At 35.0% G+C, this 144,179-nt stretch overlaps 1 long non-coding RNA gene across 1 annotated transcript; it reads right to left on the bottom strand.

Annotated features, from left to right (window-relative positions):
* Positions 1–31,230: 31,230 nt before the first annotated feature.
* On the bottom strand, positions 31,231–96,427 carry LOC140594803 (uncharacterized). The gene is made up of 3 exons (XR_011996131.1): positions 96,296–96,427; positions 82,544–82,627; positions 31,231–33,791 (listed from the first exon to the last, which is right to left on the bottom strand). It is a non-coding gene; the product is annotated as an uncharacterized lncRNA (long non-coding RNA).
* Between the last annotated feature and the right edge of the window lie 47,752 nt (positions 96,428–144,179).

Genomic DNA, 144,179 nt, shown 5'->3' with positions numbered 1-144,179 from the left:
CAGCCTGTGAGAATCAAGTGGGAAACCAGACCTTTTCCTTTAAATATTTGGGGATCTGGGCTCTGACTGCTGATTGCTCCTCCTGACAGTGGAAGGAGAGATACAGAGCCAGGCAGCTGTTACTTTAAGTTCATCCACCTCCATCCAAAGTGACTTCCAGGAGATTTAAAGGCTTCACACACGTTTTATCCTCCTGCCTCATTAATGTTTATGTTTTTCTTCTTTTGGAAGCCAGATATTTAAGAAGTAGGATATTGGAAAGCAACTGCATATACAGGGGATTTAGAAAGTCATGGCAAAGGCCCAAAGAAAGGAGAAAGCATAGAATAGATCTAGAAAGACCTTAAGTTTACATCTCAGGCAGATCCTCAGCACAGAATCAGGCTACAAGAACAATAAAAAACAACAATGACAACAACAACAAAAACAGCAAATGGTGGCAAAGAGGGAAAATATGCTTTTGAGCTGCTACATTATATGATTCAGTTTTTGTCTAGTTTTTACATAAAAAATCAATAGGCATACAAAGAATCAGAACAGTATTTCCCATTCAAAGAAAAACATTAACAGAATACATCACATTAACAGAATGAAGGAAAAAAATTACATGACTATCTCAACTGATGTAGAAAGAGCATTTGACACAATTCAATACCTTTTCATGATAAAAACACTCAATAAACTAGGAATGGAAGGAAAACACCTCAACATAAAAAAGCCACATATGAAAAACACACAGCTAACATTATCCACAAAGGTCAAAGGCTTGTTTGGAATGAGACCAGGATGTCATTTTTTGCAACTTCCATTCAGCATAGTACTCTAAGTTCTAGGCAGAGCAATTAAGCAAGAAAAACATATAAAAGGCATCCAACTTGGAAAGAAGTAAATTTATCTCTATTTGCAGATGATATGATCTTATATGTAGAAAGCCCTAAAAATTTGACAAAAACTTTTTAGAATAAGCAAACTGAGCAAAATAGCATGATTCAAAATCAACACTCGAACAACTGCATTTGTATACATTAACAACAAGCAACCTGAAAAGGAAATTAAGATAATTCCATTGACAATCCCATCCAAAAGAATAAGATACTTAGAAATTTCAACCAAAGATGTAAAAGATTTGTACAGTGAAAACTACAAAACATTGGTGAAGGAAATTAAAAATGACTTAAGTAGAAGAATAGGCTATTGTGGATACTATTTAATACTGTTATGATGTCAGTGCTAACCACGGTGATCTAGAAATCTGATTAAATCCCCACTGAAATTCCCATGATGCTTTCTGCAGAAATAGAAAAATCCATCCTAAAATCTGTATGAAATCTCATGGGACCCCTAATAGCCCAAAACAATCCTGAAAAAGAATGAAGTTAGAGGACTCACACTTATGATTTCAAAACTTACCAAAGCTATAGTAATCAAAACAGTATGGTGCAGGCATAAAAACAGATAAACAAATGGAATAAAGAGCCCAGATATAAACCCTTGTATACATGGTTGCTGTGGACTGAATTGTGTTCCCCCCGCACCCCACAATTCATATTTTAAAGCCCTAATTACCCATGTGACTGTGCTGGAGATAAGGCCTTTAAAGAGTGATTAGGGTTAAATGAAGTGACAAAAATGGGTCCCTGATCTGTAGACCTAGGGCCCTTACAAGAAAGGAAGAGACACTAAAGTTCTCTCTCTCTCTCTCTGCCATGTGATAACACAGCAAAAAGCAGCCCTTTGCAAGTCAAAAAGAGCTCCTACCAGAATCCAACTATGTGAACACCCTGATATTGGACTTCTAGCCTCTAAAACTGTGCTAAATTAATTTCTGTTGTTTAAGCCACATTTAAAACTTAACCCAAAATGGATCAAAGAAACATAAGAACTAAAATTATAAAACTCTTAGAAGAAACATAGGACAAAAATGTTACAAAACTGGGTTTGGTAAAGATTTCTTGGAATGATGCTTAAGGCACAGGCAATAAAAGCAAAACTGGACTTAATGAAAATTAAAAACATGCATCAAAGGACACTATCAATAGAATAAAACTATAACCCACAGGAGAAAATATCTGAAAATCACATATCCAATAGGAATTAAAATCAGAATATATAGTGAAATCTGCGTCTAAAACCCCCATCATCTAAATCACCTGTATAAGCCTCTTTGTATTGGGTGTTGTTTCTCTTGGTTTTTTATCATGCAGTTTTATCTCTTGTGCCTATTTTCTATTTTGACTGAACACCAGTAAGTGTTCCTCTATAGAAATTTCTGGGAGCGGATAACTCCAGTAGTAATTCTGTATTACCTAAACCAGATCAAGATTTGAAATCATTTAAAATTGGTTTTCAGGGGCATCTCAGTGACTCAGTCAGTTAAGCATCTGCTTTGGGCTCAGGTCATGATCCCAGGATCCTGGGATGTCAGGCTCCCTGCTCAGCAGAGTCTGCTTCTCTCTCTCCCTTTGCTGCTTCCCCTGCTTGTGCTCTCTGTGTCAAATAAATAAATAAAATCTCTTTAAAAATAAATAAAATTGGTTTTCAGTCTCTGGCTAGGCTGGTCTATTTCAGGTTCATCCTTCCTCTTAGATTTTATCAGGTATTATCCCCCTCTTTGGGGGCCTTGAACTCTAGTTTTTCCCACAGACTTCATGATTGTGAGTATCTCAGGCTTTTAGCCATCTTTATTGGAAATGGCAGATACTCAGATCTACAAGAAATGGCAGAAACCTCTAAGGGAAAAACACCTCTAAATGCCAGACTCATCTTTCTTGAATGTCCTCCTACTTGGTCTCATAGGTTCTCACTATACTGTTAGTTACAAGGCCTCAAACAGATTTTTGTTTCTATTTCAAAAACACCACTTTCCTAATTGCTGTCAGGAGGAGAGATGGTTCAAATTGCTTAGTTTAACATTATTACTAGAAGCTAAACTCCAAACCCACTTACTTTTAAAAAGGATATTTATTTGTCAAAGTAAACTTCCATACTGGCCTGCAGATCATTTATATAAGAATTATCTAGGGTGCCGGGGTGGCTCAGTTAAGTGTCTACCATCTGCCTTCAGCTCAGGTCCTAGGATTCAGCCTGAGTGGGGCTCCCTGCTCAGCTGGGCATCTGCTTCTCCTTCTCTCTCTGCCCTCCACCTCATGCTTTCTCTCTTGCTCAAATAAAATCTTTTTAAAAAAATGTTTAAATGCAATTCCTAAATTCTCTCTCCAATCTCGCTGAGTCAGAACTGCATTTTTAACCAGCATCCTGGTTCACTGAGTACCCATCTGTATATAAAAATAAGTAACTGGGGCAGCCCAGGTGGCTCAGCAGTTTAGCCCCACCTTTGGCCCAGGGCCTGATCCTGGAGACCCGGGATCGAGTCCCATGTCAGGCTCCCTGCATGGAGCCTGCTTCTCCCTCTGCCTGTGTCTCTGCCTCTCTATCTGTGTCTCTCATGAACAAATAAATAAAATCTTTTTTAAAAAATTAAGTAACAACAACAAAAAAAATTAAGTAATTGGAGGGGCTCAGTGAAAAAAAAAAGTGTTAGACTTTTGATTTTGGCTCAGGTCCTGATTTCAGGATCATCAGATCAAGCCCTGCACTGGGCTCTGCACTCAGCAGAGTATCTGCTTCTCTCCTTCCTCTGCACCTCTTCTTGCTCATGCTTTCTCTAAAATAAATTAAAAATAAATAAATGAGTGGAGAGATACTTTTTATTTAATGATAATTGACCACTCAGTCATAAAGTTACTACTTTACAGAAAAGTTAATGGGAATACTTGTCTTCTAAACAAAAAATCCTAGTATACTTACATTTTAAAATGTAATTAGGTAGGGGTACCTGGGTGGCTCAGTCAGTTAGGTGGCTGCCTTCTACTCAGGTCATGATCTCATAGGTTCTGAGACTGAGCCCCCAGTCAGACTCCTTGCTCAGCAGGGAATCTGCTTCTCCCTCTGCCTTTCCCCTGCTCCCCAGCTCATACTTACTCTCAAATAAATGATAAAATTTCAAAACATACATTAACTTCATGATCTTGTATTTAAATATAACTGTTGGGCAGCCTGGGTGGTTCAGGGGTTTAGCGCCGCCTTCAGCCCTGGACCTGATCCTGGAGTCCCTTGCAGGGAGCCTGCTTCTCCCTCTGCCTGTGTCTCTGCCGCTGTCTCTCTGTGTCTCTCATGAATAAATAAATAAAAATCTTAAATATATTATATACACATAAATAACTGTTATTTTCCTTTTTTTAGTTTAGTTATTTTTAAGTAATCTCTATACCCAACATGGGGCTCACACTCACAACTTTGAGGTCAAAAGTCACATACTCTTCTAAGCCAACCAGGCACCCCATGTAAACTGTTACTTTAAAACATTATAAGGGGATCCCTGGGTGGCTCAGCGGTTTAGCGCCTGCCTTTGGCCCAGGGCGCGATCCTGGAGACCCAGGATCTAGTCCCACGTTGGGCTCCCGGCGTGGAGCTTGCTTCTCCCTCTACCTGTGTCTCTGCCTCTCTCTCTCTCTATGTCTATGATGAATAAATAAAATCTTTTAAAAAATAATAAATAAGTAATAAATAAATAAATACAACATCATTAGGAGATCTATATAAGATATGAAATGTAAAGAACCAAATAAAAAAAAAACTCATCTTATTAATAAGATCAAGATGTGTTAGGGACGACTGGGTGGCTCAGTGGTTGAATGCCTGTCTTCGGATCAGGGCCTGATCCCAGAGTCCTGGGATCAAGTCCTGCATCGGATTCCCTGCATGGAGCCTGTTTCTCTCTCTGCCTGTGTCTCTGCCTCTCTCCGTGTCTCTCATGAATAAATAAATAAAATCTTAAAAAAAAAGAAAAGAAATGGAAAATAATTTTATTTTCTTACATACATAACCCCTAGTGGCATGTTAGATAGCTTATATTCATCCATGAAATTTCAAATGTTTATAGCCCCTTCTCATTTTACAAAACTCAAATCTAGTTTTTTTTAGCCACACATATTAACTTCTATTAAACTTGACTTTAATGTCTAAAAATATAGTCTTATTAATTTCCTTTTATTAATATCTTCAAAATGCAACACAATCTTCTTGGGTAGTCCTACCAGAAGGAACAGAAATACATAATTGTATTCCTTTCAACTATATACTAGCTTTTATATGATTATTGCTTTGCCAAGTAGGAACATTTTAATCAATTTTTTATTTCCCTATTATTTGTTTCTACCTATTCCTTAGTCAACTTCATAAATATTCTGCACAGTCTTTGATCTTTTAACCTAGTCTAACCACAATGTCTCCCAGCATGTTATTCACCTTCTTCGATTCTTCATCTCTGATAAAAAGGTGACCTTCAGGGGATCCCTGGGTGGCTCAGCAGTTTGGCACCTGCCTTTGACCCAGGGCGCGATCCTGGAGTCCCGGGATCGAGTCCCACGTCGGTCTCCTGGCATGGAGCCTGCTTCTCCCTCCTCCTGTGTCTCTGCCTCTCTCTCTCTCTCTCTATGTCTATCATAAGTAAATAAATAAATATTTTTAAAAAGGTGACCTTCAATTGTGCTATCCAATCATCATTGGATTTTGAGTCATGACTTAGTCTGCCTCTTAAAATCAATGTATTTTTTTTTCTTTTTCCTGTCTTGTAACAGAGTTTTAGTAAAACTTTAGTAAAACTTTCGATAAAATATTTTACAAAACCCAAATCCAGACTGTATGTTACTAGGGAAAAACAAAGCCAAAAAAACAAATAAACAAGGTTAAAAGAGAACCTACTCACTCAGGGATTTGGGAACCATATTGAAGGTCAATTCAAATTATTTAAGCCAAGTATATTTTGTCTGGCATTAACTGTAAGAATTGGCTTTTTATTTGATTCTGAATTCTAAATATAATTATATCATGCTCTACTATTCTCTACCTCCAAAATATTACTCAAGTCCATAAATAAGCCATTTCTGAGAATTTATAGCACTGAGTTTAATAATGACAATGTATGTTTAAAAATATATGTCTGTGTTGCTTAATTTAACACACATTTTAAATCATGTACATAATTTTCTTCTACTTTCTGGTACTCCCATTCTTATTCCAGTCCAATTTATCTTTCTCGATATTAAAGTCTGGGAATCTGTCCATCAGTTCCTCTCATGCAAAGATTTTATTACTCAACCATATCTGAAGGACTGTTTTCATCAAGATTTCTAGTAATAGGCTCTCCCTGTCCTTATGAAAATAACCTACAATGTGGAGAGCTACAGTGTGAAGAACATTAATGAGTTCATGACTAGTAGTCTTTCCTAGTTATGGTGTGAGTTAGGTGTGAAGACATACTGCCAGGGTGAAGATGGGGGTTCAAAAATGAAATCATTATTACTAAGTGAAAAATAATTGATATTTAATTTGGCAGAACTTCATGCCTGAGGGGCAGTTAATTTTAATGTATTTGGTTCCAACTTTAATGGAAATATTAAGAGAAAAATCTTATGGGAATAAGGTTAAAATCAGTAAGTGTTAGGAAAACCTTAGAACACAACATTAGAAACAAACCCATTGCTATAATCATAAAATCTCAGATGTTTCTCCTCTTTTCTCTTTTAGGCTCAAAAAGAGGCTAAAATTTGAATTAAGGGCTTAGAAGATTTTTTTCTCGTCTTTGTAAAATTGAGTAGATAAAAGGACATGGAGAGAAACAGGACTGTTTGACAATCCTTCTCCTATGATACCACCCCAAACATAAAAAGATCTAAATGGTAGCTCACCAAATAATGTCTGCATAAAAAGAATAAAAACAAGTCTGCATAAACACTTTAGGAATTTTAATTATACTTTTTGTTTGCTGCATATTTTTCCTTTGTTCAGGGACTTGCAATGGGAAAGGAAGCTGTGCCCCAAGAAAATTCCCAGAATGCACCATGATTTGTGCTGCATTTGAAGCCTCTGCTTATTAAGGACACCTATGAGTTTCTTCTTTGTTTTTTAAGAGGACAGAATCCAGTAATAACTCAAATGCTCAGACCTCTCCCCAGACATCATTTTTCTAACAGTCCAAGAAGAGCTGATTCAAGGTCAGAGGTCATAGGCTGTGCTCCCATTTGCCAGCTGGCAGTAAGCTCCAAGGACAGAGGGTGCAAGAAGCGTGACGATTCCTGAAGATGCTCATTCACAAAGCACTGAGAATATCCCCACGGATACCTCAGAAATACTCATTTTATGTCAGTTTGGTGGGTTGGAGAAAAGGGGGTCAATTTTCTGGGATAGCTTTGCAGAGCTTCACATCTCTGATCTCATCTCACTGAAGCTGACTTTATTTTACACTAACACAATAAAGTCTAAGAGAGGATAAAAAGTTTCTATTATAAACATTATCTGCCCTGTGACTCAGAACAGAGCTATACTGACTAAAAGGCAAATATCTGGAAACCTCAGTTGAGAGAAACAGTGGCTAGCATGAACATTCTATGTAGGATGACAAGAAAATTTCCAGACAGAGGGAAATCAGGATATTGAAATGTTGATCTACAGTAATTTGGGGTGAGTTCTTTCCTCAAACTTATTCTTGAGTTTTTGTGCACTGATCCCATACCACATTCAGAATTTTACTGTTTTTTTTCTTTTCCTAAATGGCTAAACTGAGATGCTGTGTGTAAGAAATGGAAAGTGACAAGATATGACCGAAGCATTGGAAATCAATCCAAACTAAATGTGCTTCTTAACTATAAGTGAACAGTTGAAAACAATCCTCTTTTATAGCCATGGAGATAAATACTCTGTTTTTATTAGGAAAAAATTGCTTTGGACTGAATAAAGTCATTTGATTAACAAGTCAAAGCAGATGGTTTATTGATGTTTCAGAAAGGAGTTTACAAGGTCTAGTGAAAAAAGAGACCTAGCTCTGAATTAACAAATTACCCTGGTATATAGGACATTGACAGTTCACTGTTAATAGATTTATGGGCTACTGCTGGGTGTTTCATCCCTATTTGGTTTATTATGATAAAATATTGGGGCATGGGTAACCTATAGCCTTATTGCAATATACCATATTGACCTTTGAACTTTAGGACCTGACAGCAAAACTATGTATTAGATTTTTAATTTGTCTTAATCTAACAGGATCAACATCAGTGTTGTGTGGTTTATTTTGAAGAGGCCATTCAGTGTAACTAACACATGGCATACTGGCTTGGGATTTGCTAGAACTCAATAAATTAGCTCTCAGAGGTTATAAGAGTCACATGTTAAGATCCAGAAGTCACTGGTGAAATGGCATGTGGTTTGAGTAAAGAAAGTATCTGTAAGGAATCTCACTGTTCAACTTGGAAATATTTTTTGTCTCTGGAAATTTCAGAATCTTTGTATTTGAGAGTGAATCTTCTGATTTCAATAAATTTTTTATTTCTGGAAGTTCTTTTTTTTTTTTTAATCTGCCTGGATATCTGATACTGTCTGTTCTCTTTTCCATTTCTTTTGTATCTTTAAATGTTTAGAACAGTTATTTTATAGTCTTTGAGAATGCCAGTATTGAAAATTCTTGGGCGTCAACACTGCTAGTTTGTGTCCTAAATTTGGGTTACTGAGTTCATTTTTAAGTGAGGTTATATTTGTGGGAATCCTTGAATGAAGTTATGTATCCCCAAAATTGTTGCTTTCATTTCTTATAGATGCTGTCTGGATCTTTCCAGCCCACATTGATTATTATTATTATCATTATTATTATTTTTTAGCCCAGGTTGGTTTTTATGTCTGTTTCTGAGTTTAGGAATTCCTGAACCACGTAGACAAGGTAAATCTGACCCCAAACAGGAATGGGGGCAGGCCTCGGGCTGTGGATACATAAAGGAAACTAGATATTTCATTTCTCTGTCTCTCTCTTAACCCCCACCCCCTTAATCCAGAGCCTAGGGCTAGAGAGACAAGTTTTCTTGAGTTTTTACTGTCCCATTGGGAAGATTTTTTTTTTTTTTTAAGTTCTGCCCTTTTACTTGGGACGTAGTCTTTGGAGGACTTTGAATTTCAGCTACAATTGTGTGTCTTTCACAGCTCCAAGTCCAACATGGTAGTTAAAACCACAGACCCTTGGATACTGAGACCAGCAAATTCCTACAGGTAGCTGCAGCTATTAACTCACACTCAATTTCTTTATCATCTTAATTTTAGGCTACTGGGAAATAATTTTCCTTTCTTGTTTTTTTCTCTGTTACCTCAGTTATACATTCAGAAATATTTTTAAAATAGCTTATGCTGAAATATTTGATAGCAATTTTCAGGTTGACAAATTCACCAAACTGTTAGGACCGAGTAGTCAGAACTCATTTTAGAAATGCTCCTTTTCACACAAATGAATTAAGTAGATGCAGGAAGGAATCTAAGGCTTAAAATTTATCCTATCAACATAACACATTTCATGAATGACCTGATTTATTGCATTGGCCTATATATTTCATCATTGCTTGTTTCTTCTATTCGGTCTGTTTTCTATATTCTGGATGTAGGGTTCAATATTTTGGGACAGCACATGGAATGACACATGAATAGCTCTTTAGAAAACTACCATGTTTGAAATACAGGGACTGCTTTAACTGGCTAGTTTTATTTAAATTATCATTAAACTTTCATGATATAATAAACATTTAGCCTGACATGGTTATTTTCAAAGGGATTTTACATGGATCATTCCAAAAACTGGAAACCACTGTATTGAATAAGCTCACAAATACCTTCCAGAAATCTGCAGGCCTTAAAACACTTCTGCTTTTCCAGAGAAGCAATCACCAACCAATGAATACAACTAATGCTTCACTCTTCTGTGGTTCCTACATTCCCTGCTGCCATCATATTGGATGCAACACGCTTCAGCCTAATGCGTATTGACACTACAGATTAACTAAAATACAATGAAAAAGAACTGGTAAAAGTCTGAAAGTTATAATTTTGATAGGTATCTATACTCCTTCCAGATAAAAGAAAGGTTAAAATGGGGATGAGGAAGAAGTCAACAAAAAAAGAAAAATATTGATGAAATAATACTGTAGGTTTTCTCCAAAGAAGTCATGGACATCTTCCAGAAATTAGGTTAATCTTATAGCATGTTATTTAATATAAAATATTTAAATTACTTTTCTTACTCTGTGTTTTTGGAATAATACTTATTACAAGGAAGAGAGTGGAATCACTTAGTGATTAAGTAATTCAAGGGCTCTATAAAAACTATTTTTGAGGTAAAGGCAATAAAATCATTGTTGCTTGGTTCACATGGAGAATGGTGATTGTATCAATGACATTTTTCTCATCTCTTCATTCAATCTTAAAACTTTCCTTTGAGCATTCCATGGATAGAGGAAAGGATCCATTTAACAAATATATTATTTTAAATTTTAGTTTTGTAAAGATAGGAGCAAGATTATTGAACTGAATGGAAACAGTGGTACATAGACATTTCTATTCTTGCCCATTTAATTATACAAAAGGACTTTTACTTAGTAACTCAACTTGTTATTTGGATTTGGGGTTCTTATTTAATTTTGACACTCAGACTCATTATCTGATGATTTCTGTTTATGGTTCAGATTCTCTCCTTCAAAAACACACGCACACGCGCACACACACGCGCCCTGCATACTTTATACTGAAGCTAACATTCAATTCTACCATTCTGTAAACTTATTATTTTCTGCTCTGCTCCAAAAAAAAAAAAAAGATTAAGACTAAAAGAAGAGCCATTTAAAGAAGATGTCTAAGATATTTTAACACATTATTCTGAAGCTAGAGGAAGCAATGGAACAGAAGAGTAGTTCTGCCTCTTAAAAGTTATACACTATTAACTCTGATACAAGAAGAAAAAGTTCTAGATTTTGATAAATTATGTAAAAGAATATGAATTAGATGGCATTTTCCATAGGAGTTTAAGAGAAAAAGGCAGAGTTATTCTGAATTGATGAAAGGGAAATATCTGAAATCAGAGAATATGCCTTTATTTGTACCAAATTTTAGCTTTGCAGTGGTGCCAAATGATATCTGCATCTGAGGACAGCATGGTGATGAACAGAACATGAAAGCATCTTTTACTGTGTCTGCCACTTTTCTTTATTGACTACTGGACAGATAGATACAAAAATTCTTATGATTTGTTCTGCTGCCCCTTTTCTGCCTACTTTACTGTAATAGGATCTGCAGAAATAATTTGAAAGGCTGTAAGATAATTTAGTATTTAAGCCTTCTTTCCTCTACCCCCTTTACACTTTCCACAAGCACTAGTACCCTTGAAGTGAACTAATCCTGCTGTAAAATATTATTTCTGGTCTTATTCTTATCTATCAACTGCCCTCAGTTTTAATTACATGGCTTCAGATTAACTGTGGTTGAAATTACTATTCTTTTTTTTTTCTTCTCTTTGGACTTCACTTTCAATAATTTATTTTTCTAAAAGCTATTTTCTTTCTATCTCTTCACCATGCCCTGCCTCCCTTTTCTCTCTTTGTCTATAAGACAAAACTGTGTAAAAAATTGTGTAAAAAACAATTTTAGAAACTCAATTTTCATTCTCTCAAAATTTTATTCAAGAATTTTTACTCTTTAGAAAAATAAACTCCAATTATCAATATATCTTTAAATGTCTGAGAAAATATGCTTTTTGTGTAGATGGAAACTCTTATTCTATACTTGAAAATTAAAGACCTGAAAGTGAACCTATATACTGAGAATAATATATTTTTATTACCTTGGGTGAAATAGCCCACCCAAGGTAAACCATAAGCTAAGAGGATACTTGAACATCTAGGAAGCTGGACATATTTCTGGGGTGACTCTGGAGCACAATTTGCTGTGGTTCAAGGACAGACTCTTACTGACAATGTGATAACAAGTCTATACAGTTAGCTTTAAACAATGGAGAGATCAAAACCTAAGTATTTTTGCTTTAGGGAAACCACCTCTAATGAGATCATAGATATATTTCAGTAAAGTAGTAAAGCATTTTGAATTTTATCTTTTAGATCTTAACTGATTTTCATGGCTAGGTTTTTATCCATCCCTTTCTCCCTTTAAGAAATCTTTAAGAGTTGAGATGTGCTTATTGAGGGATATACAAGGGGCCTCCAAGCAAAAGCAACCCAGTTTTAAAGCAAGAGTTCTGATAAAAAGTCATAGGCATAAATTGTTAGCCTAAGCAATGCACTGAATAATTTTATTTAATTAACCAAGACCACCAAGTAGCTCTGGGATGAACCCATAATGCTATTCCAATTTCTGTCACTCCCAAATTAGCATAAATTCCCTTTTATAAGGTGCCTATGATGTGTCTTTCATTTTGAGTTTTTTAACCTATAAAGATAAATGAAACCATTTTTATTTTATTTATTTATTTATTTATTTATTTATTTATTTATTTATGATAGTCACAGAGAGAGAGAGAGGCAGAGACACAGGCAGAGGGAGAAGCAGGCTCCATGCACCGGGAGCCCGACGTGGGACTCGATCCCAGGTCTCCAGGATCGCGCCCCGGGCCAAAGGCGGGCGCCAAACCGCTGCGCCACCCAGGGATCCCGAAACCATTTTTAAAGGTAGGAAAATACTTGGGAGTTTGTAGTCACAAACAACTCAAGTTTATGATGTAAAGGAGGATTACAGTTAAGCTAGACACCGTGGAATGTTATTTATTTTTTTAAAGATTTTATTTATTTATTCTTAAAAGACACAGAGAGAGAGGCAGAGACATAGGCAGAGAGAGAGCAGGCTCCATGCAGGGAGCCTGATGTGGGACTTGATCCCAGGACTCCAAGATCACACCCTGGGCTGAAGGCAGGCACTTAACTGCTAAGCCACCCAGGCATCTCTATGAATGTTATATTTTTGGGAAAAAAACAATTAAAATGAAAAATATTATGAATGAAATAAAATGAATGGGGTGCCTAGGTGGCACAGTCCATTAGGTAAGGGTCCATTTCTTGGTTTTGGCTCAGGTCGTGGTCTCAGAATTGTAGGATCATGGGATTGAGCCCTGCATGGGGCTCTATGCTCAGCACAGAGTCTGCTTCAGATTCTCTCTCCCTCTCCCTCTGCCCCATCTACTGATGTTCTTGCCCTCTCACTAAAATAAATTTAAAATTTTTAAAAAGAAATGAATAATCGAGAAATGAATAAAAGAACTATATAGCAAATATTTTTAAAATGGAAGAATGATATGATATAGTATGCTAATCATCAAGGAAGTCAGACAAAGGAGACAAAAAAAGCAAAATGAAATAATGTCCGATTGAGGAATTAATGGAAATCAGAAAGAATTAAAAACAGACTCAGATGGAACTGGGACAGGACCATGACAAAGCACAACAAATGAGAATTTGCAGGAATGTTAAATAGCTCTTTTGCTTAACTTTCTGTGAGAAAGGCCAATAATAAGAAAAATAAGAACATTATACAAGATGCCAGTAAGGGAATCCAATAGTAGAAAAATCTATGAGTCTAAAGGGCTAATATGGAGATTGGAAAAAACAATCTTGTAAATTAAATTAAATTGACCGACTGACTGAGAGAGAGAGAGTGTGTGTGTGTGTGTGTGTGTGTGCAGGAGCCTGGATGGGGGAGGGGCAGAGGGAGAGTGAGACAGAGAATCCTAAGCAGACTCCAAGCCCAGCATGGAGCCCCACATGGGGCTTGATCTCATGACCCTGAGATCATGATCTGAGCCAAAATCAAGAGTTGGATGCTTAATGGACTGAGCCAGCCAGGCACCTCTGTAAAGTATATTTAAATCTAAAGATTTAGGGGTATCTGGCTGGCCCCATTGGAAAAGCATAGGACTCTTGATCTCAGGGTTGTGAGTTTGAGCCACGTCAGGCGCGGAGTTTACTTAGTAAAAAAAAATAAGTAAATCTACAGAGTTGTATGAACTAGTCTTAAAAATGAATAACTATGGAGCATCTATAACTGAACTTGGAGTTGAGTTAATTCCATTATCAAAGGACAAACTAACAAAGAGATGCTACTTCCACATTCTCAAGAAATGAGAATCTGAAACCTTGTATTAATATAGCCTGGGCACTGGTTCTATGAAACTATAAACCCACTGCCAATTCATATATAAGGAGCTAAAAGAAAGAGGACAGATTACCACAACCCTAATTTTTCCTAAATAATTCATATCAAATAAACCAAATCAGCTTTTCATAAAACTTAAGATTTACTTCATAATGATAATTTAGAATGGAGAGACCAAGAATATTTGGTATCTCCCCAGGCAAGAGAAACAAAAGCGAAAATAAACAACTGGGACTATATCAAAACAAAAAGCTTCTGCACAGCAAAAGAAACTATCAACAAAACAAAAGGCAAAGTACTGAACTACTGAATGGGAGAAAATATTTGCAAATCATATATCCAATGCGGAGCTATTATCTAAAATATATAAAGAAAAAAAATATAGAAAGAACTCATATAACCCAACAACAAAACAATCCAATTAAAAAATGGGGAGAACGGTGGCACAGTGGTTTAGCACCACCTGCAGCCCAGGGTGTGATCCTGGAGACCTGGGATCGAGTCCCAACGTCAGGCTTCCTCCATGGAGCCTGCTTCTCCCTCAGTCTCTCTCTCTCTTTCTCTCTCTCTCTCTGAATAAATAAATGAAAAAAAAAATGGGAAGAAGACCTGAACAGATACTTTTCCAAAGAAGACATACAAATGGCAAACAGAGACATGAAGAATATGCTCAATGTCATTACTCATCAGAGAAATGCAAATCAAAACCACAAAAATCACTTTACACCTGTCATAATGGGTAGAATCAAAAAGATAAGAAATAGCAAGTGTTGATGAGGATGTAGAAAAAGGAAACCTCTTGTACTGCTGGTGGTAATGTAAATTGGGCAACCACTGTGGAAAACAGCATAATGTTTCTCAAAAAATTAAAAAATATTAATACCATATGATCCAGTAACTCCACTACTGGGTATTTACCCAAAGAAAACAAAAACACTAAAGATATATGAACCCGTATGTTTATTGCAGCATCATTTGCAATAGTCATGACATGGAAACAATCCAAATATCCATTGACAGATGAATGGGTAAAGAATATATGGTGGCCACCCGGGTGGCTCAGTGGTTGAATGTCTGCCTTTGGCTCAGGTTGCGATCCTGGGATCCTGGGATCGAGCCCCTCATTGGGCTTCCCGCAGGGAGCCTGCTTCTCCCTCTGCCCATGTCTCTGCCTCTCTTTGTGTCTTTCATGAATAAATAAAATCTTAAAAAAAAAAAGAATATGTGGTATATATACACAATGGAATATTACTCAGCATAGAAAAGAATGAGATCTTGTCATTTGCAACAATAAGGATGGATTTAGAGGGTATTGTGCTAAATGAAATAAGTTAGGCAGAGAAAGGCAGATACCATATAATTTTGCTTTTATGTGGAATCTAAGAAATAAAACAAATGAACAACAAACCCATAAATACAGAGAACAAACTGGTGGTTGCTAGAGGGCAAAGGGTTGGCAGATAGGCAAGACAGGTGAGGGGACCAAGAGACACAAACTTCAATTATAAAATAAGTCGTGGGGATGAACAATATAGCATAGAGACTACAGTCAATAATATCTTAAGAACTTTTTTTAAAAAAGATTTTATCCATTCATTCATGAAAGTCACAGAGAGAGGCAGAGACATAGGCAGAAGGAGACACAGGATCCCTGGGGGGGAACCCAATGCAGGACTCGATCCCAGGACCTCGGGATCACGACCCAAGCCAAAAACCGATAGATGCTCAACCACTGAGCCACCTAGGTGCCCCTTATTTTAAGAAGTTTTTATGATGACAGGTGGTAACTACACTTATTTTAGTGAGCATTTTTTAATATACAGAAGTTTTGCATTATTATGTTGTACACTTGAGACTGATATAATATTGTATATCAACTGTTTCAATTTTTAAAAAGAATATTTGGATATTATCAGGCATTTTTCAATACCAAATTATCATTTCTAAAAATTTATGACACTGAATAAACTCCAGGAAAATAAATTATGGTATGGTTTCTATATGAGTCTATAAAGGTGACACTGAAATCTATTTCATTTTGATTACATATTGCCTGATTACCTGCAGTTGTGATGAATTCAGTGCAAAAGAAAGTGAATGTAAAGTTCATCATACCACATGTTAGAATTTGATTAATAGGTCGGGAATAAAGAATAGTGATCTATGGTAAAAGCAATGATAATAGAAAAACGGTAATAAATAGAATTAAACCCTACATTACTTTCCCTCTTTATCAGTGTCTAAAATAAACATTAACTCATTTGTTTTAAGTTAATGGAACACAAATCCGACCATTAGGTTTTATGAACAAGAAAAAGATGTGACTCTTGATTATTCTTATCCAAATTTTGTGAAAAGATAGAGTAGCTAAGGGGGAAAAGGAGTCAAGAAGAAAAAGGAAAACATTTTAAGCTGGTATTTAGAGATATTTGGAGTACTCAAGCATGTGTCCGAAATCTATATGGGGACACCAATTTAAAAGATACTGCAAATTCTATTATAAATACCTCTCTAAATGTCAACACCACTGCAAAGGAAAGTAACAGTAACAATGAATTCAAATTATGATGAAAGGATTAGAGGATAAACACCAGATGAAGTTTTCCAAATTATCTAAATGGTTGTGCATTTTGTATTCATGGTTTAGCAGACTGCTTCCTTTTTTCCTGCATAGCATGGGAAGGAGATTACAATGATAAAAAATAAGAATTATAGAGCTCTCATTCCATGATTAGGATAGGTGAATGACAAAAATAAAACAAGAAAACATGGAAATCTAATGCTATAATTAGGACAATTCTACACTTATTTTAATATTTTGTTACATTAAATAAAAGTATGAAATATAAGGGACAATAATCTGAGATTAGGAAAAAATTCTTAGGAATATTCTCTTAAGAGATAGCACAATTGAGTAATTTAAAAGATAAAGACAAAAGTGGAGGAGCCAGACTCAGAATAAATTACCCATTTGTTAAAGTGAAATTGTAATCCTATCTTCAAAATGATGAATTCCTGAAATAACTATACAAAAGGCAGCAATCAATAATCCTAACTTTCATAAGAATAACAAGAAAATACTCCCCATCATCTTCCAAGTGGTCCTTAATAATACCTTTAAGAATCTATGACCCGTCTATATGGTAAGTTAACGTAAATTTAGGTAACAATGATGGCTCCTGATAAACACAAGTAATTCATTACCTTAAAAAGCAGTAGAGCCTGGTAACTCAGAAAATTTACATATATTATGAATGACAGATGCATAGGAAGTTAAACTTTTTAAGACTTGAAGTATGGCAGACAAACACTCTCTCCCATAAAAACCGGCTTGGCTTGGCATCACTTTTGGAAGCTGAATACCATGCTGGTAGAGCTGCAGGTATAACAATGTACAGTAAATCTTATGCTTCTTGTACTTTATGATTATGTCATAAAGAATATTTCTTACAACCATAGTAACCTGACTATATTTAGAGTGGAAAAATAACATATTCTACCAAAATCAACATTAAAAATCAACACTGGAATCCAAAAAATCCAGGTCTAGCAGCAAATGTCCTGAGATAAGTCATACTAGCTCTTTTTTCCCTAAACCTAAGTTATATTTGTACATGTGTGTGTGTACATATTCTTTTCACCACTATTTTGAAGATTCAAGTTTTACAACTTTGTTGAACATCCTCAGAATTACTATAGTAGCAAAAGAAGAATATTTCTCCTTTTCGTGCAATTATAAAGAATCCAGAACTCTTATTATATGTTGGCAGTAGTAAGCATGTTAGAAATAAACGTATGCTACCTTTAACCAAAACCTATATATAGATTGTAGTTTACAAATACAAAATATTTAGCAATACAGAATTTATTTAAAGGTGTCAGAGTTCTGTGAGGTTACTTCAATTCATGTCTATATAAATATCAATTTATCACAGGTGATGACAGCCGGGGCAAAGCAAGAAGAATGATGAAAACAGACCATGATAACTAGCTACACAATGAATGAAACCAAGAAATCTAAAGATTTCTTAGAGGGTGGATTTTGATTGGTTTATTATGGGAGAGTTAGAAGTCAACAGTCTTAGGATGAAATCTGAATAATCAGGAAGTCTACTTGGAACTTACATTCAGAGATGTTTCCAGGTGGTAGAGCCAATATGAGAAATCTAGCACTTACCATGATAAAATCATTAAAGAGAAGTCCAGAAAAATCTGCAATTTTGCAAAATGAAATAAAATCTTCCTGGTGCAAACAAACAAAAACCCAAATAAGTTAATCTCATTACCGTTTAATCAACTTTGCATTTGACTATAACAAATACTTTGTTCTGTTGCTCACGTTATTTTTCTGTTTTGTGATTATAAAAATCATTTGATGAAAATACAGGAAGTTGGTAAGGGTCAGAATTCAAGTCTATTGTTTTCATGAAGAATATCTGGGGGGCAGCCCCAGTGGCTCAGCGGTTTAGCACTGGCTTCAGTCTAGGGTGTGATCCTGGAGACCCAGGATCAAGTCCCAAGTCAGGCTCCCTGCATGGAACTTGCTTCTCCCTCTGCCTGTGTCTCTGCCTCTCTCTCTCTCTCTCTGTGTCTCTCATGAAGAAATAAATAAAATTAAAAAAAAAAAAAAAGAATATCTGGGAAATTATTAGAAGCCCTTCTCAGCCACAAATATTCAAAATGATTCCCAATACGCTGGCTATACCACTGCAAAAGATTTAAAAATAAAAAGGTATCCTAGGTACCAAAGAACTCATGGTCAAGGATCTAGTCTCAGCTTCTAAGAGAGATGAAGATGTTAAGACCTAAATAAAAATCAAGAAATGGTAACAAATAGCATCCAGGATGACAAGAATATTTTGAGGCATATGTGGCTTTCTAAAGATACTAAGTTGTAGATGAGCAAAAATTAGATGTTTAAAATCAATAGTAAACTAGATTCTTGTATGCTATAAGTCAGTGGACATGATCAGTTTTACTCTATTGTTGAAGTGACTGTAGAAATGACAGCTATACCTCTGACACATGAGTCATGAAAAAATAATGACCAGGTTACCTCGAAGAATATAAAGAAGGCAACTTTTTGGAGTTTGCCACAAAAGTGTCTAAGAAAATACTGAACAATATGAATTATTTCAGGTACAGAATTATCAAGTCCTTTTTTACTTCCTGTCACAACGTTTTTCAAAGAATTAATGATAAATGTACTTATATCTAGCCTTTTAACCTCCCTACACTTCTGGTGTTTAGGGTTCTGTATTTTATGAGAGTTAAGGCCGGGTTGTCCAATAACAAATAATTTAATAACCAAGTATAACACCTAGGCATCTAGAGCCTGAACTGAGGGAACAGTTCTTGTTCTTTATACATTCTTGTTATATATACATAATTTGCTCTATTTTATACTGAAGAGCTATATCTCTACAGTAAGAAGCTTTGCTGAAAAAGGAGAATAGATGATATTTAGTTTTATAAAGATCTTGAGACCACCATATCATGTGTGTACTCTGTAGGCATCCAAGCAGCCATATAATTAACACAAATATCCTCAATGCATGGAGAAGGACCTTAGAATTCATTTGATCCAGCCTCCCATCCAATGTAGGATTCTCCTCAGTTTCTTAAAAATACAACATCAATTTATTGTGTAGTATCCTTTCCCCAACTATGCAGGGTATTCCTTCCTTCATCTCTGTGCCCACTATGATGACTATATATAAAAGAAGAGGGGGGTGAGACAAGATCTCAAATATTTCTTCTAACTCACTCATTCTCATAAGTATTTTGTTTGTTGTAATCTACTGAGCCTAAATATTATGTATGCCCTTAGGATTATACATTTTTTTCATACAGAAGTTAAAGAAATACATTCTCTTAAACCATAAAAATAAAAATTCATAGACTTTTTTTGTACTGGGAAAGTTTTTTCAAAAGCATCTATTATGTAATACTTAATAAGTATATGTAGTCATCTAGAAGAGAGATTTCTTCATATATTATTTTGAATGACTCCTTGCCAACAGGTGATAATGCCTTGGGGTTTCCTGATATATGCTGTGATCACTGGAATATTGCACTGCTACTAGAATTCTATGTGGTTTTTTTTCCTTAAAGTTGTTATTCAGTAAGGTCTCAAGTACAACACACTTCTCAGACGTTACTCTAGTTTATGCTCTGTTTTATAGCTGCTGGTAGGAGCATATGCATGCATTTGCAAACAAGGCTTGCATCATTGGGATGTAGATGTGACTTAAGCTTCAGTCAGTTTTAGTAAGTAATCATGAAAGGCTATATTAATTTAATTTAATCTTAATGAAAATGAGAAATTACAAAGAATTTGTAAATTTAATTTGAGAAACAAGGGAGAAGGTTAAAAAGAGGTAAGGTTCTCTGAGGCTTAGTATAAGTTGTGTGTTTGACAAAGGGTCACCTATGTGGGATATGAATTAGAATCAGTAGTTATGAATGGAAAGACTGGTGAAAAAGCTCAGTATAATTTGCTGAAGATAAACATACTTGTCAGCCATGTTCTAAGGCTTAATCATTTTTATTACTACTTCTATTTTGTCAATGGTAGTTAGGTACCAACTTGACACAAAACGAATTCTGTCTTCCAGATGTCGTTTTACTAGGAGGTCTGAAGAACAGACCATGCTATCCTTTCTTTGTGGTATGTAGTATATGCAGCCATAATCTTCAAAATTACTGTATCATAAATTCCTATCTACTTTAATATTCATTTTCACTTTCAGGTCCTTTTGACCATTTGATGACTTTCAGATCGCACCTCCCTTTTAATACCTATTCTGCTTTATTGTTTTTCTCCTAATGCAGTAGTAGTTTCTATTTTAGAGGGGTAGAATCTCATCTTGTTGTCTCCACTTCACATGTCTAAGCTTTCTGGATACCTTTATATTGCTTTGCTGCCCTTACTGCTATTTGCAATTTAATATAATCTGTGAATTTCATTAACTCTCTTTTCTACATCATTAATGCAGCACCTAGGTAAGACAGGACATAACACTGATCCTTGCAGCACCTAGATATATTCGCCAATTTGATACATTTCCTTTTATGGTTTATCAATATTTTTTATGGTTCTCCAGCCAGGTTTGAATACATCTGACTCTGTTTATATCCAGGACAACTTGAATTAATTGTGCACAGATGTCATGAGACACTGCATCACAGCTTCACTAATTTGAGAAATACTACATCCCCTATATTTTTTCACTTACTAATATATCTACAAAACTCACATTTTCAGATTAGCTTAATATTTATGATTCTAACAATCTATATTTAGTTCTCTTTTAATACTTGTGCCATTATTTTCATGAAGATAGATGATCTTCTTGTTGATGATCTTCATGTTCTTTGAACACTCCTTTTTTAAACTTTTAATTTTGTAACAATTTGAGATTTACAGAGAAGTTACAAAGATAGTAGAGTCAGTTCCCTCTTACCTTTTCCCCAGCTTTCCCTAATACTATCTTTAAAAACCACGGTAGAGTGACGCCTGGGTGGCTCAGCGGTTGAGCGTCTACCTTCGGCTCAGGGCACGATTCTGGGGTCTGGGATGGAGTACCATATCAGGCTTCCTGTGGGAGGCCTGCTTCTCCCCCTGCCTGTGTGTCTGCCTCTCTCTCTCTCCGTCTCTCTCATGAATAAATAAATTAATCTTAAAAAAAAAAAAACAACCATGGTACATTTGTCAAAACTAAGACGTTAACATTGATATAACACTATTAACTACAGATTTCATTCACATTCCACCCATGTCTGTCCAGTGATCTTTTTCCGTGCAAGGATCTAGGATACCACATTGCATTTAGTAGTTATGTTTCCTTAGTCTCGAATGATCTGTGACAATTTCTCAGTCTTTCCTTGTTTTTTATTCCATTGACACTTATGAAGCATGCTGGTCAGATATTTAGTAAAATGCCCCTCAATCTGGGTTTGTTGGACATTTTATTGTAATAAGACAGGGGTTATGTTTTCTGGAGAAGACTCCTACAAAGGCAAGATATCCTTCTCATTGTATCATACTAGGAGCATATGGTATTAGCAGTATTTACCACTGGTGATGTTAACTTTGATAACTTGGTTAAGGTGGTGTCTGCTAGATTTCTTCACAGCAAGTTAGAAATTTTCCCTTTCCATACTCTTCTATGCATTCTCAGTGGGGATTATTATAACATCCTCAAGGAAGTAAAAATTCATTCCTGCAGGCAAAAAAAATTTAACTCTTTTCATGCATAAAATAGTGGATATATAAATAGTACATAAAGAGATGTACAGTATATTTATGGTAATAAAATTTCACCTGGTGAGGGGGGCATTATGAAAAAATGTCTAAAAAGGTTCCTGTGTCTGTGTGGAGTCGGGGATGGTTTTCTAAAGGAGGAGGCTGGGGATCCCTGGGTGGCTCAGCGGTTTGGCGCCTGCCTTTGGCCCAGGGCGTGATCCTGGAGACCTGAGATCGAGTCCCGCGTCGGGCTCCTGGCATGGAGCCTGCTTCTCCCTCTGCCTGTGTCTCTGCCTCTCTCTCTCTCTATGTCTATCATTCATGAATGAATGAATGAATGAATGAATAAATAAATAAATAAATCTTTAAAAAAATAATAAAATAAAGGGGGAGGCTGCTGGTAGATACTGCCCTATTCATCGGAAGCAATGAACCCCACATTGGAAGGGAGTAGAATTAAGCCCTAGCTCCTAAAAAGGAGAGAGTATATACACACATTATTTGGAATTTTTCTGTAAGGACATTTCTTTTCCTGTAAGTCATCATTTTGGTCCATTTTCTGTCAGTAGTATGTTAGGTCTGTGTTTCTGTAATGGTTTAGGTCTTCTAACAAGCACATCCAAATAGGATTAGGTAAACAAAAGATTTGGGGATTCGCTTATAATAGGTGATGAGAAGGGAGCAAAGGAAGGTAAGAGAGCCTCCAGGCTGTGAAGGAAAAAGGGAAGAAGGAGGCCAGGTGGGAAGAGCATCAGACTGCAGCACAGTTCTAAGTAAGTTTTGGCTCAGTCAGTGGGAAGTCCTTGAGTCAAAGTATGCCAGTAAAGGAGTCCTGCATCTAATTGGAAAGGACCCACTTTACAACACCCATATGCAGTCATTGCCTGGAAGGATCACTTGGGAATCCTGGCCTTGGCATGAACTTGAGATTGGGTCTAAAAGGCAGCAGATGGGGTCATCAGTCATTTATGTTTCCCACAGCAGGAAATCTAAGCACTACATTTTCATGCCCATCACATTCCATACTTTTATACAGTTGTATTAAAAGTCCAGAAATTATTTTTGAAATAATATTACCTAATTCTTTCCACATTCTAAGAAGTATGTTTTTATTTTTTGTTTTTCAAAACATAGCTGCATACAACACAATAAGCAGCAATTTCTGAGAAAATATACCCTTATCAAAATATCAATAGCATTTTTCACAGAACTAAAAAATAATCCTAAATTTGTATGGAACCGGGCAGCCCCGGTGGCGCAGCGGTTTAGCGCTGCCTGTAGCCCAGGGTGTGATCCTGAAGACCCTGGATCGAGTCCCACGTCAGGTTCCCTGCATGGAGCCTGCTTCTCTCTCTGCCTGTGTCTCTGTCCCTCTCTCTCTCTCTGTGTGTCTCTCATGAATAAATAAATAAAATCTTAAAAAAATATATTAAAAAAACTAAATTTGTATGGAACCACCCAAGACCCCGAATAGCCAAAGCAATATTGAAAAAGAAGAACAAAATTGGAGATATCACAATCCCAGATTTTAAGAGATACTACAAAGCTGTAATAACCAAAACGGCATGGTATTGGCACAAAAAATAGATACACAGTTCGATAGAACAGAGAGCCCAGAAATAATCCCACAATTATATGGCCAGTTAATCTTTGACAAAGGAGATAAGAATATGTAATGGGAAAAAGACAGTCTCTTCAACAAATGGTGTTGGTAAAACTGGACAGCTATCTGCAAAACAATGAATGTGGACTGCTTCCTGATACTATACACAAACTTAATTCAAAATATATTAAAGACCTAAATGTAAGACAGGAAATCAGTAAAATCCTAGAAGAGAACAAAGCCAGAAACTTCTCTGACATCAGCCAGAACAACTTTTTCTTAGATATGTCTCCTAAGGGAAGGGAAGTAAAACAAAAATAAACTATTGGGACTACATCAAAATAAAAAGCTTCTAACACAGCAAAGGAACGTCAACAAACTAAAAGACATCTACTGAATGGGAGAATATATTTGCAAATGATATATCCAATAAAGGATTTGTATCCAAAATATATACAGAACTTCTACAACTCAGCACCAAAAATAAACCAATTAATAACGGGCAAAAGACTTGAATAAATATTTCTTCAGAGAAGACATAGAGATGACCAACATACACATGAAAAGATGCTCAACATCATTCATCAACAGGAAAATGCAAATCAAAGCCACGATGAGGTATCATCACACACCTGTCAGAATGGCTACCAAAAAAAATACTAGAAACGAGTGTTGGTCAAGTTGCAGAGAAAAAGGAACCCTTGTGCACTGTTGGTAGGAATGCAAACTGGAGCAGCTCAAATGGAAAACCGTATGGAGGGTCCTCAAAAAATTCAAAATAGATTTACCTTGTGATCCAGTAATTCCATTACCAGGTATTTACCCCCAAAATAAGAAAACATCAATTGGAAAAGATACATGTACCCCTAGGTTTACTGCAACATTATTTACAAGAGTCAAATTATGGAGCCCAAGTTTCTAATAATATATGAATGAGTTAAAAAGATGTGGTATACACACACACACACACACACACACACAAAATGGAATATTACTAAGCCATAAAATAGAATGAAATCCTTCTATTTACAACAACATGGATGGATCTAAAAGGTATAATGCCAAGTGTAATAAGCTAGTCAGAGAAAGACCAATACTATATGATTTCCCTCACATGTGGAATATAAGAAACAAACAAGCAAAGAAAAAAAGGAACAAAAAACCAGACTCTTAAATATAGGGAACTGATGGCACCAGAGGGGAGGTGGGTACAAGGATGTGTGAAATAAGAGTACACTTATGATGAGCACTGGGTAATGTATAGAAATACAGTGGAATTAAAAGTAATAATTTTTTTAATTAAAAAAAGAAAATAAAGGAAATCCTCACACGTACTCCAACAAAGATGAACCTTGAGGACATAATGCTAAATGAAATAGGCCAGTCACAAAAAGACAAATACTGTATGGGTTCTATACACAAGGTACCTACAGTAGTCAAATTCATGGAGACAGAAAGCAGAAATGTCAGGAACTTGTGGGAAAGGGAATGGGGAACTGTGGCTTAATTGGTATAGAGTTTCAATATTGCAAGATGAAAAGAGTTCTAGGGATTAGTTGCAGAACAATGTCAATGTACTTAACACTACTGAAATACAAACTTAAAAAGATGATTAAGATGGTAAGTTTTATGTTATTTTACCACAATTTTTTAAAAGTCAGTTAATTGTTTAGAGCAAAAATAGCAATATGTATTTTTGAGCTTATAGAAAGTATAGATGTAAAAATAATGACAAAATTAGTACAAAGAATGAGAGGGAAGTATATAGAATTACATTGCTGTAAGGGAAGTTATAGGTGAAGTAGTATAACACTAATCCAAGGTAGACTGTGATAATTTAAGTACGTATATTTCATTTCTAAAGGATCGTATTAAATTACAACACAAGTATATATGACCAAGCAGACAAATGAGGAGATAGAATAGAAACCGAAAAAATACTCGATTAACCTAAAAGAACATAGAAGAGGAATGAAAGAACAGAGAATACAGGGGACATATAGAAAACAAGTATCAAGATGACAGAATTAAATTCAACCACATCAGTAATTAAATTTAACTTAAACACACCAATTTAAAAATATTCTTACAAAATACATTGACAAATATTAACAGCCCTATTTATGAAACCTTTTTATTTTTTTTAAGAAACCTTTCTAAAAATAGGATTTTAACATGAAAATTTGTATATCGATATAATGGCTTATTCTTCATATAGTTATGATTTTACCGTATGTCATGGTTATTTATAAATATATATGTTCTATTAGTTGCCTGTATTACAGATATTTAAAAAATGCTTTTAATGAGACATACTATAACATTTCTCTATGACAAAAAGGAGATGGTACAAAATCAAGAAAATTTCTACTAAGTGAGTTATTTTTAGGGGGATTTTTCTTCTTCAACGAATTTCATTCTAAACCATGTCTTGCTGTTTTCTTCAATTGTTTCTACGGTCTCTATTTTTTTTTTTAAGATTTATTCATTTATTCAACAGAGAGAGAGGGAGTGGACATGTTTGTAAGCAGGTGAAGCAGCAGGCAAAGGGACAGGGACAAATAGGTCCCCCTCTGAGCCGAAAGCCCAACGTGGGGGTCGATCTCAAGATCCAGAGGTTATGACCTGAGCTGACGGCATAGGTGTAACCAACTGAGCCATGTATGCAGGCGTCCTGTATTTTTTCAGTTTTATAGATTTTACAGAAATAGAAACTAAAAAAATATTTCAATATCTTAAGTTTCTTTTTTTTCTTGCCATGCCAGAATGCTATTTATTTATTATTTTTTATTGGAGTTCAATTTCTTAAGTTTCTTAATAAAATTCTTTACATATCAAGCAAAGTTCATAGTAGCAAACAGATTTTTTTTAAGATTTATTTATTCATGAGAGACACAGGGAGAGCATAGAGAGAGGCAGAGACCTAAGCAGAGGATTTGATCCCAGGGCTTGATCCCAGTCCCAGGGTTTGATCCCAGGACTCTGAGATCACAACCTGAGCCAAAGGCAGATGCTCAACCCCTGAGCAACCCAGGTGCCCTCAAACAGATTTTTTTATATGGAAATATCTAAATGTGAGACAGGAATCCATCAAAATCCTAGAGAACACAGGCAGCAACCTCTTCTACTTCAGCTGCAGATGAACTTCTTGCTAAACACATCTCCAAAGGCAAGAGAAACAAAAGCAAAAATGAAATACTGGGACTTCATCAAGATAAAAAGCTTTTGCACAGCAAAGGAAATAGCAAAACTAAAAGGCAACCCACAGAATAGGAGAAGATATTTGCAAATGACATTTCTGATAAAGGGCTAGTATCCAAAATCTATGAAGAACTTACCAAACTCAACACTCAAAAAAACAAAAAAATCCAGTAAAGAAATGGGCAGAAAACATGAACATTTATCCAAAGAAGACATTACATACAAATGTCTAACAGACACATGAAAAAATGCTCAACATCACTAGGCATCAGGGAAATACAAATCAAAACCACATGAAATACCATCTCACACTGGTCAGAAAGGCTAAATGACCAACTCCGGAAACAATAGATGTTGGTGAGGATGTGGAGAAAGGAGAACCCTCTTAAGCTATTGGTGGGAATGCAAACGGGTACATTCTGGAAAACAGTATAGAGGTTCCTCAAAAAAGTTAAAAATAGAGTTACCTTCCAACTCAGTAATTGCACTAGTAGGTATTTATCCAAAGAATACAAACATAGTGATTTGAAAGGGCACATGCACCTCAGTGTTGATAGCAGCAATATCCATAATAACCAAACTATGGAAAGAGCCCAGATGTCTACTGGCAGATAAATGGATAAAGAAGATGTGATACATACATACATACATACATTCACATAATGGAATATTACTCAGCCATCAAAAAGAATGAAATCTTGCCATTTGCAATGTGGATGGAACTAGAGAGTATTACACTAAGTGAAATAACTCAGAAAAAGACAAATATCATATGATTTCATTCATATGTGGAATTTAAGAAACAAAACAGATGACCATAGGGGAAAGGAAGGAAAAATAAGACTAAAACAGAGAGGAAGGCAAACCATAAGAGATTCTTAACTATAGGAAACACACTGAGGGTTACTGGAGGGGAAGTGGTTGGGGGGCTGGGATAATTGGGTGATAGGCATTAAGGAAGGCACTTGATATAATGAGGACTAGGTGTTACAATCAACTAATGAATCACTAAATTTTACCCCTAAAGCTCATAATATACTGTATGCTAACTAGAATTAATTTAAATAAAAAGTTTGAAAAAAAAATCTATGTTATCCTAATGATGCATGTTTACTTTTAGTATTATCATGGTCCTTTTATTTCTTTATTTCATTTGATCCTGCTCTTAAGAATTATTTTTTATTGTTACAAAAAATGGAAATCTCTAACAGATTTTAAGTATCTTCCTCAGTTACCTCTTTCACATAATGACAATCTAATTTCTTTCCTCCAGTTTCATTGAGATATAATTGGTATACACCACTGTACAAGTTTAGCGTGTACAACATAATTGTCTGACCTACATATATTGTGAAAAGATTACCATAATGTTTAGTTCTCATCTATCATCTTATATAGATACAATAAGCAAAAAACAAAAAAGTTCCTTGTGATGAGAAGTCTTAGGATTTACCCTCTTAACTTCACATGTATCATATAGCAATGCAAACTATAATCAACATAAACCGTACATTACATCCCTATTACTATTTATCTAGCCATTAGAAGTTTGTACTTCCCCTACCGGGGTACCTCCCTTCCCCCACCTCTCATAACAACAAATCTGACCTCTTTTTTGAGCTTTGTTTTTAGACTCCACATGTGAGATCATACAGTATCTGTCACCCTCCAACTTATTTCACATAGCCTAATACCTTCAAGGTCCATCCCTGTTGTTACAAATGTCAGGATTTCCTTGTTTTGTTTTTTTATGGCTAATATTTTACTGTGTGTGTATATCACAGCATTTTTATCCATTCATCTTTTGATGGACACTTAGGTTGTTTCCCTGTCTTGGTTATTGTAAATAATCCTATGAACATGGGGGTGTAGATATGTTTTTCTTCACATTGTAAATTATGCCTAATCATCCCTAGCTTAAATTTTCTTGCCATCATTTATTTTTCAACTCATACCAACCACACAGTTGTGTAAAACCCCCTCTATTAAAGGGTACCAAATAGATCTTCACGTTCACCCCACAACCCTTGTAGTTCTCATCCACACTAGACGATATATTCTTTATTTAAGACTCTTGGTTTTGGTTTTTCTAAGTTTTCTCTCTACCTTCTCTTTCATATGTTGCCTCCTTCATCTCAAGATCTCTAAGAAAACTAATGCCCCAATTTTCTCCATGACTCTCTTCTTTTTCCTTTCTCTCTCTCTCAGGAATCTTTGTTTTTATCACAAAGGTTTTCCAAATCTTTTCTTCACCCTGTACCTTTCCCAGGCTCTTACACTGAATTTCTTCCTGTTAAATAGCTCCATAGATGAACTTCATTTCCCTCTAAACCAAATACCGAGTGTCTATTAATGGCTTATCATCTTCCCTTTCACTCAATATTTAATCTTTAGATTTTTTTAAACTTCATTCTTACAATGGTCCACAGATCAATGTGTTCTTAAATTGAGGTCTTAAATTAAAAGATTAAATAACCTAAATAAAAATCATGAGTCAGGGTTTTTAAAAATGCAGATTCACTGCCTCACCCTGGACTAACTAGGATTTCACAGGAGAGTCTGGCAACCTGCTTTTTAAACAAACATCCCATCTAGTCTTAGGCACACTATGTTTAGGAACTAGTGCATTATATCAAGTATCATCTAATTCTGCAGATTCTACCTTGTCAATGTTTCTCATTTGGTTCTCTCCTTTCCTGTGGCCTTTACCCTAGTTTCAGGCTGCTTAATCTTTTAGCTGGACATCAGTAATAGGACTTCCTTGCCTCTAGGATATTTTCCACTCTAATTCATCCTACACACTGGAGTCTTATTAATCTTACTAAGTCACAGCTCTGTTCATATAATGTGACAAGAATTTATTGAGAGCATACTATATACTAGGTGCTCTAGGGCAGGAGGTTCCAAATGGGGCTGATAATCAGAGTCATTAAATGAAAGAAGCCTTTTCAAAATAGATTCTCTATCACCCCTCCAGGCCTATTAAATTAGAATCTCCAGAAATAGAGTTGAGAAGTTTATTTTTAAAAAGTTCCCCAGGTGACTCTGATACTTTTGGGCAACACGAGATTGGTTAATATAAAGACTAAGACATTCTTGTGTATTTCAGAGTATACTGGGAAAGATGGGAACATATACAAATAGCTACCATATAATACGTTGATTAATGCTGTATAACAAGTACCATGGGCCGTAGGAAAGATTAATTCTAACTGCATTAAATAGCTTTAATAACACACCTAGCTGGAAGAAATCTTTTCCTCCTCTAATTTCCCACAGTACTTTATCTATAATTCTCTTAAAGTCTCACTTTTATCTTGCACTATAATTATTTTTGTCTATGTTTCATGTCTTCTACAGTGTACTTCAGGGCAAAGCTTTGGCTTTAGGAGGGCAAATAATCTGACAAGGAATTTTTTGAGTTCTAGTTTATTTACAGGATAGACCTGTATCAAAATAAATAAACATAAATCATGCATAATTATACACTTAATAAATAAATAAAATCTCAAAAATAGGATGTCCCCGTAACTCTCAGATATATGAGGCCAAATTTGAGGATTTTAATCACACTACAGCATTCAGTAAAGTTCTTTCAACACAGCAGGTACTCAATATAAAGTTATGTATGAACCAATGGGATTTGGGGAAAAATGCCTTTGGATATAGAAAAACATACTTAATATGTCCAGCATCTATCATAAAAGGTTATAGATTCCAAATGAAATAATATGCTGGTGGTTTTTGCAAACCAATGCCTTGTAAGCCAAAACCAGTTATTCTGTTTGTTTTGTTGGAATAGCCCAGTATTATTAGGGTGTTTGTTTATAAATTTTAATTTAAATGTCTTTCGCTCAGGCAGATATTCTGATTTACCACAGGCTCTACTACTTCCTATTATCTCACATTAATCTGATTACATATTTATGTCTATATAAATGGTCTAAATAGGAGAGTGCTAATCGTGTCAGACAACTGCTCCCAACCATTTGTGCTTTTTAATTGTTGCCTATTATGGGCTGGACTGTGTGCAGCCCCCATCAAACCCCCATATTCCTATGTTGAAGTCTTAACCTCCAGCTCCTCAGAATGCAGTCATATTTGAAGACCAGATCTTTAAAGAGGTAAATAAGCTTTAGGATAGTATGAATCGTGTTTTTTTTTAAATATTTTATTTATTTATTCTTGAGAGACACAGAGACATAGGCAGAGGGAGAAGCAGGCTCCTTGCAGGGATCCCGATGTGGGACTTGATCCCAGGACCTGGGATCACGCCCCAAGCCAAAGGCAGATGCTCAACCGCTGAGCCACTCAGGCATCCCTGAATCGTGTTCTTTTAAGAAATTCGGACACAGAAGTTTACATACATATAGGAAAGGCCATGCAAAGACCAAGACAGAACATGGCCATCTATATAATCCAAGGAGAGAGGCCTCGGGATGAAATCAACCCTAACAACTTGATCTTGGACTTCCTACACTCTAGAATTGTAAGATAATAAAATTCTACTGTTTAAGCCCCCCCAGTCTGTAGTATTTTGTTAAGGGTGTCTGAGCAAACTAATACAGCTACCCAACTATATTTAATATTAATCTTAGGCATTTTTACATCAAAATCATGTTTACCATGTGCAAGTCATTCTGCCAGTACACTGATAAATATCATTCTAAGCATCTTAGAACCTAGTAGATGATGCAAACTATACGTACAATACATTTAATCAACATTAAGAAACATTACAAGATCCAAAGCAAAAATGCCAAATAAAGAGCACATTATAATTCTATATGTGGGCTACATCTCAAAAACTTCAAAATTTGACCTAGGTCTTGAAGGATAAGTAAGATTCAGCAAAGCTGTGTGGAAAGGACATCTGGGTGAGAGGAACAGCATACAAAGTCAAATGTCTACTATTTGTAGAAACATTTTTTCCAAGTATAAGTACATCTAACAAGTCCAAGTTTCCTTTCTCAACCCTAAAGTCACTATACATTTTTAAATTAATGACCAAATCCTTATAAAATTTAGGTTTTTCCCTGCCAGATAAATAACAGTCCAAATGACTTTGTTCAGTACAATACTGACATCCAAAGGACATTCTAGTTCATCTCTAAGATCTCTTGGGCATCTGCTAAGATCTAGTTTTATCTTCAAATGATCTGCGAAGGCAGTTAAGGTGCCCCTGGAACATTCTCTTTTGACGTTCTGGCCAGTTTTTTCATCTCTTGCCTATATATCAAACCTTATCACATTAGAATGGCTCTACAATGCAGGTGGTCTGTGTTTTCTTAAGTGCCTCCTCTTCTGCAGAATGTATTACACAGTTCATTAATGTTTCATACCTAAGCATTCTAATGTATTTAATTTTTTATTTAATGAAATTTCTAACCTACAGGCTGAGGAAGTTATTCAAAAGGTCTCATCCAAGCTACAGGAAAAGTGCTCATTGGCAGGGAGTTTTGAAGATGAAATATTAAGAAAGAGGTTGGAGGGACCTAAACATAGATAGATCTAAGCCTTCATAAATACTTCCCTGCCCTAATTCTAGAGGAATAAATTCTTCCTGATAGGCAGGGAAGTTTTGGTGAAGTTTTCTACAAGACTTTGGTGACAAGAATTTAACAGTGACTTTTGCTGCTTCTTAAAACATGTGTTTCTAAGCAGCAAGATCTTTTTAGAAGAATTATGTGTCTTTGAAGAGCCTTATTTCCCCCCTATCATTTCAACGTTTACTTTCATAAGTAAGACTGGAGTGAGACCAACACCGTCCAATGAGATTCACGTTGAACCGAAGGCGCCATACTTAGCACCTAGCTCCAATTATTTTAGATTACAACGATTCTCTGAAAGAAAGGAGACAGCTGAATCGGTTGGATTCCTGGAACGGTTTAGGCTCAAAGCACCTGGCTATTTTACCATCTGCCTTCAGATTTGGGGGAGATCAGGAATTTAAGTCAGAGAAGCTTTGAGACTGTACAGAAAATTTGAAAATTCAGGTCTTTGTCCGTTACCAGATTAAGACGGAATTTGGCAGTCAGGAAGAACCAAAATTTTAAATTTAACAGTACGTCGAATGGCGCCCGTGTTTTAAAACTACAAAACGTGTACAGTGAAGTAAAAAAAAAATCCGCACTCTAAGAAGTTACTGAACTTTTTTTTTTTTTTTTTATCACCCGCTCCTCTCCTTGAGTGACGAAGTGGACTAGGGTTTCTACAAACCCTTATTTAAGGAGAGGGTAGGGTTACCACACGCTTACCTTAGGGCAACAACTTGCACTTTGTAACTGGACAGGAATATCGTTTGATGACAGGGAAGGGTAAAGGAAACGGAGGCCTGTGGCGGGACCCCACCGCACGCCCACCTTTACTCTCGAGGAACCTGCCTCAGCCCGCCCGCTCCTCCTTCAGCTTGGCAAGGCTGCTTTTCCCGCGGAGTCTCGTCTTCCGGCCACAAGTCACCTTGGCCCGCCCACCCGGAAGCCGTCGTCTTGGCAACAGAGTATCGTCCCGCCCCCATTTCCCTCGCCACGCCCACCGACTTGGGCGCCTGGCGCTAGTCTGGCTTTGATTGGTCCATCTCTCCCTCACTCTACGAGACGTTTGGGGCGGCGCGACTCCAGACCTCGTATTTGAATTTGTGGCGCGTAGAGTTCGTGAGGTGCTGAAGGGTGGCTGGGCGTCTTCCTGGAGCCTGGGATCTTGTGGTGAGCGACCCTGAGGGGAAAAAAATGACAAAAAGGATGGCCGGAGGTGGAGGCGCCCTGAGTCAACGTGGCCGTCTCGAGGTGGGAGACTTCAGCCGAGCTGCGTCAGTCGCCTGAGGCAGGACCTCTCTTCGCGTCCTCACAGCCTTTAGGTTCGTCCTCGCGTATTCCCTGCGATGTGGACTGCACGTCGGCCCTCGGTCAGTCGCCCCTGAAGGAAGGCCCCTCCAAACGCCACCCTCCCTCTTTCTTCAGTGCCTCTCTCTTCCCCCGCTCCCCCCCCTCCGCCCCCCGAAACAACCCTCGAGCCCGGAAGCGCGGACCCCCCTCGCGTCAGCTACACTCGATTCCCCACAGCCGTCCTTCATGGGTTATATCCTCGTCCTTCTCCCCTGCAGAATCAGAAACTAGGATCTGCCCTTGACTGTGGAAAAATGTGCTTAGTTTTAGAAATAGGGCAAGGCTGGCTGGTTCTTTAAGCAATGTAGGACGTAGTCTCTCCTCTATTTCCTGAAAGAGGGTATATAGAATTGGTATTATTTCTTTGTTAAATAGAATGCAGCATTGCATTGGCATTTTCTTTTAATGAAAATAAGAAAATGAGAACATAGTTTACTTGCTTACGTCTTAACATTTCTGTCACTTCATTTCTTCTTGTAGGTCTAAGTTTATATCATTTTTCTTAGGTCTGAAGAACATCCTTGAACATTTTATAGTGTGGCGTGTTGGTGGTGGATTCTGTTACTAGTTATTAGCTTGAAAATGTTTTTATTTTGAATTTTGAACTGTATATATGATTTTGGTTTTTAGCACCTTTGTATTCTTGTTTCTGTTGTTTTTAGTTAGATATTTGAGGTTGTACTCTGTTCTCTTGTATGTAGTAATGTGCCTCTTTTTATGGCTGAGTTGTAAAAAACTTTTTAAAGGTCTTATTTATTTATCTGACAGAGAGCAGAGCAAGGATTTACATTTTAAAACATATTGTTAATGAAATCTTATGCAGCCTTTTGTGTCTAGTTCATTTCACTTAGCATAATGCATTTAAGGTTCATCCTGGTTGTTGCATGTATTACTAGTTTACCCCTTTTTGTCTGTTGAGTAGTATTCCATTGCATATATGTACCAAAATTTGTCCATTTACCATTTGGTAGACATTTGGGTTGTTTCCAGGTTCTGGCTCTTAGCAATAAAGCTGCTATGAATATTGGCTGATAGGTCATTGTGTGATTATAGATTTTTATTTTTATTTTTATTTTTATTGGGGGACCATACAGGAGTGAAACTATTGGGTCATATGGTAAAAATATTTTTAACTTTATAAAATACTGCTAATTTTTTTTTCCAAGTGGCTATTCCTTCTGTTTTCTTATCAGCAATTTAAGATTATTCTCATTATTGTACATTCATATCAGCTCTTGGGTGTTATTAGTAGTTTAAAACTTAACTATTCCACTACATGTATATTAGATATCTCATTGTAATTTTAATTGCATTTCTCTGATGACTAATGATGTAGAGTGTCTTGTGTATTTATTTGCTTTATGTATAATTTTTTTGGTGAAGCATCTTTTAAAATCTTGCTTATTTTTTATACAGATTTATCAAAGTAAAATTGACATGCAATAAATCATATATATTTAAGTTGTATATGTTTTGATAAGTTTTGATATGTATTTACACCTGTCACTACAATCAAATTAATAGACATGCTACAAAATGGATGATCCTTGAAAACATACTCAGTAAAAGAAGATAATCACAAAAGGTTATGCATGGTGCGAATGTATACAAAATGTCTTAATAGGCAAATCTGTAGAGACAGAATATACATTAGTGTTACTAAGGGACTGGGAGAGGGAGAAGGGGAGTGGAAGTGTGGTTTCTTTTGGGGGATGATAAAATGTTCTGGAATTAGAGCTTGTGATGTTGTGTAAATATTCTAAAGAACTACTGCGTTGTTTTTTAAAAGGAAAATTTATGGTAAGTAAATCTGTTTTTTAAAAAGAGGGAAGGACACCTGGGTATCTCCGTCAGTTAAGTGTCCAACTCTTGATTTTGGCTCAGGTCATGATCTCAGGGTGCTGGGATTCAGCTCTGCGTCCAACTCTGCACTCAGTGGGGAATCTGCTTGGGATTCTCTCGCTTCCTCTCCCTCTGCCCCAACCCCCACTCATATTCTCTCTTTCTCTCTCTCTCCAAATAAATAAATTCTTTTAAATGAAAAAACCCACTAGTTATGATCCATTAACGGACTATTCAAACAGCATTACTTATAATTGCAAAAGCATGGAAACTAACTCAATGTCCATCAGTAGAAGAATGTTTAAAAAATGAAAAACTTGGGATCCCTGGGTGGCGCAGCGGTTTAACGCCTGCCTTTGGCCCCGGGCGTGATCCTGGAGACCCAGGATCAAATCCCACGTTGGGCTCCCGGTGCATGGAGCCTGCTTCTCCCTCTGCCTGTGTCTCTGCCTCTCTCTCTCTCTCTCTCTCTGTGACTATCATAAATAATAAATTAAAAAATTTTAAAAAAATAAAAATAAAAAAATAAAAAATGAAAAACTTGAATGAAAAATTGAATGAGAAAGTGAAGAAGCTATTAAAATAGTCAAGCAGAGAAATTTGTATCAATAGGATGAATCTCAATCCTAATTGGAGGAAAAAAAAAAAAGATTGCAGAGGAATCCATAATAGGTATAATACAGAATTAAAAATTAAAGTATATAGAGGGCAGCCCAGGTGGCTCAGCAGTTTAGTGCCGCCTTCAGCCCAGGGCATGATCCTGGAAACCCGGGATCGAGTTCCCCGTCAGGCTCCCTGCATGGAGCCTGCTTCTTCCTCTGCCTGTGTCTCTGCCTCTTTCTCTCTTTCTCTCTCTGTCTCTGTCTCTCATGAATAAATAAATCTTTAAAAATATATATAGAGATAATATTATGATTTAGTAAAAATATGAAAAAATAATGGGATTATAAACATTAGCTTCCAGAGAATAATTGGTTGTGGAGATAACTTGTGATACGTACTTGTAGCAGGGAAGAACAAAAGAGCATTACTAAGGAAGAATGCATAAAGTGCTTTAACTGTATTTGTTAATGTGTTATTTCTTAAGCCATGTGATAGGTATACAGAAATTTTATTTTTTATTTTTATTTTTTTGAAATTTTATTTTTAAAATATTTTAAATAATTTTTATAAGGAAATATAAAAGATAAAGCAAATGAAGATGGAACCATAGAACCTGGAAAGGATAAGTAAGCTAAAATTTTTTTTTTAATTATAAAAGAATAACAATGTCAAATGTAGAATTGAGAAAAGGATGCTGAGGGAGAACTGATTTGCGTAAATGAAGTTATAATTAACTTCTTTTAAAGTTATGTTTTCCTTTGGGAAACCAAGCAAAAATATAGAGCAAGATGACCTGGAAGCAATTTCACTAACATATATTTTGCAAAGTGGTACTACTCTTAGAAGTCAAATCAATGCCTTCTAGGAGATTTTAGTCAAATAGTCTCAGAGGAGAAAAATATAAGGATGTTGGATAATAGGAACATGAGATCTTTCTTACATGGCATAGGAGCTCAGTTATAAGATAATCAGAAGGTACCCAGACAAACAGATTACACATGTGAAACAAGAGGATACTTGGGTGGTTTCTGGGTGTTTGCTATCAGAGCCCATTCTAGTATCAGGGAATACTAAAAATTTGATCCCTGTTCACAAAGAGGAAAGGAATTTATTCAAACTATACCATCAAGCCTTTTGCCTCTTTATAAAGAAAGGACTTTGTAGAAGCTGTGAGTTCAGAGGGCTAGGGTTATTTAAAAAGCACTACCCACAGAGATAAATGAAGAAAACAGGAATTCCAAGAGACTTCCAAAAACCCAGACCTGCAGAACATGGACAGGGATTATACAAATTCTGTACAGTTTCTTTAATTTAGTGATATTCTCTATGTCGGATCAAATGATACCTCCCTCAAAAATATGTTCAAGTCCTAATCTTGGGTATTTGTGAATGTGACCCTATTGGAAATAAAGACTGTGCAGATATAACCGAAGTTAAGATCATACTGATCGGGACTCCTGAGTGGCTCAGCGGTTGAGCGTCTATCTGCCTTTGGCTCAGGCGAGATCCCGGAGTCCCAGGATCGAATCCCACATCGGGCTCTCTGCATGGAGCCTGCTTCTCCCTCTGCCTATGTCTCTGCTGTTCTCTGTTTGTCTCTCATTAATAAGTAAATCTTAAAAAAAAAAAAATCATACTGATTTAGGGTGGACCCTAATCCAGTGACAGAGTGTCCTTATATAGAGAAAGGAGAAGGAAATTTAGGGAAGAAAGGAATAAAACAAAATCCTAAGACGTGTTTCTATAGTAGTGAATAGCCAATTTATGACGAATACCCTAAAGGAGTCTCATTTGTTTTTATGAGGAATCCTCAAGATTCCTTAGAGTGACTTTTCTAAGTATTTGACCTTACTCTCAAAAGCAGTTATCATTGCTTTAAAAAAAATAATAAGCAGGAATAGTAATAGCAAAGCAACAGCTAAACTAACATTTATCGTCTTCTAGTTATCTCATTTGTTTCTTTTGATAACAATTATTCCTCTTTCATAGATGAGGAACTGAGGTCACTGTTAAGTTGACTTACTAAAAATAAAATCAGCATCTCAAAAAAGACATCACCATCTCCCAAAAGAGTAAGAATGAAGAAACAGAAATTCAGGCATTAAATAGTACTGGTTAACAACTGTCTGAGATTCTAAGCTTAAGAGATGTTTGAGAATGGAAGGGTGAATGCAGACATTTTAATTATATGGTCTGGAGTTAAACTCATGCATCAAGTATCTTGTAGCTGCTATAGGAATAAAGATGTAAAAAAAAAAAAAAGAAATAAAGATGTGATTTTTCAATCATCGTCATTCTATAAAGATGACACTTTATTACAGTTTGCTAGTTTTATTCTCACATTTAAAAACTACAGGTAGTTTTTTTTTTTTTATTTTAACTTATATAGCATGCATTTTTGTTCTCTACTAATGAAGATCTATCTGGAACAATATATACAACTCACTGAATCTTCTTCAGGTTAAAGAAGCTTTAAAACTATCTGCCATCATGAGACTTCTAAGAGTATACATGGAACCAATTTATATTAAAAAATAGATATTTGGAGTGCTTGGGTGGCTCAGTCAGTAAAGCATCTGCCTTTGACTCAGGTCATGATCCCAGAGTCCTGGGATTGAGTCCCACATCTTTTTTGCCTTCTGTATATCTTTTTTGATGAAGTATCTGTTCACATCTTTTGCACTTTTTGCACTTTTGCACAGATGGCCATAGGGCAACTTAAAATGCTACAAAACTCATTTGTTGTTAAAGGAGATTTGGCTGTTTTTCTTGAATAATCATTCCCTGAACTGCTGCAAGCCTTTGGTTAATTTCTAGCATTCTGAAAAAGTTTATTTTAATAGTTTCTGTTAATGCTGTCATTTTTTTTTTTTTTATGAAAGAGGATTTTCAGAGGTCTTGAGGTTATCAGTGATGTCCACCTTCCTTTTTGTGAACAATGACACAAAATTTATAAGTTAGTGCTGTAAGATCTGGAAATATTCCATGCCTGTGGAATAGGACAAGATCTCAATTAATTTACCAAGGAAGGTAATAGGCTTGCTACACTTGTATAAATGAAATCTTTCCACAATGTTACACTCATTGATAAAGTATCAAAATTTATCAAGATGTCTCAGAGTGAAGTTCAACCATGGAGGTATGGTATCTTTTGAATTTCTTTCAATTCAACGGAATCTTACAGAGAAGTCTCTGCTTCTGATCCTTGATAGGCCTAAGCTACAAATAGGAAGAAAGATGGAATCTATGGGGTCAGAAAAAAAAAGGCATAAAAAAAACCCCTAAGCATGTCTAGAAAAGAACTGTGGCTACTGGACTAACGACCTGACTGAAATAAATTACATAAGCCAAGCAACTTTTTGAGAGAATTGTATATTTTAGTTTACTAAGCACATCACAGTTTTCCAAACTGATTGTACCAATTTGCACTCTCACAAATAGTGTATCAGTTGAGATGATTAATCAATCAATCAAATAGTGTATTAATCTGGGGCACTTGGGTGGCTCAGAGGTTGAGTGTCTGCCTTCAGCCCAAGTTGTGATCCTGGGGTCCTAGGATTGAGTACTGCATCAGGCTCCCCACAGGGAGCCTTCTTCTCCCTCTGTCTATGTCTCTGTCTCTCTGTGTGTCTCTCATGAATAAATAAATAAAATCTTTAAAATAGTGTATTAATCTTGAAGCAGTTATAGTAGTAGTTTAATTGGCATTTCCTTGGTATCTAATGAAGCTGAACATTTATGCTTTCTGACCATTTACGTTTCTTTTTTGATGAAGTGTCCATGATTTTTTATTGTTTTGGTTGTTTGACATGTGGTAGAGTGTCAGGTGCACAAATCTTAAGTGTACAGTTCAGAACATTTTTTATTGTTTTTGGCATTTATATATACATTTAGATCAAGATATAGAACATTCTCAGCATCCCGTAAGTTCCTGTTTCATTCCCAATTATTACCACTTATCTTCCCAGAGATAACTACAATGTTCTCATTATTATCGGCATCAGTGAGGTTTATTCCAAATTTTTTTATTGTGGTAAACTATACATAATATAAAATTTATCATCTTACCCATTTTAAGCATGCACTTTAGTGGCATTAAATACATTTATAATGTTCTCCAACTATCACCACCACCATCACTCTTCAAAACTCTTTTCCTCTTGTAAAACTGAAATGCTATACCCATTAAACAATAACTTATTTCCCCCTTCCTCAAGCTCCTGGCAACTGTCATTCTATATCCTGTCTCTGATTCTACTATATATGTATATACTGCTGTATATAGTGTGTATACTGTCTACCTCACATAAGTGGAATCATATGGTATTTGTATTTATGTGACTGGCTTATTTCACTTAATGTCCTCCAGGTTCATCCATGTTGTGGCATATTGCAGAATTTCCTTTTTAAGGCTGAATAATATTCTATTGTATGTATAAACCACATTTTGCCTGTTCATTCATTGGTTGATGGACACTTCATTTGCTTCCATGTTTTAACTATTGTACATATTGCTGCTGTGAACATGGGTATACAAATAACTCTTCAAGACCCTGCTCTCGATTCTTTTCAGTATAAATGCAGAAGTAGAATTTCTGAATTAGATGGAAATTCTATTTTTAATTTTTTGAGGAACTGCTGTACTGTTTTCCACAGTGGCTGTACCATTTTACATTTCTACCAACAGTGTACAAGAGTTCTGATTTCTCCACTACTTTCACCAACACTTGTTATTTTCTTTTTTTTTTCTTTGTTTTTTGATAGTTGTCCTTTTAATAGATGTGAGGTGGAAGTCATTATAGTTTTGACTTGCATTTCCCTAGTTCCTAGTGGTTTGTGATACTGAGCATCCTTTCGTGTACTTATTGGGCATTTATATACCTTCTCTGGAGAAATATCTATTCAAGTCCTTTGCCCATTTTTGAATCAGGTTGTTTGTCCTTTTGTTGTTGGAATTCAGAAGTTCTCTTTACATTCTGAATTTTAATTCCTTATTAGATTAGTGATTTGCAAATATTCCATTTTATGGTTTGCTTTTTTATTCTGTGGGTAGTGTCTTTTGTTGCACAAATTTTATATTTTTCATGAAGTCTGATTTATATATCTTTTGTTATATGTGCCTTTGGTTGTCATATACAAGAAATCATTGCCGAATCAAATGTCATGAAGTTTTTGCCCTGTTTCTTCTAAGTTTTATATTTTAGGTCTTAGATTTAGATCTTTAATCCCTTTTCAGTTAATTTTTATATGTGGTTAGGTGAGGTCCAGTTTCATTCTTTCACATGTGATATCCAGTTTTCCCAGCACCATTTGTTGAAATGGCTGTGCTTTCCCCATTGAGTGGTCTTGCTACCCTTGTAAAAGTCGTTTGATCAAAGTTACCTAATTTGTTAGTATATAATTCTTTATTATAATTTGTTATCACACTATGTATTTCTGTGGTTATCTTTTGTATTATTTTCCATTTCTCGTTTTGATTTTTGAGTCTTCTTTTTAAAATCAGGAAGTGTGAGTCCCCAGCTTTGTTCTCCTTTTTCAAGATTGTTTTGACTATTTGAAGTCCCTTGAGATTCCATGTAAATTTTAGGATGAGTTTTTCTATTTCTTCCAAAACATCATTGGGATTTTGATAGGGATTGCACTGAATCTGTAGATCACTTTGGGTGGTATTGACATCTCAACACAGTATTAAGTCTTCTAATCCATGAGCATGAGATGTGTTTTCATTCATTTGTATTTTCTTTAATTTCTTTCAGCATTGTTGTGTAATGTTCATTGTATAAATCTTTAATCTTCTCAGTTAATTTCTAAATGTTTTAAAATTTTTGATGCTATTATAAATGAAATTGTTTTCATACTTTTTAGATTATTCATTTTTAGTGTATAGATGTAACTAACTTGTGTGTTGATTTGTATCCTATTTCTTGGCTGAATTCTTTTATTCTAAATTTTTTTGTGGCATCTGTAAGGTTTTCTACATAAAAGATCACATCATCTGTGAACAGAGATAATTTTATGTATTTTCCAGTTGGGATATCTTTTTTTTTCTTAAATGCTCTGATTAACATCAATTCATTTTACCTCATTTTGAACTTCATTTACAAGTATGTGCTATTTTGTGTCTAGTGTCTTTTACATAAAATAACACATGATGTCATTGAAGACTTTGCTGGATAGTTCTAAAGTTATCATGTGGAAGACCCTTTTTATTTTGTTTTAATTTTCTACTTCTATTATATGGGATCAGAGAACACTATTTATATTGTTTCTACTTTATGGAACATATTGAAGTATTCTTTGAGACATAATATTTGGTCAATGTTTGTGAATGTTTCATGTACACTTGGAAAGGAAAGTATTTGTTGTGGGAGCTTAAAAATCTAGATACTGGCATAGCTTTGTTTAGTTTATGACTTCCATGACTTCTTAAGGAAATTTTTTGTACATTTGTCTTATACTGAGTTTTGGTATATTGAGGTCTTCTGTTTAGTTTCTTTCTTGCATTTTTATTTCTCCTGGACTCATGTTATCAAAGTAGTTGCCATGTTATTTGGTGTGTAGATATTAATAACTAGTATATTTATTTTGCATGTGGTCTTTAGGTCATAAAATGGTTTTTAGTATGTAATGTTTTGGGGGCTCGGCTCTACCATGTCTAATATCAGAACTAAAACACCTACTTATTTTTTTCATTTGCCTTGAAAACCTTTGTACCCTATATTTTTACTTTTTGAATCGCTTTATTTTATTTATTTTTTATTTTTATTTTTATTTTTTTCAAATATTTTATTTATTCATGAGAGACACAGAGAGAGAGAGAGAGAGAGGCAGAGACACAGGCTGAGGGAGGAGCAGGCTCCATGCAGGGAGCCTGACGCAGGACTCGATCCTGGGTCTCCAGGATCATGCCTGGGCCAAAGGCTGCGCTAAACCGCTGAGCCACCGGAGCTGCCCTGAATCGCTTTATTTTAGATGAGTTTCAGCAATATATTGAAGAGTTGAATTTTACTGAGTTAATTTGAAAGTATCTTAAAGATAGTTAAATCTTTATGTGTAATCTCTATACTAACACATTATATATTGTGCATATTATGTTTTCTTTATATATAGTATATTTTTATTGTACCCCATTTTATATTTTCTTTGGTATTTGAAAGGTTTATATTTTTGTTCTAGTGGTTATTTTATGCTATTATTCATAATGTCCTTAATTCAGTTATCTTCTTGGCGCTTACTTAGAATTTCATTGTTTTGTTTGTCAGTTTAAATAAAATAACTTGAGCACCTGGGTGGCTCAGTGGTTGAGCATCTGCCTTTGGCTCAGGTCATGAGCTGATCCCAGGGTCATGGGATCGAATCCTACATAGGTCTCCCCACAGGGAGCCTGCACCTCCCTCTGCCTATGTCTCTATCTCTCATGAATAAATAAATACAATCATAAAAAAAAAAACTTGATTCCTACTCTCCTAATAACTTTCTTTATGTTACTGCTGAGCAGTCTGATACCAGTTTGATTTTGCTTCCTTTGTAAATGACCTCAGAAGATTTTTTTCTTACCTTTGTAACTGAAGCAAATGAGAGTTCATCCACCCAATGAGCAGCAAGCCAATAAAATTCGATACTGAGTTTCTACAGTGAAGAAAGATAGGCTGTTTATTGGTGTGGTGCCACCCAGGAGAACAGGGAGCTAATGTTCAAAGGTTTTGAATCCCTGATGACTAATAAGCAGGGGTTTTTAAAGGCTGAAAATTCAGGATAATGTTCTCAGGATTTTGAACCATGGTGATTGATTAGGTATTAGGTCCTATAGTATTTATTTTCTTGATCATCTTTTTCCTCCTGGCATCTCCCTATGTGGTTTTGATGTGATGGCTATACTAAGGTTGTCATTCTGCTTTAGGGAACTGTTCATTCTACTTTAGGGGACTAGAACTTCAAAATACTCTCTGCGTATTGCCTTAGTAATATATTTTTGGAGTACAAAGGCAGAAGTTCTATATCCTATAACTATTACTAAGCTACAAACTGTTATTTTTTTTCTGGTAAACCTTGCATATTTTTGTTTGTTATCTTTGGAAGAACAGCATCCCACAGATTTTTCAGGAGACAATTTTATGTTCTTTCCTAAGGCAATTTTATAGGTTTCTTTAACAATGACAAGGGCTATGTGCCTCTCATCAAAAGTATCTAGGAGCCATATGTTGAAATTGTGGGGTATGTGGGGGTTTTGCAGTTTTACCTTTAAAGTCCAATTATGTATTGTATACATCCTAAAATAGAGTATTTGTGTCAATTTCTGAGATCTTTCATAGGCCTTTTTAATATATACATTCATGTTTTTTTTATTTCTGGTTATCTTTTTTTTATATTCAAGTTTTAAATATTAGCTCTACAATTTTATGTGTGTTGGATCCTCTTTCTCTTTCATGTATATTAACAGTTTTTCCCTGATTCTTATTACAGTCTTCATTTTGTTCTTTTGCTATTTTCATCCTTTCATTCAGTGCCTCTTACTGTATTTTCATACAATTCAATTTTCTCTTGAGTCGTTTATAATTTATTCTTCATTTCTAAAATGGCTTTTGTCTCCTCAGTTTCTTTATTAGACCAGATATCTCTCATTTCACATCTTCTAATGTGAAGATTTAGAGCCCATTTTTGTTCTGAATTACTGAATGTTTGATTTGAGGGTCTTTCCCTCAATACTTGTAAATACCGTTTAACAATATATAATTCAGGCTGAGATAGTATTATAGTTATCTCTACCTTACAGTCTGTCTGTCTGCCTTCTTCCCTCCTTCCTTCGAGAGTAGTGTTCATTGGCTGAAGAGTTTTGGTCTCATTTTCTGTATCCTTTTATAAACGTATTTACAGTTGCTGCCATATCAGTTATGAAATTTAATTTTTCTTGAGTAGCAATAATAGTTCATAGTGAAAATGGTTAAAGGGTTTACAAGATTTCTTACTTCAAAAGCTGTCTCTTCTGTTACTATAATGAAATATCTTGAATCTGTGGTGCATTTGTTTTGGAGAGTGACAGGGTTTGAGTCCTCTAATTTTCTGCTTCTTTTTTATACTTGTAGGACCATTATTGTTTTCTTATTTCTCTCTACCACCAAACATCCAAGAAGTACCACTTCTTTGTCTCCTCTAGAAGGGTACTTCTCAAGACTGTCACTTCTGTTTCTTGTGATTACAAACCTCTTCTTTTTGACTCCACAGTAACCAGTGCTCTGATCTAACAGGTCTTAAACCTATTTTAAGGATTTCCCACTTCCTGGTTCTTATTTTATCTGTACTTTGTCACTTTGTCTTCTCTTCTATATGATCTTTATTTATCTCTCTTTTTAAAACATAGATTCTATGGATTATGCTAGTCTTAGTATAAGACTATAAGACTCTTAGTTATGCTGTATATTTTGAGGGTTTTTTTCACTTTATTTTTACAGATTAAGGTTATGTGGAGATATCAGATTTAAGTAGTGGTTCTTATTTTATTGGGAAACTGGGGTCTTCTATTTTTTTCAAAGATTTTATTTATTTATTCATGAGAGACACAGAAGGTAGAGACACAGGCAGAGGGAGAAACAGCCTCCATGCAGGGAGCCTGATGAGGGACTTGATCCTGGGACTCCAGGATCATGCCCTAGGCCGAAGGCAGGCACTAAACTGCTGACCCACCCAGGCATCCCAATCAAAGGTCTTTTGAAGTGCACATCTAATAACTCTAGTACCTGTATATCCTGTAGATCTGTTTCTTTTCTTTTAAATTTTATTGTGGTTTTGTCTCTGGATATGCCTAGTAATTGTGAATGGAATGTGAGACATTGGATGTAATGTTTGGAAGATCTGAATGATATTAACCTTCCCCAAGGTTTTTTGTTTTGCTTCTCATAGTAGGTAGCATATGGACAGCTAAACTCCATAAAACCCGAGATTGAGCTGATATATAGCTGGGTTTCATTCTTCTGTTACATTTCTGTTTTACCACTATCAGTATCCAACCTCAAAAATTTCCCCCCCAGTCTGTGATACTGTTAACAATTTTATTCAGCCTCCTAAGTGAGTATTGGCAATGACTTAAGAGAACTGATGCTGAAAGTTGAGCTTCTTTTTCTAGTTCTTTTTATTGAAAAAGTTAGCCTCATTTAAGATAATCTGCCATGTCCTCTCCACCAAGTTTTAAATTTTAATTATTGTGTATTTAATTTGTATAGATGTCTTTTGAATATTCTAGGTCATTTATTTTTAATTTTCTGTTCTGTGAAATATGTTTACACTTTAAAAATTATTTTGAATATATGTATATGATCTGTTTTTGACAATTCCAAGAAATGAAATCCTTATAAGTTCATTTTTGCTGGTTCTCTTTCACGGTGCCTTGTTTACTTATGTATTTTTAATAGTTTGTTCTACCAGATAACATTTGCGATTGCTGCAATCTCGCTTCTGGGCACACTACCAGTTATGTACCAGTTTATGTTTGTTTACTTATTTATTTATTTTTGGATCCATTCTGGTGATAAGAATTTAGCATGTATATTTACTTGAGTTCCAAGGTTGTGGTTACAGCGCCTTGTGGTTTTATGTTTTCCCTGCTTTGCTCATTGCCAAGACAACTGTCCTTACAGTCCCTCAGGCCCAGGTTCCTGATGGCCTTCACATTGAGGGGGTAACCCTTTGAGTTCCCAGCTTCATAGGACGAGAGTCTCATGTGAGGCTCTTAGGTGGTATTCGTGTTTGTCTTCTAACCTTCATACCAAATAAGGTCTATAAGTTTTGGGTCAAAATGGTTGACCAGATATTCTTAAAAACAAAATCTTGTGATTTTTCTGAGTTCTACTTTCACTTAGACTTTGAGTTGATAACTTCTTACTATTCTCATGAGCTAGGATGCTTTTAAGAAGGTATTTTTGTATATTACCGTGCATTTTTAGTTGTTTTCAGTGATGTAGTTGGTGTACATACTGTGGTTCTCAATATTGCCTGAAACAAACTTTCTGCTTGATCATAAAATTTGTAAAGCCATTAATAAGAACTTCCTTTTTGGGGGTGCCATTTTGTTCCCACTACACTACCACACATATCCATACACTCACACTTTTCAAAGGAAACAGTTTTGGGGCAGCACCGATGGCTCAGCAGTTTAGCACCGCCTTCAGCCCAGGGCCTGATCCTGGAGACCCGGGATTGAGTCCCACCTCAGGCTCCCTCAATGGAGCCTGCTTCTCCCTCTGCCTGTGTCTCTGCCTCTCTCTCTGTGTGGTCTCTCGTGAATAAATAAATAAAATCTTTTAAAAAAAGAAAAAAAGGAAACAGTTTTTTCTACTTTTTAAACTTTGCTTTTAGGCAAAAGGTTTGGAAATACATCTGGTATTGTCTGTTAAGTTGGAGTTTTACTTTTTATTTTTTTTTTTTTAAGATTTTATTTATTTATTCATGAGAGACACAGAGAGAGAGGCAGAGACACAGGCAGAGGAAGAAGCAGGCTCCATGCAAGGAGACCGATGTGAAACTTGATCCTGAATCCTGGGATCATGCCCTGAGCCAAAGGCAGATGCTCAGCAGCTGAGCCACCCAGGTATCCTGGAGTTTTACTTTTTTGATGCAGGATTGTAATTGTTATTGCTAATATTTTTTAGGCTCTATGAAGCTCTTAAATAGTTTTCCAAAGGTCGAGGTGTATGTTACAATTTATCTGAGATATTTCTGTAATTTCAAAAATTAACTTGTACTTAAGTTTTACTTTAATAGTGAAAAGTAAGTAAAGGCTTAACATGAAAAGCAGGAATAGTCCCCCTTTCTAATTTTGCACCCCTTACCTCTCCATTTCCTGGATGGTTAAAAATTTGGTAAATTGATGGAAAGTTTTTTATGAGTTTGTATACTTATATACGTAAATTTTCTTTTTAAAAAAATATTTGAGAGAGCAAGCACAAGCAGGAGGAGGGGCAGAGGGAGGGAAGGGGAGAGAGAGAGAAAGAGAGAGAGAGAGAGAGGAAATCTTAAGCAGACTCTCTGCGGAGCATGGAGCCCAACATAGGGTCCTGATATCATGACCTGAGTGGAAATCAAGAGTCAGATGCTCAATTGACTGAGCCACCTAGACGCCCCATGTTATTTTCTAGATAGTTTCAGAATTTATTTTATCTTTCTTTAAAGATTCTATTTTGTTCATTCATGAGAGAGGCAGAGAGAGAAGCAGGCTCATTGTAGGGAGCCTGAAGTGGGACTCGATCCTGGATCCTGAGATCACACCCTAAGCCAAAGTCAGACACTCAACCGTTGAGCCACCCAGGCACCCCCATTAGTTGATTTAAAGAGATATTCTGTGGTAGAGTAATACATAACTTGAATATTCCTTTAGTATTTGGCTTTGTAAATAAATTCGAAAAGTGATAATCTCATAACATTCTTTTTTTTTACTTGCTTCTTTCTCACAAAGTAACAAAATAAACAAAACCATCATTCTTTTCTAATCTTCAGAAATAATTTCTTGCTGGCCCTGGATGAGAGACTGTTTTCAAAGCCATCTTATGGTATCTACAAAGCTAAAGTTTAGACCTTGCAGTTTAGACCTCTGTTGCGAGTGCTTCTAAATTACAGAAGAGAGCTTACACTTAATCTTTGGATAGTTGAGGACTTGAGAATGAAGCAGTTAGGGGGAAAAAGATCCCTTATTAGAAGCATAAAACCTACTGACTGTATCTTGGCCAGTGTTCCCTTTTTTCCAGTAAGCTGTCTGCTATACAGAGGTGTATAACCCTAATGGCTTGTTGTATGCCATTAAAAGGTATTGTACACTCATAAAGGAATGACATTTTGATCAATGCTGTTAAAAGAATTACTGTCTTGACACAGAAAAGCTTTCCTGCTGCAAGTTTAAAAATATGCCTTTAAAAGCTTTTTATTGAATACCTTTGCATCCCTCAGAAATGTGCCATTTTGGCATGAGGTTACTCTGAAGTAGTCCACATTGTAACTTCAATGCAAAACCTCCTATTTACCTTTGGAAATAGCAAAGCCAACACAGGTATTTCCCTACCAAATGGAGCTTAAAGACATGGTAGCATCTTAAACCACTGTATCTTACCTAAAAATAGAATTTTTGTAAAGAGAAAGCTGAAACTAAATTATTCCTTTTCATTTTGTGAGGCATTTTTTTTCATGCTGTTTGTTTAAACTTTGTGGTTTTAATTTTCCTTTGAATTTAGAAATCATGTTTTCATCCAGTTCAGATAGCTCTTTTCTAATCACCTGGGAATTGGTTCTCTTAAATGGTAATGTGTTGGATGTGAATTTCCACTGTTTCTTTTTCTTTTATTATATTTTTGATTAGGGGTTTATGAAAAACATGTTGTAATAGACACAGTCTTCCAAAGCTGACAGTTTCTTCTTACACAGTCTCCTCTAGGCTTTCTAATGTGTCATTGCTATAATTTTAGCCTTACTTCATATTTTGTAAATCTTCTGCTATTACCTAATTTCTGACTTTATCCTATATTATTCTGACTTGTGAATGGAGCATTTTAAAGTCCAAAACCCTGAAAGCCACACTTTTCTTAAATATGTCACTACAGAATGATTATTTGCTTGATAGATTTTAATTTTTGTACTCTTTGAATTTGAGACTCAATCTTATAAACTTTTTACACATTTCAGGGTATGGGCATACTTTAGCACAGATAGCATCAATTTTTATATAACATGTTGACTTTGTCAAAATCTGTTTTACTCGTAAAAGCAGATGTTTTATTATTATCAATAGTTGTATTGGTTGTTTTTATGATTCACTACCCACTTACTGGCAGAAGATTCATATGTAATATTGATAACACTAAAACTCTTTGTATTTCTTATGTGCCATCATATTCTTTGTTAAAGTACTTCCCAGGCTCAAAGAAGTTTGATAACTGGTCAAACAACAAGGAAGTTGTAAAATTGGGACTCTAGTATAGGTAGTGTAACTCCCAGCTATTATCGGAATTATATTATTGTGCAATTCTTTTTTTTAATTAATTTATTTATTCATGAGAGACAGAGACAGACAGACACAGACAGAGGGAGAAGCAGGCTCCATGCAGGGAGCCTGACATGGGACTGGATCCAGGGTCCCCAGGATCATGCCCTGGGTTGAAGGTGACGCTAAACTGCTGAGCCACTGGGGATGCCCTTATTGTGCAATTCTAATCCTTCTTATAATCTATTTATTTGTTTTAGGTGGTATTATCCCCATTTTACAAGTGAAGAATCTGAAGCTCAGATAGGGTAAGTACTTTGCCCATTGACACAGAGTAAAGGAGTGACAGAGATGTCATTTGAAACAAGATCTGTTTGACTTCAAAGTGTATTTTCCACTACATTTTTCTAGTTATTTTTCCTCAGCCTTCTCATCACACCTCTTAATTATCATTGTGTATTTAAAGATGGTTTTTATTAGAAATTTTGGAATAGGAATTCATCTCATGATTTTCACTTTATGATTTGGAGAGAAGCATATTGAAAATAGAGTACATAGCAGGAAACCTGACTTACTGTACTGTCTCTGATTCTGGCCATATGACATTGGACAAATCACCTTTTTTAGGTCTCATTTATAAAGTGAGGGCATTGGACTAGATGATTTTAAAAGGTTTCCTTGAACTCTAAAATCTAATTTGACTCTATTTTGATTTAATGTTTACACTTGTTCTTTTTAGCACACATACAACTTTATCATCTATATTTCAGCCCATTAAGTATGATATTTTATTAAAGTTAGGGGGCAAGGAGCTCTGATTTTTATTCTTTACTTGCACTATTACATCTGAGGTTGAAATTCAATAATAGAAAGAAATTCCATATAAAGTAGTAATTAATCTTATTATAAAAGCACTCTTTCTTTTAAACTACTCAAGATTCTCATAGTTTTTACAGTTAGAAACAATAATTCTGGAAATCTAAATATTACAAAAGGAAATAAATTATTTTTAGTACAAAATGTTTCCACCAAAGGAGATAAGAATAGGTGACTGCTACCTTCAAAGCACTTATAAATTCTTAACTGTACAATAACACTATTAGCAACTATAATAGTAACATTTATCGAGAATTTTATGCTACTGTGTTGTACTAAGATTTTATATACATTACATCATTTAGTACTCATGAAAACCCTATGAGATAAGTGCTATTATCCCTATTTTACATACTAGGGAATAAAGAATTAAAGAGGTTAGGCAGTTTCTCTTAAGGTTACATCATTGGTAAGAGGTATGTAGATCTAATGAATGCTACAGAGATTTTCCTCATATTTATAACATAGAATAATTTTAATAGGTTACCAATGGTAATGTTTACCTCTATGAATATGATTTAAGCATGAAACCTTTTCAGAATGAATAAGTCTGATGATTTGTGATAAATGGCAGTTTTCACTTTCTCAGATTTGATCATTGCCAGTTATCTATTTTATTGATATAGTTATAAAGCAAGTTAAAGCATACATGCACATGCAAGTTGTGGCTGTAGATTAGGGTTTTCAATAATCCCAGTTTGCCCAGGCTTGGGTTTCTGGATCATGGAACTTTTGGTGCTATAACTAGGAACTTTACTAAAATATAAACAGGGGCAATATATATATATATATATATATATATATATATATATATATATATATATACATGTATATACACACACATATATATGTATATATATGTGTGTGTGTGTATAAATAAATATATATAGTATGAGTATGTGTGTATAGGGAGATGTATATGTGTCTAAAGTAATGGTAGTAGTTAGGCTACAGGGACTTCAGATCTTGCAGAGCTTAAAACAGCTCTGAATTCAGTGCCTAGACTGATATTTGTCTGTTTTATTAGCAGAAAGCTTAGTCTCCTGTGTTTTCCCTGTTTCAGATAACCTTTTCTTGTCATCTAAGAAATTAATTTCTTTGTTGGAATCATTGCAAGTAAACTTGATAGCAGGAGTGCTGTTATTGAGGCAGCTTACACAGTGATTTGCTAAGTACAGCCTCTTCATAAAAGGTGAAGCAGAAGTCGATTTATCGATCACCACCAGGATTTCAGTAACCTGTTGAACTACCTGATTTTTTCCCCCATTTTCATAAAACCCACTATTATTTCTCTTTGTACAATTAAATTTAGTTGTTTCTTCGGAAACACTTTTTCACATGTATTTGCGCATGATATAAACATTTTTTGTGTATATTTGCTCTTCTATAGAACTGGAACTGTCTAAAAAACTGTTATTAGGTTAAGCCACACAAAATTGCCAAGATTTAACTTTTTGACCTATAGCAATGGCAATTTCATATAGCTCAACTAATAGTTAATTTAACTTTTGGTTATTTGGAAATATTAGGCTACTAATTTAGCTCTAAAGATTCCTTTGAAATCCTGTTTAATATTAGAAACTGACTTGAACTTTGGGCTGATTACTCTATGCTATTCATTTGCTAAAAATACATGTTAAAAGACATAACTTTTTTGGATAGATTTATTTATTTATTCATTTGTTCATTCATTCATTCATGAGAGACACACACACACACACAGAGAGAGAGAGAGAGAGAGAGAGAGAGAGAGAGGCAGAGACACAGAGACACAGGGGAAGAAGCAGGCTCCATGCAGGGAGTCTGATGGACTTGTTCCGGGTCTCCAGGATCATGCCCTACGCTGAAGGTGGCGCTAAACCGCTGAGCCACCCAGGCTACCCCAAGACATAACTTTTGAAATGTGGTAAAAATGAGCGCTGCATAGCCACTAATATTTGATAGGCATAAAAATGTATCTTAACCGAAGGTTAAGATCAAATTTAACCATTTTTCTTTCTCAGAATTTTGGCCCATTATATTAATTGTAAGCTACAGTAGCTTATGTAAATGTTCATCTTGGAAGAAGAATGCTTCTTTACTAGAGTCAGATTTAAAATTGTTGCTGTGTGGGATCCCTGGGTGGCTCAGTGGTTTAGCGCCTGCCTTTGGCCCAGGGCGCAATCCTGGGGTCCTGGGATCGAGTCCCGCGTTGGACTCCCGGCATGGAGCCTGCTTCTCCCTCCTCCTGTGTCTCTGCCTCTCTCTCTCTATGTCTATCATAAATAAATAAATAAATCTTTAAAAAAATAAAAAATAACAAATTGTTGCTGTGTTATTAAAAGAAACAAATAGTAAACAGTAAGATTATTTTCTATACCTTTTAGACAGTCAATCTGATGTGAGATTTGCCTTCTTTTTTTTCTTTACTTTTTTTTTAAGATTTTATTTATTGATTTTAGAAAGAGAGCGAGCAAGCAGGGGTAGGGGCAGAGGGAGAAGGAGAAAGAGTGTCAAGTGGACTCTGAACTGAGCTCAGAGCCCGAGCAGGGCTTGCTCTTATGACCGGAGATCACCATCTGAGACAAAACCAAGAGTCAGCCGCTTGCTTAATCAGCAGTGCTACCACCCAGGCACCCTGAGGTCTGCCTTGTTAATAATTTAGGCAATCTTAGGTAGTAACTGAATGTTTTCAGAAGAAATGAAAGCAGTTACTACTTGTCCCAGCCTCATATTGCTAGCTATCAAAATTTTGAGATTTTAATGGTATATATAACACTGTACATGTGAATTTTTGGTATTGAAAGTATACTTCTTGGTTTTTTTGTCTCTTGCTCTTTTAATCCCACATTTGTGTAACACTTGGCTCATAAAAAAAGAAGAGAATCCTTTAAGGTTTCTAGTTGTAGATACAGTAGACTAAGCTGATGCTGAGCAATGATTCCACCTTATAAAAATAGCAAACTAATATAGAATTTTGAATAACTATAGCTTTAAGACTTTTGCAACTCTTAGACTTTTATATAAATCTTTACCAGTGTCTTGCAAAATTGGAATTCATCTTTGAGTCTCAGTCTTTTTCCCATCATGATCTTTCATAAGTACTTTCAGCAGTCTTAGTATATCTCTTGATTTGCATTTGCCATCAACAGCACATATTTTGAGAATCCTGTACCACTGAAACATTGTACTCAATCTTAAATATTTTTCACAAACTACTTTGTGACTACTAAAGAGCAATGTGCCTGAATTGTGGTTTGGTAGATCTTTTTAATAGTGAAATATCCTGATTATCTGGACTGTTTTAAAAAATACATTTGTAGGTCTTTAGAAAAGAAATAATTGTCATTGTTAAAAGCTCTGTTATGAGATAATAGACCCAAATATAATAAAACATGTTCCATTGGTCTAACATGTCTAACTTGAGTCTCTCTCTAAATGGTTTAGCTTGAAAAGCTGAAAAATAAGTACGTGTGAAGCTGAGATGATCTTGATCAAATGGGAATTTGATAGTATTGCTTTTTTTGGAGACTGAATTCATGGGGCAGTTGACTAGAGGACATGATGTGTCTTTGATCACGAAGTTTCTTTGATCACAAAGATTCACATATTATAAGTGTACAGCTCAATGAATTTTTATAACTTAATGATACCTATGTAGCTAGCACCTTGATCAAGCAATAGAATTTAACCTGTACCCTGGAATCCTTATTAGTGCTAACGCCTAACTGAACACCAGGCTCTATCTACCTAGCTAAATTTTTGCTGAGTTTCAAGTAGCTATCTAAATTTCAAAACTTATGAAGAGCAAGATTACTTAATATTTGCACAGATTGTCCAGATGGTTATATTATTTTTGTCTTTGACATACTGGCTGGGCATACTTATATTCAATTTAATTCTATAGAATTAAATGTCTGGAGTCTCCTTGGTTGTCTTTGTCATTGCTGAATAAGGACAATCTCTGAGTGTGATCTTGATTTTTCTGATTAACCACGTTGCTTGGACAGTCACTGACATTCAAAACTGATTTGATTGGCCCCTTAAGTTTCTCTGTTTTGAGCTGCTGAGCTTACAAAACTCAATCATATGCAGAGAATTTGCCATTCAGATTGACAGTTCTGTCAGGTCAGGTGGTACGATTATCATGCATGCTGCAAATGCATTGTTATTCCTTGTTTTTTTTTTTTTTCCCTTGGAATCTAGGTGGAATCTTGGTATGTGAAGGTGAAAGGCTAGAACATCATCTGCTATCTCTGCTTAGCTTTAGTTTCTCTACTGAGTTGCCATTCATGTGTGCTGAGCTTTTCCAGTCACAGCCCCAAGCTCAGTTTTTCACTAATGTTTTGTCAAAGAAAGATCTGTCCTCTTTGGAAAGATTGAAATGAGTAATAGTCTTTCGACACTATTGGCAAGTGGCTTTCACGGTTCATGGCAGATCTAATGAACTACAGCTGTCTGCTTGGAAAATTCTGCTTTTGATTGTCTGAAAGGATCCCTGTAATATGGGCTTGAGTTTGTGGGTGCATTAAAACAACAACAACACAATCTTAACAAACTTACTGCAGTTGAAACTGCAACACTTTTTGCAGAAACCTGGCAAAAGGGACACCTGGGTGGCTCAGCGGTTGAGCGCCTGCCTTTGGCCCAGGGCGCCAGGAGTCCTGGGATCGAATCCCACATCGGGCTTCCTGCATGGAGCCTGCTTCTCCCTCTGCCTATGTCTCTGACTCTCTCTCTCTCTCTCTCTCTCTCTCATGAATAAATGAAACCTAGAAAAAAAAAAAAGAGAAACCTGGCAAAATGAGTAATATAAACTATTTGACAAAGGTAGTTTTTTTTATCAGGACCTGATTTTGTGGTATGTTTGTTCTACAAAGTCAGTTGTTGATTCTTATTTAAGAGCAAGGAAACTACACTCTACAGTGTGGATTGTATATATCCATCTTCTTGGACCATCACATTTATCTACATATACAATTAGGTATACCATAATATGAGAAAAAAATTGTGTTGCATGGAAACATATGACAGAGTGTGATGAATTTGTGATTCAGTGGATAACACAGTTTATAAACATAGTTACACCCAGATGTAGGGATGCAACCTTGGTTATTCCTATTATTTTTAAAGTGGAGATTGATCTCTTACAACTCTCATAGAGAAAAGTAACCAAACCATTTTGTCTAAACTCTTAATGAAGGAAGTGTTCTATCTCAAGGTGGATAATGGATCTACCATTATGGGCTAGGTTAATGGTATTTTATTAATTTAACTGAACAGCTTTAATGTATCAGTTTCAGGAAAGTATTTTCTTTGAAATGGCTTGATCACTTATCCAAAGGAGACATTGGAAATAATTTAGTTGATTATTTTCATATTACCTGCAAGTAAGCTCCAAGCAAAAACTGTACAACATTCTAATTTGTAAGCATAACTATGTAGTGACTTCTGACAGCCAGTTTTTATTCTCTCTGGATGTTTGAATGGAGTACCATTGCTCTTGAGAAACAGGATTCAGGCAAAAGGAAATGCAGAGAGAGCATTCAGTAGCATTGTACAGATCAGTGGAGTCACTGTTGGCCATTGTAATAGTTCTAACTATAAAACAGAGCAGACGGAGGATGTCGACTAAATTTTCACATTCACACCACACCAAAAATTCTTTGAATTTACTATGAGAATCTTTATAGAAGAAGGCATGAATCTTGTGACATGATATTTAGGGCATACAGAGAATCCTTGGCACACAATACAGACAGAACCAGGGTGATAAAACATAAGCATTTGAAACAGGATCAGGATGGGAATGTCTCCTCTATCCATATTTACTCCTTAGTAGAGAGAATTGGAAGTTAACATCACATTCATGTTCCATGTTACTTATAGTTTATGAAATAAGCTTATTAGATATGTTATATGTGTATATTATTGGTAAGTAAACTAAAACACAAAAGAGGAAAGGAAAAGGGTGGGAAGTTGTGAGCTTTCCAATAACAGAATCTATAAAAAGCTAAATAAAGTAAAGAACAAGGAGGAAAGCAGTGGAAATTAAGGAAGGCTCTTCATTAAAATCACAAATTAGATAAGATCCTCCCTTCCCATTTAATTAGATCCTTCTCTCATTGTCTTCTCTTTGTGACCCAATTATTTTTTAGCAACTTTATTAAAATATAATCCACATACTCTATTTAAAATGTCCAATGCAATGATTTTTTGTTAAACCCAAAGTTGTGCAACCATCACCACAATCAATTTTAGAAAATTTTTGTTTCCCAAAAGGAAACCCAATAATCATTAGCAATCTCTCCCTATTCTCCCCCAATACTCCAGCCCTACAACCATCACTCTGCGTAATCCAAATTTTAAAAGTTGTTGATTTGAAATCCCCAGTATAATCAGAAACACATGACTATTGTCTTGTTGATAGAAGTCTTGTGAATTAAAAGGAATGACATAAAACTGTATTTTTAGGTATATATAATTATGTATAGTTTCTTAAACATCATTTTCAAAATTTTGTGGGTTTTTTATGTGTTTTTTCTTTGTTTTTTTTTGTTTTGTTTTGTTTTGTTTTTATCATGGATATAGACCTGTTAAATATCCCCCTTAACTTGGTCCTTAACTTGAAGATTCAGAATATTGATTTTGTCTGAGTCCTAGAGTTTTTGGACTAAGAGATTCTGACTCATTCTGATAGCACTCACAAGACACTAATATATAACTCCGAAAACAAGTATAATGTAAAACAGTATAATGTAAAATATATTCACCTAGGGGATTGGACACTGTCCCCTGAATAGTACATTCTCATAAATTACAGGGCAAGCCAAAATATTATCATAAATTGTCTTGTACATGTGGAATCCAAACAAGGAAGCTAGTTACATGGTTCAAACATTGAGTAGTACCACTCTCTCATAGTCAGACTGGTAGGTAGAATGATGGCCCCCGAATGATGTCAAAGCTCTAAAACTTACCCATAAACTTTAACTTAAACTGTAATATACAACACCTCTTAATATTTCTTTTCTTCTCAAATAGAATGCTTTAAGAAAAACCTGGAATTCTTTTTCTGCAATTAAAAAAATTCCTGGGGATCCCTGGGTGGCTCAGCGGTTTGGCCCCTGCCTTTGGTCCAGGACACGATCCTGGAGTCCCAGGATCAAGTCCTGCATCAGGCTCCCTGAATGGAGCCTGCTTCTCCCTCTGCCTGTGTCTTTGCCTCTCTCTCGCTCTCTCTATGTCTATCATGAATAAATAAATAAAATCTTTTTAAAAAATAAAAAAAATTCCTGATTGGAATTATGTCTTCAATTATTTAAATCTCTAATGCCAGGCAGCCCGGGTGGCTCAGCAGTTTAGTGCTGCCTTTAGCCCAGGGCCTGATCCTGGAGTTCCCCAGATCCAGTCCCACATCGTGGTCCCTGCAGGGAGCCTGCTTCTCCCTCTGCCTGTGTCTCTGCCTCTCTCTCTCTGTGTCTCTCAGGAATAAATTTTAAAAATCTTAAAAAAACAAAAAAATCTCTAATGCCTATTGAGTGGCTGACATATAACAGACAGCAATAAATATTGGTGGAACTGAACTAAACTGAGTTCTACGCAGTTGTTCTTTCACAACCTGTTTTGAATGAAGGCCTTTTGTTACTACCCTAATTTAGGCCTATGATAGCAGTTTTTGAATTGTCCTTTTTGTTACTTGTCTTTTCTTTATTTAATTGATCTTCCACAGATTAAGCAACAAGTTTTGTACATTATATCCTCCTTATTTAGTCATTTTTATCTTCATCCCATTGTACATTGCCTAATAACATACTCTTAGCCTGTGGTTTGCTGACTTCTTATGGCATGGTACCCTTAGAAAATGATATTTCTCTGGTACAGTTGGGTAGAAGGCAAATCATCTCACAGCTGGATGGTGTGGACTCCAATGTCACCATCTCAGTGTACCTGTCACCCAATCTAGGCACAGCAGTTTGCCTGGACATACCAGTTAGGAAGTGCTGTTTAATCTAGCTTTTGAGACTTAATACAATTGGAATTCATCCTTTTAGAGAGCTGTCTAATGAGCACCATAGCATGTGTGCATGCTAAGCTCTGTGGGTAAGAAATTGAGAACACCTGATGAACTATATCTTTTGAAACTATCAATTCCAGGAGAGAGATCCACTTATCATCATTCTCAAAGTGGATTTTCTGTTTTGAAGGATCTATTTTTTCTTCCTCATCTGTCTGAATCTTTGTACTATCTTCTCCAGGATGCTGTCCCTAATACAGTTAAAATATGCAGTCTTACATATTGTATTCTTTTCGTTACATTACTAATTCATCCAGCTTAGTGCCCTCTGTAAAGCTTAGATTATTTTTTTTTTTTTTATGATAGTCACAGAGAGAGAGAGAGAGAGAGGCAGAGACATAGGCAGAAGGAGAAGCAGGCCCCATGCACTGGGAGCCCAATGTGGGATTCGATCCTGGGTCTCCAGGATCACGCCCTGGGCCAAAGGCTGGCGCCAAACCGCTGCACCACCGAGGGATCCCTTAGATTAATTCTTAATTAATTCCTATATTCTTATTCACTTACTATCTCATGTTTGTCATTTTTTTCCCTTTGTATTGTTATTAACTTGTTTATGACTATTCATCAAAATATTTACTCCACTTCCTCTCTACAACTATATATTGTATAAATTCTGAGTAATAATTAACACTATTACAATAAATATAAAATAACATTCATTTGTAGATATATTTGTTAGGTAATAGCATATGTTTTTTGAGCCCATACTTGGAACAGGTATCCTAATAGCTTTATGTGTATTTAATGTATTTAATCTTTACAGCAGCCCTAAAAATATAAAATGTTTATTTTCCTGTTTTAGAAATGATGAAATTGAGGCACAGATAAGTAACCTGCCAAAAGTTGTACAGCTCTTAATATCAATGCTAGGATTGAAATGTGATCAGTTAATGCAGGTACTTTTGATGTAAGAGCCCGTACTGAGAATTATATGTAATTTTGTGCTGCAAAAAAGACTAGTTGTGTGTGTCTGAGTAGACCAGCAGGTACTGATACTTAATACTAAGGTTTCCGGGGATCCCTGGGTGGCGCAGCGGTTTAGCGCCTGCCTTTGGCCCAGGGCGCGATCCTGGAGACCCGGGATTGAATCCCACGTCGGGCTCCCGGTGCATGGAGCCTGCTTCTCCCTCTGCCTGTGTCTCTGCCTCTCTCTCTCTCTCTCTGTGACTATCATAAATAAATAAAAATTAAAAAATTTAAAAAAAATACTAAGGTTTCCCACTAAGGTGAGTTAGAGAAGTCGTAGTTACAAGGAATATGATGACCCACAATAAAGGGAGTCAGTGTTATAAAAATCAGAAGTTTTAAAGAATATTTTTTATGGAGCATCTATATGTGCCAAGAAATGAACTGAGTACTTTACATATATTGTCTCAGTAAAGTCTTGTAGTAATATTATTGAGTAATTAATATCATTCCTGTTTTGTACATAAGAAAAAAAGAATCTAAAAAAAAAAAAAAAGAATCTCACATAAGTAATTTGCCCAAAAGTTACTGAGGTAGGAAATGACAAAGCAGAGGTTGGAACCTGGCATGTCTGCCCTATTTTCTTTTATTGTGCTGTGCTGCTTCTCTGATGATACAGTGCCCTAGCAGAAAAGCAGGGCATAGGCGGCAAACAAGCTATTGCTAGAATGTAGCTAGAGCTGGGCTTAATTTTGGAAAATAGCACTGTGATGAGGCTACAAATTAAAGCTTAAGGATTATACCAATATTCTGGAGTAAATCCAGCAAGGGCAGTATGTGTTTTTATTAAACTCTTACCTTACAATCTTGGCTAAGCTTCTTTCCCTTATTGTGCTTCAGCTTAATCTTCTACGACATATATGAGGTTAATAGGCATCTATTTATATTCAGAGATGTTTTATGATGTTAGGAGTAGTGTTTAGACTCTGGAAGTAAGTACTACATAAATACTATTTTTTAGTTCTTAGTCTCAATGCTGACATTTGACACCACCATGTTTTTCCTTTATAGCATCACACTTTCCTATGTCTTTTTTTTCCTCCTGACGCTAACAAAGAGATTTGTTCATAGAGAACTGACTCTGAAGATGACAACTCTTTCATTGTATCTCAGTGGCTTAGGCTTCACATGAGTTTCTTCTCTGTCTTTAATTAAGCTTGTTTTTTTTTTTTTTTTCCAGTGTTGTAGCTGGGAGCACTGTGTTGACACAACTCACTCTTGTACAGAAGAGATTAAAATGTCAGTGTTCTAATGTTCTCATCTGTGGGAAAAAGAAAATATTTGGGGTATTTTATTTATAACTTTTAAAAGACTCCTCTGTGGAGAAAGATTACTTGTAAGATGGAAAACGATTTGACAGTTAAAGGGACAGAACTCTAATAGTGGTCTAACAAAAAAAGGAGAAGAAAAAGTATGAAAGCTTAATGAAACTCCATTCTAGGTATTTAAAACACATCTTTCTATTTCCTTCTTAATTTTCACTTAATTGTATTTTTTAATTCCCTAGTGTCCTGCTTAATCCTTCCAGATGCTGTGCAAGCAGAATATTGACAGTTTCCGCAAAAGGCAGTTAGTCAGTCATTACAGTAAACACATATATTATGTGGAAGAGGACTACTAGTCAAGGGAAATGGAGTTGGTGTATTGAGCCTGTAACTTTCAAATCATAAGTCTGAATGTATCTATTTTTACAATGGAGTCATTAATATTTGCTAGCTATTTAATGGTGAATAGGCCAGCAAATTCATCATGCTGCAGCTTGAGACCCTTTTCTGCCTGTCAGGCATTCACAGGGTATAAGCTACATCAGTTAATGGTGGGTGCCATGCAAATTTTGAAAGTCGTAGTAAAGAGATAGATTTGATGTAAATTGATAAGGTAGGGACTTAATAGTAGGCGCTAAGACTTACGGAACACTTCCAATGTATCTGAAATATTTCCATCTATATGCATCAATGTATTGACTGTCTAATCCTCAACAGCTGTCTGAGGAGGTAATTTTATCTTCATTTTACAGATGGGAAACTGAGGTCTATAAATGTAAAATAACTTACCAAAACAACCCAGGAAATGGAGCAACTGAGTTTGAATCCAGGGGATTTGGTTCTGAAGCCTATTCTATTAGAGAGTTTCTGAAAGTATATTAACTTTTGATATTGCACAGTTTAGGAGCTTTTACTCTGGTAACATTATTAACCACCATGTAATATTGAGTAGATGAAGAAGATAAGTATTTAAAATGACAAGGAGAATCTCTTCTTAGGTACATATGATAGGGGTGGCAAGGCAAAGTTGCTAGTCTTCTTTGGGTATATCTTAATTGGCAAAGAAATTATGAATTATTCTGTTTTGCCCATATAAAGGCAAAAGGTAGCTTTCCAGAAAGACAGACATTAGCATTCCAAGTGCCCGCTCTGTACTCCTAGTTTTGGAAGTTAGCTGCCCTCTAGCAGAGCATCTGTCTTTCAGACCTTATTTAGAGATTTTCCTGATTTGAGTTGTCCCCTGGGTTAACAGCTGTGGAATCTGCATTTCTTTGGCATTGCTCCCTTCTATGTAAATTACAGATGTTCTCTAATGCCCTTTTGGGCTACATTTGGAAAAAGAGGAAAGAGTAAAAGTTTTTTTTTTTCTTTTTAAAGTGAACTACCCTAGGTTCTAAGTAGGAGGAAATACATTTACTGAGTTTTTTCCCCTTTATGTTTCCTTTCAATCGTTGAAACTACTCCCTACAGCCCTGCTGCTATGGGATCAATTTGTTGGCAAGGGTTATTCAAACATGAGCAGAATTTGTGTCCTCTTTGGATTAAAGTGCTAAAGCCAACAATAACAATTTTCATGTGGGAACTGGTGCTGGATACCCAAGTCAAACTGTGCTTGGTGGTCTGTAATTTACTCCAGATAAAAAACATGCATTGGAGGGGAAAGAGGGTTTTTTCCCAGGTTTCTATTTGTTTTCATTTTCAGTCTTTTATTTATTTTTTTAATCTATTGTTTTTAAACAGACACTAGAAATCCTTTTTATTTAGTCTCTTGATTTGGGGGTGGTAGTGTAGGGTACTTAAAATGAGACATGTAATAGAGTTCTTCTTTTAATTAACATATTAAGATATAACTTACAGTTAAGTAAATAAATCTGAAGTATACAGCTTAATGTATTTTGGTATTTATTTCTTCTCTGCTTCCATTTTACTTAACTTTTACTCTTTTAGACTGTATAGCTGAAAGGATAAATCATATAATCTTTAAGACTGTTATAGTTAATTTAGATTTTTTGCATTTCAAGCTCATTTGGACCTATTTTCACATGGCAGTTTTTTCTCTGTATTCCCAGTTCAGCTTTCCTCTTCTATTCTTTCAACAGTTATTCTAAATCCTCAGGGCTTCTTTTTTTAGTATTTCCATATTACTTTTTATTGTGACATTACCTCTTCAATAAAGTGAAGGCATTCAGGAGAGAACTCCCTTATTTATCTCTTGCTAGCCCTCTCATTACTCCCCCTGCTTTTAGAAATCATATCCTTATTTGTCCTTCCTACCTGAAGCTGTGCTCTCATCCACTTGTATCTTCTCAGTGATTGCTTTTATCAGTTTATCCCCATTTTCCCCTTAGCTTCTCTATTGACTTCTTTTTCTAAGCAATAGGCACAATTGAAAATTCTTGATTTAAAAAACAAAAACAAAAACAAAAAAACAGATAATACAAAGTTTAGCTTTGAGCCTGTACCATCCTCTAGTTACTACCCAACTATTATCCTTCCTCCTTGTGGTCATGCTTCTTGATTACTGTTTCCACATCCTCCATTTGCTCTTATTCAATCTTTATATGGCTTTTTACCTTTCTTTCTCCACTGAAAGCACTTCTCCCAAAATTGCTAGAGATTTTTGCCAAGTCTAGTAAATACCTTTTTTTGGTAAAAGATTTTATTTGTTTGAGAGAGAGTGAGCAAAAGCTGGGGTGGTAGGGGATGGGGGAAGGAGAAGGAAAGGGACAAGCAGACTCTGCCCTAAGCCAGGGGCCCAGAGCCTAGAGCCTGATGGTGGGGCTTGATATCAGGATCCTGAGATCATGACCAGAGCCAAAATCAAGTCTGTTGCTCAAGCTCCTGAGCTACTCAGGCAGCCCCTAGTGAAGATCTTTTGCCCTTTTTGAAATTCTTTCTGTTGGTTTGCAAATTCTGGAGCTTTCAGGATATAATCTGAAATTGGCCACCTTAAGAGGAGGGCAGAAAAAGACAAAGAGATAGACTGCACCATACATATGAGGTCATAAACTGGCTTCAGACACATGTTCAGCCCATGTGGTCTCAACAACACTTTATTCTTTGAAGGCCTTGTCCTTGAAATGGCCCCCACTGCAAGAATGGTAGACAATGTGTATATTGCAAGGACAGGGGATGAAGTCATGACCATCCAACTGCCCTGGTCCAACTAGAGAGTCAGTGCCTAGTCCAATCCTCTTGTTTATCTCCTCCAGCACTTCCTTGATGTCATTTTCTCTTGTTTCTTCTTCTTCCTTTATGACCCTTACTCAGACTCCTTTTGTCAATTCCAATTTTTTTTTGCCTCTCCTTAAAAGTAGGAAATCTGCAAGATTATTCTTTTTTTAAATCTGATTTTCCTTCTGTTTTATGTGTTTTATGGGCAATCTGGTCCATGTACACAAGATTTTTAGTTATTGCCTCTACCTCTTATGTCCTGATACTTACTAACTCTATTTCCAAGCCTCTCTCTTGATCTACAACTTTCTGTCTGACAGTTATATTTGGATGTGTTCTAGGTACATATGAAAACCTGGCATTATTATCATACTTTGGCATGTCCCTTTCCCAAACTAAGCGTGCTTCCCTTGTATTCTCTAACCTAGTTGGTGGTACCTTCTGCATTCATTCTTTAATTCAAAAGCTCCTCACTCCCTCCGTGTCTCCCTCCCTCCCTTCCTTCCTCCCTCCCTCCCTTCTTTCCTTCCTTCCTTTTTCCTTAATGTTCTTGCCAGACACTAAGTTCTGTCATACAGAGCTGCAAGGATATTATAAGGTCCTTGCCCTCAATTACAGAGACTAATAGGAGAGACAGAGGAACAGAGAATTACATTGCATTACAATGTAGAGAATACAGTGATAGAGGTGTATTTATATGTAACACGCATCCTTTTCAAATTGTAGATTCAGGAAAAGGTTCTTGGAGAAAGTGATGCCAGAGTGGAATCCTCAGAAGTAGGAGCTTGGCATGACTCCTCCCTTTGCCTTTTCCATTCTCCTTCATTATTAGTGAATCTCATTAACTCTAGACTCTTAATATTTCCCAAATCTGTCCCAGATCTTTCTATTACCTCTGCTACTGCCCTAGTTTTAAGTTTTAAGATATTGGTGGATTACAGCAACAATTTCCTAACAACCTTATTCTCTCCATTCTTCGTGTTTTCCCAACTCCCATCAATTATCCACATTGAACTTTAGTAAATCTTTATTTTAAAAAATCTGCTTATGCCCTTCACAGAAATAAATATCAAATAATACCTCATATGCATATATCACGTTTTATTTATCCATTCATCTATTCATGGACATTTGTTGGTTTCTACTTTATGGCTATTAATTATGCTGCTATGAGCTTTCATGTAAAATGTAAAATTGTGTGGACATATTTTTTCATTTCCTTTGGATATATACTTAGGAGTACAATTGCTGAGTCATACATCCTTTGAGGAACTGCCAGAATGTTTTCGAAAGCAGCTGCCCCATTTTACATTCCACCAGCAACATATAAGGGTTCCAAATACCCCACATTCTTGCCAACATTTGTTATTTCCTCCCCTTTTTTAATCTGGATACCAACTAGTGATGCTAAGACTAATGGATGTGAAGTGCTGTCTTATGATGAATTTGATTTGCATTTCTCTGATGGCTAAGAATGTTGAGCATCTTTTTATATGCTTGTTAGCCATTTGTATATCTTCTTTGGAAAGATGTCTATTCAGATCTAGTTTTTTAAATTGTTATCTTTTTATTTTTGAGTTATGAGAGTTTTTTTTAAGTTTCTTTTTTAAGATTTTATTTATTTATTTATTCATGAGACACACACACACACACACACGCACAGAGAGAGAGAGAGAGAGAGAGGCAGAGACACAGGCAGAGGGAGAAGCAGGCTCCATACAGGAAGCCTGACATGGGAGGGAGAGAGAGAGAGAGAGGCAGAGACACAGGCAGAGGGAGAAGCAGGCTCCACAGGAAGCCTGACATGGGACTCGATCCCAGGTCCCCAGGATCAGGCCCTGGGCTGAAGGCAGCGCTGAGCTACCCGGGCTGCCCTGAGAGTTTTTTTATATTCCTCATATAAGTCCTTTATCAGATATATGGTCTGCAAGTTATTTTCTCCCGTTCTCTGGAATTGTCTTTTCACTTTCTTGATACAAGTGTCTTTTGAAGCATACAATTTTTAAATTTTTTTTAAAAGATTCTATTTATTTATTCGTGAGAGACACACGAAGAGAGAGGCAGAGACACAGGCAGAGGGTGAAGCAGGCTCCATACAGGGAGCCCAATGTGGGATTTGATCCTGGGACTCCAGGATCACTCCCTGAGCTGAAGGCAGACACTTAACCACTGACCCACCCAGGCATCCCAAAATTTTAAAATTCTGATAAAGCCCAGAATGTCTATTTTTTTTCTTTTGTTTCGTGTACTTTTGGTGCATATCAAAAAACTTCTGCGTATGGATAGCCTATTGTTTTGGCACTGTTTGTTGAAAAGACTCTTTTACCCCCATTGAATTGCCTTGGAGCCTTTGCAAAACAAATCTGTTAACCATTTGTAAAGATTTATTTATGGACTCTCAATTCTATTCCATAAATCTATCTATATGTCTATCCTTATGCTGATAGCACATTATCTTTATTATTGTAGCTTTGTATTGTGAAATTTGGAGGTATGAAGTCTAATTTTGGTCTTCTTTTTAAAGATATTTTTGGCTGAGGTGCCTGGGTGGTTCAGTTGGTGAAGTGTCAGACTCTTGCTTTTGGCTCAGGTCATGATCTCATGGTCGTGAGATCTAGCCCTGTGTTGGACTCTGCACTGGGCACGGAGCCTGCTTAAGTTTCTCTCTCCTGCTCTCTGTTTCTAAAAAGAGAAAACCATAATTCCTATCAAAATCTCAGGAAGAAAAAAGAATAAAGATATTTTTGGCCATTCTGTGTCCTTTGCATTTCCATGTGAAGTTTTGGGAAAAAGCAGCTATTATTTTGATACAGATTGAGTTGAATCTCTAAATCACCTTGGGAATAATTGTCATCTTCACATTCAAATTCTTCAAGAATTGTCATCACATTAAATTCGTCACTCTACTAACGTGGGATGTTTCCATTAATTTAGACCTTCTCTAAGGTTTTCAATGGTGTTTTATGCTTCCACTGTATGTTTTAAATTCTTCTCTTTATTTCAAAGGATCTTATTCTTTTTGCTGGTATAAATGGACTCTTGTTATTAATTTCATTTCTGAAATTATATTAGTACATTTATATTAGTACATTTGAGTTTTGTATATTGATCTTACTGAACTGGTTTGTTAAATCTAATGGATTTTTAATGGATCCTTAGAATTTTTTATGTACAAGATCACATCATCTGCAAATTGGGATAGATTTATTTTCTTATTTTCAATCTGGGTGCTTATTTTATTTTCTTGACTAATTACCCTGACTAGAGCTTCTAGTAGTGTTAAATGCAAGTTGTTAGAGTGGACGTCCTTGTCCTTTTCTTGTTTTTAGGAAGAATGCATTCGCTCACTCTTATCATTACCTATGATGTTAATTAACTTTGCATTTTTCTTAGATTCCCTTTATCAGGATGAGTAAGTTCCCTTCTTTTCCTAGTTTGTTGAATGATTTTTTTTTAAAATCATGAAAGGATGTTGGGTTTTAACAAATGCTTTCTCTCTATTTAGACAATCATGTGAATTTTTCCCCTTCTGTTTTATTGATATGGTATATTGCATAAATTTATTTTTGGATGTTGAGCCATTTCTACATTGCTAGGATATATATCACTGGATCATCATGTGTAATCCTTTTTTTATGTGGTGCTGGATTTAGTTTTCTAGTAACTGTCAAGGATTTTTGCATCTATATTACTAAAAGATATCAGTCTGTACTTTCCAAAGATGCATTTATCTGGTTTTGTTACCAAGGTAATACTGGGAATAAGATGGGAAATATTCCCTGCTCCTGAATTTTGATAGAGTTTGTGTAGATGTAGAATCAATTCCTTTACATTAGTGAACCATTTTACCCTGGCGTTGTGGGAAGTTTTTTGTTTTTTTGTTTTCTTTAAATTCAATTAGCCAACATATAGTACATCATTAGTCTCAGATAAAGTGTTCAATAGTTTTTCAGTTGCATATAACACACAGTGGTCATCACATCACGTGCCCTCCTTAATGGCCATCATCTCTTATTACACAGGACTATTCATATTTTCTGTTTCTTCTTGAACCAGTTTCAAGAAGTAGTTTATGTCTTTTTCTAGGAATTTGTCAATTTCATCCAAATTTTATAAATTGTTGGCATACAATGGTTCATAATAATTCCTTCTAGTTTTTTTAAAAATTTATGTCCAGTAGTGGATATCTCCTCTTTCACTCCCAAGTATAGTAATTCACATCTTCTTTTTTTTGTGTCTTCACCATTCTAGCTAAAGTTTGACAATTTTGTTAATCTTCTCAAAGAACCCACTTTTGATTTTGTTAATTTTTCTTTTTTTTCCTATTTTCTATTTTATTTTTCTACTCTAGTTTTTTTTTTTTTTGCCTGCTCTAGATTTAGTTTTCTTTTTTCTAGTATTTTAATGCAGAAAATTAATCTTTTGATTTGAGATCTTATTTAATGAAGGCATTATAGCTATAAATTTATTTTTTTATTGAAGCATAGTTGTCATTCAATGTTATATTAGTTTCTGGTGTACCACATAGTGATTCAACAAGTCTATGCATTACACAGTGCTTACCATAGTAAGTATAATTACCATCTGTCACCATATAAAAGTTATTACAATGTTATTGACTATATTCCCTATACTGTACTTCTCATCTCCCTGACTCAAATCACTTTACAACTGTAAGTTTGCACATTTTAATCCTCTTCACCATCATCTCCCACCTCACTACCCCCTTCCCTCTGGCAACCGTCAGTTCTCTGTTAATAAATCTGTTCTGTTTTCATTTGTTTGTTCATTGTTTTTTAGATTCTACATATAAGTGAAATCATACGGTATTTGTCTTTCTCCACTTCTTTTACTTAGCATAATAACCTCCAAGTCCATCTAAGTTGTCGGAAATGACAAGATTTTATTCTTTTATATGGCTGAGTAATATTCCATTGTATAAATATATATATATGTGTGTGTATATGTATTTATATATATTTATATACACACACATATATACATACACACACACACACATATATATACACATTACATCTTCTTTATCCATTCATCTATTGATGGACACTTGATTGCTTCCTAAACTAAACTAAATAATGTCTCAGCACAGGGCACTTAGGTACTTATTTTCCTTCAGAGCTGTAAATTTCTATTTTACCACTGGTTTAGCTGCAGCCCATAATTTTTGCTATGTTTTGTTTTCATTTTTTTTCATCTAAATGTATTGTCTAATTTCCTTTGTTATTTCATCTTTGATTAATTGGCTATTAACTGTATTGTTGTTTTTCACATATTTGTGGATTTCTCAAAATTTTCTTCTATTACTCATTTCTAACTTCAATCCACTCTGTATGATTTCAGTCATTTTACATCTTTTGGGAATTATTTTATGCTCTAATATATGGCCTGTTCTGGAGCACATGCCATGTACACTTGAGAAGAATGTGTATGTCACTGTTGTTGCGTGGAGTGTTCTATAAGTGTCTATTAGGCCATGTGAATTGATACTGTTGTTGAGGTCTTCTTTTTCCTTGTCAATGTTTGTGTGGTTTTTCTTTCTATTACTGAAAGTGAGATATTAAGGTCTCCAAATACTATTTTTTAATTGTCTATTTCTCCCTTCAGTTCTGTCATTTTTTTTCCTCATGTATTTTGTGCCTCTGTTGTTAGGAGCATATATATTTATAATTGTTAAGTATTCCCAATGGATTGACTTTTCTACCATTATTAAATGTTTCTATTCATCTCTAGTAACATTTTAACTTTAAAAACTATTTTGTCTAATATTAATATAGCAACTCTAGATTTCTTATGATTGCTGTGTAAATGATATGTCTTTTTCTGTCCTTTTACTTTCAACCTATTTAAAGTGTATACCCTGTAGAGAAAGATAACTGGTTCTTTTTTTTATCTAGCTTGTCATCTTTGCATTGTTATCATAATAGTACAGTTGTGCTGTTAAATTGTTGGTTGTGTTTCATTGCCTAACTAAACTCCCCAAATATAATGATGCTTACGGAGACTTCACATGGAGCACTTTATGAATTTATTCTTCTTCCTGTCCCTACTCTAGCATTTTGAATGCTGCCATTGTTACTGACTAAAACCATTGTGCCTCATATCATGTAGGTTGTCTCATTAGCAAAAAAGTGTTAGGTATTAGTGGTTGTTAGGTCACATTCCTTTGAGTCAGTAAAGTGTAACATATGTATTATGCAGGACTTATTTTTTCCTATAGCAGAAATCTCCCTTTTCTAATCCTAACAATGTTAAAGTTAGAATTTTGGTTTTGGATTTGCCAGGAATTACTTTACATGTATAATTAACAAGATTGAGTAACAGAGCAAAAGAACATAGTTTATTTCTACACTGTGGTAATAATAAAACTAATTTTGGAGCTCCACATTATTTCCATAGTTGGATATGTTTTAATAAGGGAGTGGCTTCCTCTCACTAACTTCAGGTCACACCAAAAAACCTGCTTTTGCATAAAGGGGACTTATTTTCTAAATGAAATAATCTCAGCACAGGGGGCTTAGGTACTTATTTTTCTTCAGGGTACAATCTAGAATCTATTAATAGGAAAGTAAAGTTCAGAGTTCCTGCTTTTGTTGATTCAGTGCTTTACAACCTGAACTGTTCCTTGGGGCAAGCTATTTCTCAATTCCATTTTCCTACCTTTACTCTGAAATTGATAATTAGACACTATAGCTATAAGGTAACTTCAGTGTTATATCTTGCTTATTTAAAATCAAGGACATTGGAGGTAGGGGAATGACACTGGAAAAAAATAAATATGTTTTTAAAATTTTATAATCCAGACTTCTATGTAGTAACATTTAAAAATAAAATTATAAAGGGAGTTCTGGGTGATGTTTCTTGGTTTCTATTTAATTTTTGGTTGAAAATATTCAATGTTTTGTCAATTTCTTTGCATTTCTTAAGTAAGAGGCACAAAGAGTTCAAATTTTGACCCTTAAGAGTACTTGTGGCTTAGTTATGTATTACCTTCAAATTTAATTTTTTGGTCTGTGTTCTCTGGAATTTTAAAGCAGAATTAAAAGAGCACCAAACTCTAAATACTTTCTCTAGCAGTACCTGCTATTTTTATTTATGTTGAAAAGCAATTCGGGACCCCTGGGTGGCTCAGCGGTTTAGGGCCTGCTTTTGGCCCAGGGCGTGATCCTGGAGACCTGGGATCGAGTCCCGCATCAGGCTCTCTGCGAGGAGCCTGCTTATCCCTCTGCCTGTGTTTGCCTCTCTCTCTTTCTCTGTCTCTCATGAATAAATAAATGAGGTCTTAAAAAAAAAAAAAAGAAAGAAAAGGAAAAGCTATTCAACTTAAGGGAAAAAAAGTAAATGTTCTGGTAATCACTCTGTTCTGTCTGTTCTGTCTTGATCATGACTTATCTTATTTCAGTAGAATATGGCAACTAACACATCATCTCATTTTAACAATTATTGGTTGAACCTAATCATCTTTAACTTTCATAGTTTTGTCTCAATTATATATTCATAATGAGAATGCCTCACAAAAGGTCTTCTTTCCAAACTACTGACATATTCTATTGGATACCAGAAAGCACCATTGACTAGCTAATAGCTGATATTTGTCCCTTATATGTTATCTTTTATATCATATGCTAGTGTCCACTGTGAAAGGAACTAGAAGCCACCTAATCAGTAAGATACTATTAATTTTCTGCTTGTCACTCTCTATATATTATTGAGGTAAATTTGGAAACAATAAAATACATTTCATTTTATTAAACAAATTCCACAAACTTTTTTATTTAAAATTATTTTTATTATTTACTTTATTAAACACAAATTTTAAATATACACAAATATGAAAACTAACCCAGTTTAAGTATAGGATATTTATATCACCTCAGAAAGTTCTCTTGTGCCACTTTCCTGTCAGCCAGGAGTTGAGCGTTTCAGTGGGTTTCCAAACCCCTTCTGAATGCCTGCTTTCTTGGATCACTGCTGGTACTAACTGTCCCCGGCCATGTCCCCCAGGATATAGACTCTAAAAGAATGCTTAGCTTGCAAAGTGTTTATTAAGGAATGCCCTTGGGGGGTCAACATTTGCAGAAGGCAGGGGAAAAAAACAAAACTGGGGTAGTAGGAGAAGTCGAGCTGCATGAAGGCCAAATGCCAGCCTCGACTGACCCCATGGGGAGCTCTGGATCTTGATTGACTTTATAGTTATTTGGAGTTAGGGCCAGGGGTGCAAGCCTTTATATTCTCATTTTCATAAGCCATTGGATGTGGACTACCCTGAGAAAGGGGTCTAACCGTGGGGAATGTGATTCTCTGCAGCTGAGACCACAGAAAGGCCTATCAGTTGAAGGCTGACCACTTTCACAGCAGTCAGGCAGCAATTCCTTCATCTGAGGGGAATCTGCAATGTACCTGACATTGTCTCTCACACCGTAGTTAAAGAAATTCAAGAGCTGCTTGCACGATTTTTTTATTCAAGTCTGGAGGGAGGGATCCAGAATTAGGAGAAAGAGTAATTGATAGCAGTTAAATACTAGAAAATTTATCATTACATATACTTACTTAAAAATTACTCTAATAATATCTTTCAATATATTTTATGATTTATTCATTCAAGAAGTAGTTGAGAGTATATATAAATGGAGACATTTATCTTTCATTTTGGCCACCTAGAAGCTGAACCTTTATCTTATATTTGGTGACTTCTCTGTATAAGATCAAGCTCAGCTGCCACTGTGGAAGCTGAAAATGCAAGGTGCATGTATTTCCAACCTGCTTGCAAGAGGTGTAAGCCTATAACATGAGCTCTGCCAAAAAGACAAAATTCTGGATCAGACTTGCCTGGTGAAATGAAGGAGTAGATTATTATTATTATTATTTTAAATGATGGGATATGTCAGCAGAAGCAGTAAGTAAAGCAACATCCACTTTCCAGACACAGCAGCCTTTGTATCACTAAACTCCATTTTGGTGGTGTTAGCAATGTAAATATCCAGACCCAAAGATAGTTTTCTCACCAGACATCTGCTTAATTCAATGGGGTTGATATCTATTGCTTGCCCTCAAAATCCCTATTATAGCCCACCCTCTACCAAATGTTAAGACATTAGGATTATCATGGTGAAAAGAAAGACAAAGTCCAGTGGGGAAAAACTAACAGTGAGTAAAAATATAATATAATTCAGTGACATGAGGGAAATAAACAGGGATAGATAGGCAAGGATAAGGTTGGAGATGGGAAGCAAGGGATCCTTAAAGAAAGTTAAGAAAGTAAAATGATTGACCTGAGACCAGTAGGCTGTCTGTCTGTCTCAGCCAGAGACAACAGCAGTTGCAATGTAGGTAAGAATGAACATGACTTAATTATTAAATCAAAAGGAACATAGTGGTTGTCAGTTAAGTGTGCTTAGCTATTTTAGTAGAATTTCTTTTAAAGCAAAACTCATTTTGATATGGAAATCAATGCTATAGTTGATGTCTATTAATTTTCATGCAACACTGTTTAGACCAAAAGCTGTATTAGTATCATCAGGGGAGTTTTCTATAAATACTTATTTCTGGGTTTCACCCATAGAGAATCTAATTAGTCAAATTTGTTAATCATTAGTACTAGACTATAATGTTATATGTGGTAACACTGTCTGCAAAGTAGTAGCTTACTTTAGTTTTGGGTAAATGACAAGAGACTAACAGCTCTGGTTACTGCAAAATGGTGTGCATAAGTCATGCGTGTAAGTTTAGTATATACCAGTGTACTTGATAGACCTAAAGCTTTTACCTGACTAGAAATAAAGCAAGGAGAAATCAGCCTTTCTTTAAAGTTTGCCTTTTTACGTAGAGGTATATGCTAGTTGCATTCTACAAAGTAAAAAAACAAAAAAACAAAAAAAAACTTAATTGGAAGTCCAGTTGCTAGGTGTATCCCATAAAATGAAAATCCTGGTAATTCACAGTAACATCCAATATCAAATACTCAGATCCCAATAAACTGAATCTTTGTGTGAGGTTATTGGTGATAACATAAAAGGGTGTTGGGTTTTTTTTGTTTGTTTGTTTTTTGTTTTTTGTCAGTAGGACCCATTTTTTTTCTCCAGAGTCTCCAAAGATATTGTTGATCAGCTTCAGGTTTAGTTCATTTGAAGGAAACCCCAGTCCATCTTTTCATTGACACATTTGATATCAAGTATATCCTACCAAAGGGTAAACCTAACTAAAGAACTCTGAGTGGAAGGCAAGCTATGTTTTATGAGGCCATAGACGACTTGGAGTTTTTCTAAGTCAGGACAAATGCATGCGAGTAAGAGCTATGCTATACTTACTCTCAACACAATCAGGAATTAGACAGTTTTGTCTCCTGAAATATAAAATTTCACCAGAAAACCCATTGCCAAAAATATAACATCATGTTCAAATGTGAGAAAATTATTATCTCAGATCCTGTGTTTGTCATGCTGGTGTCTGGTACATTTTACCACACTTCACTCCCCCAAGCTGGGAATAAACATGCCACTTCTTCCTGAAGCAATACTTTCTCTTGATGCTCATGATATAAAACCTAATTTTCATATGGAAACAAATATAGATATATTCTGGACGAAGGAAAATGCTATTTTTATTAAAATGTGTTGTTAATATGTAATGATTTATTATTTTAAAATGATTTAGCAAATGTTCCAAAATTTTTCCCATTTTAATTTCCTTCCTTTATTTATTTATTTATTTATTTATTTATTTATTTATTTATTTATTTCCTATTTATTTATTTATTTGTGGATGGGAAGGGCAGAGGAAGAGGATGAGAGAGAGAATCTTAAGCAGACTCCACACCCAGCATGGAGCCTGATGCAGGGCTCACTCTTACAAGTAAAGAAGTATGTTTTGAGTATATCAACATTTTATTTTTCTTTAAAAACATTTAGTTACTTTTTAAGGAAACAATGTTTTTTAAAAATAATTTTTTAAAGATTTTATTTATTCATGAGAGACACAGAGAGAAAGGCAGAGACATAGAGGGAGAAGCAGGCTTCTCGCAGGGAGCCTAATGCAGGTCTCAAACTCCAGACCCAGGATCATGCCCTGAGCCAAAGGCAGATGCTCAACCTCTGAGCCACCCAGGTGTCCCTAAAAATAATTTTTTTTCATGGTAACACATTTCCAGTTTTTAGTAGAAGTAAGGGGAAGAATGATTGTATTTACATTTGTTTTGTTACCAACCCTTCAGAAATGATTTTGTGTATTCTTCCAAAGTGAGATAAATTGATCATTCGAGTTAAATCTTTTTTTCAAACTTTCTGATATTAAAAAACAAAGAATAAAAGTTAAAAAAAAAAAATTAAAAAGGGATCCCTGGGTGGCGCAGCGGTTTGGCGCCTGCCTTTGGCCCAGGGCGCGATCCTGGAGACCCGGGATCGAATCCCACATCGGGCTCCCGGTGCATGGAGCCTGCTTCTCCCTCTGCCTGTGTCTCTGCCTCTCTCTTTCTCTCTCTGTGACTATCATAAATAAATAAAAGTTAAAAAAAAAAATTAAAAAAAAAGAGATTCAATTAATCTCTTTAAAAAAAAAAAAAACAAAGGATTACTTCCTAGAAAGAATTCCCAATTCTTTTTTTTCTGAAAAGACTTTTAAAATAGAATTGTTACCTGCAAGAATAAATGTCTTATTCTACTCATAGGTAGATGTAGACATTTGACAATTATTTCCTCATTAAATGAAAAATGTCTATGGAAACATTTTTTTTGCACTTCAAGGGGATGAATATTTTTATAGTTTAAGCTGGCATCTTATTCATGAATGCTAGGTCTAAGGCATGAAAACATCTGGGAACCAGTTTAATTTTGAATAAAGTCGAAGTCTTCTCTTCCGTAAGCAATAGCTTTAGTGACTATATGTTAAGATGGGAGTCATTACCAAGAAAGGACAGTATATGTCAATAGGTATCACTTGGGAGGACAATAAATATCAAAGTGAAAAAGAAAAAGTGAGGGGTGTTTGTGGTGGAGTCCTTTGGTGGTATCCAGTGGGAATATTCTAAATAATTTACAGCAATTACAGAATTTAGGAACTAACCATCAAATAGGTATGGCCAGCAAATCTCTACCATGGTTAGCTGGTTGGCTGGTTAGTGTCCTAGATCAGTATCACTAGCCTACTATTTATTTCCAAGTGTGTGGGTGGTTTTGAGAGAGGAAGGTCAGGAAATACTTGTTGATCATACCAACCACATATCAGATGCTCATGCAAATGCTTTGACAACTTTTTTTAAATGAACTTTTAATTGTGGAATAAGTTTAGATTTACAGAAAAGCTGTATATCCCTTACCAGATTTCACTTTACCCTCATGTTACCATCTTACATTACTGGTTGCTTTCTTTTAATTCGCACAAACAATCCTTGAAAGAAGCCACTATTATTTTGTTTTTCCTTAAGCGGAAACTTAGGCCACATTGTGAGGAATAACTTTTCTTCTAATTCAATAAATATTTGAGTGCACACTATGTGATAAGCATTATTTTAGGGTGGCTATGAGCATATAATGGTAAGATGATATGTTTGCCTTTATGGGATTATAATATATTATTCTGTGTAATATTGTATCAAACTAATTTTCTTTTTGCGCCTCTAGGAAGTCATTATAGGAAAAGCACTGGGATATTTATCTCATGGGTGAAGTAATATGAATATTATTTCCCCCTACTACCCAACATTTCCTCAAAACTATGAGATCTAGTTAGCTCCACATCTCTATACTTAGCCACCTTCACAAGCTGCTCTGTAATGTTAATATATACCACTTTGGATTTCTGATCTTCTGATACCCTGTAATATTTATTGCTATATGTTGTCACCCTTCAAACCTTCTTTGTTATAACCTAAACTATATTGGCTCTAAAGACAGTATAGATTATGTGTATAGTTCTCAGCATCCTAAGAACCATGGGTTAGATTTTCAGTGAGAGAATATAACCTCAGCTCCTGCTAACCCTAATGGGAATCCCGTGACCACCTCACCACACCCCTTGCTGAAAATGCTACTATTCCTGAGGGGGTCACTGACCTTTACATCCATTATAGAGGTATGGGAGGAGCAGAGAGGGAGAAGTACCTTAAGTGATAGGTTAGCCACAGAGAGACAAAAGAATAATCAGAGCACTTAGAAGCTGGAGGAAGCTTAGGAAAGAATGGGGAAGTAAGCTTCTTGTAACCGGGATCCCCGCTGTCCTCTATTTTCAGTGTAGCAAAGCAAACTGGGCCCCTATGGACTGTAGTACTAAAGAATGAATTGTGGACCTGAATAGTAATGTGATGGTGCTAATGATTTCATCAGTGACCATGGCCCTTGTTATTCCTTTTTAGGGAGGGGTGTGTGTGTGTGTGTGTGTGTGTGTGTGTGTGTGTGTGTGTGTTTTGGGGATGATTTCATTTGTTAAAGAATTTACTTGGCTTAAAAAACAAATTGTTTTTCCAGAGTTATTTGGTCATCATGAATTTGGCAATGTGAGAAACACTTTATATATTTCTCTGCAGTCATACTGACTGAGTAAACCAGTAAGTTACATCATTAAATTCTGTGTTTTGTCCCAAGCATATATAGCTTTTAGCCAGGTCCTTTTTCTTTTAGTGTTTTGGAACTTTCTTCAAATTATTATATCAAAAATAGAATTTTTCATTTTTTCTTAACTTTTTTTCCCCATTTAATCCCATCATCTTTTAATTCATTCTCATACATAGTTTTATTATCTTCTGGAGGCAATCACATTTCCTTTTGTTCATATTTACTTTTTTTTTCAGAAATCAAAATTTTAATCTTGATATTTTTGAGTTTTGTTAAATACCTTTTGTATTGACTTATAATGGACTCCTAGTTATCAATGGGAGATGTTCTGCCACTAGCAAAGCAATAATGAAATGAATAATTTTTTCTAGAAATTGTTGTTCCTCTAATATCTAAGATTTAATGCAATCCAAAACTAAACTTGAGTTTAGTTTTAGAAGTATTTTACATCTTCTCATACTTCTCATCTAAGATGTTCCTGAAGACTTTATATGTTCTTCATGCTCTTTCTCAACTGTACTCTTATGACATTATTGTCTTTCTGGAATCTTATAGTCTCCTCAAACTTTATTTTGATTTTATAGTTTAAAGTTTTCAAAGATTCTCTCATGGGATCCTTGAAGAATTAGAAATGGAAGCGACCAAGAATCATTCTTGAGGCAACCAAGAATTATTATTCGACCTATTCTTGAGTATGTGACATTGGCCAGCATTTTATGGAAGACAAATGATCTTTTAGTTTCAAGGTAAACATCACCTAATTCTCTTGATATTCCACTAAATTCCAACCTACAAATAAGGAGGATGGAGATGCAATGCTATGCTTTGCTTTACTATACTATGCTAAAATATTGCATTAAATGAAAAATGCGAGAATGGACATGAAGATTTGCATGAGAAAAATGTACTTGGAAGAGGTAGATATCCTCCAAAGAATATCTCTTCTACCCAAGAGTACCCTTTGCCACTAAAAATAAAGAATGACTTTGAGCTAGTTGTATGCAATGGAAAATGAAGTAGAGAATGAATAATTATCTGTAAATCTAGATGGTCATCAGGATCATCTGGAACATCTATTTTTTATTCTTCTACCACAAGAGCATGACCTTTATGCAAGTGATAAAATTTGCATTTCTGTTAAATTTAAGACTTCTAAGAAATCCCCTTTCTTTTCTACAAAAGGACAATTTAAGATGTGTCACTGAGACTCCTCACATTGTCTTCTATGCTGAATACTGCTTGCTGAGTTTAGATTGCCAATTTCTATCTAGTAGTTTTATCTTCTAGAAATTGCATAAGCAAATAATTCTGTTGTCATTTTCCTTGAGGTGTGTATGTGCCTTTCAAATATTTGGTTGGAAACAGAAGACTGTTCCTGTCTTGCTCATCTGGGTAAAACTCATTTACTGTTTTTCCTTTTAAACTGTTAGTTCAAGTGACCTTACACACGAGTCCCAGCTGTGCATTAGCATTGCTTGGGGATGTGTTTGTATCTTTTGTCTAAAAATACCCAGCCGGTAGGATTCATGATCCATGAAAGCTAATTGAAACAATTTCTCTTCAAGTTTTGGCAAGTGAAGCATGCATTATAAGCATTAATATCTATAAATTGAATTGTTAATGAATCTAGACACTAATAATGAATGCAATTTTGCAAGCTTAACTAGAAACACTAAAATTATCAGGATCTGGAGCAGAATTTTCAATCATTTTTGCTTATTAAATAGCAAAGCTATGCTTTTAATAAGCTAATCATTTTTATTTGACCCCATAGGAGTAGCTTAGTTGATTAGAAACAGGTTCTAAGACCAAAACAATGTTGTTTTTCTCTTACTGTTTTAACCACCAAAGCACTGAAATTTTAAGATGGATATTTGATCTCACAGTCTGTATCTTCTAATCACATTTGTACATGCATTCAATACTTTATGAAATATGTACTTATTCCATTTCTCTTATATTATACTGTATGTCAGATATAGATATTGATATAGATATAGTTAGATATATCTCCTCTTCAGTTTTTAAAACAGTTAGTGTCACAATCGATTTAAACAAATGGTCTCATTTCACATGCAAACATCTAAGATTTCATTATCAAGGTAATACAATTTTGAGCTTCATGGTTGCCTGATAGTTTTATTATTTTCTGAGACTTAGTAACTTCTTTGATCTATATTTCCGTTTAAGTATCAACTCTGATAACTTTCATAGACCCAGTTTAAAAAGCAGCAAAATCTAGTATATGTAAACAGCAGTGGAGTTTTTTCTTCCCAGTGCTTGAGTGACTTGACTTGAGAGAGTAAGTCATGCACTCAGAGACGCACTTTGGTGCCTCTCACTAGCAGTACAGCAGAGTTCCCAAGTGGCTTGAAAGAGTTAATGCACCTTTCTGCATCCTTTCACTTATTACTCAGGAATTACTTAAGCCCTGGAGATAGTGAAATAGTACTAACTCAGAATTCGTGGCACCTCTGTATATATTCTCACAGAAGTGAGTGAAATTGGGACTTAAGGTTCCTTTTCTGATTGCTTCTTTCCCTGCAGATCTTAAGGATATTGACCATTCTTTGGGTTTATTATTTTTTTTATTTCTATTTATTTATGATAGTCACACAGAGAGAGAGAGAGAGAGAAAGAGGCAGAGACATAGGCAGAGAGAGAAGCAGGCTCCATGCACTCGGAGCCCGACGATGTGGAATTCGATCCCGGGACTCCAGGATCGCGCCCTGGGCCAAAGGCAGGCGCCAAACCGCCGCACCACCCAGGGATCCCCCCATTCTTTGGGTTTAAACTATGAACAACCAAGAAGCTGAACTGTAATAAAAGTTGAGTCTGATAGTAAATATGGGCTTTTGCCCCAGAGGTTATGGGGTGACAGTTTTGTGGAAAGGTAGAGGAGCAAGGTTGTTAGGTTTCGTTGGTACTGGTTTTTTTTTCTTTCTTAGCATTATTGTATATTTCTTTTGACAACCAAATATGAGAATCTATGCACTTGGGAGAATGAAATATATGACAAACATACTTAGGAATATAGTGTGTATTGCATTACCATTTATGACATTTTCTTCAGGAGTTATCAACCAGCGTAGATATGATAATTATAGATACGCATTTTTGTTTTCCAGCAGCTATTTACTTCACTTAATGAAAGCTTATACCTCAACTCTTTTAAAAATGGTCCCATCAAAATGGCAGTTGAATGGTCTTAGAGCATTTTGTACTGCTCTTCTCAAATGCTGATCAGTCTCTATATCTGTGACTGGATCAGCCCAGAAAAAGCTTCCTAATCACAAAGGTCAGGAAAAAAACCCCAGCAAAACAAAAATCTTCCCCAAAGAATTATTCAGAGAATGTTCATTTCTTAGTTAATAAACTTTTACTATTTTCTGGGATTTTTTTTTCTGGGATTTTTAATCAAGACTTTAAAGTATTTTGTTTTGAATTTAGGCTTTAGGCTTTCTTACCTGTAAGAGATAAGATTTGGGTTGATTATAATTTTTGTATCATTAAATTATTCCCTGGGTTGCAGTCCATCCTGGATTTTACTACATATTTTTACTAACTTCCAAGAACAACTAATTTTTTTAAAGAGTTTATTTATTCATAAAAGACACAGAGACAGAGAGAGGCAGAGACACAGGCAGAGGGAGAAGCAGGCTCCATGCAGGGAGCCTGATGTGGGACTCGATCCCGGGACTCCAGAATCATGCCCTGGGCCGAAGGCAGGCACTAAACCACTGAGCCACCCAGGGATTCCCCAAGAACAACTAATTTTAAAACTGTGTAGAAATTCTCTCCAGAATATTCGGTCACTTGGTAACCATTTGACATGGCTCCTAACTAGCAGCACAGAAGTAATAAATGCTCCTGGGTAAGCGAGAGTTTTTGCTTACTTCAAACTTGTAGCCATTATCTGGTCAGCTTCATGGATATTAATTTCACAGACAAGTCTTAATAGTTAAGATCAACATATAAGTAAGAATACTTTCAGAGCAGGAATCCTACTTTTCTTTCTTATCCAAATATTTGAAAAAAATGTCCATCAATTCAGTTTTTTGAAGTATTTACAATATTCTGGCCAGGTGAGAGTCTAATTTAGAAAGATGACTCAGAATCTTTGAAATAAAATTTATTTCTATTTTTAGTTGGAATGAAATGTGCTATGTTATCACTGCAATATTTGATTTCACACACTGTTTCTCAAAAATGTTTCTTTTTCTACCTGTGGTGTTATAAATACGAGGGCCAAAATATATGTTACACTGAATGACATACCTCATCCAGGGCAAAGTATGGTTGAAAAGATGTCTTTAACATAAATGTTTTCTCTTCTTATAAGTGCATTAAGACGACAGCATCCTATAAAATAAATTAAAAGCAGTAAATGAAACATGAACATAGGAATAATTCATATTGTGAGCTTAATTCTTAAAACATCACCATCTTAAAATATATTATTATCATCATAAACTCTTTTTTAGTTAAAATAATAGGGCTTGAAGGTTTGTAATTTTTTAAAGTCTATTTTGTAGCTCATATTTTAAAATTACAGTGTTAACAAAGTGTTTTTATACCAAATCTTGAACTATACCTAAAGTTTGTGGTTAGACATGACCAAGAACTAGAATTATCTTTAAATCTTCAGCCCTATGCTTTTCACAGTATCTTCCTATAACTTATATATAAGACAAGAAATCAATGGGAAACACCTTAACATTACTTATATGAGGAACCCAGCAATCCAAACATCTATCAGAATGGATAATTATGATACTTGGAAATTAGGATTACTCGTTAATATTATTCTGTTCTTAGAAGTTAACTTAGAAGTCCCTAGTGAAATTATGTTTCTTATGACACCATTTACTGTCATTGTGAGACCCCCATTTGTCTCCTTTCACTATAGTACAGACTTTAATGTGGATTCTAAGACTCTATCAGTTATAACTTTATCGAAACTATAGTAGATTAAGCCAGTATTTTTTCATAAAATAAGTAGTCCTGAAGTCGGCAGTTCAGAGCCGGTTCGGCTACTTGAGGAAGTCATCAAGGACCCATGTTCCCTCTGGCAAGTTCCTATTCTTCCAGCTTTGCTTTTTTAGTCAAAATGGTTACTCCACCTGCAGACATTATATCTCCATCCCAGGTAAGAAGAAGGGAGAAATAGCACAGGACAAAATTCATCTTGCTACACTTGATCAGGAAAGAAAAGACTTGTTCAGGGACTTTTACTTATATTTTATTGGCTAGGATTGTCACCTCATCACTCCTAGTTGTGAGGGAACCTAGGAAGGTGAGAATTTTTTTTAACAATTATTTTTAATAATTGTTTTTAATAACCATTACATTCTCAAGTTTAAAACTTCAAAGTGCAAAACTGTAAATAGTGAAAATCTTCCTCATCTATCACATCTTCTTCATTATTCCACTGTCATGACTTCCTGCCCCACTACCACGAAATAGGTAACCAACCATTGGTATGTCTCTTTTTTATCCTTCCAGAAATTTTTTGAAAATATACTCAGGCTGATTCACATATACATTCTTACCCCTCCTCTTTTTAAAACATAACTGGTATATGAGATAAGTATCTTTAACTGTTCACATAGCTCTCCCCACCAGACTAAGCCAAACACATAAGCCAGAATTCTCTTAATTAGAAGGAAAGGATACTAATGACATCTGCCATGTGCTGTTTTATTTATTTATTTATTTGTCCAAATGGAGTCTAGTAGTATCCCAGATAGCACTGAAATTATTGATTCTACTTAGCAACTGACAAAGGTATAAGTTATCTTCAGAACAGATACCTGAGTCATCTGTGTAGCAGTGCCTTGTGTGGAGAGTATGATGAATAAAGGTACAAAATGGAGCTCATGATGTCTTTTCCCCCAAAACTGCTCATCTTCAACTCAATTAACAAAACTACTATTTGGTAAATTGTTCAAACCCCACAAGTGGTCACCCTTGATTTCTCTCTCCCCAGCCTCCAGATGCTTCTCTTTCTCTTCTCTTACACCAAAGCTATTCACTCAGTAAATCCTGCTGGTTCTACCTTCAAAAGATATCCCAGATACCTCACCCACTCTGCCAGTACTTCTATTCCAGGCCTGACCACCATGCTCATCTACCTACTTCCCTTCTTGCCCCTTACAATTGATACAATAAACTAAGTGACATTAGGGATCCCTGGGTGGCTCAGCGGTTTGGCGCCTGCCTTTGGCCCAGGGCGCGATCCTGGAGACCCGGGATCGAATCCCACGTCGGGCTCCTGGTGCATGGAGCCTGCTTCTCCCTCTGCCTGTGTCTCTGCTTCTCTCTCTCTGTCTATCATAAATAAATAAATCTTTAAAAAAAAAACAAAAAACAAAAAACTAAGTGACATTAAAAAACAAGGATTTCCCTGAATAAACCTCTCCAAAGGCTTCTGGCTGTAATTAGGATGAAATCCAAAGACTATCCTGAGACACTGAAGCCCTAGCTGTTTGTCTACTTCTTCTTTAGCTCCTCCCACTCTAGGGTTTCTTTCTCTTGAAGATTGTTGGAACAGAAATATTGCTCCTGCCTCAGTGTACTTGCATATTCAGCTTCCTTTGCCTAAATGGCTTTCTCTAAGATGCATGCAGGACTCTTTATTTAGGACTCAGCCTATACAGTACCTCCTCATGGCAACCTTTTTATCATCTATTCTAGCCCTTGGTACTTGTACTCCAACATTTTCTATTCCATTTCTCTGTTTTATTTTTCTCATGACACTCTTGCCATCTAAATATTATGATTTATAAAATTATTAATTCTCTGGTTTTCTCACTAAAATGTAAGTTCCTGCTGAGTTCAGGGACTTTGTCTTATTAACTTAGTCATTCAGTAAACATTTATTGAGCACCTGCTTTGTGCCAGACCCTATTTTGCTATATAGGAATAATAACAAGAAACGGAATGGACAAAAACTACTACCTTCATGGAGCTTTTATTGGGGTGTGTGTGTGTGTGTGTGTGTGTGTGTGTGTATAGGAGGACAGACATTACACAAAGAAGTAATAAAATACATAGTACTTCAAGTCCTATTAAAATATGGAAAAATGTGGAATCTGGATGTTGGCAATTTTTTTATTTCTATTTGCTATTTTCAGAGGAATGTGCATAAGAAACCACCTAAAATTAGTGACTCACAACACATGACATTTTCTCTGAGTTTTCTGGTGTTTATATAATCCAAGCTAGACTTGTTGTAGTTTGTGACTCAGTTACAGGTATATTCCATGTGTCTCTGTTTTTCTGGCACTCGTGGAATACCAAATCATGTTATAATCCATGGCAAAAGACAGGAGGGCAAGAGACCAGGCCGAGTAGTGCAAGCCATTTTAAGTCTGCTGAACCATGTCTCTTGACTTTCTAATGGCCCAAATTAGTGGTCAAGCCTAAAGTTTAGGGGCAAGGATCTACATTCTGGCCACCATTACGCCAGAGTGTGGATATGTAGTACTAGTGCGGAAGAGTAAAAAATTGAGACTGATAATGTAATCTAATGTAAGGTCAAAGGATTCCTTGCTGTCAATTGAGTAAAGTGAGAATCAAAGGAGAGAATCATGTGGATGTTCAGGGAAAGAGTGATACAGGCAGATAGAACAATAAATACAAATTTCTAAGGTGGCAAAATAGCTGACCTGTAAGAGGAACAGCGAGAATGATGGCAGTATACAGAGTGAAGTGAGTGAGAGTAACAGAAAGCTGGAGAGATTGTGGAGCATGAGGGAAGGTGAGTTTTTTTTTTTTTTAATTTTTTAAATTTATTTATGATAGTCACACAGAGAGAGAGAGAGAGGCAGAGACACAGGCAGAGGGAGAAGCAGGCTCCATGCACCGGGAGCCCGACGTGGGATTCGATCCCGGGTCTCCAGGATCGCGCCCTGGGCCAAAGGCAGGTGCCAAACTGCTGCGCCACCCAGGGATCCCGGAAGGTGAGTTTATAGATCAACTAAAGACATGGGCTTTTTTCAGAATGTGATGGGAAGCCATGAGAGGGTTTTGAGTAGAAACTTAAAATGGTTTGATCAAGACAGAGCCTGGCACAGGGTAATTGCCCAGTATACATGTGTTAAAAGAATGTGTGATGAAAATACTGTGACTTCAGTAAATCTTCTGAAAATGACAGGAGAAAAATACTTAAGAGTGGGAATGGAGTAAAATAACCAAAGCCTTAGGATATTTAATAATAATAGTTGTTATTAACTATAAAATACAAATAGTGCATAAAAAGGAGATAACCTAGTGAGAAAGAATAAGATCACTTGCCAAGTAAAAACCTTTGATGAAATCTTTTGAGTGGAACCCAAAGAAAGACCCATCGTGTTTGAAATTGAGCTAATTACCTAGAAAGTGCAGGATTGCGCTTGGTGGCCATCTTTTAGGAATCTAAAGGGGTTGGAGGGCTTGTCAAATGTGGGAAGGAGGTGATTTTAGATAAAAAGTCACTGCAGATTGTTAAAGGCCTGCACATATAGGAGGTACTTAAATATTTACAGAACTAAGAATGTAATGGAATTGCATAGTTTTCAGCCCTGACCCAAAGAAATCAGGCAAGATTTAATTCTGTTCTATGGCTCCTGTTATCTTAAGCAATTAAAAGAAATTTGTAAACTTTACCAACCCCTGGTTTTAGTTCTCTTCCTAGCATAATGGGCCAGCTGTCTCCAAAACAATTTTATTCTTTTATCTACCTATCTTATGTCTGATAGCATTTCTATCAGAAGATGATTTTAAGAGAGCAAAATAGTTTTGCAAAGACATTACATATTTACTTTCTGGTTGAATATCCAAACTAACCATCCATGAAGAATTTTCTTGAGCTGTACGAAGATTATCTTTCTGAGTATCTTTTGCTTGAGATTTTTTTTTTTTAAGATTTTTGTTTATTATTTCATGAGAGACACAGAGAGGCAAAGGGAGAAGCAGGCTCCACTCAGGGAGCCCGACGTGGGACTCGATCCCGGGTCTCCAGCATCATACCCTGGGCTGCAGGTAGCGCTAAACCACTGTGCCACCGGGGCTGCCCTTGCTTAAGATTTTTAATGAAAGTTAAATTGGTCTGAAAAATCTCAGTTCTCTTTTCTTTTCAGCCCTCTATTGCTCTTCTCTTGTTTTTCTTATAAAGATGACAGTTGGTCAACAAAAACAATACCAATCACATTTCTTTGATGTCATAAGTATTCTTTAGTCAAGTTAGACTTAAGTTTTAGGGAGAACTTTAGTTCATATTCAAATTCAGTCCGGTTTCAGAGTCTATACTCTGTGTCTCATCACACAAATTTTTAAACACAATAATTCTTATTTATTTTACAATTAGTAATTATCCATATTCACTACCATGCCACATTGGTATCCTTGCTCATTTTTGGCTTTGTTCACCACTTCCTCTTGGGTTTGATTTTCTCATACATCATAAGTATAGCTTCCAACAAAGGTTATGGGTGATAAAATTTTAGTTTTAAAGGTCTGAAAATATCTTTTATTCACACTCTTTCTTATGTGATAAGATTTTGAGTTTACATTTATCCTTGGCTCCACAGTTTGATATTTTGTTGCTACTGAGAAATCTGTCATATATATATATATATGACATATGCATATATATATGTATTTTTTTGTAGATAATGTATTTCTTGGAAAGTAGCCTTTGCATTTTTCTAATTTTTTTAATGCTCTGTGGCTTTATTATAATGTGGGTCAGAGTGCGATTTTTTTTTTTAACTCCTACATGATGTTTGGTGGGCCTTTGTAATCTGGCAATTAGTATTTTTCTGTATGTTTGGAAAATTCTCATTCATTATCTGTTCAATTGTTGCCTCTATTCTCTTTTCCTGGTGCTTCCGATTGTGTTAGAGCTCTGTATTTTATCTTCCATTTCTACTGACTTCTCATTCATATCCTCCATCTTTTTATTTCTCTTACTGTGCTTTGGGAGATTTCTTTCCCCTTATTTTGCAATTCACTAATTCTCTCATTAGCTTTGTCTAGTGACCTATTTACTTATATAAATGGAATTTGAAATTACAACATCCATTTTTCATACCCAAATGTTCATTTTAATATTTTCCTATTTTATGATCTCACATTCTTATTTTATTAGTGCTCTTTCTTCCCAATGGCTCTTTAGACATTTATGACCTACTTAAAGTCCCTTTAAATGTTTTGCTACCACAAGCTTCTAGGGTGAATGTCTTTGAGTTGTCTTTATTAGCATCAGACTTTTTTAAAACTTGTTTTCAAAATGGTAAAATATATTTTCATATAAAAGAATAAATGAGTATGTGGCTCTAAGAGTAATTGAACAAATATCTATGTATATACTTCCCAATTTAAGAAATAGGACACATCAGTATCATTTTTTTCAGCAACTTATTTTTTTTATTTAAACTTAATTAGCCAACATATCATTATTTTCAGATATAAAGTTTGTTACTTCATCAGTTGCATATAACACCTAGTGCTCATCATATCATGTGCCCTCCTCAATACCCGTTACCCATTTACCCCATCTCCCTGCCACTTCCCCTCCAGCAACCCTCAATTTGTTTCCTATAGTTAAGAGTCTCTCATGGTTTGTGTCCCTTTATGATTTCTTCCTATTCTGTTTTCCCTCTCATCCCCTATGATCCTCTACATTATATTTCACATATGAGTGAAACTATATAATTGTCTTTCTCTGATTGACTTATTTCACTCAGCATAATACCCTCCAGTTCCATCCATGTCAATGTGAATGTTAAGATTTCATCCTTTCTGATGGCTGAGTAATATTCCATTGTATCTCTATATATGACATCTTTATCCATTCATCTGTCAGTGGACATCTGAGCTCTTTCCATAGTTTGGCTGTTGTAGACATTGCTGCTATAAAAATAGGGGTGGATATGCCCCCTTTGAATCACTATTTTGGTATCCTTTGGGCAAATACCTAGTAGTGCAATTGTTGGACTGTAGGGTAGCTCTATTTTTAGCTTCTTCAGGAACCTCCATATTGTTTTCCAGAGTGGCTGTACCAGCTTGCATTTCCACCAACAGTATAAGAGGAGAGGTTTCCACTTTCTCCACATCCTGGCCAACATCTGTTGTTTCCTGACCTGTTAATTTTAGCCATTCTGACGAGTGTGAGATGGTATCTCCTTTTGGGTTGATTTGTATTTCCCTGATGCTAGGTGATGTTGAGCATTTTTTTTCATGTGTCTATTGGCCATTTGTATGTCTTATTTGAAGAAATGTCTGTTAATGTCTTCTGCCCATTTCTTGACTGGATTATTTATTTTGGGTGTTGAGTTTGATAAGTTCTTTATAGATCTTGGATCTCTTCATCTGATTTGCTAATATCTTCTCCCATTCCTAAGGTTGCCTTTTAGTTTTGTTAACTATGATGAAGTCCCAGGAGTTCACTTTTGCTTTTGTTTCTCCTGCCTTTGGAGACATGTCTAGCAAGAAGTTGCTGCAGCTGAGGTAGAAGAGGTTGCTGCCTGTGTTCTCCTCTAGGATTTTGATGGATTCCTGTCTCACATTTAGATCTTTCATCCATTTTGAGTTTATCTTTGTGTATAGTGTAAGAAAATCATCCATTTTCATTCTTCTACACGTGGCTGTCCAATTTTCCCAACACCATTTGTTGAAGAGAGTGTCTTTTTTCCATTGTATATTTTTTCCTGCTTTGTCAAAGATTAGTTGACCACAGAGTTGAAGGTCCATTTCTGGATTCGCTGTTCTGTTCCATTGATCTATGTGTCTGTTTTTGTAGCAGTATCTTCCTGTCTTGATGATTACAGCTTTGTAATATAGCTTCAGAATTGTGATGCCACCAGCTTTGGTTTTCTTTTTCAATATTCCTCTGGCTATTTGGGGTCTTCTCTGGTTCCATACAAATTTTAGGATTGTTTGTTCCAGCTCTATGAAAAATGTTGATGGTATTTTGATAGGGATTGCATTGAATGTGTACAAGGCTCTGGGTAGCATAGACATTTTAACAATATTTGTTCTTCCAATCCATGAGCATGGAATGTTTTTCTTTGTGTCTTCCTAAATTTCTTTCTTTAGTGTCCTGAAGTTTTTTAGAGTATAGATCTTTGTTTAGGCTTATTTCTAGGTATCTTATGATTTTGGTGCAATTGTAAATGGGATTGATTCCTTAATATCTCTTTCTTCTGTCTCATTGTTAGTGTATAGAATTGCAGCTGATTTCTGGACACACCAGTATTTTAAAAGTACCTATGTGTCATCACCTTTGCTTTCCTCAGACTTAACTGCCACCCTGAATTTTGTTGTAAAGCAGCTATTGCTTTTCTTTGTGTTTTCCAACTATGTGTGGATTCCGAAATGATAGAGTCTTGAGTTTTGCTTGATTATGAAACTGATATGCATGGAACCATCCTGTGTGTATTCTGTGCTTCCTTCTTTAGTATACAATTACATTTGTAAATTTCAGTCATGATGAATGTAAACTCCAGTTTCCTTTTCATTTCCATTGCTCTGTAATATTTATCCATTTCACTACTGGTGGAAAATGAGGTTCTTTTATGGTTTATGCCATTAGAAACAATGCTACTAAGAAAATTTGTGTGTGTATCTGATGTACACACACACACACACACACACACACACACACACATCTAAGCTGTATTTTCTAGGCTGTGTTCACCTCGGAGTGGAATTACTGGGTCAGAGGATATGTGTATGTTAGCTATATTAGAAACACCAAACTTATTTTCCAAAGTGCCTCTACTGGTTTTTGCTTTAACACTACTCATGAATTCCTCTTATTTCCCATTCTGGCAAAATTTAGATTTGTTAGGATTTTTTAAATATTGTCAATATTTTATGGGTCTTATTGGTCTGAAATGTATCTTTTGGTTTTATTTTGGAGTTACCTCATAATAATAAGACCATCATATGTTTATGAGCCATTTGTGCTTTCTGTTCTCTGAAGAGCTCTTCTCTTTTGCCATCTTTCCTATATGTTTATCATTTTGTATTGATTTGAGGAGTTATTTAAATATACAGGATATGAATCCTTTATTGGATGTATGTATATATTGCAAACATCTTTTCTTAGGTTGTGGCTTATCTTTGAAAGTTTTTTTTTACCGTGCTTTGTTTTACAAATGTTTGTAATTTTAATGTGATTCAATCATCAATCTTTTTTTTTTTAATATGCTTTTTGTTTTTTGTTGAAGAAATCCTTCCCTGCTATACTGTTAAAAAAGTTTTGTTTCATATTTCTTTTAAAGCTTTAATAGTTTGTCTCTCACATTTAGGACTATAATCTACCTGGAAGTGATTCACTATATAGTGAGAAATAAGGAAGCAATTTCATCTTTTTCCATATTGAAACCCAACTGCCCCACCATGGGACTGATTAGTCTAACCTTTCCTCATTGATCATTACTGCCAGCTGTGTTGTAAATGAAGTTTTCATAATAGATAGGTCTGTTACTGTTTTCTTTCTTTTTTCGTTGATCCCTGTGCTACTGCCACCGTCTTTATCTTGGCTTAAATAAGTATTGGTATTAGAAGAACATTTTCAGTAGAACAGATCCCTCAACTTGTCCTTCTTCATGAGTATAATAGCCATCTTTGCTTTTCCATATGTATTTTTATGATCACTTGTCAAATTCAAGGAAAAGTCTATTAAAAATTTTAAATTTATAGATTAATTTGGGGGAGAACTGCTTTCTTTAAAATATAGCATCTTTCCATAAATATGTATTATTTCTCCATTTATTTATCTTTCTTATTGTCTTTTAATAAAGTCTTAGAAATTTTTTCATGAATCTTTTATATATTTTTGCTCTATTTGTAGCATATGTGTTTTTGTTGCTATTGTAAATGGTATTTTATTTATTTTATTGTGAAATATTTTAAATATATAGATGAGAATAGAGAAAAATATAATGAACACCTATGGACTTAATCCGAGCTTTGTGAAGTATTAGCACTATGCCTGATTTCCTGCTGCTGCTCCTTCTCCTCCAATTAAGCATTATAAATACAATTACAGTTCCTACTGTTCCTCTCCTATCTCATTCTCTTCCCTCCCTCCTTCTTTAGTGTTTTCCAAATCCAATGTTTTCATTCTTACATGTTTTTATATTCCCACTACATGTTTACATATTTGTGAGCAACATAAAGTATCGTACATGTTTTATAATTTGAATGGATCAATGTCCTTTATTAAAGCTGTAGAGGGTTTTTTTGGTGGTTTTTTTTTTTTTTTTTTTTGTAGTTGTTTTTTGTTGTTTTTAGTAGTTGAAGAAAGTAGTGTCTAAAGAAAGTCTTTCTACTCAGAGTATTGGTAATTCTTACTTTTCTCCTGGGTTCTTACTAAACATTCCACCTTTGGGACTCATACTATTTTTCTATGTGAGAAAGCTCTAGAGAGAAGAAGATACACAATTTTCAGATGAAGGAGTATGTTTGAGCTTAGTCATGTATGTTTCCCCACTGACATTTTCATATCCTATGAGGAATATTTGACTTAATTATTTTAACTATAACTCAATGAGGTAGAATTTTGTTTCCATTGACATTAGGCATTTTTAGGTCTTGCCTCATTCACTCATTTCCCCATTTCTTATACACTTAGGCAAAATAAATAAATGATAAACAAGCAAAAGATGACCTAAATTATATATAGTGTTTTACAAATCCACTAAACTAAATTTTCTCTTTAGCTTTGACACTAAAGATAGAAAAGTTATCACTTTTTTGGCTAGATAGTTACTATTGTCTGGAAGTAAACTGAAGAATTTTCTTGATTGACTTAAAAGTATGGGTTAGTTTTCCCTAGCTGCAGATTTATCTTCTCCCAAAGTTCAAACTAATTCAAGTGAGGTTTTGTGTACTTTGAGCTAAATATCAACCCATCTCCATGTTTCAAGAAATGATACATGGATGCACATCTGCTTTTACTCCCTACTACTGTAATGCTTATTTACATGCCTAAAGGAACTAATTACTGCTTTGCCTGAGCAATAGCAAAGCAATAGCAAAAAACTATTATACTCTTATAATAGTTTACCCATGGGTAAAGGAAATCAATGGACATTTAAATGGAGTACTTCATGAAATACTTAAGAATTCATAAGATAAATTCTAAATACTAACTTCTGTCACATCACTTTTTCTATATTAATGGTACTGTTAGAACTAATGAATCAAACAAGGATTATTTTGTAAGTGATTTTAGTAAGACAAGGCAGATGCTTTATACAAATATCTGTTTAAATAGGAAGTCAGTTTTTACAGCCTTTTATAAACTATGCTTTTTATAAAATTTCACCTAATAGTGATAGAATTTAAAATTCTATTTATTAAAATAGAAAAGAAATTTAAACCGCATCCAAAAAATTTACTGTTTTCCAGAAGGAAGTAATAAAATCAGAGAGGAAAAATCATTCTAGAAGATAAAATTCTAGAGCTATAAATAGAGTCATACTGTTCCGTAGTTCTGAACATAGAGGGTAACTTTAATTTTAAAATCTGAAGAATTAAATATTTTATACAAGGAAAGGTAAATATTTTTATTTTGCTTCCTGAAAATGCCTTTCCCTGGGTTCTTGACACCGGGAAAACACCACAATAGCAATTTCTGACTGCTAGCTTTTGTGACTACCCTGTGTATGTATGTGGTCATGAAGCAATTACTGCACCATTTCTTTTTTTTATCCATCATAGATAAAGAGCAAAGAATACACAGTAGCTTAGATGGAATCTGCACGCTCAAAAAAAAGATACCTGAGTTTGGGCTACTTTAGCAATAAATGGGGATTCCTGTGAGCTTGTCCATCTATACCTTTTTAATCCCTTTAGGTATATAGCAAAGGACTCCTGCCATGTTTGCTTTAGACGTAACTGTAAGGGTACAGAGAAAAAGGCCACAGAAGCTCTTTGTTTCTTGGCTGTCCTATCTAGATAAACAAGGGCCTGCAGCCTCAAAGGAGACTGCATGTATAGAAAGCCAAGCTGTCTATATAACCTAGCAAGGACTTCGACTTCAGGCCTTTTTGTTTTATTATCCATACTTCTTATTTTATGATGTTTGTTACCTTTATTTTTTATGCTTAAAATATTTTTTTTAAATAAGGAATGTTTGTATTCTAAAGCGAAAAAGAATATTTACTGAAATGTAATACTACTTTTATATCTAAACCACATAGGTCTCTTCTCCAGAAGCAACCACTATCACCAGCTTCTGGTCTGTTTTTACAGAGATGTTTTATGTATAAGGGAATGTATAAAAATACATAACATATGCATAGATTCTTTAATAAGCACACATGTACACTTATAGTATCCTTTATATATTGTTATGCACCTTGCTTTTATAACTTCACAAGACATCTCAGATCATGCCATATTAGTACCTGTAAAGCTGCCGCATTTTTAAAAAATACAGCATTTTGTTATATAGAAGTCTTTAGCCAGTTCCTTAATTTCTGACATTTAAGTTGTGTTTAGTTTAGTTTCTTTTTTGGGGGGGGGGGGTTGTTTTGTTTTTAAGAGAGAGGTAAGTGAGCAGGAAGAGAGGGTGGTGGGGGAGGGAGAGAGGGAATCTTAAGCAGGCTCCACACCCAGCACAGAGCCTGATACAGAGCTCCATCTCACAACCCTGAGGTCATGACCTGAGCTGAAATCAAGAGTCCAGGTCTCACATTTAGGTCTTTAACTCATTGAAAGTTTATTTTTTTCATATGGTGAATGAAAATTGTCCAGTTTCATTCTTTTGCATGATGCTGTCCTATTTTCCCAACACCATTTGTTGAAGAGACTGTCTTTTTCCTATTGCATACTCTTGCCTGCTTTGTTGAAGATTAATAGTATAATTGTGAATTTACATTTCTGGGTTTTCTATTCTGTTCCATTGATATATATGTCTGTTTTTGTATCAGTACCATACTGTACTGATTACTTTACCTTTGTAATATAACTTGAAGTCGGAAATTGTGATTCCTGTAGTTTTTTCTTTTCAAGATTGCTTTGGCTCTTTGGGGTCTATACAAATTTTAGGATTGTGTGCTCTAGTTCTTCTAGTCTATACTTTTTAATTTTTTATCAACTACTAGGAAGGGGATATTAAATTTTCTAATTATGGTTGTAGGATTTATGTATATCTTATTTCTGTCAGTATTTGAAGTTTTTGTTATGAGATGGATACACATTTACTATTATGTCATCTCGCTAAACTGACCTTTTTTTTTTTATCATTATGTGATGTCTTATGTCTGATAATATCCTTGTTCTGAACTTGATTTTGTCTGATCTAAATATAGCAACTTTAGCTTTCTTATGCTTAATGTTTGCACTTTTTTGTTCTTTTACTTTTAACCTTTCTGTATTTTATATTTAATGTGTGCCCTTATAAATATTGATTCTTATTTTTTATTGTCTGACAGTTTCTTACTTTTAATGGAAATGTTTTGGCCACTTACATTTAACTTTTAATGTGCTTTGGGTTAAGCCTACTATCTTGTTATTTTTTTTTAAAGATTTTATTCATTTATTTGAGAGAGAGAACACAAGCAGGGGTGGATGAAGCAGAGGAGAGGGAGAACCAGACTCCCCACTGAGCAGGAAGCCTGCCATGTTGCTTGATCCCAGGACCATGAGAGCATGCCCCAGGCCAAAGTTAGACACTTAACCAAATGAGCCACTCATGCACCCCTTGTTTTCTGTTCGTCTTTTCTTTGTTCTTTTTGCCTCCTTTCCTGCTCACTTTTGAATGAATTAATAGTTTTTTAATATATACTACTGGTTTATTAGTCACATATTCTGTATTATTACTTTCAGTGTTTACTCAGGTTTTTAATATTCAATTTTAAGTTATCACAGTCTGCCATCATAGAATATTATACTATATCACATAATTCTACTTTCCCCGCCATTCTTCTTGTTTTGGGTATCATAATTTAAATTTTCATTCCCTTATAAGCCAACTGTACAGTGTTTAAAGAAATTAAGATATGAAAGAAAAATATGTTTTATATTTACCCACACAGTTTTCATTTCCAGTGCTCCTCATTCTTTGTATAGATCTGGTATTCTCCTTTAGCTTGAAAACCTCTCTCAACATCTCTTGTAGGGCAGGTCTTCTGATAACAAATTCTCAGAGCTTTTGTTTGTCTGCAATATGAAATTCTTAGAAAAACATCTTAATCAAATGACAGATTTTAGATAATACTATTGATGGTTCTAGATAAACCCAATTTACATGCTTTCCTTACCCCCCTTTCTTCCTAGCTCCCCTTCATTTCCGAATTACAAAATGCATCCAACCATTAACCATTTTGGAAAATGAGGATTTCATTAACCCTTTCCATACTACTTCCCTTCACAGCTTTGCTCCTCTTTTACTGTCTGTTATTAAAGAATACCAATGCATGTCAAATTCAAAGTAGGTGACCTGCTCAGAAGGTCTCTAGTTTCATCAACTTAGAAGATTTGGTATTGTGGGCTCACCCATCTCTTTGCACTAAAGGTCTTTTCAAGAAGAGGCAACATTAGGGCATGACCAGGCATTCTGTAAAACTAACAGAAGGCCATTTTTAAATTGTACCATTGTCTGCAGGGATTAATAGTTATATTGTTGTACATGAACAGTTGAGGCCATAAAGGAAAGTGAGGGGTTTTCAAGTTATACAATATTTATTTCCCTGTTTCACAGTTAAGCATCTTTTATCTCTTTCTGTGTCAAGATAAATAACTTTAGCAGAAGTGTCTAGTAACCAAGCTTATCGCCATCAACTTTAGGAGACTGTTCTTGAACTGCCAGTCTTCTCTCACTCTACATTCAGTCCATCAGCAAAACTTGTCAGGTTTACTTCCAAAATATATCCCAAATATGACCACTTTTATTTATTTATTTTTTGCCTCTAGTGTTCCCCCTTAGTCCAAGATACTTTGTTCTCGTATCTAGACCTCTCTAATAGCCTCTTAACTATCTCTCTGCTTCCATTTTTACCTCCTCAAAGTCTGTTCTCTGCACAATTAGAGTCCTCTTTTTAAAACCAGTCAGATCATATAACTTCTCTGCTCAGAACCCTCTAATGGTTTGCCTTTTCACTTGGAACAGCATCCTGTCTTCACCATGGCATACAGTACCCTTTGTAGTCTGGTCCTGCCTCTCATTGCCCTCCACTTTACCCCTCACTGATTCTGCTCTGACACACTGGCCTCCTTGCTTTTCCTTGAACATGCTAAGTATGCTCCATTTTCTGGGCTTAATGCTTACTGTTTCCTCCGCCTGAATGTTCTCTCAGATGTTCTTAAAGTAGGTACCATTTGCTCAGACTTCTGCTCAAATTTATATCATAGAACACTTCAAAAGTAGGAACTCGCCCACTTTGCCTCCTCCCTAACATTGTTACTCTTTATCCTTTGTCCCTAATAAATGAACTGTGGCATAGAGAATATAATTCAGGCTAAGTAACGATTTTCTAGCAGAAGCTTTTTTCTGGTCATTTATGAAGCACGTGTTTACATTTCTATGTGTGCATTCTGTGCTTCTTAAGCAATTGGTTTACTACCTAAAGTGCATTATGAGTTACGTAATGGCAAAGTTATTAGAAAACTTAGCCAGTGATTAGAAAAGTTACTAGAAAACTTTGTGGCCTACCTAGTGAATATGTATCCCTGCATTATAGAATACATTATTTATTATTTCATTCTGTCTCTGCCCTGTTTTTCCCTTTTGTTTCACATTTAATTTATGTTCTGGTATTATGTAATGTATTTCTTTTTCAAGCTGTCTTAAATTATTTCTGGAACAAGGTAGGATATAAATACTTAAACCTAGAAATTATAGCATTGCCTACAAAAGTATAAGCTGGTAGAACTGCCAAACAAAATTAAATCAGTTGTCTTCCATATGATTACTGTTTTTAGTTCAAGAGAAAAAAATGCATAGTGACATTAGTAAAGCTTAATATTTAAACTTAGGAAGAGAATTTTTCAGAGTAGGGAATTTATGGCATAGTGTGTCTAGCATATCTTTTCTGGAACTTTCTCTTTCCATTCTAATGTTCAACACATCTCTTGGTCCCAGGTGTGCACTTCAGAGATACTTAGCTATTTGTCCAAGCTAGACATAGGTCCCCACCTACGTAGGCAGAGTGAATAGGCCCAGGAATAGACACATGGCTCATTAGTTGGGCCAGTGAAAATCTTCCTAAGAAATTTGGATTTGGAAAAAAAAAAAAAGAATTTTGGATTTGGGACTGAAAGACTAAAATTAAAGCTGTGAAATGTATAAATTCCTAGGTCTAGGTAGCCACCTCTTTCTTTATGTGGGAAAAGCCAGACCACAATGATATAGAGGATTAAGCTGGCCCATAAAGATAGATGGGATATGAGAAAAAAATCTGTAAAAAGTTCTGTGTCTTTGTCCTTCATTTTTATACAATTTTTTCTTGTACTCATAGATACCCCAGTATGATTTTAGTAAATTCCTCATTTTGCTAAGCAATTCGAGATAGTTTTGGTCACTTCTAACCAGAAGAGCCCCAAGTGATATAGATAAGGAGAATAGTAGGAAGTACATGTGGGTATAGATAGAATCCATATCTTCCCTACCTGAACCTGAGAGTCTGCCCAAATATACAGAGCTCTTATCCTAGAATTAAATTATGAAGATATACAAATTTATGAATAGTGAAGAATATGTAACAAGGGACACCTGGGTGGCTCAGTGGTTGAGCATCTGCCTTTGGCTCAGGTCATGATCCTGGGGTCTTGGGATTGAGTGCCCCATCAGGCTCCCCACGCCGATGTCTCTGCCTCTTTCTCTGTGTCTCTCATGAATAAATAAATAATATCTTTAAAAAAGGAATATGTAACAATTTTCGTTAAGGCGGTTTTCTTCAGGTTTAGACCGTTCTAAGTTTTTTATTTAATATTCTTATTTTAGAATCTGATACCTATGCTCTTATAGGAAGCAATGAAATCAGAGCTAATAATAATATCAGGCTATATTTGGATTAAAAAGCCCTTACAATAGAGTGAACTTTTGTGTAATATACATTGTTTCATGTGACTGAATGTTTACCAAAGTCCCCAGGGACAAAGATTTTATCACTGGCAAAGCCCTAGCAGCAAGAGCTTTCCTCTTCTCTTGCAATCAGCACTTTGTTTAATGTTTAAAAATATTTGGCAAACACAACAGAAGGAAGATTGTAGATGTTACCTTTAATTGGACTTTAAAAATTAATATGATGAAACAGTGTGCCAGGGTTTGCCCTTTTACCATTGACCAGATAAAGAGAAGCCAGAGTACTTGTCTCAACTCTTATTTTGTTCTTAAAGAAATAGAAATGATCTGTTCTAAATGGTACTATGACTAGTTGCATTTTGAAGTTTTATGTGTGTGGGTGTACACAATCTATGTTCAACAATGTAATGATTTTATATATGAGAGGAATTATTCAGACGACATGACAGTGATCACAGACCAAATATTTCTACCAATAATCTCACATTTTTTTCCCCAAAACAAAGATGCTAGATGCAGGAAAAGTGATTAATCTGATTTTTATCTAAGCCCTTGGCAACTTCTAATGGATGTACAAATTAAACACCAAAACAGAGAATACAAAAATAGTGTTAATAACACACAAAGTGAAATTTTAATTTTTCATTTTTTCAATTAACTAAAAAATCAAAGCACATATTTCTGTATCTTTAGAATTAGTTTGATGCCACAGGGTGACTGAGGGTCTTTCTTGAGAACCAGTGACTTGTGGCTTCTCTCTGGGATTAATGTTCCAAGCTGCCAATCTATGTCACAACCAGCTCCATTAAAAAAACTCTTCTGCCCTTTAGGTACTGTTGTGATTTCTACCAAGACAAAAAAGTCTAAGAAAAGAACTACTCTTTTCTAGTATATTAGGGCTTGGATTCCTTTGGGGGTGTGTGTGTCGGGTGGGGGTCTCCAACATAATCCATGCAGAGATTCTCATCTGCTAGTCAGGCCTTCCTCACCTAACTGAGGTCTCAACCTATAAACATCTGGAATCATAAGCATCTCTTGCACTTAATGATGAAAGTATAGAGTTTAGATCTAGGTGGAACCGAGTAAAAATCATTACTTCTACCTTTACTTTTTTTTCATTACTCCTACCTTTAATATCTGCACATCCTTGAGAAAATTATATAGTTTCTCAGTAATGCTTTTATCTACCACAAAGGGTTGTAATAAGATATTATATCTGAACTATTTTTAGTTTCTGTCACATTCCTTAATTCCACCACATTCCATATTTCTGTCATCCTTGATCATGAACCCAAATACATACTGGCCGCTGTCGTAGTCCTTTCTTTTATTTTAAACTTTCATCCAAGTAATGCTCTGTGTTTGACCTCATGATCTTTCAGTGCTTTTTCTCTTCCACACCTTTCCATTGTGCCCTGTAGAACTTGTCCTATAAGAAAAAATTATCTTAGGTCTTCAGCCTTTTCAGTTATTCTTGCACTGGTTTCACATTTGGAGCTACTCTAAGAATTTTATTACCTCTAGATCCCTCTTGAGTGGAAACTACTTTGCCCCCTCATTATAATCTAATACTAGTTACTCATTATTATTTCAGGTTCCTTTTTGCTGTTTATAACCCATCACTCCTCTATCTTCTGCTAAAAATAATCCTGTAACACAACTACCTTTCAACCATCTGACTTCCTTGCTTTTTTGTGGTCATGTACCAATCTCTCAGTTATTGTTCTATGTTAAGTAAGAGCTTATACCAGGCTGAGTGCTTTCCCCCCTAATTTTGTATTATTTTGTTGTTCTAGATGCCATCAATATACTCACTTAAGATGTCCTGTCTGATAACATAGCCACATAGTTTCCTGACATCCTTAACTCTTATCTTCTGTGTCTTGATTCCAACCCTGAAATATCACCTGCTCTCGTACAATATCTGGAGATAGCAAGCCAGTCAATTATTTTCTGTACGTATTCCATCTCAGTTCACCCAGGTGAAAGTCTCAGCAGTTATACTACTACAGAATCTTAGAAATCACTGACTACTAATTTTGTCCTTATTGACAGTCAGCCAGTGGTGAGTGAATCAACTCTAGACTCTCACCCTTAGATGTACTTTCTGAGACCATTTCTGTCACCAGCTCTCTTAGGTAAGACAAGAAGCACCTCAAGAAAGCAGAGCTTAAGAAAGATTTGTGTGCAGTGATTTATTTAGAGAGTATTCTTAAAAAGAAAGTGAGGAAAGCAGTAAAGGGCAGAGGAAGAAGATAGGCAAAGATGTGGTTTCAAAAGAAGTCTAGTCTAGCCTTAGCTTGATCCCATGGGAAGCTCTGGAAAGTAAATGGTACCACAGAATTATCCCTTGTGAGACCAAAATCTGATGGCTTGGTTTTTGTAAACTTGTATTTGTTACTCAAGTGTGCAGGCCCCCAAGGTGGTTGATTCTATAACCCAGATATTACTGAACAAAGAGACACTCACTGACAGGGAGTAAATTTGATAACCATTTTTAGGATTAAGAACGAATCTTAATTAGGTTCCTAGTATTCTATTGGAGAATTACATTTATATTTCACTTACCTGGAGGCATAATTATTAGTTTCCATTTTTTTCTATTGTAAACCAAATGTTTACACAGCCAAACCATTCCCTAAATAATGAACTACATGTCACTTTTTAAAGTAGTAATAAGATAATTGGCAAATATGAAGAAACCCTAGATTATCAGCTTTTTATTGTATCATACTAACACAATTAAGAATTATTGAGTTAAATTTTGGTTTAAAAGACAGAAATATATTAAAGTTGCATGGATATAGAGATGAGAAGTGGAAATTAAGATGGAACCAACTATGAAAGTAAAATTTTGATAACTAAAAAAGAACGGAAGCTTAAATTTATTAGGGAATAAATACATTTCTTATGTTTAGGTACCCACATGAGTGTTCTATTCCCTTAACAAATATATTGAAATATAAGACTTGGCTGAAGGGCAGGTTAGGGGATCATCTTACTGGCTCAAGTGTGTGAAATCAGACCTATATGCCCTACTTAGGCTATAATAAGTAATATTAGAATGTTTATATACCCCTAAATGAAAAAGAGGCATATCACACCCACAAAGACACACACCCACAAACTGTTCAAAAATAAGTTAAGGGGTATTGATTAAAAAAAGAATAGAAAATTGTGTATAAAGCTAACAGTAGAGATTTAGGTAAAGTGAAAATTGAAGGAAAAAATGTATGCTTTCTTCCAGGATTATTGAAGACATATCAAAAGATATCCATGTGGAAAAGCAAAATATTTAGAGGGGAAAAAAAAGGAATGAATTAATGTAAGATGAAAATTGATAATTAAAATGCCTGATGTGTTCAGTTTTTGGAGAATACCTCTTAGCTATAATGATATGTATATGGTTGTATAAACAAAAAAGATAAACTCTTTTCATAAAATTCACAGAAGCAGTTATCCTAAGGGAGAGAAAAGAAAAAGCTGTAAGTAATTGTTAATGCTACCAATAGTAGCTTTTTAAAATCTGGGTAGTGGGTATGTGCAGTATTATTTCTAATATTACGTATTGAAAACATACCTTTAGAAGTCTGATATACTTATTCATAAAAATATAATTAAAAATAGGTTTTAATACATAAAACAATTTTAAATAACCAATAAATTAAAAAGAAATCACAGTTATAACTGTAAAGGAGGAACAAAATAGTGCTAAGTTCATATGAACCATGAACTGATTTAACTTACCAATTCCAAAATATTTAAAATAGAAGCATTTTTTTTAAGATTTTATTTATTCATTCATGAGAGACACACAGAGAGAGAGAGAGGCAGAGACACAGGCAGAGGGAGAAGCAGGCTCCATGAAGAAGCCCGACGTAGGACTTGATCCCAGGATTCCAGGATCACACCTGAGCAGAAGGCAGGCACTCAACCACTGAGCCACCCAGGCGTCCCAAAATAGAAGCATTTTAAATTAATTTCTATCACTTAATATAAGAGAATACTGTTAAGGTAAATTGGTATCAAAAGTTTAAATTCATTGCACAACAGAATTTGGAATAAGAGATCTTTGATAATTTTACATTATATATGTGAGAACATCATAATGAGGTCTTAGACCACATTTAGGATATGTAGAACTGACTGCAAAAACATTGTTAATCTTCAGAGAAATGATCATAATAGCAATTTAGTGTTAATATTTAAAAAAAAAACAACAGTGATCTTGAGTATGATTCTGTTGTTAGTCCACCATTAGCTACTCCTAAAATACTGAAATAAATATCAAGTGGCAAAAAGTGGTACATTTTTAAGACTATAGCAAGACTACAAACATGAAGCAGCATTAGAATTTTAAAAAATAAATCATTATAGAAAAACTTCATTAATGATTTATAAAAGAGGATACACATCATGTTAATTAAATTTACAGATGATACTAAATTGAAGAGTGTTGACAAAACCAGTGAGGGCAGATAAAAGGGACCTAAAGTGGTTAGAAATATGGGCAGGAAATGAAATGTGATTCAACCTGGAAAAATGTAGCTAATACATCTGGGGAAAAATAATCAGAAACACAGCCATTCAATTGGCAGGATATATAGTACTTGGAAAGCAGTAATACCAAGAGACTTTGAGATGATAGTGGGTAGCAAATTATATATGATCCTGTAATGCAATATGAGAGTAAAATCAGTCAATGAGATTTTAGTCTGTATATGCAAAAGCTTCATGTCGAATGGCTGGGAGATAAAAGTTCTGTAAATGGTATTGCTGAGATCATAACACAAATACCACTTTAAGGTGTAAATACCTCACTAAGTAAATTGAGTAGTGCTCAAACTAGAAAATACATACATAATAGGCTTTAGTCTTTAGCTTGAAGGCGAAGATTAAAATAACAAAATATATATTTGTCCATCTCTAAGTCCAGTTATGATAACATTTCACAAATATTTGAAAGATGTAAACATCATGGAAGCCAAGTCATTTTTAAGAGTAGAATAAGGGGTTTCTATTCAAGTAATGGGATGAAATTAAGTAACGGAAATTTAAGACTGAATCTGGGAAATGTTTCCTGACAGTGAAATCTATTAGTCTCTGGAATGGATTCCCTAGAGGAGAGAGGGGAAGTTCCATTGCTCTAGTCATTGGACTAGATCAAGGCTTGGACAACACATTATTAAAAAAAAAAAAAAAAAAAGGTAAAAACTAAATTGACCATTTTGCATTGGAAAGGATGCACACAGTAACATTGTTGGGTCATCTAATTGTTGTAGACAGTCTTGGACTTCTCAGACATATCCTATTATTAAGGAACTGCATTTATTTTTTAATGAATGATTTCTAAAAGACCAATTTATGTTTTCTAGCTCTGGACTTCAATTTCCTGGATTTTTTTTTCTCCCAAGTCGTAGGAATGCTAGAAAAGAAAACACCCCTCCTTTTCCCTGTTGATGAGATATGGCCTTAAATATTCCAAGCCTTTTGGATCAAATCAGATGAGGTAGCTAAAGTCTCACTTACACTAGTGCATTGAAAACATATTTTTACTGCAGTTTTGTAACCACAACTATGCAATATATAAAAATTCATTCACTTCCTTTTCTGGGTTAATCCACAGAGAGATTTTTACCAGATGGTATCCTGAAGGTACTATTTACTTTTAGCAAAGCAATATAACTGAGTTTGAAAAATATAGAGTAAAGTATGCACTTCATCCCAACATTAAAACATTCTGTAAATTGTACTCTTAAATTAGCTAAAGTTTGTCTGTAACTTGTTCTGTGTTACAGCAGAGTGAAATGACTGTGGAAGAATACTGGTAAATGACAATTTTAACCCAAAGTGTGATTCTTCTAAACAAAAACAAATTAAAATTAAATTTTGTGACAGATTTTTTTTTGTTTTTTTTTTTTTGTGACAGATTTTAAAGGTAAATTCTATAATCTATATATTTATGTTTTAAAGTGTATATACACACATACACACATATACACAAATATACACATACACACACTATATTTCACATGATTAGTCCTTGTAGAAAAAAAGTAAAGAGAATAGAGGCTCCAGTTCTCAAGTACTTTACAGCCTAGCTGGAGAGGAATATGTGCAAAGCAAATATAGGTGGTATAGATATATGTCAGTTATTTAATAAAAGCATTTGGATGGAATTGTGCAAATTATGAGAAGATGACAAATAGATTTGATTCAGTAGAGTGGAGAATCTGTTGAGGTCTAATAAGGAATGAACTGGGGAAATGCGACTACAGAATTATAATAGACAGTATATTAGGGCTCTCCAGAGAAAACCAATAGGATGGAGACATATTAGATAGATGATTGATTGATTGATTGATTGACAGATTTACATTGACCTTGTGATTATGGAGGCTGGCAGGTCTAAAATCTGCAGAGCTGTTGTTCCAGTTCAAAGGCTTTCAATCAGGAAGACCAGATATTACACAGTTTGAAGGCCATCAGGCAGAATTCCCTCTTACTAGAGGAGAGTCAGACTTCTGTTCCATTCAGACCTTCAACTAATTACACTAAGGTCACTCCCATTTTATTTTTTTTTTTAATTTTTTATTTATTTATGATAGTCACAGAGAGAGAGAGAGAGGCAGAGACACAGGCGGAGGGAGAAGCAGGCTCCATGCACCGGGAGCCTGATGTGGGATTCGATCCTGGGTCTCCAGGATTGCGCCCTGGGCCAAAGGTAGGCGCCAAACCGCTGCGCCACCCAGGGATCCCTATGAGGTAGTTTTGGACGAGATTAACATTTTTATCAGTAGAATGAATAAAGCAAATTGTAGTCTAAAATGGGAGTGACCGGGATCCCTGGGTGGCGCAGCGGTTTGGCGCCTGCCTTTGGCCCAGGGCGCGATCCTGGAGACCCGGGATCGAATCCCACGTCGGGCTCCCAGTGCATGGAGCCTGCTTCTCCCTCTGCCTGTATCTCTGCCTCTCTCTCTCTCTCTCTCTCTCTCTCTCTCTCTCTCTCTGTGTGTGTGACTATCATAAATAAATAAATAAATAAATAATTTTAAAAAAAACTATCTCATAGAAATACCCAGAATATTTATATTTGACCAAATGATCTGGGCACCACATGACCCAGTCAAGTTGACATATAAAATTAACTGTCACATAGACTGAGAAGAATTTGATTTATAGAGATCATTTGTAAATTTTGGGGTAGGAAAGTAACATTATAGAGATAGGACTTGAGAACTATTCTAATAACAGTAAATAGAAAAGATAGGAGAAGCAAACTTGATTCAAGAGAAGTTAGTAGCTTTGGAAAAAGAAAGGAAGGAGATCCATGGGACATCTGGATGGCTCAGCAGTTGAGCATCTGCCTTCAGCTCAGGGCGTGATTCCAGGGCCCAGGGATCAAGTCCCACATTGGGCTCTGTGCGGGGAGCTGCTTCTCCCTTTACCTGTGTCTCTGCTTCTCTCTATGTCTCTCATGAATAAATAAATAAAATCTTAAAAAAAAAAAAAAAAGAAAGAAGATCCAAAAGACATTTCTAAGGAGGAAAGAATCATGCTTTGTTCATAAACTATAAATGTAAAGTCTACTAATTTGTGTTTAAAGACAGATACCAATGTGGTGATTTAGAGTTCAGTAGAAATGGGAACATTGAGAAGATTTTTCTGCTCTATTTTGTTGCCAATAGGATTAATTTCGTCCACCCTTGAAAAAACAATTTTGAAAACCACGGTTTTATTCATCTTCAACTTTAAGTTAAAAATATTTTTGAGGGAAATAAATGATCAGTTATGATTTTGGTGTAACTAAAACAAAGTATAGCATAACATGTCATATATAATTAAATAATATAAATTTTAGGTGTTTTTTTTTTTTTTTTTTTAATGATAGTCACAGAGAGAGAGAGAGAGAGGCAGAGACACAGGTGGAGGAAGAAGCAGGCTCCACGCACCGGGAGCCCGATGTGGGATTCGATCCTGGGTCTCCAGGATTGCGCCCTGGGCCAAAGGCAGGCGCCAAACTGCTGCGCCACCCAGGGATCCCCATAAATTTTAGGTGTTAACAAGCCATTTAAGTAGAAGTGAGTTACATAAGTTACGTAAATAAATGTGGGTTAAAAACTACCCTTTTTTCCTTATTGATTAAGTAGTATTACTCTAGGAATGCAGCCTTCCTGCTATCACAGAACTAAGGCACCTGTTTTTTAATTTTGGGATATTTTCATTTTTTTTGTTGTTGTAAGCAAAAGTCAAAAGTTCCTAAACCAAATAGGTAAGAAAAAAACCCACAAAAATTAGAGGTAAATCTTGACTTTAGAACAATTCACACTTTTAAACAACATGTCTTACATCTAATCTCAGAAGTAGAATTCAAATTTACTAAAGAGAATTCTTGTGTTTGTGTATTACTAACATAAGACCATTCTGAGCCATTATTACAAGGTGGTAACCTGTTGGGTAGCAAACACTTCAATTTGCAGAGTTTTTACTTCCTTGTATTTATTTAATTATTTATGTTGCTTTTTGCTGCAACTTTCAAATTTGTCTTCCCCAAACCCTGTAGAGATTCCTTAGATGCCAATATTGAAGAAAGTGCAGGAGTCTGAGTGGGAGAGGTCTGAATCTCCACTGGGCTTCAACCAGGGCAGCTCCAGATTATTTTTGTTTTATTGAGTTTCTAAGAAAGATTTCTTTTGTCCATTCCTGAAAAAACAATTTTGAAAACCACAATTTTATTTCACTTTACTCTTAAATATGTTAGAAATGTTTCTGTCAAAGATTATGCTAAAATGTAAAGCTATATTCTAGATATTTCATAATTTGTATTTAGCCCTTAAGAATAGACCCCCTTTTTAAACATAAAATCATGGTTCCAGTTTTTTAAACAGAATTATCTAGATACCATTTTCATACCATGCAGTTCTCCCATTTTAAGTGTGCAATTCCATGGTTTTGATTATAATCGCAGTTATGCAGTTATCACTACAGTCTTAGGACATTTACAACACCCTAGAAAAAAATCCACCCCTTATTTCCCCCTAATTCTCCCAGCCCTCTTAGCCCTAATCTACTTTTTGTCTCTATGGATTTATCTATTCTGGATGTTTCATATAAAAGGAATAATATGTAGTCTTTTGTGACTGGCTTCTTTTACAAAGCATAATGTTTATGTGATCATCCGTGTTGTAACATGCATCTGTACTTCATTCCTTTTATTCTTGAGTTATATTCCATTCTGTGTCTGTTACCACATTTTACTATTATGATATCAGTTTTGCACATTTAACGTACATTCAAATATTAAGAAACACATTATGTATAAGGACAAATTACATGTAAACCATGTAAAATTTTCATCTGATTCAGATATAATTACTATGTTTAAAGTCATATACTAAATATCATAAGAGAGACCAAAAGAAGGTAAAATGATATCTTAAGAATACTGTTTTATGATTTACTAACGTCCTTCCCATATTTTCTAATATTTTAACTTCAGTAGTCTGTGGATAAGCCTCATTCTTTTTTAATCCCAAAGAATTAGGACTTTATGCAGTTACTTAACCTTTCTGGAATTCAATTTACTTATCTGAGAAACAGAATAATAATAGAAAAGTAAAAATGAAATAATAGGTATAAAATGTTTAAATGGGACCTGAAACATAGTTATTTCTCAGTAAATATTCTAAGATCAGAAAACTAATTTATTGCCTCCCAGGACCACTCTTTTTTAATATAGCCAGTAGCCAGATATATATACTCAATAGTTTCATGTTGCTAGTGGCCATTTTATTGGACAGCACGGATAATAGATTATTTCCTTCATCGTAGAAAGTTCCATTTAACAGCAATGCTATAGGATCTTAAAATGCAGAATTACGGTTAGGACATATACATGACTGCCAAACAAGGAACACAATTCTCAGGGAATGATTTTGATGGTTAGTATCACATATCCTCAGAATGGGATGGGATGTCTTCCTTCTGTAATGATCAAAGCCTATGGAGGAGATACTATTTGAGCTAGACCTTGAGCTTATAGGTATACACAAAAGAAAGGGATTATTTAGTAGTATCCAATTCAGTAGATATATACCAAAGCACTAGGCATTTAAATGAAGAAAAGGATTAATGAAAGAGTAGTGAAAATAATATTAAGAAATTAGCAAAGGGTTATAGAAGGTTTTTCTTTGTACAAATTTTTTTGTACTTTCTGTCAACATTGGAAGTCATCAGATTTTGAGAAGGGAAAGTATATGTTAGGGTGTTTGATATGACAAAATGTTTGGGATGGATCACAGACCGAAAGACTTTGTAAGAAGGTGTTACCTTCAAGGCCCTTCATGTATTTTAGGACATTTATGTCTTTTCTAATCATCTCTTCTGATGACTAAGCATCCTAACTTCAACATATCTTCTTATAATGTAAATCTTGTACTAGCTCCCTTCTTTGGATTCACTCTAATTGGTCACTACCTCTCCTGAGAAATGGGGTGCCCAGAATAATTCACAGTGTTCTTGTATGGTTTGACCAATGTAAGATTCCGGGCAGTTATTTCTTCTACATATACAGGTATTTTATATGTTAATGTGTTGATAACTAAGGAGTATTTCAGCTGAAATTTTTAACTGGAATTTGGAAATTAGCAATGGTGCTTTATTTCATACCTAACATATGGCATGTACTTTTTAGGTGCTCAGAACTAGAAGTAGAATTTTAGTGGTAATTAATTGCAGAGAGAGATAGATAAAAATTGACTATATAAAAAAATTGACTATATACATAAATATATTTATTTATATATTTATTTATTTCGTTATATATATTTAAGGGAAAATAGTATACCAAGGACACAGAATGTTTTTGAGTGAATTTCTCTGAAAGAGCTAAGGAAAAGTAGTAAGAAAGGGATGCTAAGTATCTAAATGAATCAGACAGAAACAAAGAAAGGAGAGAATTTCAAGAAAGGGTAAATGAGGGACACCTGAGTGGCTCAGCGGTTGTGCCTTCGGTCCAGGGTGTGATCCCGGGGTCCCGGAATCAGGTCCCGCATCAGACTCCCTGCATGGAGCCTGCTTCTCCCTCTGCCTGTTTCTCTGCCTCTCTCTCTCTCTCTCTGTCTCATGAATAAATAATAAAATCTTAAAAAAAAATAAGGGTGAATGGTTAACAGTATCTGAAACTTCCAAGAGGCAAAGGCTACTGGATATAGCAATTAATATATTCTTGATTATTTTTCTATGTAATGAGACTGAGCTCAAGCTTTTAAAAGATTTTCAGAGGTGCCTGGGTAGCATGGTCAATTAAGCATCCAACTCTTGATTTTGGCTCAGGTCATGCTCTCAGGGTCTTCAGATCGAGCCCTGCATGGGGCTCTGTGCTCAGTGGGAGGGTCTGCTTGAGACTCTGTCTCCGTCTGTCCTTCCTTATTGTATTCCCATGCTCTCTCTCTCAAAACAAAACTAGAAAGAAAATAAATTTTAGTGTTAAGAAGACAGAAACAGCATCTTATTATGGACAGAAAAACAGAGAGTAGGCTACAGAGGTAGTAAGAGACTACTACTACCATACACATCTTTTTGGGGTGATTTTTAGAATTAGCCAACTTGACTCTATTGTTTACATGAAAAAATAAATGAGTAATAATCCAGAAAAGTCTTTAAAAGTAGCATGATGAAGAGAGACTCCCACTCAGATGTTAAAAGTAGTACAAAGCAAAAAAAAAAAAAAAAGGGTAGTACAAAGCTAATTTGATTTAAATAATGTGGTAAGAACACATGAATAGACAAGCAGATCAATTGAATAAATGGAGAGTATGGAAATAAATACATATGGAAATTTAGCATATAATAAAGGTGATGTTTTGAGTTAATGTGAAAAAGGTGGATTATTCCATAGTAAATGATGTGACAACTGGTTAGCCAGTGTATACATATAAAATGTTGGGTTCTTACCTTACAGCTCATGGCTTATGGAGCAAAGACTTAATCTTTAAAAGTGAAAATATAAAAGTATTAGAAAAAACTCTGAAATTTTTTTTAATTACAGAAGAAAGACACAAACTTCAGAAGTCATAATGGAAAATATTAATTAATTGGACTAAAGAAAAAAGAAAAAAAATTCCATGACCTTAAGAGGTGCCTGGATGGCTCAGTTAAGCATCTGACTCTTGATTTCAGCTCAGATCATGCTTTTAGGGTTGTGAGATGGAGCCTGTCATTGGGCTCTGGGCTGGGCATGGAGCCTTTCATTTGCTGCCCTTCCCTTTCTGTGTCCCCCCCCTCAAAAACAAAACAAAACAAAGCAAAACACCATAAGCAGAGTAAAAAGGCCAACTCTAAACTGGGGAAATATATTTGTAATTCTATATTGCAGATAACAGATAACATTAATACATAAAGAGCTCTTACAAATCAATAAGACAAATATTAACAATTTGAAAAATAGAAATAGATAATGAGAAACACAATACAGTTTCGTAAAATCCTGAACAGATGTTCATTTTTTCTTAGAATTTTGAATTAAAACTATACTGAGATACCATTTTTCGCTCATTAGATAGGCAGAGGTAAAAATATTGATAGTGTTGTCAGGTAGTAAGGAGGAAAAAGCATTGTCATAAATGGGTGTCAAAGTTGGTGAAAACTCAAGAAAGCAACTCATTAATAGTTCTCAAAATTTCTGTACATGTGTTTCTGACCCAGGAATTCTACTTTTAGGAATATATACCAAAGACAGGTGTACCCACACATGAAAGGTTCTATGCACAAGAGGAGTCCTGGCATCATTGTCTGTAAACACCGAGAGTGGAAATAAGATAAATGTCCACCAGAGACGACTATTGAAGAAACTCTGGTATAATTTTGTGTATGATTTATAAGTAGTAAAGAGCTATCATTATAACACAGAAGTCATGTTGATTTCTATGTGATTCTCCCTCGCATGTTAATGCACTTTGCACCAAGTAACAGTGGCTTCAAGTGCTTTTTTTGTGCTGCCTCACCCATTATTAATGACTGCAGCTTGAACATTGTCTGGTAGCTTCCAACCAGCTTGACTGTTGGGAGGCCTGCAGGCTGGGAACTGGGAAGAGGAATGTCTTAGTTTGGGTTCCCCAGGAAAGACCCTCAGATACGGATCTGAGTACTTTATTTTGGAGGTGATCTCAAGAAACATTGTTAGAGGATAGTGAAATAAAAGTGCAGATTAGTAGTCAATAAAGGATGCAAAATCAAGTTAGGAGTACTGTGTATAAATTATCCATAAGAGTGGAATATAGATGCTTGAGTTATCCTACTCAAAGATAGGGCAGGTTCACACTGAATCCTATCAGTCTTTGGTTGACAGCTTTTACTTTTTTTGTTTTTAATCTTCCAGCCTGCTGTGTACAAGGGCAGAGTGGCTTAGGAGAGAGTCTTCAGGCTATTAAGCCCCTGCTACAAGCAAAAAGAGGTGTGTGAGGAGGAAGGAACAAAGGTGGAAAGGAGGGTTAATACCCACTCTGTAGGCAGCAGGATGGGATGAAATCCGCTATGATAGGCTGCAACAGGTAACCAAGGCCAAAAGGATTTGGAGAGGGAGAGCTAACTAGTCTCCAAGTCTGCAAGCTCTCTTTCTTCAGGATAATTCTCCAATATTTATCTCAGCAGCCTGATTATTTTGCAGAAACCTCAGGTATTTCAGTCAACTTTTATAGCAGAAATACCTGTATTTGTTGTAGTCATGCTGCTGAAATGAAAGATGTAAGACAGAAGTACCTGTACTATGCAGCTGTTAAAAAGGTTTTTAGATGGATCAGCCCTGTATCGACTATTGGAAACATTTCTAAGATAAATGAAGTACACATACACAGAATAAAATAGTGTGAAGAATGTGTTTAAGAGACAGCTACTCTCCAAAGATTTATGCTACCCTTTTATAGAGTAAATTTGAGTAAGTGCCAAGCCATGGACTACATTTTCCAGCCTCCCTTGCATCTAAAAGGACCTAATAGTCGTCTAAATGACTATTATTTCCAGTGGAGTATGTGCAGAGTGATCTGCTGACTTCTGGGCAAGGTTAAAAAGCAGTTATGTCTTCTATTTTTCTTCATTTGCTGCTGAAGTGAAGACTTTGAAGCCCTGGGCTATGACAGAACTTGGACTCTTGAGGCACACATGGAAGGTTGCCCAGTGAACATAGAACTGTTGGGTGTATGCAAACCAACCTTTCATTTTGCTAAACTAAGACTTCAGGGTTTAATTATTGCAGCAGCTAGCATTACCTTAACAGTATGTTGCCATTTGAATATAACTATAAAATTGAATGTATAAATATATGCTTCCATATGTATAGAATGTGATTGAAAGAATACATAAGGAACTAAGAATGGTGGTTCATGCAAAGGTACAAAATGGCAAAATATCCAAGGTTATTTTTTGTAGCATTGTTGGAAGAATACAAAATTGGAAATAACTGAATGGTCCAATAATAAGGGATTAATTGAATAAACAATGGAACACACGTACACAGAAAAATAAAGCTCTATATACCAATGTGGAGATATCTCCATTACATATGAAGCGGGCAGTGGAGGAAAAGGGAGGAACGAATTATAGAGGAATGTGTATTGTATGTTACTTTTTTGTAAAAAAGAATGGAGAAAAAGGAATATGAATATATATTATATAAATATATTTATATTTCCTTGTATTTGTGTGAAGAAACCAGAAAGATAAATAATAAACTAATAATTAAATGGTTACCTAAAAGTAACCTATAACCTATAGTTAACCTATAGTAACCTCTAAGTTGATAAGAAATATGGAAATGGTCAGGAGTGGGAATGAGATTTCTTTTTTATGTGTTTTTATATAGGATTGATTGTTTAAAACTTTTTACTACAGACATTATATACAAGAAGAAAGAGTAGAATAATGAACCTTCAGACTTATCACCGAACTCCAACAATTATAGATGACCTATCTTATTTCACCTATAACCTCATGCCCATATCCCTTCACTAGGTTATTTTAAAGTAAATCTCAGATATATCATTTTATTTGCAACTATCCATGTATATTTCAGTGTGTATCTTTAACACATAGGAACTATTTTTTTAAAATTATTGTCACACTAAAAATTATAATTTCTTATTATAAAAGAAATTTAAGGGCCACCTGGGTGGCTAAGTGATTGAACATCTGCCTTTGGCTCAGGTCATGATTCCAGGGTCCTGGGATCGAGTCCTGAATTGGACTCCCCATGGGGAGCCTGCTTCTCTCTGTGTGTCTCTCATGAATAAAGAAAGAAAATCTTTAAAACAAAAAAGAAAAAAAATAAAGGAAATTTAAAGAACACTTAGAATACATTTTTGTAAACATTACCTTATTTTTCACCTGCCCTGTTTCCTTCTCTGCTTGCAGAATCTGAATTTATTATAAACCTTATAGTATAGTTTACTGATAAATTTTCATTTGGAAATAATTTAATCTCAGAGTAGAACTATAAAAATATTATAAAAAATTTCTATATTCTCTTCAGACAACCAAATTGTTAACATTTTACTGTATTTGCTTTGTATCATTCCTTCTCCACCCCTCTCTATATATGAATTATGTGCATCTATTTATGTATACGTAGTTTTATTCCAAATCACTTGAGAATATGAACATATTCTCTATACTCAAATACCTGTTTTTTTTTTTTCCTAAGAATATTCTGGTGCATAGTCACAGAAGAAATTAACATGGTTCAATACTATTATTTAATCTGTAAACCTGATTTATATTATGCTTATTTTTCCTTGTAATAGCCTTTATAGCAGATAAATTTATTTCTGAATCAGGATCCAAACCAGGATCATACAATGCATTTTTTGTCATATCTCTTAGATTCATTTAATCTGGAATTATTTCTCTGTCATGTGTTTGACATTTTTTAAGGAGTATAGGCTAAGTATTTTAAAGGATTCCCTCGGGATCCCTGGGTGGCACAGTGGTTTGGCGCCTGCCTTTGGCCCAGGGCGCGATCCTGGAGATCCGGGATCGAATCCCACATTGGGCTCCCGGTGCATGGAGCCTGCTTCTCCCTCTGCCTGTGTCTCTGCCTCTCTCTCTCTCTCTCTCTCTCTCTCTCTCTGTGACTATCATAAATAAATAAAAATTAAAAAAAAAAACAGTGTTAAAGGATTCCCTCAATTGGGTTTATCTGGTGTTTTTTCATGATTAGATTCAGATTATGAACTTTTTTGGCAAAGATACCACAAAAGTGATGCATCATTTTCAGTGTATTGCCTTTGGAGGCATTCGATGTCTTTTCTTCCCATTTCTGTTGATACAATCTTTGAGGTTTAGGTGGTAGTTGGTAGGTTTCTCCATTGTAAAGTTACTTTTTTCCCCCATGTAATTAATAAGAATTTTGTGAAGAGATAATTATTTTTAAGATTTTATTTATTTATTTATTTATTTATTTTATTTAAGAACACAAGCAGGGGAAGTGGCAGGTGGAAGGAGAGGGAGAAGTTGACTCCCCACTGAACAGAAGCCTGTAATGGAGCTGATCCCAGACCCTGGGATCACGACCTGAGCTGAAGACAGAGGCTTAGCCTACTGAGCCACCCAGGTGCCCCTGTGGGAGATAATGAGACCAGAGAGATATTCTAGTCTTCATCAACCTTTCACCTATTAATTGTAACATATATTGATGTTGTTTGCCAAATAGTGACATTCTCTTATTCCTCTACATTTATTAGTTGGTGTCCTACTCTAAGGAAAAACTTCTCTCCAATATAAAAATATATTTATATCAATTTATATGGGCTCAGATGTTTATACTGTCCCAAATTTGGCCAGTAGAAACCTCTTTAAGCCAGCTCTTATGTCCCTTTCAGTCCAGCATTTTTTTTTTTTTAATCACTTCCTTGCTTTCTGATATAGCAAGACATTCCAGGCTTATCTTAGACATTTCTTCCTTCAGTCCTACAAAAGCCATTTCTCCAAGGAAATGGTTTCTTTTAATACTTGAAATTAAGATCCTCATACTAATCATGTTTATTATTGAATAATTTTCCATTCTTCTAGGCCCAATGTTGACTCTTGAATCATGTACATGTATTATCCTTTTAAAAATTGTAATTTAAAACTTTAGACCCCAAATACACCTGAAATCACAAAAAGATTGTAAAGCCAGTGAATACAGTATTAGGAAGATTTCATACAACATTTGAGGATGCTGACTTTGGAGTTGGATAACTCTGGAATCAAATTTACTACTACCAGTTACTAGTTATTTTATTTACCTACCAGTTGGAGATGGCATAACAAACAGTTTGTTGTGAGGATTAATGAAATGTAAAACTGGTGACATATACATTTAAAAACATAGCTATTGCTTTATGAATAATTATATTAATAGTATTTACTGTGCTGAACATTATATTTGGGAAATATTTGTTGAGTTGAATTATAATGCTTTCCTCCCTTTATAAGATACACTTCTAGATTCATTAGTGATAAAATGTTCCTGAGCATTTCCTAAGACCATGAAAAAATATGAAGTCAAGTAACTTTTAGTCATGGGGACAAAAACAAATTGGAGTTACTCTTCAGCTGCAGGATGTTCTGAGATGATGGAAACTTCAACAATGCTTAGATCAGACTTGTTCGATAAAGACAAAAATAATTTATGAAAGCCATTTATTCTAGGTTAAACCTATACCTACCTTATTACTAAATATCATCAAGTCTACTATTACAGTATTTTATACTTTGCTACTCTAGGGGTAGAGGATGAAAGTGAGAAACAGGAAGAATAGCAGAATATTGGATTTAATATAATAATAGAACTCATGCAGCTTAGCATAGAGAGGAAGAGAATGTTATTGTAAATTAGATTTTCAGCCAGTTCATACTTGTCATATAATGTAAAGGTGTTCCAACAGATTCTTAAGTTCAGGAAGATAGCAAGTTGACTGCTTTTGCAGTCACAACTGTTATATTTTCTCATTTTCCAATAGTTATGGACCATTTTATATTCAAAATACTGAAGCGGCCACTGATGGAACTACTATTATTGTCACTAGTATTCACTCCTACCCTGTCAAATCAGCAGTATATTCAGTGTTTTGGATAGGGAAACACAGGGCAAGCTACCGCAAGATAACGGAGGTTAGTCACATATACTGTTGGAAAAAACAGGGCTGAAGAAGAACCCTTTTCTTCAGCATAACTCTCTATATTTAAAAATCTTTTCCCATGAGCATTTGAACAGGGGGGATTAAAGAACAATCCTAATTTATAAAGTGATTGCCAACATGAATCAGATGTTTCTCCTACTTCTCTTTTCATGGTTTACCTTAAAGAATGTATGTTCTTGGGATGAGTTGGTAGAGTATGTGCCTATGTGTAAATGTGTGTGTGTGTGTGTGTGTGTGCATTTTAGAAATAAGGAATACAGAAAACAGAAAAAAATTGTGATGGATAGCCAAATTGTTTTTTTTTTCTTCCTATAGACAAGGAGGCAAAGCAATGGAAGGGAATATAAGAAACAGAGATAGCTATCATATGAGAATTATGTATTAACTGTAATGGGATTTCATATATATTCTAATAGTTTTTTAAAAATAAGTGAGCTAAGATATTCTATGAACATTATAGATTTATTTTCTGAGCAGTATAGTAAGGATTAATGAATAATTGTATGATACCTTTATGTGTGCAGCTAAATGATATTAAATAGTTATTGCTATTGTAAAACATGGCAGTGTGGCACAAACTTGTGGCAACATGTGCAGCCTCTTCTCAGAAGACAGTGTAGCATGGTATAAGTTTGTTACTCCTCCAAACTTCTCAGTGCTTACTAGTGGATATTTCAATTTGGACATATAAAACCATAAACTAGATTGCATAATCTTAGTACAAAAAATTTCTTGGGGGAATGTTTGTTCAATTTTCATTGCTTTTTTAGAATCTAAAAGTTATTTTGAAGTAATTCTTTTTAAAATATAGAACAAAGATTGAGATGAAGTCCTTTATCTTTTGTTACTCCTTATACTGACTCTGACTATAATAGTTTTAATAATTTAACTGTGATGCATGTGTGGCAATTTAAATCATCCCTCACTACCACCATTTTCTCCTGTACCAATACAGAAACAACACTTAGTGCCCCAAATAAACCATGCTCTTTTATTTCTTCATGCTGTTTGCTCTAAAAGGAACGTCTGATTCCCAGGAGCCCCCCTTGTTTCACTCCAGTGTTATTTACTTGACTAACTTCAAGGTGGCTTGCAAACTACATCTACTAGTAAGATTACCCTGACCGCCTGTCATCATCAGTGGTCTTTCTCCCCATTACCACCATGGTTGAGAGTTGCCTCAATTTTTAGTTCCCATATCACCTTGCCCTTACTGGTTTCATTTCCCAAAGCATATTGAATACAGATTTTTGAGTAATAGAAGACTACAAATACATTGCACCAATTTTTTCCAGCTTTATTAAGATATAATTGACAACATGTTATTTTAAGTGGGAAAAAAGTATAACCACTATATAATAATCCACTAAGGATATATGCAAAACATAAAGCCTTTACAAAACTACTTTTTAAGTGCATACATAATGAACTCAGTGTGTCTGTATGCAGTATGAAATTATAAATGCACAGTATCAGAAGTGAATTTCATTATCTTTCTGTATTGCAAAGAACATGTAAAGCACTTTTTAAATGGAAAGTAAGGACCTCCAAAAATCTAGCCCTCTATAAAAACTTTGGCAAAAATTGTCAAGATCAACTTTTTGAGATCTTGGAGTTTAACCAAAGTTTTGCCACAACCTGAGGAAATAAAAATAGCTAAATCTCAATATGAACAACAGGCTTTGTGGTATTTTAACCTGCCTTATTCCTATAACCTTTTCCCATGTTCTGCAGTAGCCTTGGAAAACAACATCCTCAGAACCATAGTAGCTGTAAAACCCAGAAGCTTAACAGCTACTGGAAGAAGCAGATTGGGTTTGGAGCTCTCCAGGAAGTTCTGTCCCCAGAGTATTCACTATTCAACCTGACAGATCTCTAGAAAAGCCCTATTCACAGGGCTTGTCTTTGTTGGACCTGACTCAGAGCTCACTTAGTGAGGAAAGCTTTATTGCTGGGACATTTGTTGAAAACAATTAAAAGCAATTCTTTAATATCACAGCTACCAAAGGCAGTGATGCAAGTTGAAGCCAAGAAAAGATGGACCAAAATACATAAGTGGAAAATCTGAGGAATGAGATGCCTGTAGGAGACTTTGAAAAACTTGAATATACTCCTGTAAATCTAGAAGGCCACCTGCATGTACAGGCTTTTTGTAGGCCCCAGAAATACCTGAACAGGTCTTAAGATTTCATCTGTTTGGACTTGATGCTTTGTATGAACAGGAAGTAAAGAAGATGATAATAGAGGAATAAGGAACAAAAGAGCTATATGACCTATTGAAAACAAATGGGCAAATGTTGAATGTAAATCCTAGGCTATTGGTAATTACATTAAATGTAAGTAAATTAAACAGTCAAACAGATTTGCAGAATAGATTAAAAAATAATCCCATCATATAATATCTACAGGAGATATACTTACTTTATTATTTATTTTTGGCTCCAACAGTAGAAATTTATTTTCTCAGTCTTGAAGCTAGAAGTTTAAGATCAAAGTTATGGCAGGAACCAAAGTTGGTTCCTTCTGAAACCTCTCTTCTTGTACCTGGCCATCTTTATGTTCACATGTTCTGTGCCTGTGTCCTAATCTCCTTTTACAAAGATACCAGTCATGTTGATTAGAGCCTCAACATATGAACTTGTTTTAATCTTCATTACCTCTTTTAAAAAGCCCTAACTTAAGGAGACATATTTTACATTCAAAGACATAAATAGTTTAAAAGTAAAGGACAGAACTTTATCTTTTGGTGTAGTCTCAAAATTTTAATTTTGCTCTGTTTCCCTTGCCAGAGGAAACCTATCTAGAAAAATGTTTCTATAACTGATGTTGAAGAAATTACTACCCATGTTTTCTCTTGAGTTTTATGGTTTCAGTTATTACATTTAGGTCATTAATCCATTTTGAGTTCATTATGTGTATGATGTAAGAAAGTGGTCTAGTTCCATTCTTTTGCATGTAGCTGTCCAGTTTTCCCAGCATCATTTGTTGAAGAGGCTTTTTCCCATTACATATTCTTGTCTCCTTTGTGAAAGAATAACCATATAATCATGGTTTTATTTCTTTTTTTAAAGATTTTATTTATTCATGAGACACACAGAGAGAGATATAGACATAGGCAGAGGGAGAAGCAGACTCCTCACAGGGAGCCTAATGTGGGATTCGATCCTGGACTCCGGGATCACGCCCTGAGCCGAAGACAGATGCTCAACACTGAGCCACCCAGGTGTCCCCATGATTTTATTTCTGGGCTCTATTCTGTTCCATTGATCTGTTTTTGTTTTTGTTTTTGTTTTTGTTTTTTTTAAGATTTTATTTATTCATGAGAGACACAGATAGAGAGAGAAGGAGGCAGAGACAAAAGCAGACTCCATGCAGGGAGCCTGATGTGGGACTTGATCCCAGGACTCCAAGATCATGCCCTGGGCCAGGAGCAGGTGCTAAACCACTGAGCCACCCAGGGATCCCCCTGTCTTTGTTTTTGTGCCAGTATCATACTGTTTTGATTACTACCGCTTTGTAATATAACTTGAAGTCTGGAATTATGATATCTTCAGTTTTGTTCTTTTTCGAGATTGCTTTGGCTCTTTAGGGCCATTTTTGGTTCCATAGAAATTTTAGGGTTATTTGTTCTAGTTTCATGAAAAATCTTCTTAGTACTTTGATTGGGGCTACATCAAAATAAGGTTCTACACAGTGAAGGAAACCATTGACAAAACCACAAGGTATCCTACTGAATGGGAGAAGCTCTTTGCACATAATATAATCAATAAAGTTTAATATCCAAAATATATAAAGAATGTATACAACTCAGCACCAAAACCCCTAAGTAATCCAGTTAAAAAATGGTCAAAAGAGGGATACTTTGCTGGCTCAGTCAGAAGCACATATAACCCTTGATCTCGGGGCCATGAGTTTGAGCCTACATTGGGTGTAGAGATTACTAAAAAAAAAAAAAAAAAAAAATGAAATAAACTTTTTAAAAAATGGTCAGAAGACATGAACAGACACTTTTCCAAAGAAAACATACACATGGCTAATAGAAATATGAAAAGATGCTCAACATCACCAATCATCAGGGATGTGCAAATTAAAACCACAATAAGTTACCATTTTACACCAGTCAGAATGGTTGAAATAAAAAGAAATAACAAGTGTTGATGAGGATGTGGAAGAAAAGGAACTCTGGCACTGTTGGTGGAAATGCAAACATTGCAACCAGTTTGGAAAACAGTATGGAAGTTTCTCAGAAAATTAACAATAGAAATATTAAATGATCTAGTAAACTCCACTAGCATTATCCAAAGAAAACAAAGGACTAATTTGAAAAGATTTATGCACCCATATGTTTATTGCGCCATTATTTACAATAACCAAGATATGAAAGCAACCCAAGTACCCATCAATAGTTAAACAAGTAAAGATGTGACATTATGTACAATGAGGTGTTACTCAGCCATAAAAAAGAATGAAATCTTGCCATTTGCAGCAACATGGATGAACCTAGAGGGTTTAATGCTAGGTGAAATAATAAGTTAGGGAAAGACAAATACCGCATTATTCACTCATATGTGGAATTTAAGATACCAAACAAATGAACAAAGAAAAAAAGAGGCAAAAACCAGACTCTTAAATACAGGAACAACTGGTGGTTGCCAGAGGGGAAGTTGGTAGGATGTGTGAAATAGGGGGGAAAAAAAAAAGGATGGAAAAATATATATTGTGGAAACAATAACAAAATAGACCTCAAGTGGCTATATTAATAACAAATAGATGTTCAGACAAAAATTGTTACTCGAGTCGAAGCAGAAAAGTTTATAATAAAATGTCAATCCATCATGAAGATATAAAAATTATAAACATATATGCACTAATAAATAACCCCAAAATACACAAAGCAACAACTGACAGAATTGAAGAGATAGACAATTTAAAAATAATAGACTTTGGGTACTCTACTCATAATAACTGATAGAACAACTAGGACGAAGATCAACAAGGATATAGACAATACCAAGTAATAAGAATTGACATCTATAATTATCCCACTCAACAACAGCCAAATTTTCATTCTTCTCAAATGTATATGGATATTCTCCAGAGTAGGCTTTATACTATGCCACAACAAGTCTCAATAAATTTAAATGATTGAAACCATATGAAATATATGTTTCAACACACTGGAATATTTAAAATAAGGAAAGGAAATTTGAGAGATTCAGAAATACATGAAAAGTAACATACTCTTAAGTAACCAGTGAAATGAAGGAAAAAAGAAATTATGAAATATTTTGAAATGAATGAAAATGAAATCAAAACATAGCAAAATTTATGAGATGCAGCTAAAGCAATGCTTACAGTGGAAACTTACAGTATGTTTCACTCTATTAAAAAAGAGGAAAGAAGGGCACCTGGTTGGCTCAGTCATTGGAACATGTGACTCTTGATCTTGGGGCCATGAGTTCAAGCCCCACATTGAGTGTAGAATTTATTCTAAAAAGAAGCAGCAGGGCAGCCCGAGTGGCTCAGCGGTTTAGCGCCTGCTGTCAGCCCAGGGCCTGATCCTGGAGACACAGGATCAAGTCCCATGTCGGGCTCCCTGCATGGAGCCTGCTTCTCCCTCTGCCTGTGTCTCTGCCCCTCTCTCTCTCTCTCTCTCTCTCTCTCTCTCTCTCTGTGTGTGTGTGTGTGTGTGTGTGTCTCATGAATGAATAAATAAATAAAATCTTTAAAAATAAATAAATAAAAAGCAGCAGGAGGAAGGGGGAAGAGGGTGGAGCTGAAATAAATAATCTCATCATAACAAGTGATAAAAAGAACAAACTAAACACAATGAAGCAGAAGAAAAGCTATAAGAAAGACTAGAGCAGAAAAAAAAATACACAACAGAAAAATAGAGAAAATCAACAAAACCAAAATTTGATTTTTCAAAAAGATTAACAAAATTAAAGGTTTAGCTAGACTAACAAGAAAAGAGGAGAGAAGACTCAAATTACTAAAATCATGAATGAAAGAGGGAACAACACTAATGAACCTACAGAGAAATGAAATGAAAAGTAATCTAAGGTAGCACTATAAACAACAAATTAGACAACTAACATGAAATGGAAGAATTCCTAGAAAGACTAAAACTACCAGAAGATGAAAAATCTCAATAAACCAGTATATTAAGTAAAGCAATTGCATTAGTAATTTTAAAAACTTCCCATACGCCCAAGCACAGGTAGCTTCATTGGTGAAATTTACCAAATGTTCGAAGAACAGTTAACACCAATCTTTCACAAATGCTTATTACAAAAAAAATACCTGAAGAAGGACACTTCCCAATTCATTCTATCAGACCAATATTGACCTGATACCAAAACTAGACAAAGACAAACGTGAGAAAACATATTGACCAGTATTCCTCACAAATATAGGTGCAAAAATCTTCAATAAAATACTACCAAACAAAATCCAAAAACATATTTTTAAAAAGCATATGCTATGACCAAGTGGGATTTTATCCCAGGAAGGCAAGTTTGATTTAACATTTGAAAATTAGTTACTGTATTACATCAAATTAATAGAACAAAGGACATACATACATACATCTTATTTCAATAGATGCAGAATAAGCTTTTGACAAAATTCAGCATCCTTTCATAAAAACACTTAACCAGCTAGAAATAGAAAGGAAATCCCTTAATCCAATAAAAAGCATCTATAAAAAACCCACAGCTAACATCATACTTAATCATGAAAGACTAAATACTTTCCACCTAAGATCAGAAACATAATGAGGTTGTCTACTCTCAGCATTCCTATTTAGCATTGTACTGGAAATTCTAGCAAGTTAAAGAAAAAGAAGAGACGTCTGCATTGGAAAAAGAAAAGATCTAAAACTCTTTTGCAAATGGCATGATCTTATATATGGAAAATCCTAAAGAAGCCACAAAAAGACTCATTAGATCTATTAAATGAGTTCACTAGGGTTACAAGATAAAAGATGAATATACAAAAATAAATTTTGTTTCTGAACGTTTGTTCCTACAGTGTAGGTCCAATTTCAGAAGTCACTACAAAGCTATGGTAATCAAGACTGTGGTACTGACAAGGATATGCCAAAAATGAATAGAATAGAAATCCCAGAAACAAACTCTGACATTTATGGCCCATTGATTCTTGACTGTAATGAAGATAATTCAGTGGGGGAAGAAAATAGTGTTTTCAACAAATTGTGCCAAAAGAAGTAGGAGTCACATGGAAAAGAATGAAATTTGACCCCTGCCTCGAACCATACATAAAAAATAACTGAAAGTAGATTTTATGCCTAAAAGTCAATAGCTGGAACTCTTGTTAGAGAGCGGGAATAAAAATTGATGATCTTGGGTTAGGCCATGGTTTATTAGTCACCAAAAGCACAGTGACAAAAGAAAAAGATAAATGAAAATAGACTTTATCAAAACTAAAAGCTTTTGTGCTTTAAAGGTTTATGCCGAGAAATTGAAAAGATAACTCACAGAATGAGAGAAATTATTTGCAAATCACATACCCAAAAAGAAACATCTGTAATATATTGGGGGGGGAACCCTCTTATATCACAACAAAGAGTACCAAACCACCCCATTTAAAAGTCTGCAAAAGGTTTGAAGTTTTCCAAAAGAAAATAGACAAATGGTCTGTGAGAAGATACTTAATATTATTACTCATTAAGACAACTCAAACTGAAACCACAATAAGATACCACTTCATTCCTACAATAAATAAATCAAAAAGAAAATAATAATAAGTGTTGTCAAGGATGTTGAATAATTGGAACCCTCATATATTAGTATTGTGAATTTAAATGGCACAGCCACTTTGGAAAGCAGTTTCACAAAATGTTACACAGAATTATCATATTACCCAGCAATTCTACTCCAAGGAATATATCCAAGAGAAATGAAAACATGTCCACATAAAATGCCACATTCATACAAGAATTTTTAATAGTATCAAAAAGTGAAAATATAACTGAGAGGTAGAAGTGGAAAGTAAGCCTGAGTAGGCATTGAAAAGGTACCAAAACTGTCTTCCTCAGAAGTGGTGGCATCAGCTATTATTTCTGGGTGTACTCTGGGCAATTGGACATTATATTGAGAGCAGTTACGTTGCACTGGACATTAAGAGAACCATTTCTGCCAGTTGTAAGTCCCAATAAGACTGGTGTTTTTCTGAACTGTGAATCAGGTAAGGAATCCTTTTATAATATGAATAACAGGTCTCCTCTCTATGTGTTTAATAATTCTTTTACAGAAGCTGTTTGGCCCTATTTATGTACTGGAACAGATTCTGAACCTCTTAAAAATCTCTTAAGTAACAGATTATGAAAGATGAAATACCTGGGAAGTGATTTTAGTTTTTAGGGGTGGCTTAGCCAGGAAATTTAGTTTCAGTGATTATGGATTCTTTTTAAGTTTTGCCCCTGGAAATCAGAATAGATTTTTCTCTTTCATTTCCAACAACTATAAAACATTCTAGTAATGCCAGTTAACATAGATGATAGGGGTATCAATTATCAAGTGCTTTGAAATAGTAAGATAAAATATTTGAGAGTTGTTACTTAACATATCCAATAAAACATTTTATTTTTTAAAAAATGAAAATAACCCAGAGGTCCATGAACTCATGAATGGGGGAAAAAAACTGTTATATATCCATACAATGAAACATTATTTTACCCTAAAAATGTATGAAGTAGTGAAAGAATTACGCTAAGTAAAAGATGACAGTCACAAAAGGCCATATATTATATGATTCCCTTTATATGTAGCAATGTTTTTCTTAAAGCATTCAGCCCTTTTGGATAAGAGATGACTTAATGTTAAATATTATACCTGTTTCATTTGTATCTTTGGTAAGTAGAATAATGGCAAACAGAATTACTTCTTTTGAATAGCTATGAAAGGTCAAAACTGGAGAGTTCCTATTTATTTAGCTGTCATATGCATTGCTGATATAAGGGAAAACTGAAAGAATTTCTTTTAGTGCAGTGCAGTGTGAAAGTTCATAAGGTTAGAAGTAATTTTCATCCTGACTTAAACTCATAGGTAATTTTTTAAAAGATTTAATTACAGTTGTCATTTTTGTGATTTCTACTGAGGAAACAGTAGGGAGAATACCCTACTGAATGTTCTCTCTCATTCCTGAATAATTATTATATTTTTTGAAACAATGACCTTGTCAAGTGACACTTAGTGGGAAGGCCGGAGAGCATCTGATTTTCAAAGTGCTTAAATTCATGCATAGTAATTTTACCTTTTTAAAAAATTTAACATTTTGACTAAATGAGTCCTTTGATTTTTATTGGTACTTTAATGCTGGCTCAAGTAAGTGATATTTGCCCTTGATATGTTGGTTGAAAAACAGAAAAATCCTTTGAGGAAACTTACTGCTGGGGAAACTTAAAGTTTATGGAATCGTGCCATTTTTATATGTGTTAAAATGTATTTTAAACCTGAAAAAAGACAGACACTAATATAAGCAATACCCTTATGCATACTATACACGTTACTAAGTTCTTATCATTTTCTGTGATTGCTATAGAATTATTAAATACTAATAATGACACTTTATAAATATAACTCACGTATCCCAAGTCCCATTAAGTTCCTTCTCAGAAGTAATTTGTACCTTGATGTTAATGGGCTTTATTCCTAGGAAATTTTAACATTCTTATTATATATTTATGTATCCAAAAGTATGTTTTTGAGCAATAAATGATATCACACTATGTTATTCTGCAATTTGCTTTTTTCTTCAACATCCTATTTTTGACATTTAATTTCATTGATGCATTTAATATAGTATTTTATTTTGTAAGACTATGTCCTCGTTTATCCATTTATCTCTTCATAAGCATTTTGATAGTTTCTTTTTTTTTTGACTATTAAAATCAATGCTACAGTGAACATTCTTGGACCTGCCTCCTTATGCTTACATGTAAGATTTTTTCCCTGGTTATATACATAAGGTGGAATTACTGGGTACATGTAATATTAGATGTTGCCAAATTGTTCTTGAAAACGGTTGTACCAATTTACATGTCAGCCTTATCCTCAGCCATTTTGTAAACACTTTACTGAGATATAATTACATGCTATAAAGTTCACCTATTAAAGCATACTATTCAGCGACTTATGAATAATGTTTTTAGGTACAAGTTTTTGTGTGAATATAGATTTTTATTCTCTTGGGGGTATTCCTAGGAGTGGAATTGTTGGGCTGTATCATATTGAAAACTCTGTGTTTAACATTCTGAAGAAGCACAAAAGGTGGCTGCAATATTGTACAATCCCACCAACAATGTACAAGGGTTCTAATTTTTCCACTATTTTTTTACTAATACTTGTCTCTTTTCATTATAACTATCCTAGTGGTTATGAAATGGCATCTCAGTGTGGTTTGGTTTGCATTTTCTTAAGAACTAATGAGCATCTTTTCATATGCTTGCTAGCATTTCTGTATGTCGTTTGAAGGAATTTTAATTTTAAATCTTTATTTATTTGTTTGTTTGTTTATTTATGAGAGAGAGAGAAAATGTGTAGGAGGAAAGGCAGAAGGAGGGGTAGAAGGAGAGGAAGAGAGAGACTCTCAAGCAGACTCCTCCCCACTGAGTGCAGAGCCAGACATGGGGCTCTATCCCATGACCCCTGAGATCATGACCTGAGCTGAAATCAAGAATTGAATGCTTAACTAACTGACTGAGCCACCCAGGTGCCTCTCTTTTACCTATTTTTTTAAGGTTGGTTTTTAGTTTTTTTATTATTGAGCTTTATGTGTTTTTTCCACTTTTGAATATATATCCCTTATCAGATCCATGAATTTCTCCCTTTGTATAGCTTGTGTTCTCACTTTCTTGATGGTGACCCTTGAAGTACAGAAATTTTTAAATTTGATGAAGTCCAATTTATCAACTTTTCTTTTATTGATTGATTTTTATTTGATTATCTAAAAATATCATTGCTGAAACCAAGGTCAACAATATTTACTCTTATGTTTTCTTCTAAGAGTGTTATAGTTTTCCCCCCTATATTTAGGTATTTGATCTATTTTTAACTTAATTTTGTATATGGTGTGAGGTAGAGGCTTCATTCTTTTACATGTTTATCTCCCTTTGTGGCAGCAACATCTGTTCCATTATAGATTTATTTTGGCACCCTTGTTGAAAACCAGCTGATTATAAACATACAGGTTTGTTTCTGGTATCCTAATTCTCTTTTATTGACTAATATGTCTGTTTTATGCCAGTACCACCCAGTCATAATTATCGTGCTTTATAGGAAGTTTTGAAATCAGAAAGTATGAGCTGTACAGCTTTATACTTCTTTCTCAAGACTGTTCTGGTTATTCAGGATCCATTGCACTTCCATATAAATTTTAAGATCAGCTTCTCAGTTTCTGTAAAATAGCATCTAGGATTTTGCTAGGTATTGTGATGAATCTGCAGATCAATATGGGTAATATGACCATTTTGCAGTATTAAGTCCTCCAGTCCATGACCATTGGATGTATTTCTGCCTATTTAGTCCTTAAAATTTTTTCAACGGTATTTTATAAGTTCTAGCTTGCTTTCTATTGTTACATTATTCCTAAATATTTTATTTTTGTTGATGCTATTGTAAATGGAATTGCTAACTTAATTTTATTTTGAAATTGTCCTCTATATGTTGGTGGTATATAGAGATAAAACTGATTTTTTATATTTTTGGTCTCATATCTTACAATCTTGATAAATTCACTTAATGATCTAATAGTTTTTGTTGTTGTTGATTCCTTAGGGTTTTGTATACAGGATCCAGTCAAGATTTTATCCATGCTATTGAGTTTTTAATTTCAGGGACTATATTTTCACTTCTAATTTTTTTCCACATCTACCTGTTCTTTCATTCCTGTCTCTTTCATTTTATAATTTATTTTTTGTTACTTATACCTTCAAACATTTTGAATGTTCTAATACTTATTTTAAAGTCTTTTAGAGGAGATCCCTTGGTGGCTCAGCGGTTTGGCACCTGCCTTTGGCCCAGGGTGTGATCCTGGAGTCCCGGGATTGAGTCCCACATCGGGCTCCCAGCATGGAGCCTGCTTCTCATCTGCCTGTGTCTCTGCCTCTCTCCCTCTCTCTCTCTCTCTCTCATGAATAAATAAATAAAATCTTAAAAAAAAAATAAAGTCTCTTAGACTGTTTCAGTAGAACTCATTTTATATGGAGTGAATTTATTTTCATACTTGATTTCTTGGATACCTTTGTTAAATTTAGATTTCTGTGAATTTTGGTTTGCAGGCCTATTTTGAGTGAGAGGTTTTATTGACAGTTTGGTGTTCAGCCCAGAGTGATATTAGGAGTTACACAGATTCAGCCACAGAACCATCTTTCACGAGGGTGGGGGACCCCACATCATCCCCCAGTGTCAAACCATAAACCTGTGTATTCCTTCTTTCTGTGAAACCTATGTAAACCACAGTAGCCTAATCTCTTGCTACTACTGTTTCTCTCCAGAGTCCAGTAGCCTCATTACTACACAGTTTTGCATTTCTCTTTCCATTCTGCTCCATAGCTTATAAGCTTATTTATGTCTTTTTGTTGTTGTTATCCATATTTGTATTTTTTCTACCATGTTTTCTATTTTGAGCAGAGGGCATATGTGTAATTTCATATCAAATTTTGAGGTCACTACATCTTCAGTACTGAAAGCCCAATAATATTTATTCTTCAGGTGAATTTTAAATTTTCAAAAAATTGAAAGTAATGTGTTTGCTCTCTCATATGGGATGTTGTTCTATTATTATGAAACAAGTCATATAAAATGAATATTATATTTACATTATCAAATAGGTCCCCCCTTAAAGGAAAATCTTTTCAGTAATAACTATCATTTGAATATTTATTTGCCCTATGACGAGCACTGTGCTGAGCATTTTACCTGTGACATTTTATTCATTCACAACAACCCTACAAAGTAGAAGTTGTCATTATTATAGCATAATAAACTGTTCAGGAACGTGTAAGTAGTCAGTAGAACCAATAGTCAAGTTTAGGTTTGTCTGATGTGAAAGCTTATACTTTAAATTACTTTTTTAAGTGTTTATATTTTAGTTGTTGGGAAGTTCACATTCACTTCTCCCTTTTGATCAATTAGTACAATTTTTAATGATATTTTGCTACAGAAAATTGAGAAACTTTATCTGAGAAGGAAACAGACTAGATGTTTTCAGCAGTTGGTCAGAGGTTTAGCTATTAGCTATAGTGTAGAATTTCAGAATATAGTTGAGAGATGTTCTCTAAACTGGTGGGTCTTCCATGATAATCATTTTTGTTATTATTTAAACTTTCAGAGGTGATTGCAAGAGACTTTTTTTTTCCTATTTGTCCATTTTCATTACTTTTACATTATGAGATCACTTCCATAGAGGGATACTTATGATCGTGTGTCTTTGGTGACTATTTTTTTTTTTTGATATAGGGCTAATTCTTATATTTTATTATTCTAAGGAAATACAAAGACATGAGACAAACCTAATGCAGAAGGGCAAAAGTAAGGTAGAGTTGACAGTAATGAATTCAGTGATGTCTCTGGAAGTTTTCAGCAAGAGGCCTGTAGTAAGAATCAACAGATAAAGAATTAAGCCTAAATCTCATGTCCTGACAGCATTTATTAACTAACTGAAATACGCGGGTATATCCAGTGAGATAAAAGGGTGGTAGAGAAGTTTTCACTCTTTACTGGATAATTGAACTTAAAGATAAAGAATAATAATGACTGGATAAGAATAGTATTGTGAAAGATTTTAATTTGTGAAAAATGGAATTAAAAGAGCAGGCATCAGAATCAAGTGACTTAGAAGGAGCTATGGGTAGGACAGAGCTCTGCTATGCTAATTAATAAGAACCTCAGTCCCAGTTTGCAGTGGAGCTTTGGAGGAACATGATGTTAGTTAGATTTTTAGTGATGAACTAAGTAAGGAGTAGAATAATTCTTAATAGATTGAAACTGCTTTTCTAAAGTTTGTGTTATGCCACTTCGCTTTTACGAAAGACATCTTAGTACCTGTTTTCACTAACTGAAAGAAATATGAAGAGAATGTTTGCTTTATGAAAAAAAGGGGAAATGCAAAAATGACATTCGGCATTTGTTTTGCAGCCAGCGCACACCCCTAACCAGCAAGAGTGGCACCACCAAGCTCCTTTCCTGGGAACTACATTCAGCATCTCAGCATTAAGCCCCCATAGCTTTGAACTGCATCCTTGAGCATGTGTGCTTTATCTTGATTTATTTTGTGCATCTGTTAGCAAGATGTGTCCTAAGTTTCAGAAATGCCTAAGAGAGGTTATTTTATTTTATTTTTTGGCTCTGGGAATGCTCAAAAAATTTTCCATGTAAATTAATGGTGATTGCTTCTTCACTTTATGCCTTTTTGGTTTATGAAAGTTTCCATAGGAGCATTCTACTTTCCAACAGTAGGGGAAACCCATATCTGCTGAAATGAATCTCCTCCACCCTTTTCTTCTAATTGTGGGAGATAGTTTATTGGAAATCTCAAGTTTGAACTACTCAGACTCTGTATCCCATTCCTCTAGGGCCAGCTCAGCCCTTGATCTTGTCAAAGCAGATAAAACAGAACAGCCTACAATTTGCCATAAAGGGGTCCTTGGGATGAAGCATTTTAATGTCCATAAAGAGTAGATGAGGGCTTCATGTTTAAAGACTCCCATGGAACATTTCAAAGAGCATGGATTTGTCTTGGTACCCTTTGCCAAAATTAATAGATTTGGGCTGCTGACTTGGAGGAAAGCTAAGCATCCAGGCCTACTTATCATTCAATGATATTTTACTTTATCTATCTAATTTTAGCTGAGATGCTTTAAGGCTGACAACACAATGAGTAAATAATACTTAAATAAGAAAGGCCACTAATTTTAGACCTAATGTCAGTTAAACAGAGGAGAGATAGAATTACAACAATATTATTTTAGAAATTAAAAATCAAATACAGTGATTTAGAGAACAGATCAAATTGATCTAACTTTTCCATTGTTTTTAAATTTTTTGCCTCATTTATCAGTCTGGGGTGGAATTATGTTTCTGGTTCCAAATAGGTGTTCCAACCAAGAGGCTTTCTGATGAGAAAATGGCACAGAGGAGTGTAATAAAATACCAAGTATTTTTGAATTCTTCTCATGCTCTGAGAACAGGAATATCTTAAGCTTTGATAGAATGGTGCAATTTTATATTTTCCATTTGACTACTCTAAAAGGTTCATTGTCTTTTAATTAAACTACAGGGGGGAAGAGCAGAGATTAAAAGATGTAGTAGTATAAAGCGGATGGCTTTTAGCTACTAGTACATGAGTGAAGACACCACAATAAAGCAAGATGGAGTGTAGCAACAAGTTTTGTGCCTTGAAGCTTCCTCTTGTCTGACTGTGGCAGTAATTTGGAGTTAATTTGTGCAGCTTCTCAATAAAAGACTGTGTTTTATATTCTCTGATTCTTCCTAGCATCTTTTCCCAGCTATTTGGTTTTTTGTTTTGTTTTTGTTTTTGTTTTTGTTTTTGGCAATCTGCTAGTTCCCTTTATTTGTTAGTACTGAAATGATTTTTATTTCTCCAAATTAACTTTATATAGAGTAGTATTTTTGAAGGCTGTATTCTAGTTGCTTTGGAGATGTATCTAAAGTATCCATCAATGTATCTTAACCATCACTCCATGATATGTTCTTGAAACACAGTATTAGAGCTCTCCCACCTGTTCTTTTATCTTTCCTTTTATGAGGTCCGTGCAGTTTATACAACTAGATGTGATAATCAGGTAATCCCGTTAAGATGAGAAGCTTGGACCAAGCTCAGTGCATGAATATTTCCTATTCGTCACCTGTTTTTTACTTGAGGTAGTAGCACCTTCTTGAATCTCCTACTTTCTATTCTTACTGATAAGTAGCAGTCCACTTTCTCCTGTAGTGATTTATAGTTTTGGTGTAGAGTGAATATTTGGGTTTCTACATTTGGGTATATTACTGCCTGGTAGTTGTCTTATTTTCCTTTGTCTGCATGAAGATTTTTTTTCTTTGTGTCTGTTTTTCTCCCTTTGCTTTCTACTCCCCCACATGTCCCCAAGTCCTTCAAGCCAATGAGGCTGTGGTGACACCTTCTGGGCAATGATGGGACTGAATTACAGCCATAAATTGCATGGTGGTGTTATGCATACCAAAGATTTGGTTTATGCTACCAAATTTAGTTTGCTTCATCAAATGAACCCATACAGCATTCTGCTTCTGCTCAGGGTTTCTAAAGGTTGTTAAATATTGATATCATAAAAAAAATATTGATACCATTTCTTACTAATGAGGAAAGATTTGTGGATATCTAAATTAAAAGCCAGTAGACCTGCCTATTTAATCATGTAAAGGATATGGTACTTGGTTGGGCCTGAAAATGAATGTCAGCAGAGGGAAAAATTAGCAATTGCATGTCATTAGTGTCAGCACCATTCACTATTGTTTTTTGTTTTGTTTTTTGCCATGCTCTGATACAATAGTATCTGGTTACATACCAGTGCTTCATAGCAGTGGGAAAATGTCCTATAAAAAATATCTCAGTAGAAACAATATCTTGTATCATGACCATCCACCATTAAGACCATGGAGGATAAAGATTTCTCCAGAACCACTCCTGTCCATCCATACCTTCCATTACTTATTAAAAAAAAAAAAAAAAAACATGTAAGGAGTCTTCTAGGTATCCTCTGTGGGAACCTTGTTTTTTTTTTTTTTCTGTTGAGACTTCATTTCTTCCACCTCTGCTTCAAAACTAACTTAACTCTTGTATTAAAGATTTTAAATATAGCTTTTTCATACACAGCGTGAATACATTAAAAATTTACTATTACCAATGTACTTTTTTTTTATTGACCTTTGGACAGAGAACATGATACAGCTATAGTTTCTAAGAAAATCACTAGACAATTCTAGAGATCTCAACCATCTTTTTACTATCTTCAATAACTGAAGGAAAAAAATGTGTAAGTATCAGGCAACAAGGGTGTGAGTAGCTCTCAAAGTGGCTATGAAACAACCCATCTCTATGTTACCTTATGGGGAGTTCCCTCATGAAAAAGCACAAGACCCTAATTGTAAGGGTGAGGACACCTGGCACAGTTGGATATGCAGCCTTTTTTTTTTTTTTTTAAGATTTATTTACGATAGACAGAGAGAGGCAGAGACACAGGAGGAGGGAGAAGCAGTCTCCATGCAGGGAGCCCGACGTGGGACTCGATCCCGGGACTCCAGGATCCTGCCCTGGGCCAAAGGCAGGAGCTAAACCGCTGAGCCACCCCGGGATCCCCGAATATGCAGCCTTTAAAATGTCACTGCATGGCTTATCTTACCTCTTTGCATCATTCTTTGGTCAAATATTGCTTATTCAGTATATAACATATGCATTTATATTTGGTACAGAACCCAATATTAGTACTATGTAATAAAATCAAGGCAAGGACACATTGCCTTCTAATTTTGATTTACAAACAGATGGTAGATGGCTGAAAAAATAGAAAGGAGCTATTAAAGAAAAACTGGGGAAAATGCTTTCATGAAGTTAAAATCTAGTTTAAAATACTAAAAGTGTGAATGAGTAACAAAATATCATGTAGTAACTGTGGAGATGATGGTTTTATTTGAAGTGGGGGGAGGGAGGAGAAAGCTAGAAGGAGGCAAAAACACAATTTGGCCTAAAATTGAATTTCTCTGATAAGGCATTTCAGAAGCGGCTTGTCTTATTCACTCAGCAGCAAAATAATCATATGCGCTTTAATAATCTTTATTTTACAGGAGTGCGTTGCCAGGGTAACTGAATGTAAGCAGGGGAACAGCACCTTGCAGATCACAAAGGCAAATCTGTGGAAAGAAATTTCACTGAGTTTCTCTTTTCCTCACCAGTGTAATAATGACTCTTATTTTTCCTATACTATTTAATAATCTCACAAACATTTTTCCTTTTCCCTTTTCTGTATCTATTTAAACACAGAAAATAGCATATATCTGGAACTGCCAAGATCAGTGTGCTAAGCAAAAAAACAGATGTTATATCTTTAGCATTTTTATATAATTACTTTTTATTGCTATCTTACCATATCTCCATCCCTCCCAACCTTATTGTTATTTCCTTCTCTCTGTAAACCTGATGATAGTATTCCAAGTAAAGAGGACTTGAGGTGGGAGTTGGTATTTGGCTACATTAATCAAAATTTATTAGCTATGCTTGCCTGCATGAAGATTCTAAAGAGGCAAGGATTCCAACTGAAACATCTATCTTTTTGTAAGGGTGTAAATTGAATTACAGCAAATAGAGTGACAAGCATTCAGGCAAACATGCAAAAATAATGTCTTCTATACACTCATGCACACACACAGACCTATATACACACACACATTCATTTACAAGGGAAGAAAAGGAGGAAAGGAAGCGGTGTTAGATTCCTTTAGCTTTCCATTGGGCACTGAAACCTGAATTCGAGCTAGGAAATTGACTGATGTGAAATTAACAAAATCAAAGTTTCCAATGCATTTTCAAAAGAGATTTAATTATTATTAGCATTTTTTCCTAGAGATTATTCTTTCATCCTGGATAAATTTGCATAAATACTTAAAATTCATACTAACTAAAGCTACCTTAAAAACAGGTAATTGTAAAAGACCATGTAAAATTTGAAAAGGCCAAACAAGGCCTTATTAAAATGGCAAATCATAGGGAAAACATTCCACAAAGATTTGGCTAGTACACCTCAAATGTTGAGAAAAGTGAAAAAGGGTCATGTTGAAATAGTAAGATTTTTGATGTTCCAGAAAGAACTTTAAACCCAAACACCACAGTAGTCAAAAGTTGCATTCTCATCAAGTACCACTGAAAATTCTTAAAATTTTAAAACTTAACAAAGTTCATTTGAAATTGTTTCTCCTTATGAAAACTGTTGACTTAAACTCAGCTCCTAATAATTCATTCTATACAGAGTCAATTCATTTGGGGCTTTCCTAGAGCCAGTATCTTCCTTGCTATAAAATCTCTATTTGACCTCTTTAATGTTAATTGTTTCTTAAGAGCTTCTGAGTTCCCTAAGCTAACATAGCCAAAACAGAAGATATTTTTCTTTCGTTGGGCTCTTGTTTATGTCTTAGATGGAATGTTCTGTGGAAATAAGGTTAGCAGTTTTGGGCATGGAGCAGCATGTCTGTTTTCTTAGGATTTGAGCCATAATTTATCCTTGGTGCATGAAAATCACCAATAACTTTTCATTTTAATTTAATTGTTATGAAAAGAAGCATATGGTTGGCAAATGAAAACATCGCGGTAAGTAAATACTATTCCTTTAGTGATCTCACTTCAGCAATAAACATTTTTTCTTTTTTTTTTTTTTAAGATTTTGTTTATTTATTCATGAGAGACACATAGAGAGAGGCAGAGACATAGAGGGAGAAGCAGACTCCCTGTAGACAGCCTGATGTGGGACTCAATCCTAGGATCCTGGGATTATGACCGGAACCAAAGGCAGACGCTCAAACACTGAGCCACCCAGGTCCCCAGCTTTAAAGATTTTCAAATCCTCTGCTAGCATTTTCTGTTCTTTATTTGATGAAAAATAATTCTTTCCCCTCAACTCCTAAATTTGGTTCAGCTTTGGAACCATGTGTAACAATCTTAATATGGGGCTCTCCCTGTTTGTCTTAGCTGGAACCCTAAGAGAAAAGATTTCACAGTCATATATGAAAACGTCCTCCAGTTTATACATGAAGAAGAGAGAGAAAACCAGTTATATGATTCTTAAGCTAGTTAATCATGTCAAGCATATAAGCAAAGTGAGAAGCTGAAAATTAAGGAAAAGAAGATTTTGGAGGAGTTGATATGCTTGAGTGTCCCATCACACCTCCAACGGGAAGGAGTACAGATGCATCTCCCTTCATTAAGGGAGAGAGAGGCTTGAAGGAGATGACTTAGAAAACTTAATAACTGACCCCTGCCACTTAAGAATTGCTATCTGACTCATGCCTGAAAAATCTAGAGCTTGAGATTGATTGGCAGCTGCTTCAAAGGTATTGTGATGAAGAGGCTATGTTAAGGTGACCCACATTCTCAGAGTTTTTTGAAGCAAATGTTACTTAAGTTTATGGCATGAATTAAAGGTAGGCATATGCACAAGAGAGATGATGTAAAGTTGTCTTAGATTCAGAGACTTCCTAAAGGAGCCCATTGATCCAAATGGTGAAGTGAACTGCCATCTTTTCAGGAGCAGTGAGATGAAATAGAGCCCCACCTCTATCAAAGGATCTGCAAATGAGAGTCAAGACACCCTATTTCCCACTGCAAGTGGCCAGCCTATAGCAGAACTGAACTGGGAAACAAAAGCAACTATAACTTTGAAATTTAAAGTTTTTTTTTTTTAAGATTTTATTTATTTATTCATGAGAGACACAGAGAAAAAAAGACGCACAGGGAGAGGGAGGAGCAGGCTCCATGCAGGGAGCCCACTGTGGGACTCATCCCTGGTCTCCAGGATCACACCCCCAGCTGAAGGCGGAGCTAAACCGCTGAGCCACCCGGGCTGCCCCAAATTTAAAGTTTTTATTACTAGACGAGATATATTCATTGTTGAATATTTTGAGTACTTGTAAGTGCACAGAAACAGAAAATCTGCCTTCAATTTCACGCAAGGGTGTGGGAAGCCCCATAGAGTAAATTAAATGTCAAACTGACAGAAAATTTTAAATTTTTGTATTATTATACTTAACTTAATGATTTTACGTGTGTGTGTGTGTGTGTGTGTGTGTGTGTGTGTGTGGCAAAATGGTGATCTTGAAAAAAACAGAAGAGTTGCATGTTGGAAATCATATTACCCATGATCCCTAGCTTATTGTCTCTATCTTTGGAGGCAGTATTTCCACCCATTCTACATGATTCTATCCATACTTTAGTAGAAGGTACCAAAGCCAGGCAAACAAGAATAGTAGGCAGGAAGATTTTTGACAAATTGTTTTCTCTGTAATTTTATGTCTTTTCAAAAGCCCTTTTACAGCTTTTCTTGATTTAATATTTTGCTGTCTTTCTTCCTTTGTCCAGAGCTGAAATAGGGGTATTAAAAATCAAAGAACCTTGATTAACCTACAAATGGAATCTTACATTACTAAACATCTGAAAGTTAATGGTAGTATCTTTAGAAGGACATGCTCAAGTTCCTAATGTAGTATAATGGATTAAATAATAAAAAATAGCTACTGTAAGCTAATTCAATGTTTTCCAAAGTTTAGTAATCTAAACTTTAGAGTACTTTATATTTTGTCCAAATATATATTATCATTGCTTCCAGTTTAGTTTTTCTAGGGACACTTTGGCATCTGAGTTTTACAGGGCTTAATTGGATTAGAACTATACTTACACCTTTTATTGAATTACTTGGTAATGGTGGGACTCCTTAGAATGAGGAGAGATAATGACAGGGAAGAATGGATAGAAAGTGAGATAGTAGTAGACAGATGTTAGAAAAAAGTAGTAATAAACTGAAAACAACATAGAGCTCTTTGGAAAGTATATGGTAAAAAAAAAAAAAAAACTGGAAGTCAGTGCTAATGATGTGGGCATGGACAAAGGAGAAATGATGTCTTTATAAGTTAGATTTCATTAAAGCTTTTTAGGTTGATCCCATAATGCCCTCTACAAAAAAAAAAAAAAAATACTCTTTTTCTTGACCTTAACATGAATTGTGTATCTTAATTCACACTAAGAAATCAGTATATTTTCTAAAAGTCTCTCTCTTACATATATAAACGTGTATTCACATGCATACTTACAGGGCAAAATGCAGTTTTTAAATATAGTTGGTCTCAAAGCTCTTATACTAAATAATTCTCTTTTTTCTTTCAAGATTTCATTTAAATTCAAGTTAGTTAACATATAGTGTAGTTAGTTTCAGGAGTAAATTTAGTGATTCATCAGTTGCATTTAATACTCATTGCTCATTATAACGATTACCTTCCTTTTAATGCCCATCACCCATTTACTCCCTCCCTCTACCTCCCCTCCAGCAACCCTCAGTTTGTTCCTTATAGTTAAAAGTCTCTTATGGTTTGCCTCCTAAATAAATAATTCTTATTATTTGAATGAGATTTTACTTATCATTTATACAGTGATTTATATTATAATCTATGTAAATATGAGCATTTTTTTTCTCTGATGTTCATTTGTTCTATACAAATATGTGTGTATACAAACATTTGTGTTTATTGGGGTGCTTGCACGGCTAAGTGGTTGAGCATCTGCCTTTGGCTCCAGTCATGATCCCGAGGTCCTGGGATCGAATTCCACATCAGGTTCCCTATGGGGAGCCTGCTTCTCCCTCTGCCTATGTCTCTGCCTCTCTCTCTCTGTCTCTCATAAATTTTTTTTAAAAATTGTATTTAGTATAAAATTTAGTTGATGCAGACATTACTAAAAATTGTCATTGAAATACATTTTTTTTGAAATACATTATTAAGGAAATTGTCTTTATTAAACATTGGTAGCTGTGCTCATAATTTTATTTCTAGTCTCAGCTCGGCCATTTAATCTGTGAGACTTTAGGGCAGTCACTTACCTTTCCAAGTGTCTTCTATATCTCACCTGTAAAGTAGAGTAATTCTTAATTCTTCCCCTGCTTAAACAATAGAGTTATTGAAAAAATTCAAGATAGGGAAATACATAAAGGGTAATATATATCTATATAGATATTTCTTTATGATATTCTTTTTCATTATTATGATTTTAAATGCACAAAAGTATCTAGTTGTGCTTCCTCCTTCCCATTGCTGAAAATTGTTGAATATAGATATATTTTAAGTCAATAAGAGGATTTATTAGGTATCACAACTAAAGGCAAGTCATGAATTTGAGGGGAAAACAGAAATTTCAGTTTTTATTCATTCAGGAGAATGGAGTCAAAGTTGTTAGAATACGGACATAAGAAAGAAGGAGTCTTATTTTGAAGAATGCTGAAAGAACTTTGAAGAGCTTTCCTGAATATTCTGTTTAGACATCTTAACCTGCATTTTGGCTTTTGGATAACAGACCTTACATCTCAGGAGGAGAATAAATCAAAATCCTTTAAAAAAAAAAAGAATAAAAACAAATGCACTATGCTTTCTTCTTATGGAACCCACACACATCCACAGAAATGTGTTAAAATAAAGAGGATAAGAAAATAAAATAAAAATAAAGAGGATAGAGCCTCTAGGACTAGAAATGAGAATAATGTAATTCATCAAAAATAAAATATGCAAACTCTTAAGAGCAAGTTTGGGGCTAGGGCTAAGCCTGAAACCTAGTTCATTTAATTCAATGGAAATAATGAATTAAATAAAACAATGGAAATAACTTTTAGAAACAGTATAATACTAACCCTGAGAATCCCTCTCTCCCTCCCTCTACTATGCTTTCTGAATCCCAAGCGTTTGAAGATATTTGAGTAATTTGATGTTAGTGAACTGATGGGCAGGTTATCCTCTTGGTTATGGTTTCAGCCCAATGTCATACGTGATAGCCAAAATATGTTAAACCTTCCAAATAGAACACAGATCAGAAACAGGGATACGTGACTTCTTGAGACAGCAAGCATCTGTCCAGTTCCCAATTGTAAGAGTTATAAACTTATTAGACTTTTGATGTGAAGTTAGAAAACAAGACAAGGACCTCTGGTATCTTATGCTAGTTCAGAAACAAAATTTTTTAATTAAAAGAATTATATATTTTTATTTCCTTAGCATATACCCTGTTTATAATGCTCCTTCCTTTGTTGGAAAATAATATAGGCTTATAGGACTTTCTTTTCCCCTGCAAATTAACTTAAGGCATGTATGTACAGGCCAATGAGGAAAACCTGGTAAATAATCCTCTTGCTATTTTAAAAACTATTTCATCATTAATATTAATTAATACTTTGCAGTATCTCTTTTGTGAATAATTTAGGAAGCATTTTCCAAAGGATAAGACAGATATGTTCCATGAAAAACAAGACTTTGCGACCTGGGAAATTAGTTCTATGTTTCGTTTAGATAAAAGAAACTCCCATTGTTTAATGCCTTCAGTTTGAATTCATATTTCTCGAGCTTTGATTTATCTTGTTAGGAGGATATATCATTGACTGAGAGAAAAGCAAGTCTTTATTAATACGATTATACTAACCTTTATGATATAAACCATCTACTAATTTTAGAGATGATTAACTGAGATATTAATAAGAATGTAATTGCAAGTCTGAGTTGCAGTTCAAATCTCTAGTCCTCATTATACTAGGCCATATGCACTGGCAATTGTGGTTTTCTGTTGCTATTGGGTTTGAAATGGTTGCTGACTAATGTAGGATCCCATGTAGTTTGAGGGTGGATTTTGGCATGACCTACTTCAATATAATTCTTATTAGTAACTCCATTGAAGTGTTAAATGATAAATCCTTTGAAATTTTTTCTTTTGGTAATCCAACTTAACTATATTATGAAAATAGAAATAGATTTCTAAGGAGGCAAGAGGGGTTTGTGTATGTGTGTGTGTTAGCCTTTAGTCTTCTCAAGAGCAGATAATTTGGGGTTCTTTTTGTCTCTAGGAATGTTATTTAAGGATGTAGTTGATACTTTCCTATGTAAAATAAGGATTTGTGAGAATGCTTTTTCATTTCAGGGCATGTATATAAAATTCACATATCACAAGACTTTAATGATTCAGTTTTTTACACTAAAGCAGAGTAATAACACATCTTTTTCCCCCACAAAGTATCATGATATGGATGATATATTCCAATTGTGATAAATCATGTCAGAAATAAAATAATTTGTCTCTAAACTTTAAGTGTATTTACACCTAAATTTTGAAACAGTGGAATTCATTCAATATTTTTGTAAGTGATTGGCTAGCATGTTCCCCATTGAAAGCAGAGATAACTATAGCTAATTACAGACTACGAAACCTAGGGAAGTTTTATAGATTGTTACAGCTGAAAAGGAATATAAAGAAGGAACACTAACTAAATTGTACAAAGAAATGAATTTTCATCATTATAACCAACAGTTTGTTTCTGACTGCCTTCTCTTCTCCACCTCCCTATTTCCCTGTACATGTTTCCGTTTAGGAGAAGTAGTGAATATTTTTATGATTTTTTTTCTCTAACCAAGATCCATTTTCTATTAAGTGAACAGTGAGGTGACAACATAGTTGTACTAATGTAGTCTTACATGGTGGAGATTCTTTAGCTGTCATGGCTATAGAGGGTCTGCTTTTTTAAAAATCTCCTTTAGCTGGGGAAGAATTAACTCATAATTTACCTTAATTTTCACAAGGAAAGGTAAAAATTTTTATTTAAATAAGCCATCATATGTTCAACAGCTTAAATTAGATGATTTACTTTTTCCTGTCATGGTAACCCAGATTCATATGTCTTTGAAATGGAAACTGTCCTAACCCCATAACCTCAACATCACTGCGAGTAAAACTCGTTCTAATTATGACTGTATAGTGTGCACATTAGCATTGCTAATCAGCTTACTGCAGTGGATTTGTATCTTCAATTCTGAGGTTCATAGAATGTCCATTACATAATTGAGCTCTATACCAGTGCCTAGATACTAGTGTTTTTAAACCACAAGTCTGAAATTCATAATGCATACCACAGTGTGTGGAAAAGACTTTAAACCATGTATAATCTTGGTCACTAACTTGAGTTTCTTTTTTTTTTTTTTTTTTTTTTTTTTTCACTAACTTGAGTTTCCATACAGTTTTATTTATCCAAAATGTTTGTGGTACCTAATACTGTATTCCACTGGATCTTTAGCTTAAAAAAATAAAAATAAATAAAAAAAAAAAAACTTGAGCTCACTTATTTTGCTTTATTTGTTTCTTTTTTGAGTAAGAGGTAATAATCTCTTCTGGAAGAAGATTTCTTTGTCTATATTAAAGAATGTCTGATAATTTCTAGAATTCACTTTCAAAAAGCCTGCATGAGATCATGATTGTCACAAATGAGTATTAATTAAATGTCCATTGGGTTCTTTACATTATACTAGGTTTTGCAAAGATTCCACTGAAGATAGATAATAGTATATAACATTCAGGGATGGGCTAAGGTGTAAAAGGGAGAAGATTCATGTGAATACAATTTCATACATATATAAGAATGAAGAAAATTGTAATATAATTGGATCATATGTATATATTTTAGCAAATATGTGATATACTTTAGTGCATATGAACAGGGCAGAAATATGAAAGATGTATATGAATAATTTATATATTTCTGGAGAGTGAAACAAATCCTTGTATAAAATATTCCTCAATTTGATGAATTATCAAGAATAAAGCAGAATATAATAGCAGTAAATGATTAAGAATCATCTTATGAAAAAAATTATCGCTGCACACATATGACACTGCTTTCTTTAGTGGAAAATACAGTTAAGTATAACTCTTGAAAGAAAAGAATTTAAGATGTTAAAAATGTTTACTCACCCAGGCTATACTGTATTTCCCCAGAAAATGCACTATTAACATAGACTCGTTTTCCAAAAGCTACAAAATATGCAATATGAATAAGTGTCAGTAGACCCCAAAAGATTTTTGCTTCAATGGCTGTAAAATGACATAAGAAGAGTTTCATGTTAAAAAGATGACTGGAAAATCCATATGAGGAAAA

This window comes from Vulpes vulpes, chromosome 12 (assembly GCF_048418805.1).
Source record: "Vulpes vulpes isolate BD-2025 chromosome 12, VulVul3, whole genome shotgun sequence".
Taxonomy (NCBI): domain Eukaryota; kingdom Metazoa; phylum Chordata; class Mammalia; order Carnivora; family Canidae; genus Vulpes; species Vulpes vulpes.
This window is presented reverse-complemented; position numbering and strand designations above follow the sequence as displayed.